This window comes from Ovis canadensis, chromosome 15 (genome assembly GCF_042477335.2).
Source record: "Ovis canadensis isolate MfBH-ARS-UI-01 breed Bighorn chromosome 15, ARS-UI_OviCan_v2, whole genome shotgun sequence".
NCBI classification, from domain to species: Eukaryota; Metazoa; Chordata; class Mammalia; order Artiodactyla; family Bovidae; genus Ovis; species Ovis canadensis.
The window spans coordinates 38,022,879-38,164,172 of NC_091259.1; the positions used below are offsets into that span (position 1 = coordinate 38,022,879).

A 141,294-nucleotide genomic window follows, 5' to 3' on the forward strand; every position below is an offset into this window, starting at 1 on the left:
GGGCATCACCCCACCCTCCACCTCCCACCCTGCCCACTCTGGGCAATGGCCACTCGGAGCTCAGCTGAGGAGGCTGGCCTAACATGGGGAGCCTAGGTGCAGGAACTTCTCTTGGCCAGCTCGCCCCCACAAACGTCCCATGAACCCACCTCCACAGTCCCTGCTGCTGGAAGTGCCTGCGGAGAAGAAGGGCAGAGACCAGGTGTTTGGGTGGTGCCTCTGCCTGCGCCCTCCAGGATGGCGGCCCCTAGGCATGTGTGTCTGTATAAATTAAAATGAAAAATAAGAACACACTGACATCCCAGCGTGTGGCTGGTGGCTGTGCTGGAGAGCGCAGAAGCAGAGCTCTTCCATCTATGCAACAGTCCCTACGGGGGGGTCCTGAGGTGTGTCTGTGTGTGGGGGGATACTGAGTAGGTAGCAGCAGGTTGCTTTGCTCACAGTGTGTTGGGGGGAGCAGGGGATCCAGAAGGTGGGTGGGGTGCTGTTATCCAGAGCCCTGGGGCTAGGGCGCCATCCAGGGGCTTTGGAGGAAGGGGGGCAGGCTTCTGAGGGAGGGTTCAGTGGGCCCCCACAGGGAGGGGAGCAGGCCAGCAGTGTTGAGCCCGGCCTGTAAACCTTGGCTCTGAGCTTGTCATTGTGCCTGTTGACAACCTGGGAAGGATAAGCCCCATCAGATGGTGTAGAGAGAGGGGCCTGAGACAGGCTGGGGCTGGCTGTGTGGCCTGGGGGCAGGTCCTGCCACTTCCGGAGCCTCAGTCACTCCTGGTAAAGCAGGACCAGCCGAGGCTGCAGTGAGTGGGCGCTCGGGCTGCTGGCTGCTGGCAGCATTGCAGACTGAAGATCTGCGCCTGGTCTCCCCGTCCGGAGGGGTCTCAGAGGGCCTTGAGTTCTGCCTCCTAGGTTCTTTAAAATTATAATGTATGCGGAGTCTGCTGCCAAAGGAGGATTGGAGACAGCTAACCCCTTATTTTACAAATGAGAAAACAAGCTTCGGGAGGTTTAGGGACTTACTCAAGTCACGTCTTCCTGATGTTCGGAGCCAAGAAAAGTTTCATAAAAGCAGCCTGGACCTTCCAGCTCCACCTCCCACCCCATCGAGACGCCATCGTCCCCCTGAGGGATGGGGCGCTGGGCTGAGGCTAAGGGTGGAGACTTGGGGGTCAGAGGCGCAGTGAGAAACGGCCGCAGGGGCAGGGAAGCCCAGGCTGGAGAGAGAGCCGAGTGTCTGGTGGGGGCTTTCAAACGGTCACTGCATCCTGGTGAGGATCAGGTGCAGAGGTCTGGGTTCAGGTGGAGCCTGTGTGCTGAGTGACCCCTTGGGGTGTTAAGACTTCTGTCCTACAGGCAGCAGTAGGCCTTCCTCCCTGGACACCTTTGCCCTCGTCTCTGCACACTTCCAGCCCTGGGAGTAATATATAGCAGTAATATTAAGAGCAACTACTCATTGCTCACCAACTATAAGACAGGCATAGTACTAGATATTTCACCCCCATTTCCTCCATTAATCCACTCAACAGTCCTATAAAGTAGACTATGGTCCCGTTTAACACCTAATGTGGCTATGGGTCAGAGAGGTCCAGTGACTTGCCCAAGGTCACACAGCCAGTGAGGAGCTGGCTCTATCAGTTTTCCAGCTTGTTCTTTGAATCCCAAGTTCTGGGAGCTTTCCATCAAACAGTGTGGCCTTTCCAGCACCAGGCTCTGGCACAGAATGTACTTCCCAGGGCGCTGGGATGCGGGACTTTGGCCTGTCAGGGAGAGTTACAGTCTACACGGTGGGGGTGGGAGGGGGTTGTGGGGGGACGCTCCTGGCAGAGTCTGGTCTTTGATGGGGGAGCACAGCTTTGATCTCCTTTTGAAGTTCTGGCCTCTGGAACCGGCAACTTCAGTGGGGGAGGGCTAAGGGAAGGGGGGAGATGAAAGGGTAGAGGCAGCCGGGGTGGGAGAGAGAAGGAGGGCGTGGGGACCCGTGAAGACACCGGAGAGAGAAACAGATGTGAACTGAGAACAGGGGTGAGGCAGCTGGTGAAAGGGAGAGTGAGAGGCGGGGTGGGGAAGACGGACTGGGGGGCAGGAAATGCTGCGGGTAGACAGAGAGGCTGGCCCGGCCGGGGCAGAGAAAGGGGACAGGGCTGTGAGGGGCAGGGCGGGAGGCCCAGGCAGTTTCTGGGGCCCCAGCTTCCAGCCTCTTCTGCCCAGGAATCTGGGTTGTGTACCATGGGGCCACGGGTCCCCCCTTCCGGCCATCCTCCCCCATCCTCCCAGGGGAGGCATCTCTCCGGTTAGTTCTGCCAACGGTTGGTGTCTAATGGTCTGGAGGTTTCAACAAGTTTCTGGCCAAGGCTTCACTGAAGCCATCAAATGGCCCAAGGGATGGGGTCAGGGGAAGGCGAGCAGCTCCCATCCTGAAGTTTCTTGGGGTTTATGGCTCAGGCTTGTGCCCAGGCAAGGGGCGGGGGGCGATGAGGGGAGGGTCTGCCCGCACCCACTCCGCACACCTGCTCCTGTCAGACATCCTCCTTCCTCCTGTGAGGCTGCTGGGAGCGGCGAAGTGAGAGCGCGTGGTGGGAAGGGGCCAGTGGCAGGAAGCCAGCTAATTCCCTGCTCGGCAGGCAGCCTCCTTCCGCTCCACCAAACCACCAGCTTGGAGCCCCCAGCCCCCAGTCCCCAACCCACCCCCACCCTGTCCCTAGCTCTGCTCCCATCCCCCACACTGCCCAGCTTCCCCGGAAGCTGTCAATTCCTTGCAGCTTCTCCTCTGTCCTGGGCACCCTAGTCCAGCACCTTTCAGACACTGGACCCAAACAGAGGGCCTCCCTGGGGCCTGGGATGGCACCTTTACCTCTGCTGATGGTGGGAATGTTGGACCAGGTTTGGTGGGGGGAAGGTGCCCCGTGAAAGCCTGCAGAGGGAGGGGGCAGAATCCCTCCCTTTCCTGGGTTTCCGCCAGCATTGCCCAGGATTATACCCACCCCAACTCCTTGCACTTCAGAGAGGCTGGGAGGGCTTCCAAATTAGGATTTATGGGATTAATGGCTTTTTTTTCCTGCCTTCCCCCAGCCTGTCTCCCTCACTGCAAGCCTCAGGCCCTCCTCCCATGGGGCCCCTCCCCGGGGCCCAGACCTCACAAGAAGGCTCTGCAGTATGTGATTTGCCCCCCTTGGTTGGGAGGATAGGGAGGCCAGAGACCCCACCTGGCACCCAGCCCCTTCCTCAGACCCACAGCACCCACCTTGGTGAGGGAGGAGGGCCTGCCAGAGTAGGGAGACAGCTGGGAGACAGCTGACTCCAGTGGCAGGTTCCCCAAGGGTGGCTGTGCAGGGCCTGGGGGAGGTCCTTGCATCCCTTTGGGTCTCCACTCCTCCATATTCGTGGCAGGGGTGGGGATTGAGGCTCAGCTAAATTCTATCTGCAGAGGCAGCAGGGGGATGACGGCAGGGGGATGACGGGTTGCAGGAGCACAGGGGTGGAGACCAGTGGGATGGGGGGGAGCAGACTCCTGGCCCTTCTTGGGTCCCAGGACCCCACTGGCTCCTCGTTGGGGGGGGGGGACAGTTTGCAAAAGCCACCCAGTGAGTCCCTCCTGGGTGCTCCTGCTCTCAAGCTCAGCACTGCCCTGTTTCTCCTGGCTCGTTCTTCCCTTCTCCATCCTGCCCCTTTCTCTATTCTCTCCCACCCTGCTCACCCCCAAATTAGCTCAAGTACATGCCCCGAGGTCCAGTTTCCTCATCTGTAACTCGTAGGGCTTGGGGGGACGGGTGGACCCTTAACCGGAATCTGCAGCCCTATGAGTGTACCTTCTCAGATTGAGGGGGCTTCTGCTTCCTCTAACCCTCAAGGAGGCTCACACATTTGCCAAAACCCCTCCGACCTCACCATCTCCTGAGTAAATATCTGAGTTCTCAGCCCTGTGGCTTCCACGTGACTCAGGACCCGTCCTGCAGAGAGATCCCCGCGCCCCACCCCCTGCAGAGCCTAGCTGTCCATTTTCAGCTCAGGGGCCCTGGATTGTCACTCTGCTGGGAAGCTCTCAAGGGGCAGGAACTTTGCCTTGTCCCTCTCTGAACCTGAGCCTCAGCACAGTGCCTGGCACAGAGCAGCTGCTCTGTGGTTGAATCAAACTTCAGCTGAGCCAAGGGAGGTCAAGGTCAGGAGGAAATGTGGGTGTACAGCCTTGGCCTGTGGTCAGAAAATAGAGTGTGGCACCCAGGTGCCTGTGGGGGCTCAGTGGCATCAGTGTTGCAGGGAGTGAGACCCCTCCTGGGAAACACATGTGCCCATCGGAGCCATAGAATGATAAGCGGGGACTGTAGGAGAAGAAAGAGCCCTAGAGATTATTTCTGACCTCCTTGTTTCACAGGAGGAGAGCCTGGTTCTGAGAAGTGAAATGAAGGTAACATAGCACACTGGTGGCAGCAGCAACTACATTCCAGACCTCTGGGCTCCTGGTTCCTTCTCCTGCTCCTCTCTGGCACCACACCACTCGCCCCTACTGGCTGTCTATTGCTGAAGGCCCCAGCTCTGTGTCACGCCAGCCTTCCGTGCAGCTGGGCATTTGCAGCTGGGAAGCATGGAGGGCCGGGTGTACCTGTGGTCCACAGGCAGGCTGGGCCACTAGGGGTCATGCTCTAGGGTGGGCTCAGCTGGATGGTGGCATATTCCACAACCTCTTCAGACCCCAGCATTGTGCTCCGTGGCCCGGACGTGAGTTCCAGGGCTGATGTGTCCAGCTCTGCATAGTAGATATCGGTGTCTTTCAGACTAGAGCTCTAGGAATGAGGCAGAAGGGAGAGATGGTAGGAGGCAGTGAGGGAGGGGGAGTAAGGACCAGAGGAAGTGTCCCAGGGCCAGGAATTGGGATGAGATGGGGAGGTGTGGGAGTGAGGTGTGGGAGTGAAGGAGAAAAGGGAACCAGGAAGGATTGATTGTGTGGTATGGAGGGAGGGAGTGAGAGAACCAGAAGAAAAAATCAATCAGTGACAAAAGAGAAGACATGGGTTCGGAAAAGGTGTTTACCAAATCGGTCACACGCATTTGTGTGCTCTGCTAAGCTGTATCCCCTTGGACCGCTGTGGGGATGGGCAGAGGAGGGTGGACCCTGCTCCAGGTCCACTGTACTTGGCTGTCAGAGATAATTTGGGCCAACCCTCTCCTTTTTCAGAGGGAAGAGACTGAGGCCAAGGAAGGGAATGTGACGTGGTCTTCCCAGGTCACATGGAATAGCTGGCAGGGCATAAAGTTGAACTTGGAGTCAGAAGACCTGGCTTTGAATTTCAGCCAGGCCATGTGCTGCAATTGGTCAGATTATTCAACCCACCCAAGCCTAGTTTTTATCTATAAAATGGGGGAATAAAACAATCTGTTACATGAATCATCACTGTTAGAATGCAGGCTCCAACTTCCGCCCTGAGTACTTTGGTGGCTCTGTATGACTTGTCTTGACTTGGAAATTACTAGATAAGAGTGCTCTGAGGGCAGGGGCTGCCATGAAGCTGAAAAGGCAGAGACACTCCCTGGCACATATGGGCATTAGCTCTGCTGATGACCCCTTCTATGGCTGTGCCCAGCTCCCTCCCCTCAAGGGCCCTCGGTTTCCCTTTTGGCAAAGTGGCCCCTGATCTCTGAGGTGCTGCCAGCTCTCGTTCTTGGACCATTCCTCATACGTGCCTCCTCCTCAGCTCGCTGCCCATGATGGACCTGTCCACAGAGCAGGGGCCGAGGTAGAGAGGACTCCCCCGGCTTGGAGGGCAGGGAGGCGGCTCCTCGCCATGGGAGGCATTCCCCTGTCTCTGCCCCTTGGTGGGGCTGCCCACGCAGTGGGAAGGTCGAGAGTCCTGATTTCAGCAGCGTCTATCTGGTGTCCATCAGTGAAGCTGAAGTCGGTGTGAAAGTCGAGTCAGACTCTTTGCGACCCCATGGACTGTAGCTGGCCAGGCTCCTCTGTCCATGGGATTCTCCAGGCAAGGATACTGGAGTGGGTCACCATTCCTTTCACCAGGGGATCTTCTCAACCCAGGGAAGAAACCCAGGTCTCCTGCATTGCAGGGAGATTCTTGCAGGGAGAGTCTTTACCATCTGAGTCACCAGGGACACGTGGCCCTGGTAAGTTTAGCGCAGTTAGCTCCCGATTTCTCAGATGTGAAAGTCACACCCCGAGGCCTTTCCTTTGTCAGTCCCCTGTGCTTTCTGAGCCTGCCAGGAGGGTGTGGAGGAGGCACTTCCTCTCCAGGTGGAAGGGGCCCAGGGAGGAGGTTGGAGGTATAGGAGGCCAGTGACAGAAGGAAGGCGAAGGGGGCTGAACAGACAGGTGGGGAGCAGTTCTTGGCTCCCCGGCCATAAGCTGGAGGGCCTGTGAAGGTGGCCAAGGGCCAGGGAGGTGGGCACAAGGCCAGCAGGGCAGTGTGCAAGCACGAGCTGCTGAGGGCAGAGGCCCAGACTCCCTTCATCCCTGCGGGGCCCTGGAGACAGGCAGATTGTGGATTCCAGAAGGCAGGACTCCCATAAAGTGGGAGGGTCACTGGCACTCGGGGCTGGGGTGAAGACCATCCTGTGGAGGCCAGCAATGGATGCCCTGACCGTGTCCCCATTCCACACTTGCAAGGTGTGGCAGGATGAATGGATTCCACCTCTTAACCTTCCCATCATCACAAGGATGTCTAGAGATAGGTGCGTCAGGTGGATGTGAGGCTGGGGGTGTCCTGGAGCTGCCAGACTCAGGCAGGGACCCCTCAGTGGAATTCCCAGTGAGGCTGTCTGCTGAGAGACCACCAGCGTAACATTAATTTCTCTACATGGGCTCTTCCCAACTGAGTGCCCTCTGGATGGAGCAGGCTGGACTCTGACCCCCACGGAGGGCTGGGAGATTGTGGGCTGATGGCAAAGTTGGTTTGGGACCATCTCATGCAGGTGGGTAGAGGGGAGTTCTCCAGAACAGGTGGGGCTGCCCTGGATGCCCTGGCACTTTGCCTTCTATCTTAGCAGAATCCATCACAGGAGACAAAGGAGCAATGCTCTGAGACTCCTCCTTGGACTGGGGGAATCCTTGGCTAGAGATCAGGGAGCCAGCACCCCATAGGCAAGTTGTGTTCCTGGCTCTGGGCACCAGCCTTACCAGCCGGTCCCCATCTCATCCCAGGAGGCACACACCTCTTGGCCCAAGTTTGGGGAATGGGTAGAAGTCTCATCCCGGGCAAACCATTAGTTCCATCCCAAGCTCATTTTTGCCCTGGACTTCCCATACTCCTTGCTTTGTCTTTCGCTGGAGCAGCCATGGAAACGCACCACTCAGACCTGCCGTGAGGAACGTGGCTGAATGACAACTCAGCTCCCGCCTGGCTGGACCCACCAGGGGATTTGCAGAAGCTGCGTGTCCCCTGGCTGCTCCTGCCAGTGACAGAGCACCACCAATGCTGGTGGGGCTCCCTTCCCGGGGGGCAGGACTTCTCTAAGGCTGGCCTGAGGACTCCTCTTGGCTCAGTACAAGCTTTCCCAGAGCCACGCTGCCATCTGAGGCTCCCCCTTCCCTCCCGCCTCCTTTCTCAGGCCAGACCTGCCCCTGCCTTCCCCTGTTCCCTCCCTTTAACTGTCAGCTCTGGTTTTCCCCAATGAAGCTCTTGGACATCAAATCTTGTCTTCCTGTCTCTTCTTGGAGGGAATGCACACAAGTGGTACCGGGCAGGTCTGAGAAAATAGGTGTAAAAGGGAAAGTGGAAATTTGGGCCTGGCTTACTCACTGCCCAATGGCAAGGAGGCCCCACCCTGAGTGGAAAGCAGGGTCCAGAGAATCTCTGGCACAACTTGGCAGCCGAGTGGTGAAGCTTCCACCAACAGGGGCCTGGGAGGGCGTGCTGGTGGAGGGGATGCTCTTTCAGGCACAGTGACTCAGGCTTTGAGATGCCCAGGAAGTGAGGCTGGAGGGACAGCAGAGTCGGCTAGTTATTATTTTAGTGATGTTGTCACTTATGGAAGGTTCATGAGAAACTGAAGGTCCCTGACAGGTAAAAATTCAATATAAGAGCCAGAGGCCCCTCAGGAAGCTTTCACAGGGCTCCATTTCCTCCTGCTGTGGACACAGGATTTGGAAGTGAGAATCATAGGCTTTGGAGAGGCTCAGCCACGCCAGCTTTGTTCTCCTAAGTGTGGGCTCAAGCTGAAAAAATCTGCAACTCTGAAACTGAGTTGGGGATAAACGGATAGAGGTCTGTTAGGGAAATTAAGAGGGAGGAAATCTTGTTCAGGCTTCGGAAGCAGGAGAGCAGGCCTCTGACTGACTTCTGACTCTACCTGGACCGCGTGCCTGCTTGCAAACACACCAATTGTCTCCAGCAAGTCAAGCGGCACCTTAGACAAGAGAGGGAGTGGGTCTTGGAATTTGCTGAGCCCCTGTAGGCCTGGCCAGCCCCCTGGGGTCTGGAAAATCTTGTGACTCACAAGGTGAAAACCAATAGCATTCTAAAAGTTAATGGAAAACCAGAACTGCATTTTTGTGTGCAAACTGACGATGATGTCTGTTTGTGGCCTGAGATTATAAGTGGTAGCTCCCAAAGCTGCAATCTGAAGTCTCACCCATGGGGTGAACACAGTGCCTGGGACCTTTTGCCAGTCGGGACTCCAGATTGCTGTTACACGGGACTTCCAGCGGTGTTCAAGTCTGGATGTGAGTCGTCAGCCCAATTTGGTGATGTATGTGCTGTTCCTTCTCTCTGTGGTTTCTATTTCTTTGCTTTTAATGATTGTATATTGAAATGAAGTTTTAAAATCCTCTATTGAAAATTGACATTGTTTATTGTGTGTGTAATGAGAGGTTTCTGTTGTTAATGAATCCTTCGAACCTAAAATGAAAGTAAAACTTTTGGGAAAACAAGGTTTCCCGACTTCCCTGGTGGCTCAGTGGTACAGAGTCCACCTGGAGGGCAGGAGACACGTGGGATCTGGGAGGATCCCACGAGCTGTAAAGCAACTGAGGCTGTGTGCTGCAACTAGGGAGCCTGGGATCGGCAACTACTGAGCCCACACCTGTAGAGCCTGTTACTCTACAACAAGAGAAGCCCCCGAAAAGCCTCCACCTCGCCACTAGAGAAGAGCCCACATGCAGCGATGAAGACCTAGCACAGCCAAAAGAAATATATAAATAAACTTATTTTTAAAAACAGCCCCAACACAAAATAAACAAACGAAAAAGGCTCTTGAGGATATGTCCCTCAGAGCACACGGAGGTGCCTGGCCTAAACCAGCAAGAGCTACCATCATCCCAGGCTCACCCTACAAGGCGAGAGGCACATTCTTCGAGAGCTGCCCCGACCCGCCTTCCTGGCTACCAGGCTGATAGCTAAGTTTAAAGCCCAGCATGACCCAGCTGGGGCCAGCTGGACCTGCTGAGGGAGGAGAGAGTGCGTCCAAGGAGCAAGGAGTGGCAGGAATTCTCTAGGAATTCTAGCAGAAGCTGGGCGGGCATTTGTGGGTGGGATTTGGGGGAATAAGCAAGACCACACTGACCTGGGGGGCACTTTCTCAGGATGTGGGATTCAACAGCCTGGCAAGGACCCCAGAGAACAGGGCAAATTTACTGCTGGGGGACATGGAATTTCCCAGTGTGGGACTGGGATGGACATGCTGACGCCGCGGTGAACCCCTGGTCTGCGGGACACAGCTGAGTGGAGCCCTCCGAGACTGCCCCCACCTGCTAAAACAGTAGATCAAAACCGATACCGCACCTGAGGTCAGAGTCATCACAGAGCCCTGAAGGTCACGCGGTGGGGGTTCCCTATCTTTTCTCCGTTTAATTCCTCAATCTGGCCCCACTGGATGCTAGAGGAGGACTGCTGGCCCCCACAGGCTCATCAAGCAGCAGCTGACTGACTGCAGCTCTGATGCCCTCCGTCCCGGCTCCGTGGCAATACTCTAGAGGGCCTCTGTGTGGCGCTGTGTCCCCAACAGGAAGACGACATGGGATGAAAACAGGAGTGGCCCAATGGCCCGGTGGGGGGATTCTGTGCTTGCCATCCCCGCCACTCTGAGCTCTGCAGGGTGCACTTGGACTTCTCGTGTTTTGGGCCAGCAGGCAAGGAGTGGCATCTTGGAAGGCGTAACTGCCCCCGACCAGCGGGAGGAGATCAGGCTGCTGTCACTCATGTGGCAGGGAGGACTCTGTGGAGGACACAGGTGACTACCTGGGTCTCCTCTGCCTTAGATGTGAGTGAACACATGTGGCAGCCCTGGCTTGCCAAGGGTGTGATTATCAAGGGCTCAGACGCCTCAGGACCGAAGGCAGGGGACAGCTGAGAGAGAGGATTTAGAAGCGTTATGGGAAGGAGGGGATGAGCACGGTTGTGGGTCTAAAATTTACGGGAGCAACGAGGGCTACATTCTCAGGAAGAGACCCCAGAATCACAGAGGTGCAGACCCCTGTGGTACCAGGGTCACCCATGGTGGCTTGGGGACACGCACGGCTTAGACCTCCACCCCGGGCAGCCCCTCTGGAGCCACCTCAGCTTTTGTGCTGTGCCCACACTTGCCCAGGCTGCTCCCACCAACGGCTGGACGTGATGGGGTCCTAGCACAGCTGGTCCCTGCGGAACGGGAGGCTCTTCTCATCATAGCTGTGGCTCGAGGTCTCTCTGTGGCCTGCCCAGAGCTTCTGCAGAGTGTGTGGTCATTGAAGACTCTTCCCACGCAGACTTCCTTCCCCCTCCATCTCCCCATCCACTCCTTCTTCTTCACCAGTGTCCCTCCCGCCATGACTCTGTGTCTGATCCCATCTTGGTGTCTCCTTCCTGGGGAGACCCAAACCAACACCAAAGCTTTGGAGCTCCATCCCTCCCCAGGTCCTTGCATCCAGTCTTCTGCTTCTAGGCTGGGCTGTCCATCCTCCCAAGACTGAGGAGCTGGGAGCCCCTCTCCCTAAAGGTGAGGCAGCACTTCCTCCTCCCACTTCTTCTAGGCATCTACCTTGGAGCCTCTGGAAGTCCTCCCCAAGATCTAGCCCAAGCCAGCCAGCCTTTCAAATGGTACCTGCCACTTGAGTGGACTCCTAGCCCAGAAACCTCAACAGAAATTGAGAGAAGCGTCGCACCCTTGCTTAATGCCCTTGAGTGTGTGGGCAGCATGGGACTGGGCCCACCCAGGCTGGGGCCAGTAGGCTTGGAAGAGGGAATCTCTACTTGTTGGTCCCTGGGGCCTCCTGCAGGCTTCCCTCCAGAGCCCTGCCTCGGTGAACGGTGCACGCTGTCTTCTTGGCTCCCCCTCACTACTTGTTGGGAAGGAGAATTGATGACAACGTCAATAATGCGACTTGTATACAAGCTGCATCGCCAACAAACCTGAGTGCTGGGAATAAATCCTCTCCTGGCCCCGTAATTGCTCTGTAAGCTGAAAGGAATTACACCACTCTTGGCAACACTGGCGCCTCCCTGGGATGCTGGAGGTGACCTCCATGTACCACCCCACAGGCTGTTCTCACGAGTGTCCAGCCACCCTGGTTCCCTCATCTCAGGGCCTCTGGGTCCAAGACTCAGAGTGTGCCCATCACCTAACTGTTCCTGCCCATGCCTGGGGGGCAGAAAACTGGCTCACTCTGCTCTTCCTCCCAAGTGGTCTTGAGTCTTGAAGCCTCCAACTCATTTGAGACTTCTGTCAATCCACCGTGAGCAGAGCCTGGGGAGGGAAGGCTGTTGGGGAGGGTACAGGGCTGGAGCCACGTGCTTAGTCTGGGGTTTGTATGAGAGGAGAGACAGAGAGGAGGGGGCTGTCCTCAAGCTGGGGCTGCCAGGTCTGGCCCCCAGGGAGGGCTGCGCCTGCCAGGCTGAGGGGGTAGCAGTCAGAGAGCGGGGCCCAGACGTCGCTAGCGGGGATTAGGGCCAGGTGCAGCTGTCCCGTTCCATCACGGCCATTTTTACGCCAAGCCTGGGCCCACTCTTCAGGACAGCCTGCAGGAGTCTTCCACAACTTTACAAATCGCTCCCTTCCAGCATCTTCCCTCGCTCCCAGGCCTCAGGCCCCACTGCCTGCCCTATCCCTGCCTTTTTCTCCTCTCTGCCTCCGTTCTCCTTCCACCCGGGGCTCAGACGAGGTTACTGACTCCTGACTCGGGGCCACGCTGAGGGAGGAGAAGGCTGATTTGGAGAATCCTGAGCAGGGCATGGCTTTCTCTCTTCTGGAAACATTGGCGTCTCCGCACGCCTTCCTTCTTTACCCACTTTCAGGCCTGGAGATACTGTGCTTCCTCATTGTCCTGAGGTAGGGGCAGGCGAGATGATGTGCTCCAGGTGGGAGATTCCACCCTGCCCGGTGCTGGTTACGTGGCCCAAAGTGACATCCGACTCAGGACTCTAAAGCCAAGCTCTCGGGGCGGGCTGCCTTGCAGCTCTCAAGGCCTCTGAAGCCGACAGGCAGCCAGATGGCAGAGCTGGGCGTTCTGCAGCATGCAGGAAGCCCATGGCTGCAGATGCTCTGTATGAGCTGGTAGCCACCCTTCAAACCTCTTCAGGTAAACCCCATAGGTCTGGCTGTCACTGTGACTGCTGCGTGGTAGGACCTGGACTTGGGAGCCAGGGGACCGAGGGCTTGAATCGTCCTCTCCACTGTTACTTGTTGGATGACCTTGGGCAAGCCCCTTTATTTCACTGAGCCTCAGTTTCCTCACCTATAAAATGAGGGCAAGGATAAGACTTATCATGCTGATTGCTGTGAGGGTTAAACAGAGCTGTGTTTGAAAAGTCTCAGCAAAGTGCCTGGCACACAGTCATGTTCAGCACTGTCCCTAGGCCCCCTTGTTGGAACTGGCAGGGCCAGGCAGTGCAGCCTGAACATGGGAGTTGAGGTTGTCCAGCTACTGTCTAAGGAACCGACTTTGTGTCCACTGTGAGTTTTAGCTCTCTTTGAAGCCTCTAGATTGACTGAGGAATGACAAGTGGCTGGTGGTCTTCTTACCCCCTGCGTGGAATTGGAAGGTGGGGACTGGGTTGGACCTCTGGGCTGAGCTGAGCACCCAGAATCGGAATGCTGCCTCCCAGGGGCAAGGAACGCTGCCTCCTAGTGGCAAGGTTTGGCATCTTGAGACGCATTCTCTTTGGCCCTTCCAGCCGAGAGGGAGGGTGGTGAGGCCTGGCTCTCTCCCTAGTGCCAGGAGAGGGTGTGTTATCTTTGGGCCCAGGCGGTCTGCCCCGGGTCTGTGGGCTGGCACTATTACGGGTACCGCCCCGGCCCCTCAAGTCTGCTGAAAGGAGTGGGCTCTGGGCAGAAGTGGCAGGCTTTCAAGTGGACGCTGGCCCTCGGAGCAGCTGGGAGCGGGGCCAGGAGGAGGGGCTGTGGCTGGCTTTCTGGTGGTCACTGGCAGGTCCAGGGACTGGGGTGCAGGGTACAGAGCTGGGGGGCGGGCAGAGCTGTGGGAGGGAGAGCTGGGCATCAGGCTGGGGCTCTGTCCTCCTTGGAAACGCCACCCTCCTGCCCTGGTCCGCAGTGTCCAGCACCCGCTTTGCCCTGAGGTGCCCGTGGGGGTGTAACTGTGAGGGACCTCCTCTCTCCCCCTCTGTCTCAGGCAGCTGGGCTCGTGGCCGGGCTGGGTGGAGCTGGCCTGGGATCAGCATCCTCAAGGCTCAGGGGTCCTTACCAAGGGGTGGTAGGAGGGGGAGGCCCCCAGATCGTAGTAGGCGGGCTGTGGGGGCAGCTTCTGCGGTTCATCCTCTTCCTGCTGCAGCTGCTGCTTCTCCAGCTCTAGGCCGAGAGTCTGGAAGAGAAGGCGGGTGAGTGGCTGCATAGACTCTAGTGCGGCCCTGAGCCGGGCAGCCCTCTTGGCCCCTAGAGGCTGTAGATTCCTCCCCTGGGTCCCCATGCACCCCCTGTCCCGCATCCAGCACTTTGGTAGCATCCAGGGGGCATGAGGGCAGCCTGAGCCTTTTGCTTTGCGGGCTCCCTGTGGCCAGCCATGCGCCAGGCATCAGTTAAAAAAAAACAATACAACAAAAACTGTAAATTTTATATTGAAATATAACCAATTAACAATGTTGTGATAGTTTCAGGTGGACAGCAAAGGGACTCAGCCATAGCATCAATGGATTTTTTTAATGAATGATCTGAGAGGTGGAGAAAGAGGTTCCCTTGGATAGCAGGGTTGTTGGGTAGGGAAAGCCCTAGTTTGTTATTTCTCAAGGTGGGAGAGAGGAAGGCCCCGACCGTGGTCTCTACCTGAACCTGGCCTTGTGGGCACTGGCCAGGGCTAGCGGTGTACTGCGGATCATTCAGGGGTTCGGGGAGTTGGGAGGGCTCTACCTTCAGGTTGGCCCCCTCCCTGAAGTCCATCTCCCATTTTTCTCTCCCTGCCCCCTCACTCTAGGGACCCAGGCCCACCTGGATGTCCTCAAGTGCAAGGTGGCTCTGCCTGCTGGGAGAAGGTTCTGGCTCCTGGGAGAGAGGCAGGGCAGTCCTGGGGGGGCGGGGGGAACAGAATGAGGCTCACATGAGTTCTCTATCCCAGTCAGGCCCCCTGACCATTTCTGGTCCCAGAGCCCTACTCACAAGGGTGGCCTGGGCTCTGCTCCCATGTGGCCTCCTGAGTAGCCAGAGGGTGGTAGAGTGGAGGCTGAGAGAGACCCTCCCATCTTTCCAGGTGTCTCTGCCTCCAGTCCAGCCCAGTCCAGCCCAGGCTAGCCCTCCCTCCAGCCTGGGCCTAGGAACCAAGTAAGTCTCAGGTGCCCTGGCTTGAAGGACAGTGGGAAATTCACACGGGCCCTCAACTGGGAGCCAGGATGCAAGGGGTCTGATCAGGTGCAAAGTCTCTGGGGGCATCAGAAGTCTTAGTCATCACAATAAAGAATATTTCAATGTAACATTTAAAAAATCAAAAAGAATGCAAAAATCCATGATGAACAAAATATCAACATTTTAAGTAAAGACAAGATCAGTAAGAGGGCTATGCCAAGCCATATCAGAGCCTGAGGCAAAAAGAAAAATCAGTAATACTGAGCTTGTCTTTAGAGTGTTGATATGTTGTTCATTGTAGATTTTGAGCGTTCATTTTGATTTTTTAAGAACGTTGCATTAAAAATTATTTCTCATGATGATGCAGGTTTTTGGCGCCTCATTGAACTTGATATCAGAGGCAAGGACCCCACTCAGTTCACCCTGGTCCAGGTCACGAGAAGGTGAACTTGTATATGGTATTTCGCCTCTATGCCTCAGTTTCCTCAGAGAAGATAAAATGCATCTTTGTAACCCAGCTTAAATGTTGGGTGGGGCCTGCCTGCAGCCAGCCCTCTAAAGGCTCAGCTCCACTGCAGGAGGGTCAGGGCCCCCTCCCACCTCACAGGTGACTGTGCTGTGTTTAGTCTCTCAGTCCTGTCTGACTCTGTGCGACCCCATGGACTGTAGCCCGCCAGGCTCCTCTGTCCATAGGGATTCTCCAGGCAAGAATAGTGGAGTGGGTTGCCATGCCCCCTTCCACGGGAACTTCCCAACCCAGGGATCGAACCCAGGTCTCCCACACTGCAGGCAGATTCTTTACCGTTTGAACCACCAGGGAAGTCAGGAGGAGGGAATGAGGCTCTGCGGTGGGGGCAGTGAGGTAGCCCTGAGCCCCTTACAAGGGCAGGGGCTTCAGCAGCAGCCCGTGCGGGTGAGGAGCAGGAGGGGGCAGTGTTGGGTGGGCAGAGGATGGGCTTGTCCACACTCACCCGCCCCCATCCATCTCCAGCCGGTTCTTCTGCTGCCGGTGATACAGAAAGAAGACAGTGAAAGCCACACTGAGGATGAGGACCACGGCCACGGCACACCCCAGGAGCCTCGCCATAATTCCTGGGCCCCCCTGGGGGAGGGGCTTTTCTGGAACCAAGAGACCAAAGTGGAGAATGAGAGAGTGGGGCACAGAGAGACAGAGCGAGGGCAGAGGGAGAGAAAGAAAACTTCTGGAGGCAGAGAGGCGGGCAAGAAGCAGCAGCGTCGGAGCCGGAGGCAGTGTCCTGCCCTGACCCCTCTCCCCGGGGTCTCCCCTCCCCATCATGCTCAAGTTCCAGGAGGGGCTGTCCCAGTTAGGGCAGGACAGACCTCATGTCTGGCTCTCCAGGGCCCTAGAATCCCAGCTCTGCTCTGATCTTGGGATCTGGGGCAGGAATAGGGGTAGGGAACATAGGGAAGGCAAGGGGTGCTCAGAGGTGGGGGTCCTCACCCCTCCTTCCATCTCTGGCCCTGCCAGGAAGAGCCCTGTTGAGGAGTTTCATTTCCTTCCCCTTCCTACCCAATTAAGCGAGCAAATAAACTAATTGGTGCGCTGCCCTCCCAGCTCTGGAGAAAGCATGAGGATTCAGAGAGGGAAGATGGGAGCTTGAGGTTGATGGGGATCCTTGGGGGAAATCTAGTCTGTCCAGTACTGAGAAGGTGAAAACCCCACAGGGCCGGGGTCAAAAGTGAGGGGGATTAAGCCACCCACTGTCTGGACCTACCGGGCCATTGCCCAGGGAGCGCTGGTCCCAGGGGTGGAAAGTAGGGCTGGGGCAGGTTGCAGTCCCTCTCAACTTGCTCTGTGATGACCTGGGCAAGGGACCCAGCCTCTCTGAGCCTCGGAAAGAGAAGGGCCTGGGAGGTTGTGAAGGTCTGTTGAAGGATTTCTCAGCCTGAGCAGGGGCCACTGCGGTCCCTAAAGATGAGGACACCATGAAGCTGTTGGGACGAAGCCTGGGGCCAGGGGCATGTGCTGCTTTCTGGCTGGCCCTGCTGGCCCAGGCTTGGCATGGGAAGCCAAGCACAGTGCCAGGCCTTTCTCTTCCCTCCCTCTGCTGGGCTCCATTTCTCACCTCTGACCCTCCCAACACCCAGGAAGGAAGGGACTGAGGGGAAAATCACAAACTTTCTTCCTTCCTTCCTCCCCGCCCCATCCTATATGTAATTAAACAGGAGAGCACCTGAATAGAGATGCTAAATTGCAGTTTGCGATAAACATCATGGAGCCAATTAATTCCCTGAAGCGGGATTGACAAGCACCTGCCTCTCTGTCTCTGTCTCTCTACTCCATCCCAATGCCCTGAAGGAGGAGGTGTCTGGCAGAGCCCTCGGTACCAGCTTGGCTCCCAGTGAATCTGCAGCCCCTCTGGCCGGGCTCCTGAAAGTAATTGGAAGGCAGACACTTTGCAGAAGCTCTGGCGCAGCATCCGTCCATCCACAGCTGGTGGGCTGTGGTCCTGTTGGAAGGGCAGTGTCTGCCTCTGTGTGTGTATTACAGGGACTTGGGAGCCCCAGACTCCACGGACCCTTACGCTCCCCCAGCACTGTCCCTCCTCTCCTTTCTCGGACTCTTGGGCTGGGGCACTGCAATCCATTAAACAAACTTTGTCTCCTTTCCCCTTAGTTTTAGCTTCTTAGCACTCACCATCATCTCCTCCCTGGTTCCTCTTCTTTGTCCTCAAGCCTTCCTGCCTTCACTTCTGCACCTTCTGGCTGTGCGTCTCTTTTGGTTTGGCAAGCATTTATTGTGCATCTACTGTGTTCCAAAGCACTATTCTGATGCTGGGCAACAAAGATGCATAAGTGAAGACACCCTGCCTAGCTCACCAAGTTCAGGTTTTCTCTCCTGCCGCAGTCAGCTCAGCTGGGTGGGCCAGGCCTGTGTGGGATCCAGGCTGGAGGGAGAGACAGCTTCGTGTCAGCCCTGGCCTCGCTCCCTGCTTCCCAGTGCCCTCTCCCATGGCCTCTCACCCATCACCTTCTCAGTGACTCTGGGCCACTTCAGCAAGGGAGGCAGCTGTCTTTCTAAGGGGCCTTATAACATGCTGACAGAGCAAATAATAACATAGGCAAATGAGTCTGTAAAGGCACTAAAGGTGGTCATTACAGAAATTAAGGGCCTAAAAGGGTGGGATGCTGGAGAGAGGGCCTCAAGGGTACCAGGGCCAGAGGGGAAAACTGACTTTGTCTCTTCAAATTGCCCTCTGTCCACGTCCTACTCTCTGAAAATATAAGCGCAAGTTCTCTTTGAGCCCCTGGGCCCTGCCTGCTCTACCTGGAGGGCATCACCCTGGAAGGAGAAATAATAGTGGAGGGAAAACGGGAGATGGGGATGGGAAAAGGAGCAGGCAAAGAGGAAAATCGACCTGAAGTCTCCAGCATGCCAGGCGCTGCCCGGCACCTTGGCTGACTTGGGGTTCATTTGATCCTCACTTCAAGGCTGCAAAATTAGATCATGCTGTTCCCAGTGAGCAAAATGAGGCTCAGAGAGGTTAAGTGCTTCTCCCAAGGTCACCAAGCCAGTCAGTGGCAGAGTGGGCACTGGAACCTGCATCTGTGTAACGTTCCCCGACCTGTCCACGGGGTCTTTTCAGTCATCCTAGTCCCTCGCACACATGGAGTTGCCATCCCCTCTCCCTCACCAGACACAGCCCTGTACCCACTCTCCCCTAGTTGCTTTGTCTCTGGGTCTCCTCCCCTTGACAGCTGGGAGGGGGGCCCGGTGCTGGCCCCAGCTGGAGCCCTGGCGCTGTGCCCCCAGACACTCTCTGGTTACACTGGGACAAATCCGTCCCCCTAGCCCCAGCCCCCAGCTCCACAGGTGTTAGGGCAGGACTATCACCTGCAAACTAGCAGGCTGGCCAGGGCTGGGCTTAGGGGCTGGGAGAGCTGGGAATCACGGTGTGAGGGAGGGACGAGGGGCCTCCAGAGAGCAGCTCCTGTGAGCCAGGCTGGGTGCTGGGCCGAGGTTGGTCATAGGCTTTATTCTACTGAGAAGGCTCAGAGAGGTTAAGTCAGTTGTCCAGAGTCCCACAGCTAGGAATTTAAGGGCTGAAACTGGATCCAAGTCGACTTCTGAAGTCTTTTCCTCCTGTGTCATCACCACCATCTGAGTCACCATTTTCTTGGGCTTCAAAATCACTGAAGATGGTGACTGCAGCCATGAAATTAAAAGACGCTTGCTCCTTGGAAGAAAAGCTATGACCATCCCAGATAGCGTATTAAAAACCAGTGATATCACTTTGGTGACAAAGGTCCATATAATCAAAGCTATATTTTTTTCCACTAGTCATATTGGACCATAAAGAAGGCTGAGTGCTGAAGAATTGATGCTTTTGAATTGTGGTACTGTAGAAGACTCTTGAGAGTCCCTTGGACAGCAAGGAGATCAAATCAGCCAATCCTAAAGGAGATCAGTCCTGAATATTCATTGGAAGGACTGATGCTAAAGTTGAAGTTCCAACACTTGGGCCACCTGATGAGAAGAGCCTGTTAACTGGAAAAGACCCCGATGCTGGGAAAAATTGAGGGTAGGACAAGAAGGGGGCAACAGAAGATGAGATGGTTGGACGACATCACCAACTCAATGGATATGGATTTGCAAACTCCGGGAGATAGTGAAAAACAGGGGAGCCTGGTGTGCTGCAGTCTGTGGCGTCACAAAGTGTTGGACACAGATTAGCAACTAAACAGCAACAACTGTGCCAGCAAGGCCTGGTCAGTGTATCCCAGAACCTCCCCTCCCGAGGCAGAGTCAGCATCTATCCCGGCTCATGCCCCAAGGGTGACCCCCAACCAACTCCTCCTTACCTGTCTCTGGGGTTTCACCAGTGACATCCCCTAAGCCTTAATGTTCTCACCTGTCATTCCTGGTTTTGGGGTCTCAGACTGGGAAACTGAAATCCCCAGCTGGGAGATAAACGCACACCTAGGTTTAGACAAGGATCCTGCAGGCCAAAGACAGTCCAGGACTTGGTTCTTCTTGGAGCCAGATCTGCCTGCTGCACTGAGGCCCCACTGTGGGGGGTGGGAGAGGCTTCAGATCCCCCACAAGTGTCCAACAATCTCAGTCTGCTTCTTCCTGCCACCCCCTTCTCAGTCAGGCCCCAGTGGGCCTGAGCCCCAGCCTTTGCTTGGTGGTGGAAAGTGGACCCAGACATCTGCCTCACAGGATGCATTTGTCTGCCTGTTGCCTTTCGCTCAGTTCCGTAAACACATCCTGACACCTTCTATGTACCATGCGCCTGCCCCCTGGCTAATGGGGGAATCAGACCTGTACGCAAATAAACACTCTATTTTATGGTTCATTCCTCAAGAGAAGTCTGTCCAAGGTCCAGGACAGGTGTAGGGAAGAGAATGATTAGCTCTGGGAATTCATGGGTTCATGATTGAGGGACCTTTTGAGTGGGGTTTTGAAAGCGCAATAGGAGCTCTCCAGGAGAATAAAGGCAGAAGAACAAGGTAGGCAGGACATGCAGTGTTGCAGGGACATGGGTGTCAGATGTGGGATATAGAAAGGAAACTCCAAGCATTGGCTCTGGCTTGGATGTGGGGTGCAAGAGGGGATAGACAGGGCAGGAGTCTGGGGAGAGGTACATAGCAGGCGGACCTGGCTCAGAGATCCACCCTCTCTCCTGCTGCCCCTGCCTGTGGACACTGCTTTCTCAGGAGCTGGACTGACCTGGGCCCTCCTGTGGGCTGCCCTTCCAGGACTCCTCAGAGAGCACTTGGCCTCTCTGCCCATGAAGCTGTCCTGGGTCCAGCTGCCTTCTGCTTGCCTCTGTGGCACAGGCAGAACAGGTGTGTCTGGGGGACCAGGAGCTCAGAGGAAGTGGGTGTCTGGAATTGGTGTGGATGCTAGCACATAGGAATGACTGGAGGCGGGGCTGATTACGCCGCTGAGGGCCTGCCCGCAGGGTCAGAGTACCCCTGGCCCTTTCTCCAGCCCAGGGTGGCTAGAGTGGCTTCTTCCTGTTGGCCAGAACTCTGGGTTCAGCTTGCTCTAGCTCTGTCTCCGTCTCTCTCTCTCATTTCAATGCTTTTTTCCCGGGACCCCAAGCTGAGCGGCTGCTCTACCATCACCCTGGGGGGTCGTGGGAATATCCTCTCTCCTTGCCAAGGAGGGGGGACACACCCACTCCACCCCCCCGACTCGGTTCTTACAGAAGAGAACCCTTTCAGGTGCTTGCTTGTGACCCAGGTGGTGAGGAAGTCCACTCAGAGACCTGGAACTGAGAGAAAGTTACAGAGCCCTCTACTCTTACAGAGCCCCATCAGCCAGCATGACCACCTGGTCAGAATGACTTGAACTCAGCCAGGCCTCCTCCCCCCCACCCCCCCCTTCTCCTTGCCTTGGGCTACAGATCTAGGAGGCTGACCTTAGGAGCTGGAGCTGCTAGGAGACCTGCCTGCCTCCTCCCTGGGGTAGGCTTCTGATTTCTTCCTCAGCCCTGGGCTTGGTTGTACTTCATCTTTGCCTCTGCCCTGGTGTGTTGGTATTAGAGAAAAAGTCTTTTATATTCGCCCACGGAATTTGCTGTGGTTCTGCACTCAAGTGAAGATCAGTTTGCAATCACCTTCTTGAGCGCCTCTGGGTGGAGGCTGGGGGCTCTGAGCTCTGCAACCCCATCCTCTTTGATCCCTTGTGTCTGACTCCCATGCTGTTTGTCTGGAGCACACATGAATTATGAAAAGTGCTTAGCACAGTGTCTGGCACATAGTCAATACGTAATAAATGGCTGCTATTTTGTTATGAGCTACTCAATAAATGCATATTGATTGTAATGATGTTGGTGACGTTGGTGATCATGAGGATGGTGGTGATGATGTTGGTGATGATGATGTTGGTGCTTCTCCCCTCCCTGGAGTCCTGGCTTCTTCCCTAAGCTAGCATGCTGGGCCAGATTACACTTGTGGCCACCTCAGTATGTTATCATATATAATATGGAAGTGAAAGTGTTAGTCACTCACTGTGTCCAACTCTTTGTGATTCCATGGACTGTAGCCAGCCAGGCTTCTCTGTCCATGGGATTCTCCAGGCAACAATACTGGAGTGGGTTGCCATTTCCTACTCCAGGGGATTTTCCCAATCCAGGGATTGAACCTGAGTCTCCCACATTGCAGGCAGATTCTTTATCATCTGAGCCACCAGGGAAGCATATCTTACATATGCTCTTACTTAAATTGCCTCATTTGATGCCTTTGCCTCTGTTGACAGATGGCTAACTGGAGGCTCAGAGAAGCTTAATAAAATGCCCAAGTTCACACATCTCACTGACAATGAAAGTGAGACAGGCCCCCAGGGGTCCAGGTCCTCAGCACAGAGCTCTGAGTGGCCTTGATGAGGGTCTCCTGCAGGGGAAGACAGGCCAGCTCTCTCTTGAGTTTGTCACTTACATAGCTGTAGAATCTTGGGCAAGTCACTCAAATTCTCTGAGCCTCAGTGTTATCATCTCTAAAATGGGACTCACGACAGGGTTGTTGGGCAGAGATGAGCTAATTCATGTCAGAGTCCTCAGCAGAAGGCCTGTGCCCATTCAGTGCTTAATAAGCATTGGTTCCAGGAAGGCAGGGGATGTGTCTGCTCCTTGGGCAGCTCCCAGGCAGCTGAGGCTGGGAACCTTGCTTTAATCCTGCCTGTGGCCTCTCTTCCTTACCTTTAACTTTCCTTAGCCCCTTATCGGTCACGCTCTGCAAATTCAACTTGTCTAGGTCTGTGAGGACCTTAGGACATAGTGTGTGTGTGTGTGTGTGTGTGTGTGTGTACATATGTGGGTGTACACATATGTGTGCATGTGTGTATATGTATAGGTATATGTGTGTATATATATCAACATATGTGTCTATGTGTGAGACAGACTTGACACTCCTGGGGAGGGTTGAGGACAGTCACTTCCCACATTGCACACAGGCTTCCTGCCATCTGGAACATTCTCCTCAGTGTCTGCATGCTCCCAGCCCCTCTCACCCAGCCTTGCACACCTTGAGTTTTCATTAGGAGGAGAAAGGAGTGGGGGGGATGGTGGGGGTGGGGGAAGTTGGGGGGCAGCTAACTTTCCCAGGAGCCAACCCCTCACCACAGGGTTTGCTCCTGAAGCCCCCTCCAAAGTCAGGCCCAGCTGGAGAGAGTTACTGGGATTTCACACACATTCCTGTGGGGAGAGGGGCCATCTCCCTGTCCGGGACCCTGCCAGGCAGGGAGCTGACCTCTAGCCCTTGCGGAGGGAGGAAGATGAGCACAGCTATTGCCCAGCCAGGTAGGGAGGGCTGAGGGGCACAGGGAAGCAGTGTGTCTGTCACACACTTTATGCGGACACTCCCTCCCGACTCCCTGGTGCCTCCTCACCAGCTCCTAACTCCTCCCTCCCTCCCCTTCTCACAAAGGGCTGCTTTGAAGGAGAAAGAAGGGCTGCATCTGAGAAGGTGGACCCGTGCAGTAGGGAAAATAGTGGCCTGGATGCTCCAGTATTTCTAATGCTGTTCTGAGCCTCGGTCTTTTCCTCTGTGAAATGGGGAAATGGTGGAAACACGTGAGATAGCGCACATGGAACTCCTGGCGTGGAGTGGCCCACACGCAGTGCTGTAGCATCAGCGGTATCCTCAGTCTTCCAGCTCTGAAGCACAATGCTGGTTCTTTCCTTTGTCTGGATGGCACTGGAGGGACCAGCTGCCTGAGGTGAGCTCCGGATTCTTCCAGCCCCAGTAGATCCTCGTCCATCATCCCCCCACTGCTGCCCTCTGGAGCCCCGGTCCAGCGCCCAGCAGCAGGAGAGCTGGGTAGAGTGAAGCCACCGCCCCCCCACCCCCCACCCCGGCTTTGCTCGCAGGGAAACCAAACCTCACTGGCTTGGGGTTGGGGTCACCTGAGGTCTCAGCCAGGCTCCCCAGCCACCTAACTTCCTGCACTGATGGAGCCTCTGCTGTTCCTTCAGGTGGGGGGCGATCCAGTGGGCCAGGGTGGCCCCGAGGGGGCCTCCTCTCTCTTCTAGCCTGCTTGCAGCCCTTACATCTATGGCCTGCCTCCCTGGGGTTAGGGTGAGATGGCGCCAGTGACAGCATTAAACCAGCCAAGTCTGACCCTGCCCCACTGTGGCGCAGTGATATCAGATCTCTGCATGGAATAGAAAAATGTGAGGTCAAGGGCAGTTGAGACAATCCCTAGGGAACCGGGGGTTGGACTGAAGGCTACAATAGTCTGCGGATTCCAGAGCAGGCTGAGACACCAGGCGTGGTCGGGGTGCCAGTGGTGGGTGGAGCTGCAGCCTGACTGCCCCTCCCCCACCCTAACATACACACTGCTCCAGTCTCAGAGACAGCCTCTTGTTCAAGCCCTTGCTCTCTGTTTTGGGGACCAATATCTCTTCCTAGTCTTGGTGGGTGCCCAAAGGGGCACTTGCGTACGTGCATGCTAAGTCTCTTCAGTCACGGTCAATTCTTTGCCACACCATGGGCTGTGGCAAAGGCTCTTCTGTCCATGGGATTCTCCAGGCAAGAATACTGGCATGGGCTGCCATGCCCTTCTCCAGGGAAAAGGACCCTTACCTACCTACAAAGCTCAGGACTTCACCTGCATGATTTGAGGGTTGGCTGGGGAAGGGCTTGCCCCTCCAACCCTTTCAAGTTCTTCCCCTCCTGGTCTCCCTTTCAACATGCTCTGGCTCTTTTGGGGGAAGGGTCCTCACAGCCCAAACCCCCTCCCCTAAATTTCCTGCCGCAACCCTCACTACCTATGAAGAGAGACTCCTTCCACTCTATTTCACCTGGGACAAGATGAGCAATTTTCAAAAGGAGTGCTACTAGGAGTATTAGAAGAACAGGAAGTATATCGAGGTCATGGAGGACCGACTTCTTTTCCTGGTGTAATTTGCAGTCTAGCCACAGACCTGCTAGAAATCTCTGAAGGTCAGCACTGCTAGCAGGAGACGTGGGCTGCCCTGGGAGGAAGTGAGGTCTGTCACTGGAGGTATTCTAGCAGGGCCTTGACGCCTCCTCCGTGGGGAATGGCCTTGGAAGCTCAATACATAATGGTGATCCTTCACTTTGGCCCAGAACGTCATGGTTTACAAAAGGGCTTTTGCTTGCAGTTTTGTGTCTTTCATGTAGTCTTAGGAAATAGAGCAAGGATGGACACCACAGCTTTATAGATGAGGAAACTGAGAGGCTGGAGAGAAGAGGCTTTTAACAAAGTCACAGGGAGGTGGTGACCGCATTTGCTGGGATCCACGTTTTGAGCCACCGAGGCAGAGCTGATCTGCCTGTGGTTCCTTCCCCATTTAGTCTCTCAGAGGTGCCTATCCCGCCCACCTGCATCTCCCTCCAGGTTGGACCACTTTTGCAGGGTATATAGGAGATAGCTAGAGGTGATTCTGGAGTTCATGGGGACGCAGCAGGGCAAGCAGAAGCGTCTCTACAGGGACACCTTAGCCAGATAGACTGGGGGTGCTGGAGGCTGCCAGGTGGGGCTGCAAGGGGAAGGGGACATGAAAAGGCTAGATTCTGGAAGCAAAAGAACCAGAAGCTAAGGGGCTATCTCTGTCTCCCTGGGAGTCAGGGGTATTGATGTTCTAGCTGTCTGTCCATCCTGGGCAGGGGCCCTCTCCTTGTGGCAAATCCCCCGAATCAAGTGTGTATTGACAGTGATCCCAGTGCTGTCTGCAGTCATTGAAATCAGGGGATTTAGATATGGAAATTCTTATGCTAAAATGCCATGAAATTCAATGGTGCTTCTCTGGGTCTCCTCAAGGTGGAAGGCACAGTTGCACCTGCTCAGGAGGAGCTCAGGTTCTCAGAGGGTGTGCACTGGGCAGGGGAGAGGATGAGCTCCAGTGCCTGGGGTTGGGAGTCGTAGTGCCGAAGGCTTCGGAAATCTGGAGGGTGTTGGGATCTGGACACCTCTGCAGAGGGGCGAAAGAGTGGGTGTGTGCAAAGTTGCTTTTCGTGTCTGACTCTGTTTGACCTTATAAACTGTAGCCCACCAGGCTCCTCTGTCCATGGGGATTCTCCAGGCAAGAATACTGGAGTGGGTTGCCATGCCCTCCTCCAGGGGATCTACTAGACCCAGAGACTAAACCTACATCCCTTATTTCTCCTGCTTTGGCAGGTGGGTTCTTTAGTACCAGCGCCACCTGGGAAGCCAGAGAAGGAGTGGGGTAGCTTAGTTCTGGCAAGTTCTCTGAGTAGCACTATGGGAAGACTCAGAAGATTTAATTTGTTCACATCTCTCAAGTTGAGGGGAAAACAAACTCGAGAGAAAAAAAAATGGTTACACCTGCACTCTGGGTCCTTCTTGGGAGAAATATTGGAAGAAGTCAGACTTGGATGGGGCGTGGGCATCTGGGTGGGGGTATGGGGGGTGTGGGTTGGGGGCAGTGTGGGATGGGATTTCCTGCGCATGGGCCACAGGCATCCTAGCACCTGCCCTCATAGTAGGTCTTATTATCTCTAATTCATTCCACTTGCCCCAAATCACCAAGCTCTTAAGAGACAGGTTTGGTGACTGAACCTGGGCCTACATGACTCCCAAACTGGGCCCATCCACCTATGTTTGCATGCACCTAGGCTGGGCTTCAGGAATCCAGAATAACCTCAAAGAGGATCATGTATGTTCCAGCATTTTGTAAGTTATAAGCCGGCGTAAAACTATGGCCCTGGTGGCATTTTGTCTCCCCTCTCTCTCTATTTATTTATCTGGCTGGGTCAGGTCTTGGTTGCAGCATGTGGGATCTCTCACTGGGGCAGATGGACTCTCCAGCTGTGGCTCTCTAGTTGTAGCCTGCAGGCTCAGTAGCTGTGTCACGCAGGCTTCTCTCTAGTTGTGACTCATGGGCTTAGTTGCCCCGAGGCAGGTGGGATCGTGGCTCCCTGACCAGGGATGGAACCCATGTCCCTGCTTTGCAAGGCAGATTCTGAACCACTGGACCACCAGGGAAACCCTGATTTTGTTTCTTATTAAGGGGAGGTTCAATATAGAGCAAACAGCACTCGACTTGGAGTCAGAAGGCATAGGTCCAAGTTATCAGTCTACTACCTACCGCCTGTGTGACTGTGGGGCAGACATTTAGCCTCTCTGGGCGTCTGGTTAGTCCTTAGCTAAATGAAGCCTCTTGCTTATCTCCCCAGCTGGCTGCAAGGATCCTGGGATGCCAACTTCCTTCCAGCTGCCCAGGGCTCTTGGTCTAGTATAGCTGATTCTTGCTACAAACATTTATCTGGAGAGCCTCCCTGTGCTGGATATTCTACAACTTCAGGTCACTTCCACTTCACAATGTCGCCTCTAATACCGTCTTTTCTAGGAAATCTTTTCGCATGAGCCCTGCCTGCCTCTAATGACTCCATCTGCTCCCAAGCATGGTTCCCGAAAGCTCGGTGGACCGCACCTGGGACTCTTGGTGCTTTGTGTACTGAAACCTGTGTCAGGCCCACAATCCCCCCAGAAGTTAGGCTGGTGTGACCCCTTCTGCACTATGTGGTCAGGACATGGCGCTGCCCTTTAGGAGAGACTGTGGGCAGGATAGTTCAGTGGCCTCCGAGGCCAGACTGACTGGATGTGAAGCCCAGCTCCCTACCAGCAAGTTCTATGACTTCTGGTAACTCTCTTCATTTCCCTGGTAATAATGGTAATAGTAATTCTAAATCTGAGGTAAGGATTTAATACCCTAAAGTAATTTAAACAGTGCCTGGCACTCACTGAGTGATAAGTCTTAGCTATTATTAAAAGACCTCCATTCACTTTGTAATTTCCAAAGATTATATAAATGTGAGGAATTCTTACTGTTGTTAACTTTCTGGGACTCAGTGTAGCCATTTGTGGGTTGGGGCAAAAGATCCCATTTGTGGGTTGCTCTGGTTCTCACTGTCTGTAATTCTCAAGTAGGTAGATAGATGTCTTGCTTGGAATCAGCACAAGTTGTGCTGTAGGGGCAGTGGGATAGGGCACATGGCGGGGCACTCGGGGACCCAGGCTCGGAAGGGAGAGGCTGATCCCTGGGGAGTGATGGCAGGAAACGCGCAAGAGGAGGCAGTGGGTGTTGGAGGGTGAGCCTTCCCAGGCAGGGAGGCCCTGTGTGCCGCTTTTCCTCAGAGCCTGCAGGAGGAACAGTCCCAACCAGCTCTGGACTGCAGTTCCCTTGCAAGCGTGCGATGTCTCCTGAAAGATCTGAATATAAGGGATTCACACTTATCATTGATCAAAACTCCAAATCTTCCTAGGGTGAACTTCGTAGGAAAACCCTGGAGATAGAGATAGCAGCTGGTACTCCCTAAGTGACTTGCCTGGTGGCTCAGACGGTAAAGTGTCTGTCTACAATGCAGGAGACCCGGGTTCGATCCCTGGGTTGGGAAGATCCCCTGGAGAAAGAAATGGCAACCCACTCCAGGACTATTGCCTGGAAATCCCATGGACAGAGGAGCCTGATAGGCTACAGTCCATGGGGTCGCAAAGAGTTGGACACGACTGAGTGACTTCACTGTACTCCCTAAGTGTGCTGTCAGAGGAGACACAGGGAGCCCATTCCCAGTGGGGACCCCTTCTCTACTCAGCTTTTCTGGAGGCTTGAATCTCTGCTCTACTAGCAGAGCAGATCCGTCACTTCTCTGCAGAAGAGGGTGGCAGGGGTTATTCTCACCAGTGAGGGGGCTAGTGCCTACACTCCTCCATGTTCTCCCTGCCACAGCAAGCCAGACTCTTCTGGAAGCTGCCCCTGCCCAATACCACCCCAGACACCTGGCCTCAGAATCAGTTACAGTGGATAGAGGCGACGGAATGGGGCACAGTGATTCATCACTGTCGGGGCTGCCGGGGACCTGTCACCCCAGCCTGGCTTTATCTGCAGGGATTGCCCAGGAGAGGCCACCAAGCTCCCATCTCCCCGGCTCCTTGTTCCATGTGTATAAAGTATTGGAATCAGAGAAGTGAAGGGTGTTGCTCAAGGTCACTCTGTGAGAAGCGGCAGAAAGAGGAAGCAGAGCTCAGCATCCTGGCTCCTAGTCCAGGCATCTTTCTAGCATGTTCCCTGCCTCCTGCTTGTGGTCCAGCCCTGACCACCTGCACTTCCATGCCAACCCATTATAGTCTAATGACTAATGTGAAAAGCCCATCTGGGTGTGGCTCACGGTCCCCTGCCTCCTTTTTGGTGAAACTCCAGGAAATCTGCATTGCTTATGAATCGATTGTGTAAAGCAAAGGAAGGTCTCTCCACTCATTCCACCTGGCGTCATCATCATGACCCTTCAACAGCTCATTCCAGTCACAGGGCGTTGCTTTGTGTCTTGTGTCAGAATTCCTGATTCCTGGCCCTTTCCCCTGCTGCTCTGGGACTTCTCCTTTCTTCCTTGTCCTCTGGATCTACTCATCCTGTCCTCACCCCCCAAAGCCTCCTAGGAACCCAAAACAGGGACCCGACCTCAGAGGACCACAGTGTGGCTGGATGGACCCTCCAGAGAATGCATGACAATTTATTAAAACAATTTTTTTTTAAGTCGAGGATCCTTACAAAACCCCAAATCTCTGATAGTCTTATGGAAGTGTCGACATCCTTAGTCTTCAGGGAAATTCAAATTAAAATCACAATGAGATACCACTATGCCCTTGGCAGATGGCTAAATCTAGAAGGACAAGATGATATCAAGTGTGGGCAAGGAGGTAGGGACATTGGAACCCTCCTACACTGGAGCATACATTGGCACAACCATTTTGGAAAGCTGGCTGTATCCGTTAATCCTAGTGGGCTTCCCCAGTGGCTCAGGGGGAAAGAATCTGCCTGCAATGCAGGAGCCTCAGGAGACACAGATTCAGTCCTTGGGTTGGGAGGATCCCCTGGAGGAGGGCATGGCAACGCACTCCAGTGTTCTTGCCTGGAGAATCCCATGGACAGAGGAGCCATGGGCTACAGACCGTTGGGTTGAAAAGAGTGGGACACAACTGACGTGACTTGGTACACGCCCACGTACTAATCCTAATTCCACCCTTGCACACACACAAAAGAGAAATGAGTAAGTGCCCCAAAGTCACATACAAGCTTCTTTGTAGTAATTTTACTCGTAATTGCCCCAAGCTGGAAACCACATGTATATCCCCTGAGGTCAGGGTAGAGGGCTGTCTTGAGGCACATTCACACAGTGGAATAAGGAAAAACACACCACACAGGTACATCGCACAGACAGCGGATTGAGTGGAGCAACCCAGACACACAAGTAAGTACACACTCTGTATGATTCCATTTATGTGACATTCCAGAATGGGGGTGTTGCCTGGGAGGGAGTTTGAGCGAGCCTCTGTGACTTGATCCGACAAGGGTGTTTATATATGATATGTGTGCTTAGTCACTCAGTCATGTCTGTCTCTTTGCAACCCCATGGACTGCTGCCTTGCCAGGCTCCTCTGTCCATGAGATTCTTCCAGGCAAGAATACTTGAGTGGGTTGCCATGCCCTCCTCCATGGAATCTTCTCAACACGGGGATCAAACCCCGGCCTCCCGCATTGCAGGCGGATGCTTTACCCTCTGAGCCACCAGGCAAGCCCATATATGACATGGATGTATACATATAAAGCTGTTCCCTTAAGGTTTGACACTTTGGGAATTCCCTGGTGGTCCAGTGGTTAGGACTCCATGCTTCCACTGCAGGGTTCGTGTCCAAAAACAAATAAATACATAAAATAATATGAAGAGCTCAAAGAAAATAAGACACACCCCAGGCTCAACCCCAGACACCACCTTGCTGACGCATTCCAGACCAGGGCTTAAAAAAAAAAAAGATTTGACACTATAGTGTTTGTCATCTTTAATAAACATTTTTTAAAGCTAAGAATTTGTTGTTGTTTAGTCACTAAGTTGTTCTCACTCTTTTGCAACCCCATGGACTACACCTTGCCAGGCTTCTCTGTTCATGGGATTTCCCAGGCAAGAACACTGGAGTGGGTTGGTCGCCAAGTCCTCCTCCAGGGAGTCTTCCTGACCCAGGGATCAAAGAGCCTGCTCTGGAGAAAATGTGGCCTCATGTTCCCGCAGCTGGCCCCAGTTCCCCACCACCAAGAGATATCTTAGCGCAGGGATCCCCACCAAGGCCACGGTCGTGAGGGTGTCCCTCCCTCCAGCTAGCAGCTAGTCATGTAAGATGATGCAAATCAGGGAGGAAGAAACTCAGTGGTCACCCCATAGCCAGGAAGGCGTATAGCTGGGATTCTACCTGGACTTGGTGAGAGTCCTAATGCCTGAAGTTTCCATGACAGGTTCTGTTTCCCTGCTGCAGTTTGCTGCTGCTTAGGGAAGACGCTCAGTGGTAAAAATAATAGTAAGAGCTAATATTATCCTAGCTTAACTGAGCACTCACTCTGTTCCTGGCATTGTGTTAAGTACCTTACAAGGATGTGAAAGTGTTAGCTGCTTAGCTGTGTCTGACTCTTTGTGATTCCATAGACCCCCCTGCAAGGCTCCTCTGTCCATGGAATTATCCAGGCAAGAATACTTGTCATGACCTTTTCCAGGGGATCTTCCCAATCCAGGGATCAAACCTGGGCCTCCTGCCCTGTAGGCAGATACTTTACCATCTGAGCCACCAGGGAAACCCAAAGGATGATTCTCCTTTAATCCCTACAGCAGCCCTCTGTGGTGGGTGCCACTGTTATCTACTTTACAATGAACTTTCTCTCTATATATAGCTATCTTTATTTATCCCAGAATTCTGTTCACCTGGATTGAGAAATAAAGTCCAGGGAAGGCAAGCGACTTGCCCAAGGTCCACACAGCCCACTAGTGGTAGAACTAGGGATTGAATTGAGGCCATCAGACCTTAAAGCCCTGCCTCTTTCCTTTCACCAGGTTTTCAATAAATGTCTGCTGTGAACTAAACTGATGATAGAACCAGCATCTGAAAGAATCACAACAGGCTGAAATGCCGCCTCTGTCATTAAGATAAAACACAGCAGAGATATATGAAAATCACCACATTTAGGGGGAAAAAATTGACAGCCCAAGCACAGGGGGAGAGAGATTTGCTTAGAGGCAGCACACCAAAAAAGACTCACAGGCTTACTCATCCGTCTACCCACCATCCATCCAGAGATTTAACCACCAGAATGAAGTCCCTCTGTGGTCCATGCCACCACCATGAGGTCAGCTGGGTTGGCTGTGCCCACAGAGCAAGAGAGAGTAGACCAGGTTCAGGGAAGACATGCAGATAATCCCCTACTCCTCCACCCCCATCCCCTGCTGGTCAGATCAGTTCCAGGAAACTGTATTTATGCCCTGGCCCTCAGAATGGGAGGGAGCCAGTAATGGTTTTTTTTTTTTTTTTTAGGAACAGCTGGAGTAGCTGGGATTTTTTTAAACTCTGTTTTTAGAGCAGTTTTAAGTTTCTGGCAAAATTGAGTGAAAGATACAGAGACTTCCCATATATCCCCCTGCCCCTCAAATATTCACAGCCACTGCTACCTAAATCCCACACCAGAGCTGTGTATTTGTTACAATCAATGAATGTTTATAGCTAGATGCTCTATGACTGCCCAGGTTCAAAGATTACAGGCATTTTTGATGCAGGTTTGAGACTTTCTCTGTGCTGGGCATTGTGATAATACTTTCTCACAGCTATTGGTCAACTCAGCCAAGACTTGAACCCAGGTTTGCCCGACTCCTGAGTCCGGGGTCCTAACAGATGTGTTGCGAAGTGGCCTGATGCCTAGAGCAGAGGAAGAAACCTACAGAAACGAGGTTTGGACAGGAGTTGTTGTTGTTTAGCCTCTCAGTCGTGTGCAAATCTTTGTGACCCCATGGACTATAGCCCGCTAAGTTCCTTTGTCCAAGGTATTTCTCTGGCAAGAATACTGGAGTGGGTTGCCATGCCCTCCTCCAGGGTATCTTCCCGACCCAAGGATTGAACTGGGTCTCCTGCATTGTCAGGTGGGTTCTTTACCTCTGAGCCAACTGAGAAGTGAAGGACTGTCCTAGGAAGGCCAGGCTGTGTATCTTCTCTGGGAAATACCTAGACTAATGGGTAAAACTTAGGGGAGGGAAATTTCGTCTGAATAGAAAAGTGGCCCTCTGGTGGTGGGGCTTAGCTCCAGAGGTAGTGAGCTGCCCATCTTTAGAGGCACCAGGGATGCTTGGGGACAGCCCTCCCTCGGAAAGTTTGGGCCACACCCCCTGCAAAGTTTCGTGACTCTCACTTGGATGAGTTCAGTTTGTTGGATGTTTATTGGCCACCTGCTTTGCCCTCCCTGGGATGGGTGCTAGGGATGGATAAGTCAAGATGCCTGCCCCCAAGGGCGTGCAGCCTGGTGGGGAGGCAGCTGGTGTGGCTCCATCACTTGCTGACTCTTTTCTCATCAATGGAGGCTCTCTTGCGGCTGAAGGCCCCATGGAGATGAGCTGGCCACTAACTGAGGGGACAGTGTGTGTGCGAGGAGTTCAGGCTGAGGGCACCCCAGCCTGCAGTCAGCCTGAGTCAAGTCATCCCCTCCAAGGTCTGTGTTCCCTGTGGAATAGAACACCTTGCTCAGAGAAGGCTCTGGGGGCTGGAGGGGGTCCTCCAGCCAGTCCTTGGGCAGAGAGGAAAGGGCTCCTGGGGTGCTGCCTCCCCCTGCACCTCTCTCGGAGGGCCCTCCCTCATCTTTTCACAGGGCCCTGAGGGGACTGTCACTTTTCTTCATAAACTTCATTCACTTCTTCTAAGGTGGCAACACTATGGAGCAAGGTCTCCATTCGGGATGGACCTGCAGGACTGCCTGCCTGGGCTTTCAGAATCCCACTTTGCTTTCTGACAGGTGCCCAGAGGCCAAGGGTTCAGAAATGTTCTGAAACCAGAAAATCTGCTTTGTTAGCATTACAAGCACAGCTCCGTCCTGGCTCCTCAATTTCCTCCAGGGACTGGCCTCTGTTGCGGTCACTGTCACCTGGATCCCGTCTCAGGCGGGATGAGGATGAGGATGATGAAGACAATTGATGATGACGATGGTACATAGCATATTTGGTACTCAAACTCTTCTGTGCCTTAATGCACCAACGTGCCTACCTCCCCACCCTTCAGTCCCAGTTTCTTAAGATTTGCCTCTTCCTCATGATTGACACTTCAGATGACCTCTGCCTCTACACTAGGGGCTCTGAATCTGGCTGTCCATTGGACCTCTTGGGTGTTTTTTGAAAATATACCTGTCTGGGGCCCACTCCAGAGCTCTGATCCTACTGGCCTGGGGTGGGGCCTGGATATTTGATATTTAAAATCCCTAGGTGATTTAGGTTGTGTGTCCAGGGTTGAGTTCTCTGGCTCAGTGGAGCCTGTGATATGTGTGTTGATGATGCCCTGGGGCTGGTTCCTGAGCCAAGCAATGTGTCCCCATTCCTAGATGTTTCCCAGCTCAAGAGGAGCTTGGATGCAGCCGGGCCTGTGGGGCCAGGGTAGATGAGGCCCCAGGGAATGAAGGGAGGGCACCCTCCAGCTGGGGAGGAGTAGCTGGCAGAGAGGAGGGGAGGGAGAAGGTGGTGCCTGCAGTTTCTCATCTGGGAGTTGATGGTGGAGGGTTGGGGGAGTAGGATTTGACCAAGGGTGTGGCATCAGGACTGTCAATCAACACAGAAAGTAAGGTTTGAGGGTCGTATAAGCCAGGACTAAGGTGGAGGCCAAGAGCTGCTCCCCAGAAGCCTCTGGCTATGGGGACAGGGCAGAGGGGGTTGTTGAGGAGTCTGGCTGGGAGCACTTTCCTCAAGCTTCCCCAGAGCCCCTTTCTCCTCCACTTTCCCACCCAACTGTGTGCCTTTCTTTCCACAAAACCAGCACAGACACCACCTGCGATATTATGACTTATAACAGGGAGTATATACTTGACCTTCATCCTGTTCCTGGTACAAATCCTAAAACTTTTGAAATTTCCTAGGGAATAGGAGTGACAAAAGTGTCTTGATTTTCTTAAGACACCCCTTTCAACCACATTTGAGTCCATGTTAATGAGTTGACTTTGGGAAAGCACCTAGGATCCGGATTGGTTGCCAGGCGAAAGAACCATGCGATTAGGGGCTGGGAATTTTCAGCCCCATCCCTGATATCTGGGGAGGGGAGAGGGGCTGAAAACTGAGTTCAGTCACCAATGGCCAATAAGTTAATTGATCATGCCTATGTGATGAAGCCTCCATAAAACCCCAAAAGGATGGGTTTGGAGGGACTTTTTGTGCTGGGAGAGGGTACTTCCTGGAGAGGGCATGGAGGATCCATGCCCCTTCCTGTATACCTTGCCCTCTGCATCTCTTCCATCTGGCTGTTCCCAGTTTGGATCCTTTTACACTAAACCAGTTATCTAGTGAGTAAACCATTTTCCTAAATCTATGAGCTGCTCTAGCAAATTAATCAAAGGTAGGGAGGGAATCATGGGAACCTCTGATTTCTTAGCCAGTAGGTCGAAAGCACAGGGAAACCATCTGGACTTGTGACTGGCGCCTGAAGCAGGAGAAGTCTTCTGAGGCTGAGCCCTCAGCTTGTGAGATCTGATACTACCTCTGGGTAGGTTCTGTTAGAACTGAGTTGCTTGCTTGGTGGGGTGGGATAAAAAACTACATCAGAATTCGGACCAGAGTCACTTTGCTTCTTCTAGGAAGTCCCCATGGGCTCTAGTGGGCTTTGACGGCTCCACTTGACACCAAGCGTGGCTTCTGAAAGCCCTGTTTATGCCCCGTGGGTGTTCACACCACCTCGGCGGCAGGGAACTGAGACACTCGTGCCTGGTGCTACTCCTTCCTCTGGACTCCTCCTGCTCCTACTGCACACGGTCTTGCCCTTTAGCATGTTCAGCACATGCTTTCTGATGGTCTGGTTGCCAAACTTTAGTTTCCTTTCTAGGCTTCAGTTCTCCATGTGCTGAATCAGTGTATTGAACTAGAATGATCTCTTTTAGAACAATTAATATAAGATCACTGCAGAGGGTGATTGCAGCCATGAAATTAAAAGACGCTTGCTCCTTGGAAGGAAAGTTATGACCAACCTAGACAGCATATTCAAAAGCAGAGACATTACTTTGTCAACAGAGGTCTGTCTAGTCAAGGCTATGGTTTTTCCTGTGGTCATGTATGGATGTGAGAGTTGGACTGTGAAGAAAGCTGAGCACTGAAGAATTGATGCTTTTGAACTGTGGTGTTGGAGAAGACTCTTGAGAGTCCCTTGGACTGCAAGGAGGTCCAACCAGTCCGTTCTAAAGGAGATCAGTCCTGGGTGTTCATTGGAAGGACTGATGCTAAGGCTAAAACTCCAGTACTTTGGCCACCTCATGCGAAGAGTTGAATCATCAGAAAAGACCCTGATGCTGGGAGGGATTGGGGGCAGGAGGAGAAGGGGACAACAGAGGATGAGATGGCTGGATGGCATCACCAACTAGATGGACGTGAGTCTGAGTGAACTCCAGAGTTGGTGATGGACAGGGAGGCCTGGCGTGCTGTGATTCATGGGGTCTCAAAGAGTCAGACAAAACTGAGTGACTGAACTGAACTGAACTGAATATAAGATGCTAAATTGCAAGTTGGCCTGGAATACTCTTAGTATACCTCTGGTCTGGAGAACTCCTACACATCCTTCAAGCCCCAGGGGACATGTGACCTCATCTACAAGCCTTTCAGACCTTCCCAGACAAAATTAGGCTTGGCTGTTCAGTGCAACCATGGCACTTTGCACATGGCTTTGCTTCAGTCCGTGGCTAGTGTGGCATGGTTTAAGACCCTGGAGGATCTGAACTCTTTGGAAGCAGGGATTCTGGGTAGGACTATCACAGTGTGGCACAGTGCCTGGCTCAGGGTGGCCAAATGAGTGGATTTCATGAGAGGGTAAATGAATCCTTCAATTCATCAAGTTCTTTCCCTTAACCATCTGCAGAGGGTAAGGTAAGGAGGATGGGAGAGAGGCTGCCATGATTTCCAGAGAGGAGCTCTGGCCACCCAGCTATCTAAGTTCTAGTCCCATAGTTGAGGTAGGGCACTGATGGGCACACCCCAGGGGGACCTTAGCCTCTCAGATGAATCCTGTGTCTAAGCCATCCAGGGTCTGGTCCTCTGCTCTGCTGAGGGTGGAGATGGGTAGGGGATGAGGGCAAGGGCTGAGGTTTGGGCAGAAGTACTCTAAAGTGAAAGTGACAGTGAAGTCGCTCAGTCGTGTCCGACTCTTTGCGACCCCATGGACTGTAACCTACCAGGCTCCTCTGTCCATGGGATTTTCCAGGCAATAGTACTGGAGTGGATTGCCATTTCCTTCTCCAGCAGATCTTCCCGACCCAGGGATCGAACCCAGGTCTCCCACATTGTAGACAGACGCTTTACCGTCTGAGCCACCAGGGAAGTACCCTAACTAGCTGGATATTCTTCCAAAGCCTAGCTCGACTAGAAAGCTAGGTATGTCCCAGCCTTCTGGTGCCCTGGGGGATGGGGCTGGGTCTGGCTTCGCCAACCTGGAGAGGCTGTGCCTGGGACTAATCGGCTTGCCCTCCTTCCACTGCCACAGAAAGTCTTGGCTAATTTGCCGGAACGTTCTAGTTAAATGCCAATTAGGACATCCTGTCCATTGCTCTCTTCCAATGTATTAATAATGTAATTAAGCATTTATTGCCTGCACAAATTAAAAATTAACTTAAATGGACAGCCTGGAAAACTGAGGAAGTGACCGCTTAAGCGACCAATTTGCATCTCATTCAACTATCAATATCAATATGCCCTGGGGTGCTGGGTTTGGCCTTTGAATGAGGGGCCCAGGCAGCTGCCAGCAGCTGCTAGCTTCTCCTACTCCCGCCTCTAACTCTTCCAGCCCCATTCCTAGGTGTGGAGGGTGTGGTCTTGCCCCAGAGGAGCTGGAGGGCTTGCTGCTGGGCCTCCGTGTAGGCTTCCAGCATCCCCACCCGCTTTTCTCAGGGGGGGTATGGTGTGGATTTCACTGAAAGGAGATGCCGCTGGGGTGGCTGGCAGGGAGGCGGTCACTGAAGCCCCTGCCACTCCCACCCCAGGATCGATTTGTCCTGCATTCCAGCCCAGGAGATGGGAAGCAGATGGTACTGGATGGGGAGCAAGAGACCTTCCTCCAACCAACCTTCTGGCGGGGGTGGGTGGGGGGTGGGGGGGTGGGGGGGGAGGTGAGGTGGGGTCTCTGAGAGCTCGCAGGGGATGCAGCCGGCAGGATCCTCCCCAAAGATGAAAGGATAAAGCTCTTGTCTCTGTCCTCTTCCTGGGGATCTGTCTAACATGACAGGTGTGGCACTGCTGGCTCGCTCCTCCTAACAGCCACAGGAGGGGACTCGGCAGGGAGCAGGACAGTGGGGAGGTGGGGTGAGGCATGCTGAAGGAACTTGAGTGGGAGCTCTGGGGCAGGAGGACAGGGGATCCAGCCAGCACAGGCCCCTCCCTAGCACGATCGGTCTCCCCAGTATCTCAACATGCAGGTCCTCACTGCTTGTGCCTGAACAGCCAAGCCATCCCGAGGGTGCGGGCCACACACCCTCGTGTGGAAGATGGTTCAGTAGCAGCCTGTGAGCTGTGGTGAGGACCCAGGTGGGACTCGCATGTTCGCTCTTGGGTCTCCTGCAAGAGGGTAGGGGTGGGGGCTCCTCTGCCCTGTGCAGGGGGTCCTTCGGGGTACGAGTCACTGTCCCAGAACCACTGGACCTGCGGCATAGGGTGGGGGCTGCCTTCCTTGCTTCTTCCAGCTGTACCCTGCCCCGCCCCAACAGCCGTGGGTAAGGACCCAGCTCCGGAGTGATTCGAGGCAACCAGGGAACCAGGGTTGTTTTAAAGACTTTATTTATAAAAAAGTACAATTTTTTTTTCCTCAGTACGTTTTTCAACCCATCATTTTTTTTTTCTTATACAAGTAAAAGGGGGTGACGCAAACACCCCCTGGGTTAGAACCAGGAGAATCTGCAGGGCGGTCCCTGGACCAAAGACGAAAACAGTGACTAAGAAATTGAAGCAACGGTAGTGCATCACACTTTGTGGGGGTGGGGGAAGGGGGGCAGCTTCTCCTGGATTTTCTTTCCATTTATACAAAAAAAAAAAAAAAAAAAGAAAACCATTTTTGTTTTCCTGGCCAAGAATCCCATTCCTCACAGCAGGAGTTGAAAGAGCAGCAGCACCGGTGGGATGGGGCTCCTTTGGCCTCACACTCGGGGCACGGCAGCAGCAGCGAGGTCCCAGAAATGCCTTATGCCACAGGGACCCCTGGCACAACTCCAACTTCCTGTGGGCCTGGGCCCTGGGGGGCCCACCTGCAGGCTCCTGGGGGCAGTCAGGCCTAGGAGGTCTCTGCGTGGCTTCCAGGAGGCCTGGCAGCCCTCCCTTCCTGCCAGGCGAGCTGCCCACATCACCTCACTCGATCCCCAATTCCTCTGCTTGGGAGGATGGCAGAAGATTTATTGCACCAGTGACTCGGGCACATGGCAGGGGTTGGCGGGTGCGGGGGAGGATGGGGGGCACGCGCCTGGGAGACAGGGCCCGGGTGCGTCTTTCTTATGGGCCGAGTGCTGGGACATCCGTTTTTCCTGAAGGGCTTTCAGCAGGTCCAGGCCAGCCCCCTGGTGTGTCTGCGGGGCTGGGGGTGAGCGCCCGTGTACGGGCTGGGCACCTGTGCAAACGTGCACGCATGGACTGGGCCTGACGTGGCTGCACGTGCATGCCTGCGTTCCCCGATTCTGTGCTGCTGCTCTTCAGATCCTTCTGATCAAAGGGGACTCAGAGGGTTGTTACACATTAGAACAATATCAAAATCTTAAGGAAAGGGGTGGGTATCGGTGGAGTAGGGGAGGGGGCGGGCAAGGACCGTGAGGGTCACAGAGGCAGGATGACAAGTGGGGAGGCCTTGGCACAATGAAGACCAAGTTTATTTCATTTCCAGCAAAAGGCAGAAGCTCAGTTCATGCTGGGGGCATGGAGGAGAAGCAAGACGTCCTGGTCTCTGTTGGGCCAGACCCCCTCCCCCACTTCCCATGCCAGCTGCCTGCTGGCCCAGCAGTTGTAGCCACCTCCCCGCAAACTCAGGGCACACAAAACCCTGTCTCTGCAGCTCCAAGTGCTGACCCCGGTCTCATGCGCGCTCTTGGTCCCAGGTAGCAGCACCCCGGCTGGGCACGCTGCTGATGGGCCTCTGGCAAGTCTGGAGCCTCCCACGTGGCCCACACATGTGGCACGGACCCCCAAATTTGTGCTTTGCTGGAGGGGAGGGCTGGGAGTTGCCTTAAGGGGGACTCAGTGCTTTGGCTAGGCCTGAGGGCCTCCTAAGTCCATCACAGAAAGAGGAGGAGAGGGTGGCAGTGCAGGATAAGGGAGACACAAGAGGAGTCCATCAGTCTTGTGATTTCAAGGGGGTGGAGAATGCCTCTATCAGGCAGGCCCCTGGGACCTCCCCCTGCTAGGGGACAAGTGGGCCAAGCAGAGGGGCCAGAATGGTATGAGGCGGGATGGGGCAGTGATGTAACATGGAAAAGCTCCTCTGCCCTGGGGTGAGGGGACACTAATACTGCTGGGAAATGCAGCCCAGCTCCTCCACCCTCTCTGCCCTGTGGCTAGAAAGACCCCAGAATTTTCTCCCAACTCCACCCCATCCAGTACCCCCAATGCCAAGAGAGGGGAGCGCCGCCCCAGGGCTGGCATGGCTTCAGACTTCTGCTACGTGGCTACTGGGTGGACTGGGCGAGGGCTAGGGCAGCGGGGGCTGGGCGAGAAGGGTCACCCAGCTGGTGGGTCCAGGGTCACCAGGGCAGAGATGGAGCTGGCTAGGGGTTCAATAGCAGCACCAGGGAGGGGAGGAGTAGGATAGGGGGTTGGGGACTCCCTTGGGAAGCCTATGGCAAGGGTCGGTTGGTGCCCGTGGGGCACAGAGTGGTCTGCCTCCCTCCCCTCAACACTGGCCACCCTACAGAGCCTCTGCACCCTGGGCTAAGTTCACCAGAATCCTCGCAGGCAGACACGAACCTGCCTCTCCCATCCCAGGGTCTCTCCCATCCAGAGTGCTGGGGGGGACGGGCTGGGCAGATGGAGGAACTGAGGCACTTTGAGCCGGGGGAACAGAGGGGGCCCACGAGGGGCCTTCCTCCAGGGTGTCTTGGGTGACTGACAGGAACCCAGAGCCCCATTCAAAAAGGGAATCTACAACTCAAAGGGAAAGCATCTCCAGGGCTCCCCCACCACCCCATCCAGAATGATGACCAGGGAGAACAGAGCGGGTTGTGAGTAGGAACGGCTGACTCAGGATCCTTGGCCCCGCCTCCCCTTGTGCTGTCCTTCTCGTGGGTGGGCCAGGACACCCTGCACTCTAGTCTCACCAGCCCACGATGGTGGAGCTCCTACTGTGCTCCTCCTCCACTCCCGGACGTCACTCCTTTCTGGCGTCCCAGCTCTGACTCCCCAAGAGAATCAAGAGTTGCTAGTTCTTGATAGATAGGGAGAAATTCAAGAAACTTCCATGCTGTAGGAAGTGGCTAAGGGCCGGCCTGAGATGCCAGGGTGGAGGCACCTAGGGGGTTTGCCTCAGCTCTCCCTGGAAGCTTCTGAAGGCTGCCCCTCGCCCCTGTCCCATCCTCCGCTGGAAGGAGGGGGAGAGGCGGAGCAGAGAGGTGGGCCTTGGGCAGTGTCCAGCCAGGGTAAGGCATGTGACCCCAAGGGGAGCACGGGGTAGACACGAACGCCGTGTGTGTGCATGTAGGTGTGGGTGTGTGTTGGTAGAGGTGCATGGGAAGTGTGGGCCAGAGTGACCTGGAGTCCTGCTATGTGGGGTGCAGACGGGCGAACAGGAACCACCAGAGCTGTGCCAACTTAACTCTCGGGAGGCCGATGAGGGAAAAAAACAAGGAAAACCAGCCTTCAGGAAAACACACTGCCCAAGGCTCCAGGTGGGGACCTCAACTTGATTCACCTAACGAACAAAGACAGCCCTGGGTGCTTTGGAAAAGCCATCCCCACCCCCTACCTCTGGCATGCCATGGCTGCCTAGACCAGGGGTCCAAACTCCTACTGTGTCAGCTCATGGTGGGATGGGGAGGTTGCTGGGTTCCCTCTCCCAGGGAAAAATGAGCAGCATCTGGGGTCCAGGGGAGGGGGCTGTTCCTCTTGGAGCCCCTTCAGCCGTCCACCAGCAAGGGGAAGGACACGAACAAATTCCAGTGTTGGGGGCAGGGGAGGGCTGGCTCCCCAAACCCTGGAGGGATGCCCAGGTACACAAGACGAGAACAGGGCTCGCTGCAGAGGGCGGCAGGAAGGGGGTGGTCTGGCAAGGAAAGGTACAGCAACACCGAAGCCACAGTGAACACAACACCATGGGGCAGGGCCGGGGGCAGGGAGGAAATCAAAACAAAGCCAGGTCGTGTGCCCTGGGCTCCCAGGTTCCCCGGGCAGCTGCGTGAGTCTCTGGCGAGCTCCTGGAGTGGGCGGCGGGGGCAGGCAGGGGGCGTGCGGGTGGGGCTGGGGCGGAGGCTCTGGACAGGGGTCTACACGTACCACTCCTTCTTGGAAATGAAAGACCCGTCGTTCTGAGAGACCATGTTCTCGGCCAAGTCCAGCTGCTCAGGGTCGTACTGGTAGCCCAGAGTCCGGTCCCCGTAGCCGTCCTGACGGGCCTCAGCCTCGTCCACCGTGAAGTAGGGCCGCTTGGCGTCCTCGTCGTACTTGGGGTGGGGGCCGCCCACCTTGCGCTCGCCCCCTCCACCCTCCTCCTCCTCCTCCTCCTCGTAGCTGCTCCCGCCCAAGGGGCCGGCTTTCTTGTCGTCGTCCGAGTCCTCCGGGTACTGCAAGCTCTGGGCCATGGGCGGGTGGTGCTGGGGGACGCCCGCCTTGCTGTAGCCGTTGCCGTACACATGCTTCTTGGTGCTGTAGTCGCCCTTGAAGGTGTGCCGGCGCCGGCGCAGGGCCACCACGATCCCGCCGACCACAATCAGCACCAGCAGGACGCTCCCCACCACGCCCCCAACGATGGCCGTGGGCACTGGCCCGGCGCGCCGCCCGTGTTCGGGAGGAGACGGGGTGTAGGGGAACTCTGGGTGAGGAGAAGAGAAGGAGGGGGACAGTGTCAATGCCTGCTCGGCGGCTGAGTCAGCAGGGGTGGCAGGGGAGGAAGGCGAGAGGGAGACGGGGAGGCGAAGGCAGGAAGTGAGCCCAAGGCCAGCTCTTGTTCTAGAGGCGCCCCAGCAACCCCAACCCCGCAAATCCAGGAGACCAGAAAGCGCGCTGGTAGCTGGAGCTGGAGAAGACAGGGGAGGAGACAGTCCCGTGGCCCCAGAGCCTCCACACTGACTTTCTCCTTGAAGGGGAGCCAGTCCAGCCACGACCCGCTGTCCACGCCAGTCGCATGACACCCAGTGTCCCTGACACCCTGTAAAGCAGTATGCTATTCATTTCCAGCTGGCACACGACGAGACAGGGCTTACAGAGGCTAAGTAATTTTCCCAAGGTCACCAGCCAATGACACATCGTTCTCTTGCACGGAAAGCCTGTGCGGAGGTCACCACTGCCCCTCTGCCCACACCTGCTGGTCGCTGTGCCCTAGCAGCACGCCTTGGCTCCTGAGACGCCGAGCCTAGCGCAGACTGGGCGCCCCATGCCTGACTTCATCTGCTCCCAGGGTACAGAGAGGAGGATGGGTGCCCCAGTGCTGGCCCTGTAGATGCCCTGTGTGTGCCAGAAACCTGGGCTGTGGTTCTTGGCTGCGTTCTGGCCCTGCAGGGCAAGGTGGGGGCCGGGGCTGCAGCCAACGTGGGCTACGAGCAGAAGACACTGAGCATGACCGTGCAGAAAGGGGGTGTGAGAGCACGTGAGCACCAAAGATGACAAGTATACACAGGAGAGCGCGTGTGCGGGCACACGCCCTTGCTGTCACACCAGCCCACATACCTATGCTGCTGTGATGAGTGTGTGTGTACAAATATGTGCACGCTAAGGATGGAGGAGAAACTAGAAGGCAGGAAAAGTGAAAAGAGAAAGGAAGAGGGTGGGTGAGGAGGGAAGACCGGGTTGGTGCCCCTGGGGCCAGGCCAGAGGCTGAAGGGGTCCCCAGGTGAGGCTGAGGGAGGCGTGCCCAGCACCGCCACAGGGTGGCACTGGAGACCGCGGCTGGCCTTGGACAGGAGGAGCCAGTGGGCAGGTCTGGGGCAGGCCTGGGCGGCAGACCTTGGCTGCTCTCAGCCCTCCTCTCTTCTGGCCAAGGGAGAGGGTCGATGTGGGCCTATGTTTTGGCCTCTGGGAATCGGTTTCTGCCAGCTCACTCCCTGATTCAGCATCACTCACTCCGTGGGAATCCTGTTCCTCCTATGAGGCCAGTCCCTCCTCCCAGAAGTGGAGCTGGTCTGGGGTGTGAGTATGTGGTGTGCTGTCTGCAGCGGCGGGAGCAGGGCAGGGATTCTAGAAGAGAAGATGAAGGGCTGTCCAGGAGCTCATGCTAGAAGGGCTAGTGAAAACATGGGGACCACATGAAGGGGTCCGTTTCCGTAAAGACAAAGCAAATTGGGTGATTAAGTAGTTAATCCCGCTAGGGGATTGTAAGTAGAAAAAATGTGGGAGACCCCTGTAAGCTAATGATTACTCAAGAAAGCAAGTTTGCTTAACCACAAAACCAAGCAGGCTTGCGTAGCAAAAAATCCCTGCAACAGAAGCTCAGGACCTGCCCCAGGCAATAAAACAGTGGTGACACGAGGCCCACATTCTGACCAGTGAACTCAGTAAATTAACGATCCCTAGGACATGGTCTCTGCACACATATAAAACAGCAATTTGTGGACCTAGCTTGACCGTGTGGGGACAAGGAAACTTCCCTGCTCAACCTGGAGGAAGAGCTGATGATGGAAGCATGACGCCTGCTTAAGAATGACAAAGATGTCTTCTCTCTCTTCCCACTTTTTTTTTATTATAAAACTGTAGCTCAGTAAGTTTTTAGAGTGTGGCACCCCCTCACCCACCTGCTTGTAAGCCTCACAAGCATCCTAGTCTAATAAATCACTTCTTATCTATCACTTTGCTTCTTGCCGTGCTGAGACCTATGGTACCAGAGCTCTTCAGAGCCCCCGAAATGCCACTCGATGGTTTCAGAGCCACCCAGCAGCTCCTGCTCCCGGCCTCTCGCAGGGGGAAGTTGGTAGAAAGAAGCGCACCCCGTGAAGACTCAGCTTCCCACTTGTCACCGTGTCCTTGGTGCAGGTCACCGAGTGGCTGCCCAATAAATGTTTATGGAATATTTGTCCTCACCGCCCACTTCCAGAACAATGTCCCTGAAGCTCAAGTGTCTTCTCCTGGTTCACCAGGTCCCATCTGTCTACTGCCTTGAAAAGGGCTCCACACCTGCTCCCTGTGAGGTGGGAGCTGCCGCCACAAGAAATGCCCACGAGGCAGCTGGCAGGAACCTGACGGCCTCTGTACTTTCAACCTGCCAGCTTCCTCTTCAGTTCTCACCCCATACCTGTGTGCTCTTGCCTCTTGCCACCTGCCTCATCATCGCTCCACCCACCCGCCGACTCACCCATCTACTCAGCAAACACGTACCGACCATCTATTTATTTCACTAGTCACAGGATACAAATAACTCAGGACCCAGCTGAGGAACCAAATGACACTCTTAGGCAAAGCAGCATGCAGACATCAAGGGTGCTGGTGGTTAGGGGCTTTAGGAGTGCAGGGCAAGAAAGCATTGTGGCCTGGCGCTTGGAAAGGCTCTTTGGAGGAGAGAAGACTGAGGCCAAGCCTTGAAAGATGATGAGGACTTGGAGAGGCCAGCAGAATAAGGAAGGCATCAGGTAGAGAGACCTACCCTTCCTTTCTGACTTGCTTCCTTTGCCTCCTGAAAAGTACAAGGAGTCCTTGACCCTCGGCTTTCTTTTTGGAGAGTTCTGTGTGCAGACTACACTGTGGGGGCCTTCTCTCTGCCCCAGGAGCCTGGCTGGGGGCTCCATCCTCGGACCTTACCCTCTGCTCTCTGTCCTCAGGGAAGACCTGGCCTCAAGGTCATGAGTTACCTCAATCGTGCTGGCTCTCCAAACCATCTTGGGTAGCTAGCTCTGCCTGCAACTCTGAGGCTTTAACTCCAAAGGCCTCACAGACCACCGTTTCCCAGACGTGGCCATGGAACCTCAAGCCATCGGCTCAGAGGGTGGGCAAAAATACTGGGGCCAAATGCTTTGGGAAATGTACTGTAGACAAAGCATCAGAGCCCATCTTCTCACGCACACTGTGAACTGTAAGGAACTCGCAGTGCTTCCTAGCCTACTGGAACACAAACCCCACCCTTCGTGACTCAAGGAGCATTCACAGGACAAGTATTTGGGGACATGCTTTGAACGTTCTTCGGTTTAGCACATCCTCCTTTGGGATCCTCTCCACCTGCATCCTCCCACAACGTGTCCACCATCTTCCCTCAAACCCCTTCCATTCAACACCACATTCAACACCACATTCAACACCATTTGACTGCTCTTCTGGCTTGGAATTTCATTTATCTTTGACTATTCCTTCTTCATCTCTTGGGTCAAAATCTGCCATCAAATCTTGTGGACTCTTCCTACTGAGCAGCTTCTCTCCTGACACCATGTTTTACTGTTATAGTGGATCCCTGAATCTCCCACCTTCATTTGGCCTCTGCCCCGCTTTAGTCACCCCATCTGCAGTCATTAGGTTAAATTTCACTGTGTAGACACTATCACTCCCTTTCTCAAAGACTCACAATGACGTCCCCATTGCCTGTTGGACCACACCAGTCTGGTTTTCAAAACTTCATCTCAGGTCTGGCCAACTTGCTGTCCAATGCATCCTTTACTGCAGATCTTTGTTCTTGCTAATTCCCCTGCCAGGAATTGCCCTACCTCATCCCCTTCTGCCTATTTTAGTGTTTCTGTCTCTTCTTTGTTTTGCTTTTTCATCTCCAGCTCACACTTCTCTTTTTTCTTCAGAACTGTTACATACCAGTGGTCTGTAGCTCTCATTCTTATATAAACAAGAGCTCATTCCATTTTGTTAATCATATACTAACATATTACAGTAAAGCCTGATAGAGCAACTTGCAATAAATGCAAATTGGGATCTACCATGATTGGCTCTGGTCCTTCTGCCAATTTTCAAGAGGCTAAAATTCTCTTCTGCAGGAACAGGGAAAGGGGTGGAGGAGGTGGCAGCATCATGATAATTGGGGACTGACAACTCAATGTGTTACAGTTGTGTACATTAGTTCCACTGTATTTACTTTTATGCTCTCTGTAGAAACAGAAACCCAAGAAAAGCAAATCCCTCCTACTTTTCACTTGACGACATTGGATTTTGGAGGGCCTACTCATCATGGTCTGGTAAGGTTAACTGTATTACCCATTTCATGAGTGGCTGGTGTCCCAAACTAGCTGTAAATCCAAATTCAAAGTAAATCTCGAACCTGACCTCTTCTCACCTTCTTCATCACTACTACCCTGATCCCAACCACTGTCATCTTTTACCTGGATTATTGCAATAGCTGCTTAACTGGCTTCCCCAATTCCCTTTCCTCTATAGACTATTCTCAACACGGCAGCCACAGAGAGGCCATTAACTCTCAGAGCTGAAGACACTCTCCATGATCTATGCCTCTGCCTTCCTCTCTTGCTTTCCTCCTAGCTCACTCTGCTCCCAGTTTCCTCAGGGCCTTTGCACTGGCAGCTCTGTACCCTGGAAGGCTCCTGCCCCAGGGGTCCTAGGCTCGCTCCCTTGCCTCCTTCTCATCGAGGTCACCTTCTCGCAGAGACCTTCCTTGACTAACTTATTGCAAATCACAGCCTGCCCTTAGCACTGTGAATCCCTTACCCTGCTTTTTTCTTTTTTCCATATCACCTTCAAAATGACCACATAATTTTTCAAATGTATTTTATCTGTTATTTGTTGTAGTCCTCCTTAAGCTAAAGCATAAGCTCCATGGGGACAGCGGCTTTGGCTCACCGATGTACCCCGAGGCACATGGGCTGCTTGGCACATGTGCTTGGTCAGAGTTCAAGCACATTTGGTGAGTGAATACTACAAAGGCAAGGTCATGTCTTAGAGGTGAGTCTGTAGGCCTCTTTCCCTTCTAGAGCCTTCATATAATCCCCCCTGCCCTAAGTCCTACTCCTTGCCTGGGGAATTCCATGGACAGAGGAGCCTGGCGGGCTACAGTCCATAGAGTCACAGAAAGTCGGACACAACTGAGGCGACTTAGCATGCATGAGTGCATGCGTGCAAGCATGCCCCAAGTCCTAAGCCAGCTTATTCTTCCCTGGAGATTTTTGGGACCAAAGGGAACCTTGGCTATTTTGCCAACTTGAGGGTCAGCCTGCCTAGAGGCAGAGGACTGGTTAGGATGACCTTCCAGCCTTGCAGACTTCGACGTGAAGATGCTGAGTGAGGGTGTGGAAGGAGTGGATGTGGGGACCTAACTCATTTGTAAGCAGAGGTGGCTGCCTGGTGTGGAATGGAGCACCCTCCCCTTCCACCCCTCCAGCTGTCACATTCAGCCAGTAGCTCCTGTCTTCGTGCCAGGAGCAGAGCCTCAAAGGCCGCAGCTGGCGGGAGAGAAGAGTTGGGCCATGGGGGTCTTGTGCGCTTCCTGGTGGGGGCCCCCGCCGGCTCCCCTCACTTCCGCTAACAAAGGGGCAGCCAGGCCCTGTTGCTGAAGGCCGGCAGCCTCCCCTCTGGGATCACAGGCTGGCTGGGACCCCAGGGCAGTGGGGGCTCCACATTTCCTTGGGTCTAGGGGTTTCCTGACTGAGGTGGGTGGGCGGTATGTGGAGGCCTTTGATGGCTCGGAGGTGGAGTGAGGGTTAGTTAGGGTTTACAGTCTGGCTCTAGGATCCAGAGGAGGTTTGGGATCAACGTCCAGGCTTCTCAACGCCCGCTGCTTCTTCAGGCAAGCAGCAGGCAGGCAGGCAGGCAGGCAGGCAGGCAGAGCGCGGGCCCCAGAAGCCTCGGCTGGGGAGGCTGTGAGAACTACACCTCCCAGCATGCAGCGCTGCAGGCCCAGGGCCAGGGGTGGGAGGCCTGAGGTCAAGCTCTGGGAAGCCCTTCTGCAGCTGCAGCAGCTGTGTACCGTGCAGAGCAGCGGGCAGGGCCTCATCACGGCGGCGCTGGAGAACTGAATCCTCCCAGGGGTGCAGACGCAGCTGCCCACCCCACAGGCTCCCCAACGGGCTGCCATGTGTGGCCTGGAGCAGGGCACGAAGGCCCTCAGCCCTCTGCATGCTCAGCACTCAGACAGCGCTCTCCTGCTTGCCCGTGCACGTTTACATGCTCAGAGGCACACGCCTACTCACAGGCTCACACAGCCCTCCCCTCCAGAGGGACCTCCAAGCCCCACCAACCCTTGGTCGGAAGGACTCCCAGCCTAAGGTGCAGACCCTGTTGCCTCACCCCCTCTCCCCACCCCGATGGCTGAGGGGCTCTGCACCGGAAATGGAAATTGGGGACCCCCTGCACTCCAAGGGCTTCCCTGCTGGCTCCTGGGAGGGCTCTGGACACTCTTCTCAGGACACCCCTGTCACATGGACTGGACTGATGTTGCCTCCTTTGGCCTCTTTAGCCTGGTCAAGGCCATACCCTAGGCTCCTTCTCTGCCCCCAGCATTGCCCTCAGAAGGTGGAGGAAGGAGAACTCACAGCTTTGTTTTATGGCTATGGGGCCAAATCCATGAAACTGCTCTTGAGAAATGGGCTTCCTTGAGGGCCCCGTCGTGAAGCATACCTGCAAACTCTGGTGGGTCTGTCTCCTCTGCTCTCAGCTGCACGGCCACAGCCTGGCCTGTGGTTTCCCTCTAGAAAAACCCTCATTGTGCACACAACCCCTAACTGGTTCCCAAGTGCCATCCACACAGCCCCCCAGGTGCTCAGTCTTAGTCACCCTCCTCACCTCGCTGCTTCTCTGCTGAGCACCCTTCAGAGGCTCCCCGTGCCCAAGAGGGAGGAAGCCCCGCTCCTCTGCTCCTGCCCACTTGCTCAGCCATTGTCTTTCCAAATGCTCCGCCTGCCAGGGAACCCCCACTTTCCCCATCACCACCCACCACTCATCCTTGGAGGAACGACTCAGAGATGACCTTTCCCAGGATCCGGGACTCCCCCAAGAAGTCAGGGATAAAGTGGATCTGTACAGGCGATGCGTGACCCTGCACACACGTGTGTCTCTGGCACACGCCCTGCTGCACGCCTTTCCCCGCCCTATTCTTCGTCTCTCCTTCTCCAGATGAGCCCAGGGCAGAACTATTACCTGGATGGATGGCCAGAATGAAAAATTAAATTTCCACTTATCCATCTCGTTCATGCATTCCCTCCAGACCAGCAGGGCTTGGAGCACAGGGCAAGGCTGTGTTCCCCCCAGAGACCAGTCGACAGGGATGAAGGCAGGTGGGGTTCGCGGCTGCGCGGATATTGCCCTTGAGTATGAGAACAAACAGCTCTGAAAAGGCTCAGGCCGCCTGGTTGAGTCTTCCTGAGGGGCTGAGAGACCTTCCCTGGGGGATGGCTAGCTACACAGCTCCTGGGCCCATTAATGATTCCGCGAGCATCACACCTCCCTGGCTCCTGCTTAACTGGGCTGTCAACAACAGAGTCCCCTTATACAAGGCCCTTCTCACCCCCGATGTGTGAATCTTTGGTGGCAGCCCCCACCCTGCTCTGTACTCAGGGAATACGAGAGGACACACTGAGTGCCTCTTCTAGCTGGAGCCCTTGTGTGACCCCCTGCCCCATCCACCTTTCCCTAAAGACCACCTCGGCCTGACCACAGACCCCACGGAGGGCACCATTGGTGCGATCATGCCCTAGGAGATGGCTCCCCCTCCACGCTGGTTTCCCTTCCTTCCTCTCTGTTCCCAGCCTGCATCTGGGAAGTTGCCCTCTTTCCTTCCCCCTTGCTCCCGGATCTGATGACTCCCTCTGATGAGCAGCCCTGCTTCATGGTGGTCCCGCATCTCCCTAGACTTTGGGAGAAGGGAGGCCTTGACTTTCCTGTCCTGGCCCTGCCTCTGGGGTAGGGCACACCATTTGGCCTTGAGGCCTCTGGCCAGTCCGCTCATGCTGGGGAATGGGATCAATGGGATGTCATTGCTCTGGGGTTTCTTGGCCTCTGCCCCTGATTTCCCACTCAGCAGTTTCCCCAGAAAGCCTGCCTGCTTGAGGGGGATGCAGTGATTGTGTCAGGGCATCCACGCTGTGTGCTGGGATGTGGAAAGTGGACTTGGCGTGAGTATAAGAAGAGCGAGATAAATATGCTGATCTCCATGTGAAGCTGAGGCTCTACAAGGTGAAGGCCACACAGAGCCAGGAAGAGCCCGTACGCAAACACAGTCAGGCCACGTCTGTGCTGCCCCTCACACGACCTGCCTCCCCCAGGGGAGCACGTTCCCTTATGACCAGTGTTCACCCTTCTAGGCCGCATGGCCCCAGGGCCAGAGCTTATGCCCCCAGGAGGCTCTTTCTGAGCTTTCCTTTGCTCAAATTTTCTCCAGGAGGTAAGAAGTGTGTGACTCTGGCCCTTCCATCCTTGCCAACTTATGGGAACTCCCCAAATCCTAGATTGTCTCCAGGCTCCACCTCTGACACCTCTTTTTTGGGGGAGGGGGTAAAGTCGAAAAGAATAGGTTTATTATTTTGCCAAGCAAAGGGGGACACAGCGGGCTCATGCCCTTAAAAATTTTGTGTCCCTCTGACACTTCTACCACCTTAACCAGTCCGAGAGCCCAAGGCAGGGAGTTGAAGAGAAGAGCAAGTGACAAGTGACTCCACTCTCCTCCTGACCCCTGGCTAGAGAGGTGACAGAATAGCCCCGAAGACAGGTAGGTACATCCCCTGGACAGCTTTGGAATGTTCTATCAGCAGCTGAGCCTTGTATGTACCCCTAGATGAGGCCTCCCACTTCTGAGAAACAGGTTCAGAGCCAATGCATCCTCAGGACTTGCCCAAGCTCTGCTTCTGGAGCCCAGTAACCACCATCCAACTTCCTATGTCCCTGAGCCTAGCTCATGTCTCCATGAGGTCACTTCCTATCCAGCTCTGTAGCAGCATGACACCCTCACAGCTCACTTCCCATCCTAAGAGTTTCTTCCTGTCACTTTCTCACCCTGCAGCTAGCTCAGGTACAGGTTAAAGACACCCTGGTTGCAAAGTTGTGATGGCAGTTTACCCCTCTATCAGCTTGTTTTGATCCTTCCATTAATAATGATAATGACAGAGCCAAGATAATAACCATTGAACATGGGCCATTTATTGACAGACTGGTCTGTGCTGAGTGCTTGGCCTACATATATAAATTCTAACAACAAGTCTTGCAGGCGCGTCATAATATACCCATTTTACAGATGAGGGCTTGTGTGCAGCTGCTGACACGGAAGCCCACATTCTTTTCACGTCTCATGCGATGTCTCCCCCAGAACATCCCAACCCGTGTGTTCTCTTTGCCCTAAGAGGTCAGGAGGCTGAATCTCCCTCCCATCTGCCCTGACAGAGAAAAATGCAGGGAAAACAGCAGTCCACTCACAGCACACACAGACCACCGTGACTTTGGGCTTCCTCCTGGCCTTCCCCTCTGAATCCCTGCTTGAGGTAAGCCCCACCCTCCAGCCCATGAGGATTTTCTGAACTACAGGAGCAGAACTCAGAGGAGATAAGGTCCTCCCTCCAGCCCACCCCACCAAGCCAGCATCACAGGTTTGTTGTTGCAGATCCAGGAGAAGGCTCTTACCAGCCCCCACCACCCCCGGCACTGCTGGAAACAGCACTTCCTCCCTCCCTCCTGAAGACTCCGCCCTGCCCATTCTGATTGAGCGGGGTCACCCTGTTTCACACACAGCCTTCATAGAGGAAAGAGAGACCAATGGCCACAGCTCAAAGGAGAACCAGAGAAGCAGGAACAGGAGAAGCAAACTTCCTCCCATGACCCAGCCCTAAGGTGGGGGATGCTGGCAGCAGAGGAAGCAGTGGGTGGGGAGAGGCAGGGAAGAATGCAGCTTCCTACCTGTGATATTGACCTCCACCTGGCCTGAGCGGGTGCCGATGGGGTTGGTGGCCTCACAGATGTAGGTTCCTGCCAGGCTGTAGTTGATGGGTCCCCTGAAGAAGAGAGTTCTGTTCTGGGCCTCCACGCCCTTGGGGAGGGAGCCATTCAGCCTGCAGGGGTTGGGAGACAAGGCAGAGCGTTATGATTCTCCAGCCCCATGAAGCTACCCCTGTGTCACCCACCTGACTCCAAGACCATCAGCCCTTTGGCTGCATTAATAGGCAGCATCTGTCTTGGAAGGAGTGAAAACAACAAAAGCAACAGTAACCTCTTGCATGTGGCAGTTTTACATTATTCTGTGTTTCACATGTGCTCATCACAGCACCGGAATGCAGATGGCACAGGTAGATACTGGCCCCACAGCATCTAAGAGACACTATGTAAGAGAAACCAGGTTCAAGGCCAAGGAAACATAGCTAGAAAGTGACAACTGGGGATCTCACCAGCTCTTTGGACTCTCAGCACATTGCTCTTTTTACTACACTGGTTCTCGATAGTTCTTGGTTTCCTAGGCAGTTGGTTAATAACCTAGAGTCCTAACCCCGAATCTGGGTTAAGAAATGGCAACCCACTCCAGTACTTTTGCCTAGGAAACCCCATGGACAGAGGAACTTGGTGCGCTACAGTTCATGGAGTTGTGGGGAGTTGGACATGACTTAGTGACTAAATAACAACAACAACCTCAAATCTACTAAAGCTGGGGTCCTGGCCTAGAATTTTAACAGGCTACTCGGGTAATGAGACTTGACCCGTGTTTAGGAACTGTGTTCCATTTCACCATCTCCTTTCCTTGCTGGGCATATCACAAGTCTTTTTTATGCTGGGAGAGTTCCAGAAATTTCCTGTACCCAGAAGACCCTTTTCCTTCCTCTTGATCCTCAGTGCCACAAAACTTCTGGACCCAGAACTGAAACTGGCAAGGAAGCCCTGGCCACTCACACCTTCAGAGACACTCTTGGCCCCAGGAAGTGGACGGCAACAAACAGCTAGGGTGTGCCAGTGCCTCCACTTCCTGGAAAAAGAACGCAGACACAGTCTGGGCAGCCACCCTCTGGCCGCCCAAGTCAACCTACTTCTTGGCTTCCCCATGCCCCTCTCCTTCTGTGTGTTCCATCCAGCTGTTCTCTGGGAAGAACCTTGGCTCAGGCTGTCACAGCTGGCTGGAGGGGGAGACTAGACCCGGAAAGGTTTAAGCCCCCGAACCACGAAGCCAAGAATGGGACTGGCCTTGGGGCAAGTACTCCATGGACACAGGTGTTCTGGGCTGACTGCCGCCTCTCCCTGAGAATCTGGGGGTGCTGGAGAGAAGGAAAAGAAACCGAGAGATCTGAGATGCTCCAGAAAGCCAGCCTCCCTGGGGACACCTCGGTAAAAATAAATACTGGGGGCTGGGATGGGAGTGACTCAGACTGAATCACCAAAGGAGAATGACAACGTTCTTGATTAGGGAGCAGAAAGGAGGCAGATCACGAGGGAAGCCCCCCGGCAGAATGGTTTGTCCTGCTGACCCTGATGCAGTCAAACATGGGAGGGTGTATGTGTGTGTGTGTGTGTCTCATGGCTTCTCTCCTTCTCACTGAAAAACCTGAATCTAGACCTTCATTTCCTCCCTGCCCAAGGTTTCTGGAGGTGGAATGGGTGCAGCAAGGTTCCTTGCAAGGCGACCAGCCAGCCCCGCAGCACTTACGTCGTCCAGTGGTACTCAGTGGCTGGGGGGTTGGCATCGGCTTTGCACGTGAGCTTCACATCCATCCGTTGCAGGTACCAGTTGCCATCAAATCCCTCGATGGTCACCTCGGGCTCGTCTGTGAGACAAGGGGTGATGTTTGGAAAGGATGAGGTCAGGAGAACAGGACTTGGGTCAGGGGGTCGGGGAGAGCCTCAGAGGGTGATGAGCCTCAGATGGGGAAAAGACAAGGAAAAAGCCAGAAGATGAGGGAAGAGTGACAGGGGTTGGGAGGTCACAGACCCTCAGAGTAGAAGCAGCGGGGGAACAAGGCAGCGGGGAGAGGGCAGGCAAAGGGAGAAGACAGGGCAAGAGAGGACGGGAGAACAAAGTGCCCCCAGAAAGGGAGACGGGAGAAGAGGAAAGAGGAAGGAAGGATAAGCCGGTGAGGGAAAAAGGGGCAGGGAGAGAGGCAGGAGGTGGGAAGAAAAGGAGGCAGGGCTGGTAAGAGCGGGGGTGGTGGGAGGGGACAGTATGTGCCCCGCCCCGCCCGGAGGCCCCGCCCCGCCCGGAGGCCCCGCCCCGCCCGGAGGCCCCGCCCCGCCCGGAGGCCCCGCCCCGCCCGGAGGCCCGGCCCCGCCCCCAATGCCCTGCCGCGCTCACACTGCACGTTGAGGGTGAGGCTTTCCCAGAAGCGGTCCATGTGGTAGTTGACTATGCAGGCCAGGGACTGCCGGTGGGCTTCTCGGCTGGGCACCAGGCGGTAGCGGCTGATGACGGTCACCGTGCCGTTGGGGTTCCGGATCTCCTGGTACTCCGCCTCGCCCTTCAGCCGCGTTTCCCAGGATACCACACTGGGAGGCTTCCCATTGGCTGATGTGCAGGTGGCCACCAGGACCTTTTCATCCTGCCCCTTCCTGGCTCGAAGCACTGCCTGGGTGCCCTCTATCCAGTTGGTGGGTTTGGCTGCCGGAAACAAGAGAGCACAATGGGTCTCGCTCTGCTGCCTTATCAAGGACGCACAGGCTGGGAGGGCAGGCACCTGCCAGGCCTTGCTTCAAGGTCACCCTGGGCATCCTTGCCTCTCAGCTGTGCTTCACCAAGGCCCCTCCCAGCACTTCTCACAGGGACCTCCTTGGGTCTCACCCATGCCTTTCCTGCTCTCTTCTTTGTATGAGCTTTTGTCAAGCACAAGTCTTCCTGGAGTCTTGGCATGCTCTCCTACCATGGTGTCTGCCTGCTTCCTGGCCACCCAGGAAGTGCCCCACAGTGGGGCTTCAACCTGAATACTGATCCTCAACTCTGCCCACAGCTAAGGCCAGCCTCCATCCCTAGTGAACGGGGACAGCATGGCAAGAAGGGACTGAAAGTGCCATGTCCAGAGCTTGGGAGCATGCCAACCTAAGGAGAACCTCTGCATCCACTGAAGATGGCCCAGCCCCCAGGATGTGCCCAAGCAGAGAGGCACGGTCAGGTCAGCTTACCCATCACAGTGAGATTGAGCTGGCTCTCTCGGTTGCCCGCAGGGAAGGTGGCAAACTCACAGATGTAGACGCCCTCGTCTTCCAGCTCCAGGCGGGAGAGGCGGATGGTACCATCTGTGAAGGAGGGCCGCAGGAACTCCACGCGCTCGCGGTATGGGGCCAGCACCGAGACGCCCATGGCTGGGTTGTAGATGGCCACGTTCTGCTTGGAGCCATTGGTGGCCTTCTGCCATGTGACCTGGGTGATCTTCACGCCCGGCAGCGGGTTGGCGAAGCTGCAGTGAAGCACCACGTCCGTGCCGATGAAGCCGTACATGGAGTCGTTGACCTGGACCATCTGGGCGTGGGCACCTGGTCGAGAGAGAGGGCAGAGGGTGGTCAGGGTCCGCCAGAGCCCCCACCCCGACTCCCTGTGTGCTGGTCTTTTATTTTCCAGTAGTCATTATTTTAAAAATTCTGACTATAAAAATAATAATTATCTGTTTTAGAAGAACTGGGGGGGGATATTGACAAATACTGAGAAGAAAATGACAACCCATGATTCCACCACTCAGATGTATCACTGATCACCTGATGGGAAGTCACCTCTTGTTCAGGCTTTTCAGGTGGCACTAGTGGTAAAAGAACCCGCCGGTCAGTGCAGGAGACAGAAGAGATGTGGGTTAGATCCTGGGTCGGGAAGATCGCCTGGAGAAGAGCATGGCAACCCACTCCGGTATGCCTCCCTAGAGAATCCCATAGACAGAGAAGCCTGGCAGCCTATAGTCCATAGTGCTGCAGTCAGACACGACTAAAGTGACTTAGCACGCACGCACAACCTCTTTTACGTTCTTCTTCATATATCTTGGTAACCATGTTTGTTTTGTTTTTAAACAGTCATACTGTACATACTGTTCCTTAAGCTGTATTTTCATTTAGAGATATATTATCAATGCTGCTCCATGGCAGTAAATATCCCTCCACACCCTTATTTTTGATGATGGTTGAATGTGCTGCTTTTTGGGCAGAGGCCCAGCTGAGGAGCCACCAGCTTCTTCACCTTTCTGGGCCTCAGCTCCCTCGTCTGATAAATGGGGTGAATAATCCAGTCCTCTCTAGCTCACAGGTTGCTAAGAGAACCAAATACTATGATGGATGAGGAGGTGTCAGGAGGCAGGAAGCGCTAGGGGAGCCCCAGGGGCCCCATCAGTAAGGCCACTCCCACTGTCTTCTCCCCATAAAGGGCTGAGTGCCTGGGCCCTGGAGTGCACTGGCTCGGCCCCCCTACCCAACCAGGCTGAGAGATGCAGGTGCTGCATGAGGCTCAGCCTCTCTGGCTCACGTTCGCCTTCTCAGTCATGTCTGGCTGTCATAACTTGGCATTTGACGTCCTCATCATCCGGGCTGTGCCATTCTGTCCACATCTCTCTGTACACGAGGCCTTCCAACCACATCCGACTGGACTGTTCCACGGAATATGCCATGTTTCTGAGTTTCCTTCCTCCTTCCTCCCGTTTTTGCGCCACTTTTTGAGTCTATTATCAGCCCTGGAGTCATGTCAATGAGTGTTTCAGTCCCAGCCTCCAAGGAGCACAAAGCTGTAGAAGCTACACATCTAAGGCCACACAGTGAGACTTGTGAGATCAAATTGGGGCCCTTGGCAGTGAGAACATAGAGTCCTAACCACTGGGCCCCCAGGGAATGCCTGATGCTACACGTCTAGACTCCTGTCCCTGCAGTTCCCTAGAAGGCCCAGGCCCTTTTCCACCTATGGCTGTCCCGCTCAGGCCACCTCCTCCGGGAAGCTTCCCCGATCCTCTCAACCCTATAGTGGCTCTTTGCTGCCTGGGAATGTGGTTGTTCACACCTCTGGCTTCTCCTCTGCCAGATGATGACCTCCTCAGAGCAGACTTTGAGTCTTTTCTATCCCTGTATCCCCAGTGCCGGGCTCAGCCTCCAGTCATAGGAGGTGCTCAGTAAACATTTGTGGCCAGACAGATGGCAGTGGAAGACGGAGAGGAGAGACTTGCAGGCAGGAAGGAGTGATCAGTGGCATCGAGTGAATGAATGAACGCCCTCTAGTCTCCCTGCCAATTTTGCTTTATTCCCTCTCGAATGGCTTTTGTCTGAGCTTTTCCTTAACTCTGAATTTGGCTCAGCCCCCTAATCTACCTGGGCCTGCCATGCCCTCCAGTGGGCTCACTCCTGAGTTCTGTCATCAGCCATCCTTGCTTTCTTATTTCACTCAGTTATTTATTGAGCACCATCAGTTAAGATCAACATCAGGCCCTGGACTGACCCTGAGGCAGGGGAGGGCCTAAATGGGCCCTCAAGGAAGTCTGCTTTCCAGAGTGGGAACTCGGGGCTACACTTGCCTCTGCATGACGGAGGCGGGAGCAGAGCATATTCCTCTGAAGGCCTCTAAGACTATGGTCAGTGAAGTATGCTGCCCTTCACACCTCCCCTAAGAAGGTACCAGCCAGGTCTCCCTAGGTCAGAGCGGTATCCCCATGTTTGGCACACAGCCGGCACTTAGGACATGCCTGCTGAGTAAACGTATCTTTGGCACTCGAAGCCAGGCCCTTGCCACGTTCTGAAAGCTTCCCTATGCTCCCCTCCTCTGCGTCTGCTCACATCCACACAGCCCTTCAAGGTCCACCTGGGATGCCATCACCCCATCTCTCCAGCTGTCCCCTTGGCCAGTCTGTGGGGTTCTGACATGTCCCTGGCAGAGAACACTGTGGGTTGGTGGGGGAATCATGGAGGTGACACTGAGCAGCGGGCTGGGGGTGCTGGCTTCTAGTCCGGCTCCATCTAGAGCTTGCCTTGGCACCTTGGCAGGTCACTTCCCCTTTCTGAGCCCTATTCTCCTCCCATGGGAGGGAGCAGACTGGACTTCACTATCTCCTTGGTCCCTTCTGGCCTCCACTGTCTATGATTCTCTGAGCCACAGCCCAGCCCAGCCCAGCTGTGCCCCGCCCCAGACACCATCCCACAGTGAGGTCAGTGGGCCAGTCAGCCCAGTACTCCTGCTGACTGGCCAGTTGGCAAGGATCTAAGCCCTAGGCCCTCCCAGCAGAGTAAGCGGGTGCTCCCTCCCCACCCTCCAGCCTCCACTCCCCAAGCCTGCTGGAGGCTGCCCAGCAGCTGAGATAATGTGGGTATAATTGGGGAACTTTCACCACACAAAGCTGGGAACAGGAAAAGCCAGTTGGGAGGGCTTAGGCCACTGGGGGAGGGGGGAGGCGGGGTGGGGATGGTGGGGGCAGGAGGGATGTAGACACCAGGATCCATCTTGGGATTGGTGCCAGGGCATGGTGGTGGGGCCTAGAGTAGGACACAGCCTGCCAAGCCTGCAGCCACCCCGTCTCCTTCCACCGTCTGGGGTGTGGGGCCACGTGGTGTTCAGCGCCTGGACACAGACTGACATTCATTTTCACATCTTCAGCAGCAACCTCACCCTGCAGAGTGCCAGGAGGGGAGAAGGCAGACAGCGGCCTGGGCATGGGGAGCAGAGGCTGCTGCAAGGGGCTCAGGTGCCCCAGGGGCACTGCCTCTCACCCATTATTGCCTCACTAGGCTGAGGTGGCCCTCCCCACCCTGTATGTGTTTCGGGATGAGGCTGCCTCCGGTCCTGTGTGACTCCCCCAGAAGCAACCCCACGGTGGGCGGGGCAGTGAGGAAGGTGCCTGAGTGCCCGCTCACTGGGCACTAAGTGGGTGGCCTGGGCCCTTGCCCCTCTGCCCGGTGATGAGCAGACAGACAGGTGGGAGGACTTCCAAGGAGCAGGCAGGGGCATCCTGACTTGGGCCTCTCTGCCTACGGCCCACTGTTAGCTTTGTCTGCTATTTCCACCTTAAGCACCTTTGCCACATTTTTGCTGCGTAACTAATTGTCCTTAAGGCAATTTTGCCGAAAAAGATAAAATAATAAAAAATAAGAGGGACATTAAAAAGGACATAGTGAAACAGGAGAAAGGAGAAACAAAATTGTTGTTTAGTCACTAAGTTGCGTCTGACTCTTTTGCGACCTCATGGACAGGCTCCTCTGTCCATGGGATTTCCCAGGCAAGAATATTGGAGTGGGTTGCCATTTCCTTCTCTAGGGGTCGAACCCACGTCTCCTGCATTGGCAGGTGGGTTCTTTACCACTGAGCCACTGGAGAAGCTGTGTGTGAATGCATGGCAATACTGTACCGAGAACTGATTTTGTTTTGTGGGTTGTCCTTGTATAAGCAGTAAGCACTTGCCTACCAAGTCTTTCATTCATAGTATTTTATACTTTTTTTTTTTTTGCTTGTTGATTCATCTCCTCATCTGGCATTGAACTTTTTCTTTTTTTACTGAAGTTTCTTCCTTCCTTGAGAGAGGTATCACTTTCCAAACATTAGGGTGGATGTTTGTAATTGACCCTTGAGTTGCATTGGGAAAGCCTCCACACTGTAGAGTGTTCTTAACACATTGTCTCATGTCTGTTGATAGACTCAAAGAAGTTTTATGGGAAATACAGGCTTAACTCTGTACCTTGGAGGCTCTTGGCCTCTTTCTCCTTGGCCTCTTTCTCCTTGGCCTCTTTCTCCTCCAGTGTAGTTTTGTTTAAAAACATAAAACCAACTCTTAGGGCAAACTGTTATCTTCTGTCAGCTCAATAAAGCCATCAGTAACATCACTACCTGGAAGAAAAGCATCTCAACCAGATGAAACCAAACTGTCAACCAGTTATTTCATCTTTCATGGCAAAATTGCCTCAGAGCCAATTCGTCATGTGGCCAAATGTTTGCAGTAAAAATGCTTTCAGTGAAAGTACCTAGAACTGCTATTGTTAGCAGGGTCAGGTAGGGCATAAGGAAACCCTTGGAGTTTGGGGTCACTGAAGACAAGGATCCCAGAGGTGTGAAATTGGGAGGGGTTGGGAAGACTGATAAGGGTTGAAGACCCTCCCTTACCTTCCCCCCACTCTAGGCTCAGGGACTCAGAACCCAATCTGCCCCGCACCCCCATCCGCGGGATGCAGGTGGGGTAGAATGTCCCTCATTCTTTAGATTGGGTGGATTGGGAGGTTTTCAGAGAGGGGGGCACACCTCACCCCAGAGACGCTGATAGCTGCAGGCACCACCAAAAGAGAGGAGAAAGGGCTAGATGGGGGTGGGGCCCAGGAACAGGGCCCTTCTGTGTGCAGAAGAGGTGGGTCGGAAGCCTTCTCTGAGTTTCATCACCATCACCATCATCATCATTTCTCATTTATGAAGAAGGAGGCCTCCCTTCCTGGAACTTCACTCAACAAATGCTTATTGGACACCTACTGAGTATTAGGCATGATCTGGGGTGCCCCTAGTTCCCCTCTTCCAGGAAGCCCTTCTGGACTCTCATCACCTCTTACTCGGCCGACACCTCTATTCTATTGCCCAACCGCATATTACTTGAGTCTGCACCCTTTTCTGTTTCCTGACATGTGTGTTTAGCATGTTTTCTATTGTAGCCCCACTGTCTCTAAACAGACCACAGTCCTTGTGGGAGAGAGGAGGAGCCGGGTTTGGCCTTGGGGTGAGCTGATTGTGTCACGGCTGATGCCGGCAGAATACCCTACAGACTCTCTCTGGTTCCCTTGACAGCTAGGGCTGGTCCATCAGCTGTCTGGTGGGCAGAAGGCACTGTCTCTTCTTCCCCACAGGTTCCCTCTTTTCTTCTATGAACTTTTTATTTTGTGTTGGGATGCAACCGATTAACAATGTTGTGATAGTTTCTGGTGAACAGTTGAAGGGATTCAGCTATACATATACATGTATCCATTCTTCCTCTGATTCCCCTCCCATCCAGGCTGCCACCTAACATTGAACAGTGTTCCCTGTGCTATACAGTAGGTCCTTGTTGGTTATCCATTTTAAAGACAGTAGTGTGTACATGAGAAGTAGAGGCTGCCCCATATGTGGGAATCAGGATCACCAAAAAGATACCACGGTGGAGCTCAAAGCACCATGCAACGCATCATTTTACAAAGGAGATGAAGGTCCAGAGTGGTTGGGTCACTCGCTTGGGGATACAGAACAGTAGCACCCACCCCAGTGCTCTTGCCACTCTGCTTTAAAATAAACCCAGGCTCTCAAGCTAACTTTCTCAGTGGTGTCCCTCCTGGACTGTAACCTCAGTGTCTCCACTGGCACAAAAACACCAGTCACAGTACTGCAATCACAGGGCCTGGGCTACCCTACACTGGGCTTGGTGGGCAGGAAGGTCAAGGGACTCGGGGCAAGGATGGAGGCCCTGTCGGAGTGCAGTACTGGGTATCAGGTGCTAGGTTAGGAATAGGGACTTTTAAGAACCCAGGTTGGGGGCACTTGCAGGGAGCTGCTATGTGCAGAGCAGGAAAAAGCCAGGGAGGTGAGGAGTGAGGGGGGAGAGTGCCTGTGTCCTTGGCAGAGGGGTTCTTGCATCCAAGGGATATCAAAGAATTAGTCTGTGGCTTTTCCTGACCTTGAGCACTGCTTATTTTGTCCCTGGTCATCCTATGAGCTCTAGGGTCTGGGATCCAGGTCTGCACCCGTGCCTCAGTTTCCCCACTGGTGCTGAGACTGGGCAGTTTGGGCCGCCTTCATGGCTTCTCAGAAGTGCTGAGCCAACAAGGCAGGCGTCGGGCCGGCCTCCGAGACGTCATGGACCTACAAAAGCCCCAGCTCAGCAACAAAACACAAAGGCTCCTCAGTTGTGGCCGACAAACCTGCTCCCCAAGGCCCTTCCCTGCCTGCCATTGAGCTAATCCAAGGCTGGGGCCACAGGTTCCCACGCAGTTGGGTGTGTCTCAGAGTGTGTGTGTGTGTGTGTGCACGCGTGCACGCGCAGGCAGGCAGGCTACGCTCTCCTACCCATACCACCTGGACCAGTTTCTCCTCCTAAGCTTTGAAACCTCAGATCCCTCTTCTCCCTAGCTGAGCAGGTGGGACTGGGCCCGTGTGGTGGGTGAAGGCTGGGGAGGGGCATTCAGAGCATTCGGACATGGGCTGCCTCTTCTTCTGTTCCCCACTCTTTTCCAGAGACTCTGCCCTGGTGCCCTCAGTTGGGTGGGCAGAAGTGGCAGGCCTGGGTGGGAGATGCTGGGCTTCCCAACAAGGCCTCTCTGAAACCAGCATCCTTTGGGATCCATATCTAAGGCTTTCTAGGGATGCTCCGTTGCTCCCTGCCCTGGAACTGGAAGAAAGGAACAGGACATCCGGTGAGAAACCAGCTAAGTGCTAAGTGGGGATGACTCACTCACTCGGGGTGGGGGTGGGGGGGGCAGGGCCACCAGATGAAACCTTGCTGAGTCAGCACAGTGACCTAAAGGTTATAGGTCCCCTCCTCCCAGCCCTGCTACATTCTCCAAATGTCAGCTCCCAGGGCTGGTTGGCTGGCTCTTCTCTTTTTCATGTCACAACCTGGCCTCCTGGGGGACAGGCTGGTGGGGCGGAGGGGGAGATGTGAAAGCAAGCCCCATTCTGGGGTCATCTTCTCTGGGAAAGCCTTGCCAATCAGTGTCACCTGGACCCAGTCGTTCCGTCAGCAGGAGCCCACCTGAGCAAGGCTCTCACTGAAGTCCTTTGAACTTGTCCTATCTCGTATCTACGCCCTGGGCATATTTCTCTGTTGGTTCGGGAACTTTCCAAGAGCCCAGGCTACACCTCCAGCCTCCAGCCTTCCTGCTACATCCAGGATGGGGCCCAGGGTGACAAGGGCAGAGGGCTAGGCGAGGAAAATGGAGAACGGCAGCTGGCCCAGCTCTTGTGCCTGCAACCCTAGCACCCGTCACCTGGTCCGGGGGCGTGAGGGCCCGAGTCTGCCCCATGCCCCTGTTAGCTCAGCACGAAGGCTTCCCTTGCCTCCTGCAGCACATGGCCTTTGCCTGGTGGGCTTCTCTCTGGGAGTGGTGCCTCCTGAGGTGGCCCCAGGCTGCCCTGGGTCCTTGAGTCCCCTCCACATTCACCTTGCCAGCAGAGGTGATAACATCCCATGATCCCACAGTCGGCGGCTAATTGCTACTGTCCGAATCCAGGCGCCTCCGCCCTCATTTGGGGTCACAGAAACTGCCGATGTTTTCTTCTTGGCTGATGCACCCCCCACCCCCAACTCCCCACACAGGGCTGGCTAATGATGGGCTGTGGAGCTGGCGCCCGGCGCCTCGGGCGGGTCAGCACAGTGCGTGGGAGAGGAGGGGGCACGGCAGCCTGGGAAAAGCCCCAGAAGGAGCTAGAGTGGGAGCCCAGGATCTTCCAGGCAGACCGGCCCAGCCCTGCTCTCTGGCAGTATGGAAGCCCAGGGGGGAGTGGCGGTGGTGGGGCTGCTCCGGCAAGTCCCCTCTCTCCCTGAAACCCAGCAGGACGGGCTGGGGGATGGGGATGAACCTGGGAGCGAGGCTTTGTCTTCTCCCACTGAGGAGCAAGTGGCCAGGGACGCCTGGACGGCTCTCCTACAGGCCTGATTCATGCTAGCTGCCCATCCCCAAAGCCCAGGGCAGCCTGGTCCTGAGCAGCTCCTGACTCCCCTCAGCATCCTGGGAACAGGAGCTTCTCTCAGTTCTGCCCCCTCCCTCCATCGCCAGCCTCCAGGGGTCCACCTCCCGGTCCATCGCCAGCCTCCAGGGTCCCCCTCCCGGTCCATCGCCAGCCTCCAGGGTGCCCCTCCCGGTCCATCGCCAGCCTCCAGGGTGCCCCTCCTGGTCCTCTCTCTTCTGCTCTTCGTGTACCTGCCACCTCTTCTCTGACCAGGTGGTGGGAAGAGAGGATTCCTAACTGGACATTGGGAGAGGCAGGCTCTGGTCCCCATTACTTGGCCCCTTTATTCTGTATGGCCTTAGCTAGGGTGGTTTGCTTTTCTGACCTCAATTTCCTTCTCTGTAAAATAAGAGTTGGACCCCCTGACCCTGGAGGACTTGGCTTTGGATGTCGCCTGTCCAGCCCTCTCTCTGCCCCAGCTCTGCACGTGGCCTTGGATCAGCCTCTGGGACTTCTCTACCCAGCAGTTACTCTACCTCTGGATACTGCCCAGCTCCTCCAGGAAGACCTCCCTGATTACGTGGCAAGCCAGGAACATCCAGGCTGCGCAACAGCAGAGCTGGGGTGCACAAGGCTCTTCCAGGGACACGTAATCACCAAGCACAGCAGATACTAGCTCCTAAATGCCTTTGATTTCATCTTTGTTCTCCATTCCCTCTGGCCCCAATCCAGACTTCTCCTAAGTCTCCTCCCCCCAGTTCAGCCCCTTCCCTGCCTCTCCACCTCCAGCAGAGTCTCACTTCCTTATTTTCTCAACATTCCTGGCCTGGGAAACCCCAGTTAAGTAAACCTCAACCCCTTTCCTTTGAACCCAGCACCTGCTATCTCATCCGGGTGCCTTGCCCCTGGGGCAGGCCACAGTCGCCTCTCACGTTGCCTTCCTCTCACGCTGCCTACCGTACTACTGAGGCAAAGATACATACCTGCCTCCAGGCTTGCCCGTTTAACCCATTTTCCACTCTTTAAAACATAAAATCATGATTTAAAATCCTTCCATGGTTTCCTGAAGCCCTGAAGATCAAGTCCAAAGTCCTTTTGGGCTCTGGGTCTCATCTTGGGCATTCCAGCCTCCAGCAGGCTCCTCTTGCTCTTTCTCTCCCACCACATGGGACAAGACCACCAGTTCCCTGCCATGTTCTTCCCTCTGTTAAACACATGCCCTAGGGACTTCCCTGCTAGTCCAGTGTCTAAGTCTCCCCACTCCCAAGGCAGGGGGCAAGGGTTTAATCCCTGGTCAGGGAACTAGATCCCACATGCCTCAACTAAGAGTTTTCAAAAGTGAAAGTGAAAGAGGAAGTCACTCAGTTCAGTTCAGTTCAGTTCAGTTGCTCAGTCGTGTCCGACTCTTTGCAACCCCATGCATTGCAGCACGCCAGGCCTCCCTGTCCATCACCAACTCCCGGAGTTCACTCAGACTCACGTCCATCTAGTTGGTGATGCCATCTAGCCATCTCATCCTCTGTCGTCCCCTTCTCCTCCTGCCCCCAATCCCTCCCAGCATCAGAGTCTTTTCCAAGGAGTCAACTCTTCACATGAGGTGGCCAAAGTACTGGAGTTTCAGCTTTAGCATCATTCCTTCCAAAGAAATCCCAGGGCTGATCTCCTTCAGAATGGACTGGTTGGATCTCCTTGCAGTCCAAGGGACTCTCAAGAGTCTTCTCCAACACCACAGTTCAAAAGCATCAATTCTTCGGCACTCAGCTTTCTTCACAGTCCAACTCTCACATCCATACATGACTACTGGGAAAACCATAGCCTTGACTAGACAGACCTTTGTTGGCAAAGTAATGTCTCTGCTTTTCAATATGCTATCTAGGTTGGTCATTCTTTCCAAGGTGCAAGCATCTTTTAATTTCATGGCTGCAGTCACCATCTGCAGTGATTTTGCTCATTCAGTAGTGTCCAACTCCTTGTAACCCCATGGACTATACAGTCCATGGAATTCGCCAGGCCGGAATACTGGAGTGGGTGGCCTTTCCCTTCTCCAGGGGATCTTTCCAACCCAGGGATCGAACCCAGGTCTCCTGCATTGCGGGTGGGATTCTTTACCAGCTGAGCCATAAGGGAAGCCCAAGAATACTGAAGTGAGTAGTCTATCCCTTCTCCAGTGAATCTTCCTGGAAGTGAGCCAGGGTCTCCAGCATTGCAGACGGATCCTTTACCAACTGAGCTATCAGGGAAACCCAAGAGTTTTATGCCACAACTAAAGATGATGTAATGTGCAACTAAGACCTGATGCAGTCAAATACATAAAAACAAACAGAACACATGCCCTACTACCTGCCCACACCTCTTCATCCTTCCTGAAAGCCCTTAGCCATGACTTCTGGGGAAGCTTTCTCCCCCACATCCCATGAGTGAGGTGTTCCTGCACCCTGAGGGCCCTAGGATCTCAGCTTTCACAGGTCACGGTATTTCCCCTACTGAGTGGAAAGACCAGAACTTCAGCCCTGTGCCTGGGGTCTAGAAAACATAAGGGGCCTCAAGGTGTTGCTGGAGAAGACTGTGAGCCAGCTAGGGTCCCGGGCCAGGCTTCGCCATTTCTCAGGTCTGACTGCGGCTTCCTGCAAATTCTACTTTAGCTGAGGGGCAGGGTCTGTATGAGAGGACACAGTATGGTGTAGCCAGGTAGGGCCGGAGGACAGAGGCAGAAGGTGAGGCCTTGCATCTGCCCAGAAGGGACGCAGGTGAGGGTGTGAATCTCCTTCCAGAGGCAACCAGGAAGCCACACCCTAAACAGCGCAGGTCTGTCTGACCTCTCATAGGTCCCTCAACCCCACGTCCTCTGCTTGCTCCCTGCTCGCCACTTCCAGATTCTTCCCTCTGTCTTCTGCCCCAGTTCCTAGCACCCAGTCCCACTTCCTTCCTCACTCCAGAACATAAGGTGAAAAATGTTCTTCTCACCCTAGTGAGCTGTGGCCCTGAGGCCCCGAGGCCCTGCTCCCCAGGTCTCAGCCCTGCTAAGCCAGCATGCTCCCCAGCTCCATACCACTCCCTCCACAGCCTGGATTTCTCCCCACCTGGCCAGGCTTTTTCATGCTCCAAGGACCTGGAACCACCTGGCTCTCAGGCCAGCATTCGGACAGGCCCCTTCTCTGCGGCTGACACCAGCCCTCTCCACCCCAGTTGCTGCAGACGACACGTCTCCCAGCAGACACATGGCAGCCTGGATTCCCCTCGGCAAGTGTGTGTTTTTAATGACACATCTTGGGAAGTGTAGGCAGCAGCCTCCTTGGAAGGCTAGTGTGGGGGTGGGAGAGGCTGGGGGCTGCGAGAAAACACAGGGAGAATCCCCAGGCCTCCCAAGGAGAACCTTCTAAAAGCTCAGGGGTGACAGATGCATTGGGCCAGCCCTTGGCTTCCATGCCAATGGTCACCACCTGTACAGAAGTGGAGGTCTCTTGGTCTGCCTCTTACCGGGAAGGGCCTGTCGGATCACCCCAGGGCCCAGCTCTGCCAAGCTCTGCAGAAGCCCCGTCCAGCTCCAGGCAGCTGCCTGCCCCAATGGCTGGGGGCTGGGCCTGTGCGGGGAGGGAAGGCAGTCAGGTGGGTTTATAGTGCCAGCTTCAGGGAAGGTTCATTCTAAAAGGGCAGGGTTGGGGAGATTGATAGGGGAGGGGTTAAGAGGATATGGGGGTGGGGAATATAAGTAGTTCATTCGTCCATGAGCACTGACTTTGGACTCAGATAGACCCAGGCTTCTGTCTGCTCCTTATTTGCTGGGTGACTGAGCAAGTTGCATCAACCTCTCTGTGCTTCAGTTTTCTCACACAGAAACTCAGGGCTTCTTTGGGGGTCCAGTGGTTAAGAATCTGCCTTCCGTTGCAGGGGCTGTGGGTTCAATTTCTGGTTGAGGAACTAAGATCCCACATGTCCCAGGGCAACTAAGAAGACTCAGTGCAGCAAAAGCAAACAAACAAACAAACAAACAACAACCCATAAATAAATAAAAAATTTAAAAAAAAGGCGTGGGGTCGGGGGAGCATATAGGACTGTCTCCTGGGGTGGATTTGAAAATTAAATAGTTCACATCAGCTCTTAGCACAGTGTGTGGCATAGTTATACTACACGAATGGTTGTATTATTGTCAGTATTGTGGTCTTGGGGAAAGGAGTTGCGGAAGAGTCGGGTAGGCTGGTTTCCAACCCCGCTCTACCAGCCCATGCCTGAGCGAGTCCCTGTCATGGTAAGACCAGTCTCCCAGAGCCTGGGCCCTCAGCGTCGGCACTGCTGACACCTGGGGGCTGATAATGCCTGGTGGTGCCGGCTGTTCTGTGCACTTAGCAGCATCACTAGCCTCTACCTGCTCCATGCAGTAGCAGCCGCCCTCAGGTGTGACAGCCAAAAACATCCCAAGACATTGCCAAGTGTTCCCTGGGGGGCAAACCTGCCTCCAGTTAAGACCACTCGCCTAGGGGAAGGGGCATGGAGCTCAGGCAGGGGTGCTGGAGTGTGGGATGGATGTCCAGGGCAGAGCCTGCTGGGCGAGGAGGGCCAGGGGGACAGGCCTGGGGGCACTCTGGAGGGGATGTGTCCGCAATCTGTCCGAGGCAGAGAACTTCAGGCTCCAGTCTGGAGAGGAGGTACATGTTTGGGGGGCATAGGTGGAGAGAACCAGAGGCCCGGGGAGTTTGGATCCGACCGCTGTTTGCTGTCAGAACACGGGTGACAGAGCGGCACGTGGTCCTAAGAGGACGGGAAAGCATGGAGAAGGGAGAGTCAGGGAAGAGATGCAGACAGGGGAACACGTGCAGAGAGGCCACGAAGACAAGAGGGCTGTGTTTCTAAGAGCAGGAACGTGGTCGGCAGCATCCTCCTTCGGCTGGTAAACTGCTATCATTTCGGAAGGATTTTCACCTCATTTGGTTCCTGCTTAAGTGAAATCCACAACATGTGTTCTCTGCATTAGTGGAGTGTTTGTGCTTAATTAGTGGCAAATTCTTTCATATTAAAGTCATTACATTTTGCTGTTTGCTCTTCTCACCCCAGGCCTGGCTCCCCTCTGTCTTTCCTTTTAACACAGGCAGCCTGACATGCAGGTTGTTCAGCCTCGAGGACTCAGGAGACGAGCTCACGTACACACTTACGTAGACACACACACGCTTACATACACACACACATGTACACATGCACACACATACGTACACACACACACACATACTCACTACCCCTACTTGTGGCATTTAGACCCTCCAGCACCAGCCCTTGTGCCCGTCCCACCCTGGGCTGGCATTTGTGGCTCCCAGCATCTCTGTCCACACCCCAGGCTCCTCCACGTGGGCGGGCAGCTCTGAGTCCTACCCCACCCCCCAGCCCCCGTCTCTGGGGGCTCCTCTTACAAAAGGCTTTAGGGTCAGAATTCTTCCTGCTGGGAGGGACTCTAGGGCTGGAGTGAGAGGGTTCACCCGTCCAGGCTGCAGGGTGGGGGCTGGGGCACTGCTGCTCACGGGCCAGTGAGGAGGCGGAGGCCCTGCCACTCAGGAAGCCATGTCCACTTACTCCAGGGCCACACGCCCAACAAGGGGGCAGGAGTGTGCTGGACTTGCCCTGCCCATGCAGCGGTGAGGGTCCTGGGAAGCATGCTGGGGTGGGGGCGGGGGAAGATGGGCTGTTAACCCTGCCCCGCAGGAAGTCCTGGATCTCAACTCTAGTGCTGAAATGCAGTAGCCTCTAGGAAGACGCTTTGTAGCCAAGACACAGTGGTGACCCTGGACTCTTGGACAAGGTGTGAGGGTCAGAAATTAGGGCTCAGGGCAACCTGTTCCCCTCCACTTGCTTCTGATGAGCCTTAAGAAGGAAAAGGGGCCTGAGAAGGGAAAGGTGGCTGCTGCAGGCACCACCAAACCTGCTATTTCGTCTCTGGGCAGGAAGTACTGGTCTGGACCAAATGAATGATACCATAGCCACATTGCAGCCCGAGGTTTAGCTCAGACCTAATATTTCCAGGCAGGGCAGGAGGGGCCCCCTCACTGTACTCGTGGTACAAGGATGGAACCAGGTCTTCGGAGGGGGGTCTCCTGGGACACTTCCTGCAGATCATGGGGGCAGGGGATGGTAATAGGGTGGGTGTTCCAATGGGGCCTCCTCTGAACCTGGCCTTGGGTTCAGGGAAAGGGTCTTGGGTGCAGCAGGAGGGCCCCTCACTGAATAATCACTCCTGGAAGTCTGGTTGCCACAACCTGGCCCCAGACTCCAGCAGGTCAGCCTCTCTCTCCACACCTCCTGGTTTAGAATTGCCTTCATCACCCCAAAAGACTTTCCTGCCAGGCTCCAGATGGGCAGGGAGCAGACTTGATCTGACCCACTCTGGGCAGCCTTAAACTTCCTTACTGGGCAGGGTCTAGTGTGCACACAAGACAGGGAGGCAGGAAGCAGGGAACCAGCGAATACCCGGGTGGCAGTTTCTCTCTGATTGACCTTCAGGTAGTGTTGTCCCAGGAGCCTCCCCGAAGGGTCTCCACCGGGGGAGCGGAAGAGGGGGTGGCTCGAGGTGGGCCAGGAAGCGTCTAAGGACCTGCTGGGGTAGAGAGGAGGGGGAGAAGCCCAGACCTGTGCTCCCTTGTTTCATGGGAGAACTCAGTCCCCACAGAGGAGAGACTTCTTGATACTGCAGGAATTCAGGCTGAGGTCCGGGTAGCATGGTGAATGACACCTGAGATGGCCTGGGTCACAGGATGGGACGGGTAAGCAGAGCTTCGGGCAAAGGGAAGGGAGAGTCTTTTAATGGTCCTTCCATTACATTCAGACACCCTCCCTTTTTCATATCCCTACACTCAACCTGCTCTGGTTCAGCTACCACCTTCAACACTGCTCCTCTCCCCAGTCCCAGGCTCAAGTGAAAGTGACCATTTCTCCTCCAAATGTAAGCGGTCAGTGCTGGATCCTCAGCCTCTCTGGTAACCCCCCTTAGCTGTGAAACCCCAAATTTACTGTACCCACCTCAGGGTTAACCCAGAATAGCATCCTCCTCAACCACCAACGTGAACCCCAATACCAGTCCCAGCCAAGCCTCCATGTTGGTGCCAACCTAGACCACAAGACCTGGGTCACGACCTTAACACACGTGCTAACCTCTTCCTAGTTTTAACCACAGAATAAAGCAGAATCCTACATGTGATTCTAACCTCAGGTCTGAACTCAGCCTCAGCTTTGTGGTGTCCAGGATGGCAGGCAGTCACGGCTCATGGTTTTCTTCCTACCCAATAGTTCCCCCCTGGGGTGGCCAAAGAAAGGGGGGTCTTCTAAGGGTCCTGACAATTGAGTTTCAGGGGGAGGCCAGCTGAGCTTGAAGGCCTCCCTATGGGGTGGGTCTGTGTCTGACTGGTGGCTCATTCAGTTTTCTCCCCACGCTACCCCACAGCCCAGGACCTTGTGGATACACCCAGTCCCTGGGTTGGTCCTTTCCCCAGCACCCAGGAGGCTGAAAGGAGTGATACATGCTACCCAATTTTTCCCGCTGCAATTTTAGCATCAGTGATCACTAGCAGAGGGACCTATGATCACGCCCCACAACCTTCCCAAAGCCCAGCCTCTTTCACCCGTAAAATGGGCTTAAGCACATACACCCCTTCGGCTGGGGTAAGGATGGAGTGAGGGCCTCTGTGTAAAGTGACCTCCATGGTCCCAGGGTCTTGGGACTCTTCCTGCCTGCCCTGCACTGCTCCCAGTGCTGGGCTGCCATCTGCCCTCCCTTGCCCTTCGCTTTAGCTCCTTTTCCTGGCCGCAATGAAATCATCTTCCTCTTCTTGGCAAAACGCTGAGAGGACAGGTCCCTGCCATTGTCATAGGCCGTCCTCTCTCCACCCTAGCGAGCAGGTGGGGTGAGAGGGGACTCGAGAGGCAGGAGGAGAAAGCCCCAAGCCCCGGTCATTGCCCCCCCAACCCAGCCTGCGCACTCTCCCCTGCTATTGGCAATGCCAGAGTTTTGAGTGTGTGTGGGGGGCCTTCTTCCCATTCTCCCCACCTCTCTTCCCTGCCATCCCTCTGCCCAACATGAATCTATCAGGAACCTCGCCCAGTCCCACTTCCAGCTCAGACTTGTTGGGGTTTCAGGAGTCGCTGGGTAGGGGCTGGCATGCTGGGACCTGCTTCTCGTCCTGCCTTGTGGAGAAAGCGAGCACGTAGGCGGCAGGGCATGGTGCCCGGCTGCGAGGATGCAGCCCAGCCTCTGCGGCCACCTGCCTCCCTTCCCTTCCCCTCCCTCTTTCCCTGTCCTTCCCATTCCCATGCTCTCCTCGCCCTGCCCACCGCTCTGCCAGGCGTGGTCCCTGAAAGCCCAGCAGGGGCCCCTGGAGGGAGTGTTTGCGCGTGGGGGAGGGGCGGGCCCCCACGTTCAGCTAAGTCTGGAAAGGGTGTTGCTCCCTACCTGCTGCCTCTCCAAGACTGAGCCCCTCCCCTTAGCAGCTGAAGCCTGGGGTCCTGTGTGCTCCCCACCTCCTGAGGACCGAAAGGACAAAAGCACGACGTTCCCCGCCAGGGTCCTGCCAATGGCAAGAACAGGTAACACATGTATATTACCTGTCTGTGCCAGGCCCAGGTCTGGATGTTTACAGATATTAACTCACCTATTCCTCACAACAACTCTGGGAGCTCCATACCACTGTTACCTCTGAGAGATGAGGAAAGAGAGAAGTCAAGTAACCTGCCCAAGGCCACATGGTGGGTGAAGCCTGTTTGGTGTGGCAGTCTGGCTCCAGAGGCTCCTCGCCACTACACTGGCTGCTCGTGGCCTCCTCCTCCCCGCTGCATGAAGAGACCAGCGGCCAGCACACATATACCGAGGCCCAGAATCATGGGCGAGGGCACACGTGACACATGGGACCCTTGCCTGCTGGCAGCCATGGTGATGGGGCTGGGAGGGCAGACGCCCTCTCCTCTCCTCCTCTCCTCCAGGCTCTGGGTGAGGCTGAACCGCCAATCCCACTGCTGTCCGGACCACAGGGCCGGCTAGGCCCAGGGCAGCTCTGGCCAAAGGGATAATTCCAGGCACCTCAAACGTTCTTCCCCTGCACTCTTTTCCTCCCAGTCCAGGAGCTAAGACACTTGGCTTCCAGTCTGGTCTCTGGCTGTGGATCTTCCTTTCTGTCCCCGGGACTCCCTTCCTGTGAAAGGCTGGTGGTCATCTCTCCCCCCGTTGCCTCTGCAGCTGTGGGGCTGGGAGGACCAGGCCTGCAAAGAGCTAATGCTGGTCATCATTGATTAAGCACCTGTGATGTGTCAGGCATTGGCATATATAATCTCAGTCTTCACAGCCATCCTGGGGTGGCGGTGGGGTCTCCCCAGCCTCGGGCCCAGGGAGGAGAGTGACTGCTAACTTCCGCTTTTCCCAAGGCCCCAGAAATGCAGAGTTTTTCTTTTCCTTCCCATTTTTCATCCCTTCTCCTCCCATGTGTCCTGCACCACCCCCCAGCTGAGCCCCACCCACTCTGGGTTATTCTCTGCCCTGAAGCCCAAGAAGTGGGCAGCAGGTGCTAATGAAAAATGGGCAGACTCTTCATGTCCCTTCCCAAGCAGGCAGTTGGGAGGGGGTCCTGGGGGGCCCAGCTCAGTCCCCACGATGAGCAAGAAGCTTGGACACATCTCTCAGCCAGCTCCTCCTGCGGGCTTCCCATCAGAGGCTGCTGGGTGGGATGGCAGGTCAAATTAGCTTAATGAGTGAGGCCCCAGTTTTAATTGGGGCCCTCTGCTCTGCTGTGCCGTCTCGGGCTTTTATTTTTAATGCTGGGAAAGGGTGGATTTTCTTTCTCTCTCATTCCCATGCATTTTCACCCTGGCTAATGGCTCCTCACTCAGAAAGGCCCCTATACTAGCTAATTGGGTTTAATTACTGGGGGGCAATTAATGATGCTATTGGAAAACTGAAATGTTGTGGGTGAATTTTGTGTATAAATAGATAGGAAAGTCAAAGGGACAGAGAATTCAGACAGACACAGGGAGGAAGGACCAGTCTGAGAATCCTTCCGCTGTGGTGAGTCCCTTCACTGGGGACCATCTGGCCTAACCTTCCCAGTTATAGGTGAGGAAAGGGAGGTAAGGAGAAGAGCAACTCATCTGAAGAGGCCAAGAAGTTGGTGGGACTGGGGAGGAGGAATTGGCAAGGCTGGGCCCTGGAAGAAGAGCAGTGGGAAGGTGTGACTTTAGCAGCCTGGGCTCAGTCCTGTGACCATGTCCGTGAGAGCACCCGGGCACGGTTATCAGCCAGACACCAGCCCATAGCGATGTACTGTGGGTGTTTCTCTTGTTGTGGTTACAAGGGCCCTGCCTCTGGGTCCTTAGATAAGCAAACAGCTCATCAAGCCAGGAGGCAGTCAGGTGTAGAAAGAGCGGTGGGCGGCAGTGGAAGGCTGCCACCTCCACACCTCCTCTAGCTGGGTTCTCTCTCCCCTCTGGTTCATATGGAAAGGGCTGGATGGGCGTCTCCCCAGCCATCTCTTAAGGCATCTCCCGTGTCTTTCCTACTTGGCTTACACTCACCAGCCTCATCCAGACGTGATGGGAGGATGGTGAGGTGGATAAGACACTTGCCCCTGGAAACTCATGGTGACCTGCATGTTTTGTACTATTCTGGGGAGGGAGAAGGCTGGAGGAAGGAGCAGGAGGTGAAGGGAGGGGAGAGGCCAGATGCCCGGCAGTGGACGTTCAGTCCACTCTACGTGGGCCCATGTGCCTCTGTAGCCTTGGTGATGCCTCTATGTCGAGGGCCCCCAGCACCCACCTGCCAGCTGAACACTTCTCTCCAGCTGTTCCACCTTTCCCAGGCCCCCCCACATCAGTCACCTCATTATATCCAGTTGTGTCTCCTTCCTCTGAATTCCTGGAGTAGAGCCCTCGACCTTCTGATCCTCGTGCTCAGTCGCTTCAGTCGTGTCTGACTCTGTGCGACCCAGTGGACTGTAGCCCAACAGGCTCCTCTGTCTATGGGATTTCCCAGGCAAGACTACTGGAAGTGGAGTGGGTTGCCATGCCCTCCTCCAAGGGGATCTTTCTGACTCAGGGATCAAACCTGTCTCTTACGTCTCCTGTACTGGCAGGCGGGTTCTTTGCCACCAGTGCCACTTGGGGAACCCTTCTGATGCTTATTGCAGCTCAGTTGGGAATTTAGGCCTCTGGCATTTCTAATCTGGAATCTTGGCACAGATTACACTAAAAACAGCCCACCTTTAGTGAGTGCTCACTACCTAAGAGGTATTGTTAGGCGGTGAATCTCATCTCATCCTCACAAAATTCCTCCCAGAGAAGTCTTCTCATTCACGCTGGGAAACTGAGGCTCAGGCTGGTGAAGTGGTCTGTCTAATCCACAGACGGATTTGAACACAAAGCAGATCTCGGCACGCCGGTCTCCCCCTGTTCTCCACTGCCTCGGGGGAAATCTAAAGCAAATCTGAGCTGCTTATCAGCCTCCACAATCTGTCCCTGCCTGTATTCCCAGCTCCTTCTCCAGCTCTCCAGTGTCCCCACCCTCCGCAACAGTCAGGTCCCTGGTGCCCCAGGGCCCACAGCACCTGCTTTCCCTGGGGAGGGGGAGGCAGTACTGGTTATCTCTGAGTCACTCTGAAGCCCCCGCACCCGCATAAGGCAGGACCCCCATCCACATTTGCTTCATGAGCTGTGAGCCCGGCTAGCATCAAATCTCAGACAACAGACTCTGGGACAGGGTGCTCTGCTGACTGCTCCAGTCACCAAGATCTTTTAATCAAGAATTCCTAGGGAGCTCACGATCAAAGGAGGAGAAGAACCCCTGGAGAATGCCATGATTATGTATAAAAAGGAAGAATTCTCTATAAGAGAAAGGCTGAGAGGCCCCGTATGTGAGAGATGCACCGAAATCCAGGCCCCAGTGGCAGGGTGGGAGGTCCCCTTGTAAGGACAGAGTAAAAGGACAAAGTAGGTGATTAAATAGTTAATCCCACTAGGGGACTGTAAATAGAAAAGGTGTGGGAGACCCCTATAAGTTAATGATTACTCGAGAGAGCAGGTTTGCTTAACCACAAAACCAAGCAGGCTTGCTTAGGAAAAATCCATGCATCAGAAGCACAGGGCCTGCCCCCCAAACAATAAAACAGTGCAGACACGAGGCACACATGCTGCCAGTGAACTCGGTAAATTAATGATCCGTAGGACATGCTCTCTGCACACATTGTTGTTCAGCTGCTAAGTCATGTCCAACTCTTTGTGACCCCATGGTCTGCAGCGCACCAGGCTTCCCTGTCCTCCACTCTCCCAGATTTTGCTCAGATTCATGTCCTTTGAGTTAGTGATGTTATGGAACCACCTCATCCTCTCTGCACACATAAACGACAACAATTTGTGGACCCAGCTTGACCAGGTAAGGACAAGAAAACTCCCCTGCCCAACCTGGAGGAGCCGATGCTAGAAGCATGACATCTACCCAAGAATGACAGAGACATTCTTCTCTCCCTCCCCACTTTTCCTTTGATTATAAAGCTGTAGTCCACTAAGTTTTCGAGTGAGGCATCCTCTTGCCTGCCTGTGTATAAGCCTTACAAGCATCCTATTCTAATGAATCACTCCTTATCTATCACTTTGCTTCTCACCAAATCCTTTCTGTGAGGAGACATAAGGACTGTGGTACTGGAGCTCTTCAGAGGCCCTGTAAACAACACCAAACTATAACCGGCCCCCCTGGCCCCCTACCCTTCCTTTGCAATCCAGTTCAGCCTGCCAGGGCTAATCCTATCACTTTGCTTTCAGACCCATTCAGACCCATTCCAGACCCCTGATGATCCTAGATTCTGCAATGATCCAGAGGAAGGTGCTGCCCATTTAGTAGATGTTGAAATTGAGACCCAGAAGGGTGAGGTGATTACTTGAGGCTATCCAATAAGTTGGGCTTCCCAGGTAGTGCTAGTGGTAAAGAACCTTCCCGCCAACGCAGGAGATGTAAGAGACTCGAGTTTGATCCCTGGGTCGGGAAGATCCCCTGGAGGAGGGCACGGCAACCCACTCTAGTATTCTTGCCTGGAGAATAACATGAACAGAGGAGCCTGGTGGGCTACAGTCCATAGGGCTGCAAAGAGTCAGACACGACTCAAGCGACTTAGCATGCACACGCATGAATGCACACGCATGCACGCACACAATAAATTAACTGAGAGCAGAGAGTGAATCCAAGTCTCTTGATGTTCCTTTTATTATCCTGGTCCCAAAGGGATGAGGAAGAGAAATGGCATAGACACAGCACCTGGCTGAGTGAAGACGTCTGGGTAGGAGTCATTGGTGGGCAGGCTGGAGTCCCATGACCTGTTTTCAGAGACCCAGGCAGGCCCAGATCAAGGTGAAGGTGGGCATCTCCCCTATTCCCCTTGGTGGCTCTAGGCTGGGCCCCTTAAGGCTGCAGTCGGGAGGTGTTCTGGAGTTCACCCCCCAGCCTGCCCCCTCGGGGTGGGGATGGAGGAGGAAGGAAGCCTGAAGAAGCAGGTCAAAGCAGATCCTCCCCACATGCCCCACCCCCACTGAGAGCAGGCAGAGTTGGAGCCTGTAGGACCAGAACCCAGGTGCCCTGTCCCAACACGTCCCGGAGAACAGCTTGAGTGGGAAGTGAGGCAGTGAGTCAGGGCCAGGGGAAGGAGGAGGAGACGGGGAGGAGGGGAGAACCAAGGGAAAAACAGAGGGAGAGGCAGGGGGCTGGGAGGTCTGTCCCATCTCGGAAGCCACGGGGACTAGGAACTGGCAGGAACCAGGGGAAGGGTGGGTTTCCAGGGTGGGAAGAAAACAGAGCTGGCTCAGCGGGCTTTGGCCCAAGGTGCCTGCTTCCCTGGTTACAGGCTCAGACAGGCCCGGGGAGCAGGACTGCTGGCCGGAGGGCCAGATAGGAAGCAACATCTAGCCGCCATTGTCTGGGGAAGAATCTGGTGAGGCCTGATAGTGAGATAGCTGTGCCACTTCACTTTGACAGTGAGCTACAATCAACAGGAGGCTAGCAGGCAGAGGTGGGGGGAGCTGCCTTTATCTCCCATCTTCCATCTCTACCGCCCCTACCCCCACCCCTTCTCCCATCAGGCCTGACAACTGGGTGCTGCCCTCCGCAGCGGGCAGGGGGTGGCCTGGGGAGGGGCAGTGCCCACGCTGCTCAGGGGAAGGGCCTCCTCACCCACAGTAGTTGTAGGGGGTGGGGAGGTCGGGGTGAGAATTAGGGCGGGGAGACGCTTTGAACCCAGGACAGACTGGTGGGAACTGGTTCTTGACTCATGGCAGAGAAAGCGGGGGATGGCCAGGGCTTGCGCTTTTTTTTTTTTCTTTTATGAGATGTGAACTTAAGCAATTAAAAATATGCATTTTATTTTACACCTGCCTTGCTGTGTCTCTTCATCTTTGCTTCAGCCCTCATCCCATCAGAATGGTTAGCATTTCCCAGCAACTTTTCATTTTCCAAGTGATTAGACAGATTGCATGTGTCCCTAAGTTTTCAAGAGGCCCAGTTCCCCTCCTTTGCAGACTCCCTCATCCCTGAAAATAAGTACTGGTATTTGCTTCCTGACTCCCAGAATTCTTGCAGCAAGTTATTTTATTTCCTCCAATAATGACTGAACCCCTCCTATGTACTAGGAAGTGTTTTCCACCTCATATCATTCTCACTTTTGTCCTTTGGAGCAAGTATTGACATACCCATTTTACAGAGGAGGAAACTGAGGTCCAGTGGTTGAGAAATTTGCCAAGTTGCATTGACAAAAAGTGGCGCATCCAGAACTGAGCTGCTGTCTGCTGGTTTCTGTGCACTTTCAGAATGAGATGGCCCTCTGTTTTTCAGTCTGTTCAATTAGAACCTCTCCCAAGACTAGAGTCCAGCTTCCTAGGAGGGCAGTGCTCAACTCACTGGCTGACATTCGGAGGTTTTCTGCAGATTTGCTGAAATGAATACAATGGACTTTCCCAAAGGACAGGGCGGGCATCAGAGGCCGAAGCCCTTGGTAACGTGCCCAGCCCATGTCCCCTGCCAGCCCAGTTCTTGGAGCAGAGGAGGGAAAAGGAGCAGAGACCAGGGTTTTGGAGTGGCTGAGCTCTCCTCATGGAACTAAACGGTGCCTGGACAGATAGCCGAGTGCCACACCTACCCAGGCCCTACCCTGCCCATCCCCGCCTGCTGCCTCAGGCGCCAGTTGGCAAGGGCTCCAACTGGACTTGGGCAAGAAAGCATGTCCTAGGAAAGGTGACATCCATGCCTGACCCTCTGGGCCAGGTGGCAGCAGCAGAGGGCAGTCAGCAGACAGAGGTGGAAGCCTGAACTTCTGAACTGCCCAACCAGAGGTCAGAGGTCAACTACCCTCTGCCTCTGACAAACCTTGACCCCTCCCAAAACTTTGCCCAGGTGACTCAATACATTTCTTCCCATTCTTTCAAGGTCTTCATCGGAGGAGTTCCTACATTTCCCCTGGGAACTACTAAAATGTACTAGACACTTTGTTGACAGGGAAGTTCTTTGTGAAGTCCGTCCTTAATCCCTCTTACTGCGGAGGAAGTACACTCTGTCCCTCGGTGGCTGGGGCCTGCTGGATCTGGGGCCAGAGCTGGAGATCAGGCAGGTCCTCCTCTTAAGGAGAGAACATGAGAGGTAGGGAGGGGATGCAGGAAGCAGACAGACCTGGCTTGAGCTCTTCTACTCACTGGCAGTGAGTCCTCATGAGCCTCAGTTTCCTTATCTGTAAAATGAACTTAATATCACAAAATGGGCTACAAGGAGTCAATAAAATAATGTATGTTCGTGGATAGTGTGACAAAGAGTAATTGCTCAGGAGGCGGCCGCTGGTCTGTAGTTACTTTAGGGTCACGGACAGAACCAATAGGCTGAAACCGTCCCCTGGGATGGCAGCAGGCTTTTTCTAGCATCCCAAAGTAGACTCTAGACCCTTCCCAAAGACCAAGGTTACTCCCATTTGTCTGGATTCTAGAAGCTGCCCCATGCCCTTCTGCAGAAGAATGGGCAGTTCTAATGCTCTATAACAGATCTCAGATGACTCAATTATTTTCCCCCCTCCAAACTGGCATCTTCAGTTTGGTGTATAGCTTGGCCTCGGAGTCCTAGGGCTACTGGGCCGGGGACCCAGGAGGGCTTGGAGGATGCTCCCACAGAGGGTAAGGGGTCTCTGAGGGGGTGGTGCCAGCACAGACCTGTATTCACACCATGGGCTCTCAAGATGCAGAAGAAAGCAGGACCAGAGGGGCCAGAGGTTCGACTTGGGCTCAGGGGCTTCTCCCAAACTCCATGCCGGGAGCCTAAGGAAGTTCTGTGTCCTCACGGGAACTCTGGGACTCCTTCCCAGGTCTGGCCGGCCGACGCCAACTCCACCAGCCCCACCCTCTCCCCGCGTCCTTCTCCCACCACCCCAGGCAGGCCGCACCCAGCGCTGTCAGGGCCCAGCCCGAGTCCTGGAGAGCAGAGGCCCCTGTCCAGCTGCCCGCCACACCCCTGCACTCTGGCACCTCAGGCCTCGGGGCTGGAGTCACAGGAGGGCTGGGAGGGCCCTTTCTGACATCTCTCCAGGCTAGCTTGCTGCTCACACATGTGTGAGGGACAGTGGCAGGGGTCTGGCGTAAGGCCTTTGGAAAGATATTAGTGGACTCACGGGGCCTGGGCACTGCCTTCCAGAGCAGGTGTTGGGAGATAGGCAAGGAAACTGAGGCTCAAAGACGCTCGGACCACCAAAGTCAGTGGGCAGGGGGCCGTGGATGAAACCCCCTCCTCTCAAGGCAGAATGAAGACACTGCTTTTCAGGCTCACAAAGATGGGGAAACCCAGTGCCTCTGAATCTCTGTTCCCATCTGTACAGTGGGAATTCCAGCCCCCATGATGCCGGCACCTGTGGGTCAGCTGAGGGCAGCAAATGGACAAGCTCTGCAGAGACCGGTGCTGCTGCGACAGAGGTGTCTGGTTACTGTGGGGCCATGATCTGAGGGCAGGGAGCGTGGCCATGTGCCCTGCAGGGGTGAGGCCGCTCCTGAGAGCTCTGCCAGGAGGCCCAGAGGGCGTAGTGGTAGTGACCTTGCCCTTGGACCTGGGCCTTGTGGTCTGGCCCACAGGGCAGCTGTCCCCTCACCCCCAACCTCAGGCACGCTGCCGTGTCCCACTGCCACCAGCTCTCAGCCTGTTCTGGGCTCTGAGGATCCCTGATGTAATACCTTCATCCTTTTGCGATGCCATTTACCAAGTGCTAACACCTAGCTCCTGAAAGGGCTGGGGCTGGGGGTCAGGAGAAACCCAGGTGCGGACCCCGATGCTGCCATGAGCCCGTGAAACTTGTGACTTTCTTTTTGAGGCCTCAGTTTCCTCACTTCAAACACAGGAGCTGGACATTCCATGCTTCCTTCAGGTACCCACCCCCACATGCCCCCATGCCAGCCCTGACCCTGGCCCGGCTGGGCAGGGAGTCTCTGCTCCGTAGCCAGCTCCCACCCCGTTTCACGTGCAGAAGGCAGCAAGCTCCGGGGCCGCAGGGGAGATGCTGCGGGGTGGGAGGCGTTCACTCCACATGTTCCCAGGCCCCAGGGAGCTGCCGATTGGCAGAAACAAAACGTCTAGGACGCGACCACAGCATGGCAGGCGAGAGAACAGACTGGATTTTGCAACCCAGGCGTGGCTGGTACTCAAGGGCTTCTCCTTTGCCTGGTTGTGGAGAGGCATTTCTCAGAGCTGGTTATTCTCTGAAATGGCAGGGCTGGGCCCAGTTCTGGGATGGGGATGGGAGGCAAGGGAAGGCACCCAACTCTGTCAGACAAATGCCAGCTCTCACCCAAGTCGAGCGTCAGCCTGAAGGAGCTCCCCGGCAGGAGTGGGGGGCTTCTGGGCTGAAGACCTTGAGCTCAAACCCAGGAAGTGAGGCAGCTATTAATAAGTGAGACTCCGGCAGTGAGTCAGGTCTCTGCAGAGGTCAGGGGTGGGGGTGGGGGGATGAGACAGGCAAGCAGAGCAGGTGCCCAGCTGAGTTCTAGTCCTGTGTCCGCAGCAATTCACTGGGTGGTTTCTATAAAGTTCTTAAGCACTCTGTGCTCCCTTTTGGACATCTGTGACATGGGAACACCAGTTAACGGTTTCTTAACACCTCTTAAGGTTGCTGTTAGGGTCGAACTAAAAATGACTTTGTGAAAATGAAGGAACTCGGAGATCCTTCCAGTACTGTACTTAAGTTCCGTCTCCCAGAGTGACATGGAGAGCTGACTTTGCACCAGGAAGGTAGTGGCTGCTTCATATCCTCCTAACAGCCCTGAGGCACTGACTCAGTTTCTCAGATGAACTGGCAGAAGCTCAGAGAGGTAAAGCAGCTGAGACCTGGTGCAGGGGGTTTTTCTGGGGCTCCACCCACTGAGCTTTATGACCCACAGTGCGACTCAGCACCCCAGGTAAGTGGACCAGAGAACTTGGTGGGGTGCCTTTCAGCCTGAAGCCCCTCGAATAAGACCCTGAAGCCCAGATCTGGCCTCTCCCAGACTCCTCCCTCCCTCCTGCTCAGGGGGGCAGCTGGAGAGGAGATGAATCTGGGGGAGACGTTAATTAGTTCTGACAAATTAATAAAGAAAGCCTCATTTATTCTCCAGATCTAATTTCCTTTCCTGTGCTTTATTTTTCTGCCCAACAAGCTGCTGCTGGGGAAATGGAGGGGAAAGGTGCTGGCTGGTGGGGTCAGTCTGAATGGAAGCAGCCCCATCACCCTGCTGCCTCCTCAGGGCGGGCTGCCCGCGCCCACCCCGCCCCACCCCTTCAATGCTCCGGGAAGCCAACCCCAGACATTAAGCTGTCAAACCACTCCCAATTATCTCCCTCTGTGCCCGCCGGCTCCAGGGGCGACAGTTGTAGCAAGCTGGCGTTGACTCATTCTGTCACCGGCCTGCCCTGCTCTGGGAAAATGCAATTTAATGAAGTCCGATGGCAGGACTGGGGCAGTCAGGGTCCCCGGAAAGAGGGTGGCACCAGCTTGGTGATGGCAGATAGCCTCTTTCTGTGGGACAGTGCCTGCAACCTGTCTGACATCATCTCACCTTCCAGCCGAGCCGAGACCCAGCGGGAGGGGTCATCCCATACCTCCCCTGCCTCCACTCCCCTCTTCCGCAGCTCTGAGTGACCGAGACATTGGCCTTCTCCACCAGGGGCCTCCACCTCCCTCGGCTGCCTGTTTCCATAGCGTATGCTCGTGACAGCTGGGAAATTCTTCCTGCTGTTTCCTCTTGATCCCTTTCACTAAACAGCAAGGGCATTTCCCCACGCCTCCTGATATAGAGCCTGGGAGAGGGTCAGCCTCTGCCAGACCGCATCCAGGCCAGTCCTGGGTTGGGGAAAAGAGGCTGTCTGTAGACTTCAGAGCCAGCTCTGTGCTGCGAGAAAACGTGTCTTCCCTTTTGATTCTGGCTGGGCTGGGCCTGCCACCAGCCCCCGTTCTCGTCCTACCTCATCAGGGGCACCTGCTGGGGACCCCAGGTTCTCTCGAGTTGAATACAAGAGAGGCTCTGGCTTCAGGCTCCTGGGTTCAAATCTCAGCTCTGCCTCTGGCTAGCTACGTGATTACATGCTTTCTGTATTGTACTTGTATACTTCTATACAGATGGAGCTGCTGCTGCTGCTGCTGCTGCTGCTGCTAAGTCGCTTCAGTCGTGTCCAACTCTGTGCGACCCCATAGACGGTAGCCACCAGGCTCCCCTGTCCCTGGGATTCTCCAGGTGGAGCTGCTGCTAGCAGTCGCTAATTCACGTCCAACTCTCTGCAACCTGATGGACTGTAGCCCACCAGGCTCCTTGGTCCATGGGATTTTCCGGTCAAGAATACTGGAGTGGATTGCCATTTCTTCCTCCAGGGGATCTTCCCCACCGAGGGATTGAACGCACGTCTCCTGTGTTGGTAGGTGCCACTGAGCTCCCTGGGAAGTCCCAAAGACACAACACTTGCAGTTAAAGGCTGGGGAAGGGGATCTCAGCAACTGACATGGGGATTTGGCTACTGTGAGGACAAAAACCATGGTAATGTGTCCTCAGGGAGGTCATCCTGTGTACGGGTGTTTAACAAATCAGAAGACATTCATATGTGATCAGCAGGTCATACAAGGAGCAAATGCCACTGACCTCCTCATAGGCTGTTGAGAAGATGAAATGGATTTCTATGAGCAGAGCCCTGAGAGCAGAGCCTGGTGCAGTGCTGCTGCCCGTCATGCCGACTGGCCCCCAAGGGCACCACCCCTGCTGTAGATGCAGGGCCCCCCACATGTGCTCTTCCCTCCTCTTTTTCCCCTTTCTCTGGTGCTCATCCTTCAGGTCCCCCCTGTCTGTATGCTCCAGCCAGGCCGTCCCATTTGGCTACTTCCACACCCACAGTGACCTGTTCACTTTCTGTTTCCCACTAGACCATACGCTCCATGAGAACACAGATGGCACCCAACTGCTCAAGGCTGGACCCGCCAAGACCTGCATGTGGGCCTTAGTGATTGGTCATCGAGGGTTGACCAATGCCTGACATGACCTGAGGGAGCCAAGGCGCTGAGCTTCCCCCACCCCAGTGGAAAGAGTCTGGGACTCGGCAGGTTTGAGAAATTCTGGCAGAGACAGAGGGGGTCTGGTCCTGCTTGGCTCTATTCTGAGGCCCAACAGTAGTCAGGAAGGGCTTTCATGCCAGCTACCAAAGGGACAGAGAGACGTCTGATAGAAAAGACATTTGGACATCTCCAGGGTTCAGGGACCGGCTGGCCTCTGGGAAGCCGCATCCGCCCAAGCCCTTCTCGTCTCTGAGTGCCATGGACTTCCCCAAGTGGTTAAGTCCGGTCACTGGCCCCACACACTGGTTCATTGGCCACCGAGTATGGGCCAGCAGGGACTCACACGGACACCTAGTCTAACCCTCCTGCTGTGGTGGTGGTGGGTTAGTCTTTAAGTTTTGTCAGACCTTTTGTGACCCTATGGACCATAGCCTACCGGGCTCCTCTGTCCAGGAAATTCTCCAGGCACGAATGCTGGAGTGGGTCACCATTTCCTTCTCTGGGGGTCTTCTGGACCCAGGGATTGAACCTGCATTTCCTGCATTAGCAGATGGGTTCTTTACTGCTGAGCCATTAGGGAAGCTCAACCCTCTTGTACAGATGGGGAAACAGGTCAGAGAGTGCCCTGGGTGACTCAGCCAGCAAGTGGCTGAGCAGGACTCTTATACCAGAGGCTGGCGCTCTTTCCCTGAAAGTTCACAGCCCATGTCAGCAAAGCCGCTTCCGGTGAGACTAACAAATTTGATTCCTGTCACCCTGCATTATTGCCAAAGTAACTCCTGCCTTTAATACTCCAAGTAAGATTCCCAAAGGATCAATTACATACGATGCCAGGTAGCCTGCTGCCAGGTTAATCTAATGCACGCTCGGTCCTTCCAGACCGTCCACTCTACTCCATCGTGCCTCTTCTCCAGGACCAGTCACCACTCTTTTCAACCCTCTGGGCTCAGATCCATCAGGAACCTGCTTCCATGAGTCCCTCGAGCTCCCAGCCCAGGGACCCTCCTTAGCACCAGGATGTGGATCTGCGGTGGGAGGAGTGCCTTACCCAAGGCCGCACAGCAGGCGTCCCTGTGTCCCTGCTGGTGGGGGGCTGGCTGTCTCCCTCCCTCCTCCTCCCGGATCTTTCTCAGGGCTCCCCCAGTGTTTCTTGAGATGCAGAGAGCCCAGAGCTGCGAGAGAAGGGCTTCCAGAGGCAGAGAGCTGACCTGAGCCCAGGAAGAGGTCCCCCAGGGCCCTCCCAGCGTCCACCTCTCCGTCCATAACTTCAAGTACTAAGCACTGTGAAGGCTCAGAGGGTGCCTGACTCTCCTTCCTGGGGTGGAGACAGGCCACCCTGCCCCCTCCCAGGAAGGTCTCTCCAGCCAGGCAGATAGGTGCAGAAAAATGGCTGAAAGACCATTTGGGCCTGTGCGCACACCAGAGAGTGAGGGGAGGAGGCAGGAGGGAACCCAGATGAACTGGGGCCTGGGGCAGCAGGCGCTGAGCCTCTCCCAGGACAGAGGGCCTGCCTCCTAGGCCACTTGTCAGGCCTGAGGCTGCAGGAGGGCTCGGACCTTCTTCCACTCAGCCCAGCAAAAGCTTCTGTGAAGAATCTGCATGGCTCTGGCTGAAAGCCTGCCACTCACAAGTGGGGTTCTCCAGCGAGTCCTGGGCCTCTCAGAACCCTTCTCAAGGATACATCGGGGTGCCCACCTTGACCCGCAGAGGATGCTGGGAGAATGAGGCGTGAGCACTCTGTAGACGCTATAAAACCCTGCAGGAAGCAGGGCACTGTCAGAGGGGCAGGGATGCACAGGTCAGGGACAGCTCTTGGAGCAGGTTGTGGCGAAAGGACCTTCAAGCTGACAGTGTGGGTGTATCCGTGTGATTGTGTGCGACGGCTGCTTAATTTGAGATCGACGGTGGCCAGCGAAACCTCACTGAGGCAGGGGGCAGCTGAGGAAAGAACCAGGGAGGCAAGCCCACCGACCGACCATGTGGCCGGCTGGGAGAAGAGCATTTCAGGTGGGAGGAGAGTTGCAAAGGCCCTGAAGTGGGCATGGGTCTGGTAAGCTTGGCGGGCTTGTCTGGAGAGGAGAGGTGCAGGGGCCAGATGATGGAGGGCCCAGGCCTCCCTTCCAAGTGAGATGGGAGCTGCTGGGGAGTGTGACCAGCAGGAGCTGGGGGGACACATGAGTTAGGGCAAGGTTGCTGATTCAGTAGGGCATGCAGGCCGAGGCACTGGTTAGGAGGCTCCTGCAATCACCTGAGACCTCTTAGCAGACTCTGCAAAGATGGGGAGAGCTGAGGCCAGAGGCAGTGTGGGGTGGGGTGGGGTGCACTCAGGTGTTGGGAGCCCCCCTCCCACCTCTCCAGGTGAGACAGCTGGCAGCCCACTCCCTCTCCTTGTAGACAAGCTGTCTTCCCCTTCCTGGGCCTGAAACAGAGGCCAGGAGGGGCAGGGGTTAGGAGGAAGCCTGCACCAAACAATGGCCTTGAGCCAAGACAAGAGCGATGCTTGTTTCCCTTTATTTATGATTGTTATGGGGAGAAATAAAGCCTCAGGTCGGCCAGGAGCCAGGCCCTCGCTCTTCTCTCTCCTTCCACCTTCCCTTCCGTCCCACCTCTTCCCTGGGCACAGGCCTTCCTCTGACACAGAGATCAAATAACTTCTCACTCAAAGGGAAAGATACTATCTCCCCTTACAATTCAGCACCGACACCAGCAGACCGACATCCCCAGATTAAAAGGCAATTAAGCAGCTTTGTTTTTGCAGGGGCAGAAGGTCTGCCTGGCACCCTCCATTGGAACTGGATCCCACTGTGGGGAGGGCCAGCGGCTCTGATGACTCCCCATGGAGAAGGCTGTGAGTCTTGCTAGGTCCCAGCCCACCCTGGCCGCCAGCCCCTCATTGTTCCCTCAGCAGCAGGAAGGACCGTCTTCCCTCAGTTGCTGGTGTCCAAGAAGAGGCAGCCCCCCCCCCCCCAGTTCAGCCCATTCTCTTTTTCCTACAAACCCAACCCTTGGAGTAGGGGTGGAGGCTTAATTTGTCTCTCTCACCACCCTCCCTTCAAGAAAATCCAATTCTGATTGCTTTCCAGCCTATTTCAAATAATAACAAACAGCATGGAACTGCTACATCAAGGTTCCTAATCTCTGGGAAAGAGCATAAAAGACAAGCAAAGAGAAGGGGCCTTAGCGATTCCTTCAAACCAGAGGCCTTGGGCCTCCACTTCCTTCTCTCAGTTAATCTGTGCCGATAGCACCCTTGAGAATAAATAAATGCACTCCCCCACTCCAGACCTTTCAGCGTATTTGTTTGCCCCCTCTCATTTAATCCTCAATTAAACTCTCGAGGTTCCATACTATTATCATCCCACTTTTATAGTCACTTGACCAATATCTATAGGAGAGAAGGTCAGAGAGGACCCTCAAGGGACTTCCCTGGTAGTCCAGTGGTTAGGACTCTGCTTCCACTGCAGTGGGCAGAGGTTCAGTCCCTGGCTGGGGAACTATAGACTTCCCATGCCCTGTGGTTTGGCAAAAAAAAAAAAAGGAGAGGACTTTCAATTTTTTCCCATGATGCTGGTGAGGAGCGAGAGGTTTTAGAATCATCATTTGCTTTCTAGTAGTTTACGTCTACTATGAAAAACCTAGACAGCATATTAGAAAGCAGAGACATTCCTTAACTGACAAAGGTTCGCAGAGTCAAAGCTATGGTTTTTCCAGGAGTCATGTATGGATGTGAGCGTTGGACCATAAAGAAAGCTGATCACTGAAGAATTGATGCTTTTGAACTGTAGTGTTGGAGAAGACTCTTGAGTCCCTTGGACTGCAAGGAGATCCAACCAGTCCATCCTAAAGGAAATCAGTCCTGAATTAGAAGGACTGATGTTGAAGCTGAAACTCCAATACTTTGGCCACCTGATGTGAAGAACTGACTCCTTGGAAAAGACCCTGATGCTGGGAAAGATTGAGGGCAGGAGGAGAAAGGGATGACAGAGGAAGAGATGGCTGGATGGCATCACCGACTCAATGGACATGAGTGTGAGTGAGCTCCAGGAGTTGGTGAAGGACAGGGAAGCTTGGTAGGCTGCAGTGCATGGGGTCACAAAGAGTTGGACACAACTGAGTGACTGAACTGAGTTTCTATCTAGTAGTTTCTGTCTGTCCAGGACCATAGGACCACTGATACCCCTGCAGGCTGAGGTGGTCAGGGAGAGTTCTTCCATCCTGAAGGGACCCTTGAGGGATGGGGAGGTTTTCTTCAGACACAGGTGTAAAGGCTACCATCCTTATCTTGTCATAAATACCCCTGGGCCATGGGGTTCCCACTCACCCCACCAGCCTAAGCCTCATGCTGCCCTCCCTCTTCCTGCGCCGGGTTCTCTCCTCCAGGATATTTTAGGCACTGGCCCTTATGTGCCTGTGAAGCGTAACTGTGCGCCAAGCACTGTGCGCCAAGCACTGTGCTAGTTCATTGGGTAGAGGCCATGGTGACAGCGGCAAGAGGCAGGAAAGTAGAGGGATAAGAGAGGAGAATAAGACATTTTCTTTTTCTGTGCAAGTTCAGTCTAGCAGGGGACCAGTTCAGTTCAGTTCCGTCACTCAGTTGTGTCCGACTCTTTGCGACCCTATGGACTGCAGCACGCCAGGCTTTCCTGTCCATCACCAACTCCTGGAGCTCACTCAAACTCATGTCCATCGAGTCAGTGATGCCATCCAACCGTCTCATCCTTTGTCTTTCCCTTCTCCTCCTGGCTTCAATCTTTCCCAGCATCAGGGTCTTTTCCAAGGAGTCAGCTCTTCGCATCAGGTGGCCAAAGTATTGGAGTTTCAGCTTCAACATCAGTCCTTCCAATGAATATTCAGGACTGATTTCCCTTAGGATGGACTGGTTGGATCTCCTTGCAGTCCGAGGGACTCTCAAGCGTCTTCTCCAACACCACAGTTCAAAAGCATCAATTCTTCAGTACTCAGCTTTCTTTATAGTCCAACTCTCACATCCATACATGACTACTGGAAAAACCATAGCTTTGACTAGACAGACCTTTGTTGGCAAAGTAATGTCCCTGCTTTGCAATATGCTGTCTAAGTTGGTCATAGCTTTTCTTCCAAGGAGCAAGCATCTTTTAATTTAATGGCTGCAGTCGCCATCTGCAGTGATTTTGGAGCCCAAAAATATAGTCTCTCACTGTTTCCCCATCTATTTGCCATGAAGTGATGGGACCAGATGCCATGATCTTAGTTTTCTGAATGTTGAGTTTAAAGCCAAGTTTTTCACTCTCCTCTTTCACTTTCATCAAGTGGCTCTTTAGTTCTCCTTCGCTTTCTGCCAAGCAGGAGACCAAACATGAAAACAAATAATTACTGAGTGATAAGCGCTGTGTTTTGTTTGCTTGTTTTTTAAAGTATGAACCAAAATCCACGGGAGCTCACACAAGGAGCGATTCTGAGGATGGTGGAGGATCATGGAAGAGGTGAGATTGTTTAGCTGGGTCTTACAGGATAAGCAGGAGCCCCTCAGAGAGAGAAGAGGGAACGGGATGAGGGAGGAGGATCTTTAAAAGCCTGGCTGTGGGTGCTGGCTGTGTGGTGCGGAGGTGACAGGAAAGGGAAGTGAGCACCAGTTTACAGACAGCCCTGTTCCAGACAAGGGTCTGCCCTTCAGTTGGCCGCAACTGAGAGCCGCTGGTGCTGCTGAAGCAGAGGGCCGACATGGAAAGAGGCATATGGGATGCTCTGTGCAGGGTGCCACCACAAAGGCTACCCCGTGTGTGCTTCCACTTACACTAACTGTGGTGAACACGTGAATCCAGACGCAGAAGTAGACAGTGATTGCCAGGGGTTGGGGGTGGCTGAGATCATGGGGAATGGCACATGGGCACAGGGCTTCTTTTTGGGGTGACAAAATTGTTCTGTATTAGGGAGTGGTGATGGCTGCGCAACTTTGTGAATATACTAACCCCACCGCATCATACACATTAAGAGGGTGAACTTTATGGTAGGTGAATTACATCTCAATAATAAAAGATGAGGCACATGAAGAATGATGCGTGGCAGGGAGCTGGACCCCACTTGGATAGAGGAAGGCTGGCCTCTAGACCTCTGCAGGACAGCAGCATCCCCCAAACATGGGGGTCCCTGGCTCAGCCCTGCTCCTCTAAGCATTGACTTGCTGAGCTCTCTCTTCCTTCCCTGCCCTGGGCTGGTTCTGCTGGGGTTGGGGGGCACTAGAGATCCTGGGACCCCACCTCTGGACAGGCTCCCCACCCCATGTCCCCGCCCCGCATCCAGGAGGTGTGGTGGCACAGCACGTTACACCTGGGACCAGAGTGACAGACAGGTCACCTGACAAGCCACACCACTTATTTTTGAAGACAGGCAGGTCCCCTGGTAATAGAGCAGGCACGGAAGCAGCTTTGCTGCAGACGGGGAAATTAGGGCAGAAAATAAACACCGTGAAAACAGAACTGTCTGTCCAGAAATAGGAAAGAAAAGAGCCTCACCCCCCATCCCAGTGTGTCAGAGCCTGTCTGAGCTCCTGGGAACCCTGGGGCCACCCCCCACCCCCATCCCCACTAGGCTCAGAGATTTTCCGTCTGCCATGCACTTGCTGGGGCCACTCTACTCATCAGGGTTGGGGGGGTGGGGGGATAGGAGAGCCCTGGGCATAAGGGCTCTAACAGAGTCCTTTGTGTGGGGGCCCTGGGTGTTTCTAAGGTGGCTGAGGGAGCACTCATCCCCTTGGGAGGGAAGTAAGGGATTCTATTCTTAAAGTCCTGTTATCTGGAAGGTTCGTGGGGACTGAGGTTCCCTGGACACGGGCCAGGGAGGGGAAATGTACTGGCCATCAAAGTGAGTTGAAAGTTCTGATGCTTGTAAATTGGGGGGTTGTGCCTGTGTTTGGTCCCTGGTTGCAGGACATTTTAAGATGCCTGGATGGGGTGAGGCAGCGGTTTGGAGGCAGGGGTGGCTGAGACTAAAAAGCACACATAGAAGCTGCAGGCTTTCAAGCCCCTAGATTTCCCTTCCAGCCCCATATGTGGGTAAAAGGGCAGGGCTATCTCTCTAGCCGGAGCTTATGAATGGAAGCGGGAGGGAGCCGTGTGTGGGGAGCCCAGAGGAGCCTGGGAGAGAGCAGGCCAGCCGGACAGGGAGAGGGGTGCTGGGGGACTTCACGCCCTGGCAAGCAATCACTTTATTTTTACTCTGGGCTTGGGGGTGAGGGCAGGGCAGAGAGGAAAAGGCAAGGTGGAGCCGGACTGAGGGGGGAGGACCTCGCTGATTTTTCCCAGCATCCCCCAGGCCACTTCTCTAACCACAAACCTCAGTCTCAAGCCACTTGGTTGTCATGGAAACAGGACGGAATAGAACAGATGGTCTCCACTAGCCAAATTCCAATTAAACAGGGCAGAGATGGATCAGAAAGGGGGTGTGATATGACTGGGCCATAGAAGGCTCTGCCCTCCAACCCCACCTGCCCATGCTGGGCTGCCACAGGGTGGACAGGAAGTGTCCGGTCACTTCAGCAGACCAGGGGCAGGGTCAGAAGGGAATTCTGGAAGGAGCCTCTCAGAAGGGGTGGAGAAACCTGCCTGGAGGGAGTCATCCCTGTCTCCTGTACCCTCAATCTCTCAGTTCCCAAATGTGAGCGGCTTGGAGTGTGGCTGCACTGGGGGGAACACACATTTAAACCTACAGAAACACCAAAGCACATGCCTGCCTGCATATATGACCAAGCACACCTGTGCAATTAAACACTGCTGTATACATACAGACGTGTGTGTTTGTGCATGTTTGTAGGCACAGAAACACATACGGGCACACGCAAAAAGGTTAAGGAAAGTCATTAATCAGAGACACATTCTTAGAACAGTACAAAGAAAATGCTTTAGGAGATGAAATAAGCAATTTATTTCAATTTACTTAATAAACATGTATTAAGAATCTATCAAGTGCCTGAAAGAAGGAATTATATACACACTCTCTTTCACACACACACACACACACACACACACACACACACACACGAGTAAAAGAGTGATATGGTCCTGGGCTTAAGGGATGATGGACTAATGTTGCAATCAAGTGCCATGACAGTAACAGGGAGGAAATGATGAACTTGGGGAGGGGTGTTTAGAGAAGAAAGGGCCTTGAAGGATGAATGGGACTTTGCCAGGCAGTGAAGTAGGACCCCTAAATAGAGAAGATAGTGCGATCAAAGGCCGGGAGGAATGCAAGGTGAGGGATGGCGAGTAGAGGGGGTGAGCCCAGGGTGCAGCAGCTAGTGGAGGAGCAGGCCCCCTACAAACTTGCACTCAAACACAAACGTGCCTAGAGATGCACCAGCTCACACACTCGGAAACCACATATCCGTGAACACCTTCACACACACATGAAAATCAGAGCCCCCTGCTCCCCAGGGCTCCATGCACGGGAGGTACTTAGTAAATGTTGACTAAGTGGGAAAGAGATGCTTTTGTTTGCTGCCAACAGCACGAGGGGAGTATGGGAAGTGTCAGGAGAGAGGGAAACATCAGAAGTTTTAGCATCTTGATTATGTTGCTGTTGTTCAGTCGCCAAGTCATGTCCAACTCTTTGCAACTCCATAGACTGCAGCACGCCAGGCCTCCCTGTCTCTCACCATCTCCCAGAGTTTGCTCAAGTTCATGTCCATGGAATCAGTGATTCTATCTAACCATCTCATTCTCTGTTGCCCTTTTCTCCTGCCTTGGCCATAGGGTTAGACAAAGGGCCAGGAAAGCAGAGAGGTATGCAGAGGAAGGAAATCTCAGAGCTTACTGGGCTTGAGAAGGAGGGCAAGCCAGCAGCTCCTACTGGCGTACTACACATTTATGGAGCACCTACTGTGTTCAAAGCACTGAGCTGGAGCCTGAAGACATTGTAAGGTTCAGTTCTCCCCTTCAAAGACCTCAGGGTCTAGGGTGAGGGGTGGAGAGAAAGTTCCAGACAACACAGTCCCAGAGGCTGGTGAAGAACTCAGGGGATGGGGCCCTTTGGCAACCAAGCATTTCACGGCAGTTTTCACATGGGGGGCTTTGGACTGCCCCAGCAGCAGGAGCCAAGGCCCAGGGGCAGGAGTGGAGGAGCTGAGAGGGAGCTGTTAATTCCTGCTGGAAACTTGAATGGGCTTCCCTGGTGCCTCAGAGGGTAAAGCACCTGCCTGCAATGCAGGAGAGTTGGGTTCGATCCCTGGGTTAGGAATATTGAAGACATGGAACCTTGAATGTGCCCATGGCAGGCCAGGGGAGATAGCTTTGGAAAAGTAGCTTCTGACTACAACAAGAGCCTAGGCCAGTGGTTCCTAACTGGGGGTATCTTTGTCCTAGGGAACACTGAGCAATGTCTGAAGACATTTTGGAAGGAATGATGCTAAAGCTGAAACTCCAGTACTTTGGCCACCTCATGCGAAGAGTTGACTCATTGGAAAAGACTCTGATGCTGGGAGGGATTGGGGGCAGGAGGAGAAGGGGACGACAGAGGATGAGATGGCTGGATGGCATCACTGGCTCGATGAACGTGAATCTGAGTAGGTGATGGACAGGGGGGCCTGGCGTGCTGTGATTCATGGGGTCGCAAAGAGTCGGACAAGACTGAGCGACTGAACTGACTGACTGACTGAAGACATTTTTTATTATCCCATGGAGGGAGGTGATGGGAGGATGCCCCTGGCATCTACCTGGATGGAAGCCAGAGATGGTGCTGAACATTCTATTATGCATGGAATCACCCAGCCCAGGATGTCAGCAGTGCCAACTGCGGGTGGGAGCCCTGGCCTCGGTCACACAGTCTGTGCTTAAGGAGCAGCACTGGGCGTTGGTGGTGGGGGCAGGGGGGGCACGAGGGTTTCAGGCAGAGCAGGAGTGTGACGTGCCCCAACATCTCCTTGCTCTGTGTGTGCAGGCCACACGGGAATAGGGAGAGCCCCCTGCACTCCTGTGTCTCAGAGGGTGGCAGCGTTGAGACTGGGGTGGGGATGGGGGTCCTATAGAAATGGGACCAGTAAGAGCTGACAACAAATCAGATGCAGAGGACAGAGGAGAGAGGGCCCAGCTCCAATGAAGGCAGAATTGGGGTTCTGAGCACAGAAATGGCGAAAGCCCAGTGAGGGCTGTGTCCTGGGAAGAGAAGGCCTGCATGCAGGGCCTGAAGTGGGACTGTCCAGCCGGCAATCCCAGGAGCTGACCTGGAGCACAGGGCAGGCTGAAAGTGGACACAGCAGGTAGAGGAGGCTGTTCTGAGGCCCCACATCCTCCACACAGCCTTCCCAGCCCCTCCCATGGCCCCCCATCCTGAAGACAGGCCAGAAGGCTCCAGGCACGGCTGGCCTCTCAGGCTGCGCTGGTCACTCTCCTGGTGTTTCCTCACCACTGCCACTCGGACGCCAGGTCTTACATCAAGGTCACGTCCCCAGGGAAGCCTCCCCTAGGTTAGGGCCCAGGTGTCTTTCTCAAAACCCTGTGTGGACTTTAATCATTTAAGTAATGCTCAGAGCAGGCAAACCACCTGTTTTCAGACAGTACCTCATGACTTGGCTCAGCCCCAGCTCTTGCCAAGGACTGAAACGGGCAGGGGAGGCTCTGAGGTCCCTGGCACCAGCCCATTGCCGCCTTTCCCTTTTTCATATTCCGCCCTGCCCTCACAGCTTACAAAAGAAATGTTCTGAGAGCCACCAGGATGGGCTGGCACCAAGGGTCCAGGAAAAGGCTTGGAAATCTGCACAAACTGCCAACGGGAAGTTTTCCAGGAATTACAAATCAAAAACGCCACCCAAAGGCCAAACCACAAGGACATGTGCCTACCTTCTCCCCATCCCATTCTACACACCCCCCCCAACCCCGACACATCAGTCTTTGAATAAAGTCTTTAACCTCAATTTAAATGGCTAAAAGTACTTTTTCTTGCCAAGAGGTACCTGGTTCTTAAAAGATGCTCAGAGAGCATCTGTTGACTAACTGACCTCACCTAAAGGATTAAGGAAGAGCTACCCACAGGATCACCCCAGGACCCCATCTGGCCAGCAGAATGGGCCCAACCAAGTGAGTCAGCGGGCACCAAGCAGAGTGATTACAGGGATGCTCTGGGGTGGTCCAAGGGCCTGCCCTCCCAGGAGGAAATATCTAGGTGCATCCAAAGAGCCTGTGGGGCAGGCCTACAGTCAGTCCCTAATCGCTCTTGGAGATTAAACACCATGCTGCCTCAAGAGACCAGAAACCAGGCAGGTGGGTGGGGGGAGAGGGGGTGGGCAGGGGTGGCGTGGGGCGGGGGGGTGGGGTGGGGGGGAAGGTGGGGCTTCTTTTCAGAGGTCCAGGGAAGAGCCTAGAAGGATCTCCAGGTTGGAGGTGGGGGAACTGAAAGTGGGAAGAAAACACTAAATGATTGATTAACTCAAGTTACTAATTATTAACCAGCTAGACTCTTGGACTGAAGGGCCCAATTTCTGGCCTTCCCCCTTCACCAGGGTTGCACCTCAAGCACCTCTGGGATGCCCCACCCCCACCCTGCCTGCTGCCCCACCCCCCGCAGCTATCTCCAGCCCAGCCTTGCTTTTTATCTCTCCCTGCCCTTCCTGGTGGCCGCTATCATTGAGCATCAGCTCCTACTCCCCACTCTGGTGGGGTGTCTGGAGAGAGAGGGATGACAGTGATTGAAACTACTATTTGGGGACATGACTGGGTGACCTAGGGGGCAGCCGGGGGGAGGAGCCATCCCCTCTTCACTTCCCACCTCCTCTCTCCCACCCTCCAAGGGTAGCTCAGCACCTTATCTCCCCCTGCTGAGCTGCAGGGTTTGGTGAGGGGACCAGGGTCTTATGCAGGAGGGAGTGGGGCAGTTGGCAAGGAGCAGTAAGCCTGTGAGATGAGGGAGAAGGGTCTCCAAGCCATGCCTCCTGGGTTCCAGGGACGGGGTACTGGAGATGAATAGGGTGGAGACTTGGGGGAATGGGTCCTGATTAACCTCCTCTGGGGGTTCAGGAAGGAGACTTCTGGTTTACTGTTAGGATAAAGGGAAGCTCAGACTCTCCAGTGGCCAAAGACTCATTTCACCACTGGCCCCGGGAATTCACCACTAAGAAACCCACAATGGTCTGTCAGGTGGGGCGGTAGGGGGTGATTAGTGCCTGGTCGGTACTGATGGACTGCCTGTTGGGGGTGGTGGTGGTGGACGGGCAGCTGTAGAATCTGTATCGCAGACTGTAGATCACAAGGTCAGATGGGGAGGTGCCACACCCTGCCACAAGCCATGGCTTGCTCTCCCAGCCCTGGGACATGCCATAGAGCGGCTGCACCATGGTATGAAGTGCCAGGCGACAGAAGCTGCAGGGAGATCATCCCACTGGTGGCATCCATCTGTGCACCAGTGACCACACCCATTCCAACCAGTCCCCACCCATGCCCACGAGGACACAGGCTGCTGGGAGAATTTGGGGGCTGCCTGGACCGCCTCCTGGTGAAGTGACTGCAGGCAGAGGGTCCCCTGCCCTCCCCACTGTCCTTGTTATGCCCTGAATCTCTGCAATATGGTTCCTCTCACAGGTCCCTTACCAGCTTAATTCCTTAATTCCCATAGGAGATAAACGGATCTCTCACTGCAATTTATCGTTAATCCAAAGGAAAACAGGGGTTGGGAATGGGTGAGGTGGAGGTGGGGAAGGGGTGGCGTGGACGTGGGGAAGGGGTTCAGAGGGGATGGGGAAGGCAGCCAACCCACTTTGCCTCCTCTTGGCCCTGGGGCAGTGGCTGTGGCTGGGGATTCCTAGGCTGAAATCCCTGGGTCAGGAAGCCTGTGCTTGGAGCATCACACCTGTTACTGGGGATCTAGACAACTTGCTTCCTAGGAAAGCATCTGAGATGGAGGGGGTGTCAGACTTGGCTGGATGAGCTCATGGGAGAGAAGACCCTGGGTGCCAGAGGCTGTCTTTAAATGCCTGAAGGACAGGACCCCCTGTACAGAATCAGACGTGTTCCACACAATTCCACTGGGGTAGAAACAGGAGTAACTGGTGGGGGCTTCAGGGAAACAGATTTCAGCTCAGCACAAGGAAGAATTTGGGGTAATCACAACTGTATTGGCTTCAATGTGGGGTGGTGAGCTCCCCGTCACTGCAGGTATTCATGCTGAAGCTGGATGATCAACCCACAGGTCGGATGTGTTTGAGGGGTTTTAAGAAGTGACTGGGTGTTATATTGTTTGATTCCCCTTCCAACACCGAGACTCTGGGTGTTCTGTGACCTACCCTTCTGGTCTTCCCTTCCCCTTCAGGGCAGGGGGTACCCTCTGCTGAGAATCCAGACCTGGGGCTGGGAGGGAACAAGTGGGCTCAGATGTGTAACCTGGCTTGAAGGGTGAAGGAGCACTCACCCTCCTGCCTAGTCACCTCTGTCCCTTCATGTCCCAGGAGGGAGAGTTTAGGGAGAGGACAGGCTTTGGTAATAACCACATGAGGCCCCAGCTCCTCCGCCATCTCCCAGTCAGGCCCCTGCCCTATGGGCATGAAGAGGTGGCACCCTGAGGCGTCACCGGCTGTGTTGGGAGGTCAGAGGGCGGGTGCTGTCCCATGCTGGACTAGAAGCTGCAGGAGGCACGAGTGCACACCAGGCTGAATGGGCGCAGGAACGGGCACACCACCCCTCTCCCATTGCACACCCAGGGCAGTGGGAGCCCCGTAAGCGCTGGCTCTGGGCTCTCAGGGCAGCTAGACTCCTGCACCTGGCGTAGCTTGGTCGAGAGCATGTAACTTGCTTCTAACTCCCTCTAATAAGAGCTTCCCTGGTGGCGCAGTGGTAAAGAACCTGACTGCCAATGCAGGAGAAGAGGGTTCGATCTTTGGGTTGGGAAGATCCCCTGGAGAAGGCAACAGCAACCTGCTCCAATATTCTTGCCTGGGAAATCCCATGGACAGAGGAGCCTGGTGGGCGACAGTCCACTGGGTCACAAAGAGTCAGACATGACTTAGTGACTTAAACAACAACAACAACAACAACCCTGTAAGAAGGGAGCACAGGATGGCATGGGTCACCAGATACCTTCCCAGGTGACCATGTGGGTGGTTTTCCAGGAGCCCCGGGGCCTGAGTACTTGACCCTTCCTGAGTTGATCACCCTAGAGAGGTCATAGGAACCCTGCAAGGGATCCCCTCCCCCTGCCAGCGTGGTGGGCCATGAACTGCTGGGAGGCTCCTGGGCCTGGCTTCCAGCCCTGGGGAAGGGACCTCCCTCCAGACCCAGGCTCCTTGGGCAGGCGGCAGCTAATAATAGCCAAGTGGTGTAAAGACTCGCTCTGTACCAGGCACTGTGCTAATCACATTACAGGCATTGTTTAGCTCGTCTAAACCTCCCAGTATTGCATCCCCATTTTCCAGTGAAGAAAACTCAAGTTTAGAGAAGACAAGACACAGATATATACTTGGCCACATGTGAGGAATAAAAGGCAGAGACCACATGGCTCCAAAACAACCAGTGGGTTCAGTCAATTTGCTGGGAAAAAAATAGTCAAACCAGTTGTTTGTGATCCTATAGACAAAACAATTATCTAAGATTGACCTTCTGCATTCTCCAACTGGTGGCTGGGGGGCAGTGCAAAATGCTGCCTCAACAGTCATCATCTTTGCCTGCCCTTCCCCACTTCTTCCCCTCACCCTCAGGATCCAGGTTCTGCCTTTCTCCCACCAGGAAGCTGGATGAGAGCCCCCCACCTCCACGGGGGAGAAGATGGCTATCAGAGGCTGCTCAGGAGCAGACATACACACACACACACACACACACAGAGCACGTGACCTCATGTGCGGGCACACACACACACACACACACAAGCCATAAACCCCTCTCATACACACACAGAGGACATAAAAACCCTTGTAAAGACACACATAAACCAGCACAAATTATCATTACAGTGCAAACTGTGTACACAAGCGCCGAGGGGGTAGGAGTAATGGTGTGATGGAGACAGGAGAGGATAATGGAGCTCTTTCCTGGCAAGGGTGTTTCTATGCACAGCTGGGGTGTATGCATGTGTGGAGGGGTGACCTGCAGAGAAGCTCCCTGGTGGCATTGTCTGTCCCCTGTCCCAAGCTCCCAGGAGGGAAGGGGAGCCACCAACACCCTTCCCAGTTATCCCACAGCAGTGCTGATAGGTGGGGGCCGAAGAGTGTTGCCTTCCCTCCTCCCATGACTAACACTGCCCCCACCCCCACCCCACTCCGCTTCAGATCTGACCTGGAGGCCCATTATCTGACTCCTGCGAGGTGACGGGGGTTGGGAAGGGTGTTGAGGCCCAGGCAGGGGTGGGCACAGGGGAGCAGGGGCCAGGGGCTGTCATCTAAGTTCCCCAAAGGCTCATCCATCAACCGAGCGGAGATAATCAGAGTGCGCAGCCGGCCCAGGATGCTGATTACTCTCTGGGCACCACGAACACAGGGAATAAATCTGGGAAGGGGCTGGGAAGGCGGTGTCTCGGTAGCAGGGCCGACCACCCTGCCTGGGAAGTGAGAGGTGGCCTATCCATCATTCTGAGAGATGCTGCAATCTAGGCCACTGAGATCAGGTTGTTTGGGGGTGGGGGAGGTGGGCAATCATCATAAAATAATCTACAGTGCAGTGTGGCTGCTCTGCTCTGGTCTCATTTACACTCGAGGAGAAGCCTGTCCCTGCCCCTGCTCCAATTTTTCACTTGGGAGCCACTGCAGAAGCTTCTGCCACTGACTTAAAGCCCTCAAAGGAGGCCTGGCCCAGAAGGGACACAAGAGGAGCATCCAAGTGGCTTGACTCAAAAGCACCCGTGGGCATCCCAGGCCCTAGGGTGGGCAGGCGCAGGGCAGAGCTGGCTCCTTTGTGCTGACGAGGCAATCCTTAGGTCTGCATGGAGGTCAAATAGGTCTTAAGGCCTCCTTCCGCCATCACTTCCAAGTCCTTCCCAGGGAGGGTAGGGGGGCAGATTCCAGCCCCAGGAACCGATCCCGCAGCTCTGGCCTAGGTCCGGGCCACTCTGTAATTCAAGCTAACGGAGCATGGATAATCTAGAACAGCAGAGAGTCTGGGAGGAATTTCTCTTTGGCGTCGAAACATATCAGATGACTGTTTTGCAGCCGAGTTACCTTCCTAATTAAGCAAGGGAGTTTGTGAGGCCTGAGCGCACGTGCTGACCTGCAGGGTCAGGGTGTGGGGCAGGGGCACTGGCCCCAGGTGACCCTCGAAAGGACAATCCACAGGTGGGCCATCTGGACTCCACTCTTGGTCCTTGGCCACAACACTGGGAAAGGGTGTTGATTTTTCTGCTCCCACGATCGTCCTTCCTGGGAAGTTCGCTACCCTAGCTGTGAGGTGGCCAATGCCTCTGTCCCCTGGGTCCCCATCCTGAACCTGCCTGGGGCATAGGAAGCACCAAGCCCTTTCATCCCAAGAGATCAAAGCAGCTGGCACGGGTGAACACCCTAAATCCTCTCCCTGCCCCGCTCCCCAGGTATGGGCCCCTCCCTTGCCATCTTTTGGGATCTCTGGGTGAGGGCAAGAGAGAGGGGAACCTTCCAGAAGCTTAGGATAGGAGCTGGCATAGGATCAGTTTGCTGAGCCGTGGACCCACCCAGGATGTGGAACCAGCCTGGAAACACCTGCTGGGGGCAATTCCAGGCAGATTCTGCGAGGGGCGCTATTATACCTGCCTCTGGTCTCACAGGGAGACATGGTGGGAGGCCCTCAGATGGCATCAGTGATGCTCAAAGGCTCAGGGGATGGAAGAGCAATAATGTCAAGGCATCTCCCTCCAGCAGAGGCACATTAACAGTCCCAAGACACAACAGCGACAGTGGCAGGGTGCACCAGGAGTATAACAACTGTGCTTCTAGTACCTATAAGGTATCCAAGAGATAAGGTAGTAGCAACCGCTGAAAATTTCTGATGATAAGCATTAATAAGCCCCTAATGCTCCAGGAAGGCCCCAGTTCATTCCTGCATCATCAAAGGGAGCAGGTGGGTAGGCTCTACGATGTTACACAGGGGTGATAGGCATTCTGGAGGCAAGGTCCTATGTTACCCCAGGCTTCTTAAGGATCATGGACATTGGGCCTGATTTCCTGAATCCAAATCCTGGCTCTGCCACTAAATAGCTTTGCGACCAGAGGCCAGTTACCTAACCTCTGCTTGGGCCTCATTTGTTCATATGTTAAAAATGAGGAGAAGAATCCTCCACAAGAAGTAAGTATTGTTATAGAGATTGAATAAGTTATTACCGGCAAGATGTTCGTAACAGTCTCCGAGTGTCTAAAAACTCTTGATAACAGTTTGCTGTTGTTATCATCATCACTGTCCAAACAAACAATGATGTATCCACCTAGTAGGTACTATGCAATGATGTATCCACCTAACATTGGACTATGTAACGAAGTATCTGCCTACCGTGTAATCAGTCCACAGAGTGGCCAACCCTGTGCAATGCCCTGGGGAGTCCAAGCCCCCTCAGAAATGGACCCTGTTCTTTTGGAGCTCTCAGTCTTATGAAGATAAACCCCAGGCCCAAATAACTAATGGAAAGATGTAGAGTGGCTATTGCCGTGGGTGGCATGGATGAGGTGCTGCAACAAGGGGGTGGTTATCTGAGTGAAAGAGGTCATCTCCAGTGGGGGGCTTCATGATGAAATACTCTCAACTTCAGTTTTTGGATATGGGAAATAGGGGAGGGTTGGGGGGAATGATGCGCGCAAAGGCACTGGGGTGGGAAAGTGCACAGACTATGTGGCTGGCTGGGAGGGGTGGCTGGAGCTGAGCCAGGGAGGGGGCAGCCATCAGATGCTTCTGTGCTTGTGAGCATCCTTTTCAGGCGAGGATTAAGTATATTCATCCAAGAGGCAGTACAGGCAGTTTGGAGCTGGAGAGCCAGGAGTCGGGGACAGAGGTGACCCAGGGGCTGCTTCAGCGGTCCCCTGAGTGAGAATACTGCTTCCAGCCTCTCCTGCAGTGGGACCCTCATCAAGCTGCAGCAAGGCTGGCTTGGCTCTGAGGCACCTTGTCTACTCACTTTGTCCTAGGAGCTGACAGCATTTGCCCAAGAGAGACCAGGACTAAGGGAGGGGATACCTGGGGTGCTGCTCAGGGGCCAGAGAATGGACCCCATGGGGGCAGCCAACCAATCCCACTTGGGGCTCAAATTCCAAACAAGCTTCAGGGTCTTACAGGGGAGCATCCATCAGGGGCTGGTACAAGTCTCCAGCCCCCTTTTCTCCAGAGCAGGGCTGACTTGCTGACATCTGCCCAAACAGATCAGCACTCCCATCTCCGCTGACTCATTTGGCGGGCGCTCCTGACCTGAAGTGTGGGCTGACCTGCATGACCCCTGCATGGAGCTCTAAAAACCAGTTACTCCGGCCTGGCACTCTCTTTCCTCTAGAATACTGGGGCACTAAGATGGGGCAAGGTTTCCTTTGCCCTCATCTTGCTTTTCATGGCTACATCCACTGGGCCCTGGTGATGTTTTGGTGATGGGCTGGTCTGCAGGTGGAAAGAGAGATAAAGCAGAAGGGGAGGGGAGGGCAGAGAAGCTGGCTGTCAACAGGCACCAGAATTTGCTAAGAAAGGAATAATCCTGTCTTTGGTGGGACGAACCCCAAGATGCAACCAGTGCTCCAATACAGCCATTGTGGGCAAGTTAATCTACCTCAAGGAGAGGAGTGCGACCAGGAAGCTCCCCACTCCCATCCTCTACCACCCCAAGGCCGCCAGATGGTGAAACTGCATCTGTAGGGGATGAAAAATGCTTCTGACATGGGGCCCCCAGGTCTCTATTCCCACCTTTTGGACAGAAAGGTGGGCTACAATTCAGACGTGTCTCTTGAGAGTGTCCCCAGACCTGTGGCTGTGAGTGGGCTTGTTGTCCCTATCCCCAAAGCCCTCCTCCATGGAATGACAGTGTTTTGCTGAGCTTCTCAGAAGGTGGACTCCCTTGCCCAGTTCTGGAAGGAGCTGTGTCCTTATCTTCTGAAGGGAGGGGGCAGTGGTGGTGATGGTGTGTAAAACTGAGGGTCCAAGTGGGCAGGAGGAACCCCATGTTTCCAGCTTTGGGGAACATGCATTCCAAGAATGCACAGATGGAGGTGGGGAGGGAGGACCCTACTCAAGCCCATAGATCAAACTCAACTCTCAGTGGGACATTCCTGTGCCCATGGCCACTGGCCTGTTTTGCTGCCTGGGCCACGCCTGCAGCTGTGTCCCAGTGGGGCCACCAAGCCAGCGGAACTAATGTCCTCTAATGAGATCCGGGCCAGAGTGGCCGGGTGGGTTTTATTGTCTGTGGCTTGGTAATGAGACTCCTCATAAACTGGGAATGAAACTGGGATCTGCATGGACCAGAGAGGGGTGGGGGTAGCCCAGGAGACGGACTTAACTCTGCCTACCAAATCTCAGCCCCTCCCGTCCTCCAACGCTCCAGTCAAGTCCACAAAGCATTCTGAGCATTGCCAGCACACTGGCTGTATGCCTGCCTGTGTCCTGGAGCTCTGTGCTCACACCTTGGGGCCATGCCCACGTTTTGGGTCAGATCCTGGGAGTGATGCTCTAGCATTTGGAAGGATATGCTCCCCTTGACCCATTCCCCTAGCTGTTCTGTTATTGGGCCTCTTGTGCTCTGTGTCAACGTGAACTGCGGTAAGCTCCAGCAGGGCCACCCTCTAACCTATATATATCTCCATGTATATATACCTCGCTTCACCAGGTGGGGGACGGTATAAGCTGGTGGTTGCTAGCAAAGCAAATGACTGCCCCACTGGACACATTCTGTCATGACCTGGCTCAGCCTCTTTTGCATCTGTCCGTCCCAGTCCATCTCATCTTTCCTCATCTACTGGATTTGGAGTCAGAAAACCTGGCGTCCAATCTGAGCTGGGCAGCAAGGTACGACATCTACATCTCACTTTTCTCATCTGTAAAATGGGAGAACTATTGATACCCTGTACATGGGGTTATTGAGAGGACCAGCTGAAATTATGAGCTGAAAAGAGCATCACAAATATCTTTATTATTATTGGTGAAAGCATTCAATCTGCAGCAGGAGAAACTGAAGGACTTTCTGTCAGTGAGAAGGGCATGACCTCGGGAGGGATCTCTACCTCTCTGGCTATACCATCTTGCCTGAAGAGCTGGTGCATGGACTGCTGGGAGAGGGGCCTGCGGCCCGTAGAAGTTTGCAGGGGCTGAGTCCCGGGTTCTCCATGCCAGCCTCAGGCTGCCACCCCAGCCAGTGTTCCAGATGGGCCGCAGTGCCTAGCTGGGTTGCAGTCAGGGAGTGAGGTGGGTGCTGGGGAGAGCCCTTGGCAACAGGCTGCAGAACAAAGGCCACACAGCACCTTCTGGTTGTGCAGTGCACGACTACCAGGGCTGGGCTCAGGTAGATGCCTGCAGCCAACCAGGCCACCTGAGTCCCCCACGGCTGCTGCAGCCCTTGCCATCATTTCCAGGTGGGGAAGCGAGGTCAGCAGTGGGCAGGCAAATGAGTGGCTCTTTCTCAAGAGAGTGTGCAGTTGGCAGTGCCCAGCTGGCAGACAGAGAGGGAGTAAGGACCACTCAGAGGAAAGGCATAGAACACAGGAGTAGCTGCCACTACTGCACATTTATCACAAGCTGGGCAATGCACTGAGCACTTTTCAAACATTACTGTTGCTCTAATTTTCATAAACCTTTGAAAGTGTAGTAGCAGAAACCCATTTTACAGATGGGAAAACTGAGACCTACAAAGCAATTTAACCAGGCCCATCAAGCTAGCAAATGGTAGAGCTGGGATTCAAATACAGTCCAGCTGGCCTTGCTTTGCTCTTACTCTGCTGGGCAGTCAAGATGGGGTGATCTCCAGGTTGTGGGGAAAGGGACTGAACTATCTGCTGTTCCCTCTGAACTGGGCCCTGGGACTACAGCTGCTCTGCCCCTAAAAGACTGTGAAAGGCACAGATCTCATGAGCCTCTGAGAATACATACCTACTGCCCCTCCCCCACCCGAGGATAACCCTTGGGGTTACCCATTGCCCTGAACAGCCTACATACAGTCTGTGATCAGGAAGGCTTTCTTTGTGTCCTTAGGTTTCTCCTGTGGCACTGAGTTAATCTCTTCTTGTCCGGGTTCAGATATTAGGTCCGATGTGTTTTCGCTTATCTTTCCCCTCTCCCTATTTTCCAGTTCCAAACAGCACAGGAGAATCCAGAGCTTAAAGGGTTAACTGGGCTAAGGAGTGTTATCTCCAGCTCAGGGCTTTCCCTGTGCAAGGTGATCCCAGCTCAGATCTTAAGTTACTCCAGCCCCAGCCAGCACATCTGCTGCTGGCTCTACAGACATGGTCTCTATGGAGAGAGGCAGACACCACAGGGCAGAAACACTCACCAGCCTGACTTGGGCTCCCAGTACTGCCCTCTTCCCCACCGCTTGCCCTTCATTCCCACTTGCCTTTCCAACAAGGGGACTACTGCTTTCTGCTCTGTGAACTGGGGTGCTCCAGGCACATGTATGCTGCTGAACTGGGCACACATATGGTTCTACAGGGTTTTTCAGAGCCTATGACTCAGAGCTCCTTTTTAAATGCCCAGAGTACATCACCTTTCCCCAGATGACCCTTTTCCTCAAGTATTCATGCAGGAAGCAGAGATGCCAAAGTAGCAGCTGAAAACCTATTTCCTGCGGCCCCTCCTGGCTGCTCAGGAATCCTGAGAAGCAGAGGAAAATCTCTCCAGGTGAGCATCTCCCTGTGAGGATCCAGAGGCCCAGCCTGAGATCAAGGGCAGAGCAGAAAAAGAAAGGGGTACTCAGGCTTCTTACCCCCAAAGGGTGTGGAAGATCAGTCTTAGAAGGAGCTGGCTAAGGGCAAATCCTAGGTCTCCTCCAAAGTTACCCTCACTGACACTGATATAAACACAGGCCTCTCACAAAGTTCCAGTCAGAAAGCCATAAGAAATCAATTGCATGTGGCGATGCATTTGCTGTATATTTATGCCCCGTCCCATGGTGACACACAATCCCAGTGCACACACGTGTGCTAATCCCCGTGGCTCTGTATGTGCACAGTGAATTGTAGATGGCCAACACAAGCACACAGTCTTGCACACATGTGTGTGCACCCACTCTATATGATGGTGAGGCCATAAGCCAATTATCAGAAACGTTATAGCCTAAGTCCCATAGCTGGCTATTACTCCTTCTAGCCTGGCCCACAGGCTGACATTCAAAGTTAAAAAAAAAAAAAAAAATCAGCAAAACAGGTAAATATACATAGATACCCTTTCTGCCCCCACAGCAGGTAGGAGCCATTTGATTTACCAGGTTAACCAGGAAAGACACAATCAGGAAAATTGAAGGTAAATTTACACCTCCCTTGGGTATTTTCTGTTTGTGCTGAACAATGAACATTAGTCAGCTGCTAAACAATGGCAGTTATCAGAGGCACAGCAACTGGGGCTGCCCCCTGGTCCCCACCCTCCCCAGCCTGGCCCACTTGCTCAGTCGTCAGCACTAGGGTTCTGGCCCGAGACCATCCTGGCAGTGCACAACTGGGTCCTGGATCAGGCCAACGAGGTGGATTTATTGTGCAAAATTGAGTGGCTGAGAAGGGAATGGACATCATAGTCTCGGCCAGCATCAGGCAACCAGGGGCTGCCTGTCCCATAAACACAGAGAGTCAGGCTCAGAGACACCTTCTAGACCACTGAGCCCCAGGTGCTGGGCCCAGGCACTGCAATACCTCCTCCTCCTGCCTTCCAGCCTTGACTATTTGGCCTTGAATCTGATTCGGAGACACTCCTCTGACATGGGCACTGGGATTCTTGCTTATATTTGCTTGCAAACCCCAGGCCGGAGGAATTGGTTTTGCCATAATGTCCTGCCCAGCAAGCCTGGACACACCACTGTCTGTGAATGATGGGGAGACAGGAAGATAACTCAACAGTCCTGACTCCCCGGGTTTCAAAGAAAACCATCATGACAGCGAGTTCTGCATAGGCTGCAGAGAAGAGGGTGCTGCTGTGGCCCGACAGGTCTTCCGAGGGTGTGCATGACACCTGGGGTGTGTGTTCTCTTCCCAGACAAAAGGTTTGGGGAAGCCAATTAGGGAGGGTGTGGTGTAGGTGGGACACCAGCTCAGCACACCTGCTTCTAAGGCAGGTTCTCTGCCTCCTCTCCTGGGCTCCCCCTGTTCCTCTGGGATGCAGCCCCTGGGGTCCCACTGGCTCTCTCCTCTGAGTGATCAGGCAGAAACCCCAGACTCATTTCAGAGGCTGATGGGGCTCCACTACCCTGCCCGGTAAAGTCTGTGTTGTTGAAGACACACTTCAGTGTTTACACACTAAGAGCCAAATTTGGAGTGTTTTGAAGTCAGGGGGCCACCACACACACACCCCCCAGGGTGGGGGAGGGTCCCCCTCTCCCATCTCATCAAGCTCCTCTCCTCATCCCTCTATACTCCTTGCCACAGCCCAGAGGAACCCAGAAAAGAGCATCAGGCTGGCAGGTCCCCATGGAGAAGGAGGTTGCCTGAGGGTGACGGTAGATGGGGTTTGGAAGGTGACTTCCCCCAGCCTCTGTCCAAGTGTCATGTGGGCACCGCCACATCCACCTGTCTTTTCACAGAGGCACCAGGGGCGCAGGCACCAGGTAGAGGAGTCTGGCTGGTCGGGGAGCTCTGGCTGCCCCTCTGATCAGGGAGTGCTTATGAAGTGCCCATCTGAGCTGTGATTCCTTATCTGAGTCCCACTCCCTCATCTGGAGTTTTGGTTGGGGGGGCCAGTGTCCACACTTGAGCAAGGTGAGAGCATCACCTCCCTGCCCCCACTTCCCGAGTGGGATGGAGCAGCGCAGGCCTCCACCCCTCCAAAGATGGAATTAACTACAGGGACAGCACCACAAAGCTGGGAGAGAGCTCGACAAAAGGAGGGGGGTGAGTTCACTCCCCCTCCCCAAATCTTCCGCTCTTTGTCTGACCCAGGATTAGATTAACCCCTAGTAGGCTGGACTAGTCAGGCCCCAGGAAAGCTGGTGTTTTGCTGGGTTCTGAGTATGGGCAATACGGAATTGAAGGGTTCCAGAACCCGGGTGGTCAGACAAATGCTAGAACCAGAGCTTCCAGCATCTCCTGTTGGCTCCCCTGGAGGTCCAGTGTAAGATGAAGCCCTTTCATTCTCACCAGAACCACCCTTGCTGCAAGGGACTCAATCATGCACCTTTGAAATGGGCAGTGACACCTGTGTGCCCTGGAATTTACCCTCACGGACCTAGCAGGGCAGCACCCCTAGCCCCTACCCCAGGCTGCAGGGCTGGGGGCACCCTGGTGCGCCTTTCACAAGCCACTTTGGAGCCATGGGCCACTCGGAGACATTTGCTGAGCCCTGGCCGGGAGCTGGCGGCAGACGGGGTATAGAAGTGAATGAGGCCAGGTTCCTGCCTTCCAGGAGCGCACCCCACAGCCCCACGTCTAGGCAACAAACTGCCGTTTGTGTCTGCGGCATGGAACAGATCTCCTCCATATCTCCCTCCGCTAGCAGCGAGCGGAGCCCAGACCCAACATTCTTGCCCCACGCAGAGCTGGTCTCTGCACTTTCATCCCTTCTTTTACCACCTAAGGCCAGGGCCACATGCTTCAACCGAGCCCCCACCGTACCCCGCCCCGACCCCAGCTAGGGCGGGAGGTCGTCTCAGGTTTCTTCCACGAAGGCTGGAGGAATCTCCACCCCACCCGCGCCGGTGTCCCCAGCCACCGTGGGAGCCGGGCAGCTTCCCCAGGGACACAAAGGGTTAAATTCAGCCGCGGGGACTCGGTCGGATTTGCCTCCTAAACGCATTTTCCAGTTCATTCCCCAGCACAATACTCCCGGACCGGTCCCAGCCTCCGCCCCTACCCCATCCGTCAGAGGGGCCACCGGGGGCTACCCCGGGGGTCGGGCGTCGGGTTAACCCCTCGGCCGCCAGCATCTCAAGGAAGGACACGCGGGGCATCCTCGGGAAAGTGGGTCACGCAGCCACCTGACTGGCACGAAGCCCGCGGCGCCTCCTGCGGGAGAGCCCCCCAAACTGGGACCGGAGTTCCAAGGCAAAGCCTAGCTCCGCGCTGGGCGGGGAGATTGCGATAGCGCGCCGCCGGGCCTCACCCTCCCGGAAAAGAACCTCAGGTGAGCAAGAAGCCGCCTCTGCCGCAGGAGCCTGCTCCCCGCGCGGGTGGGGGGCGGGGGGGGGGGGCGACGGGAGGGGGCCGGAGCGCCCGAAATCTCTTGGCAAAGGGGCTGGAGGGAAAAAACCCGAAGCCCCCGCCACCCCTTCCATCCGCCAAGCCCACAGCCCACCAGCTCCGAGACTGACGCCTTCTCCCTGGGGCTGTTGTCTCCGACCCCGAGACGGTGATTATGGTGATTATTTTGCATTTATGTAACATGCAGTGTTTCCAAACTGCTTCCCGAGCTGAGAGCTGGTTATTAAATAAATAGAACGCTATTACATATTATTATTTTGTGTGTGTGAAAAACTGCGCGGAGAAAGTGCTTTCTTGCTACACAGAAACGTGCATCCGATTGCTTTCCTGCAGGGCAGGCTGTTGGGCTCCTCAGACTCTCTCTCCGCTGAACCACCCGCACCCCCCTTACCTAAGCCGTGACCCAACTTTTCTGGCTCCTTTCACTCCCTACAACCCAGACGTGCCCGCCATCCAGCTCCCAGCCCCGGGGAGGCACTGGATGGGGGGTTGGGGGTGGGGAGGCAGGGGGCGGAACGCGCTCACCTGGGAGGAAGAAGGCGGTCAAGCCGAGAGCGAGTCCCCACCAGCGTCCAGCGGCGCCCGCAAGCCCCATCCGAGCCATCGGGGGCCGGGGGTCCAGCGAGAGAAGCCGCGAGGAGAGCGCTCCTCGCGCTCCAGAAAGCAGCCCGGAAGACGAAGGCGATCCCTGCCGGCCGGCGGGCGCTCCGAGGATCCAGGTCAGCCTCAGCCGTCGTCCGGGGCGGGGTGGGCTGGGTGAGATCGGCGCGGCCGCAATCCGGGCCCCGGGCCGCCGCCGGCTCAGAGGCTCGGCAGATGCCCGCCGCAAGTTGCACGAGTCATGCCCCTTCTCCTCCTCCGCTCTTCTCCCGGTGCCGGTCCCCGCCCTCTTCTTCTTCCACGCAGAGCCGGGCAGGGGAACGGGACCCACCCCCGGCGCGCCCGGCTGCCCGGCGCGGGCTCCCGGCCCCCGGCGCGCTCACACCCTCCCGCTCGGCTCCAACTTGCAGGCGTCCATGGCCGGCCGTCCTCCGAGGGCGGCGGGCGGGCGGCGCGGTGGGCTCGGGGCCCAGGCGGCGGGGCGCGCGACTCGGCAAGCGGGGGCGATCGGGCGGCGCGGCTAAGCACCAGGCGAGCTATCGGGGGGCGCCGCGTCCCCCGCCGCGCCGCGGCCGCTCGCTCTGCCGCGTCCCGGCGATCCGCAACAATGTGGAGCTGCCCGGGCGCCGAGTCGAGCCGCGCTCGCTCCTCTCCCTCTCTTTCTCTCACTCGCCGAGCTCCAGCCTCTCAGCCGCTCTCCCCGTGATGTCAGCCCGAGGGGGAGGGGTTAGCATTAACCCCCTCCTGGCTGCCCACGCGCGGCCCGCGCCCGGCCCCGGCCTCCGCCCCGCTCCGCCCCGCACACCCTCCGCCCCGGGCAGAGGCGGGATCCCCGGCGAGGGCCGTGGGGGTCGCGCTCAGGCCCACTGGCTCGGGAGATGCCCCTCGGTCGCCTTTCCGCCGGGGAGAGGGCCGGAGGGCTAGCCGCCCTTCTCCGTCGCTGACAAAGGGAGGCAGTGACCCCTAGCGGCTGGCGTCGGGGGAGAAGCTGCTTGGTGGGCGTGGAGTTAAGACCGGGTGGATGGGCGGAGTCCGCGGGGGTGGCGGGGAGGGAGACTGTGGAGGAGCCGGCGTGCAGTATGGAGAATCCGGGATCCCACAGTGTCCGAGCTGAATAGGGCTTCTCCAGGCCCTCTCTTCCAGCCCTGGCCCCGTTTTATAGATGAGGAAACAAAGGCCCGGGGAAGGGTAAGGCGATTTCCCGGGGCACGAGCAGAAAAGTGGCAGGCCTCGGACTCGAACTCAGTAACCAGAGCTCTCACGCCTCTGCATCATGTGAACACTCAACCGGGAGGCCGCTATGCGTGGACCTTACGGGAGTCGGTGGTGGGCGCATTCGCGGGGTGAGATGGGGCCCCTGAGGATTCTGATCTTTTCTAACCTGCTCTCCCTTCAGCAGTTCCTTTTCCAAACACTGAGGCCCTCTCCCCTCGCTAAATAGAGCAAGAAATCGACCTGTACCCACTTCGGGGGGAACCTCTGTTTTGACCGATTTTGCAGGGTACCCGAGAAAGGGACCCATCCAGTTAGTGTCCACGAGAAGCAGGGACTCTCCGCCAGATCCCGTTGGCCACCCACCACATCCGGGTGCGGTTGGCTTCCAGCCAAGGCGGCTGAGCCCTCCGATCCTTGGCAGCCCAAGGCCTGCCCTCTGCTCCTTCCCTCTGGACCCCATCCTCACCCCCGGAGGAGACAGTGTCCCACTAAGGAGAAGCAGTTTGTTCCCAGATGCCTGACCAGACAATGCTCCCTTTGCCCATTGCTGCCCTTTGCCCAGCAGGCAGAAGCAGAGGGGAAGTGGCCCAATCCTGATAAAATGTAAATTCTAGTTCCTGGGAGTAGGAGGAGCAGGAGGATGGGCAATAAGGGCACCACTTTCCAGCTGTTTGGAATCTGGCCCTGGAGTGTCCCTGGGTTTCTTGCTGAAGTCCGTAGACTAAAGTGCTCCTATGAGCATTTACACTCCTCAGTACATCTTTTACACTGAACAAATGTAATTGGGCTTTCTTGTACCAAATACCACATTAGGCTTGGGGATACAGAGACTTGGTCATTGCTCTAGGAGCACTCAATCTAGTTAGGGGACAGAGGGGGAAGACAGACAAAAACAGATGCTATAAACAAATTTTAACATGTGTGGTATGTCCCAGAGATGTGCACACTTGATTTAATGGGTCGCAGAGAAAGTGCCCTGTTCAGCCTGGGGTGGGGATCAGGGAAGTCTTCCCTGTGGAAGGGACACAGGGGCTGAGTGAGTCGTCTATCAGACGGAGCCATGTGCTGGAGGAGAGCGGCATTAAGCTGTAGCCTGAGACCAAGACGTGGGGAAAGGAGAGACCTGCAGTGAACCCTGGGTAGGCACCAGGAGGGCTTTAGCTGAGGAATGTCTCATCAACTTGTCTTGTTGTAGTCCAGTCTGGCCCTAAGTACTTTGAGGAACAGGGCTGGATTGAGTTCATTGCAATGGTTTCAGACTCTGCCTCTGAATACTTGATTCACTCACCATTGGACTGTCAGCTCCTCCAGGACAGGACCATGTTATAGGAGCTGGACCCCATAGGTTAAAGGGGCAATTCCAGATGAACCAATGCCCACTAGTTTCTTGCTTGTATTCTTCCATCTCTCCATTCTTGGGTAAGGCTTTTTTTTTTTTTTTTTTTAATCCCTGAGCTTAAATGGGCTTCCAGAGAGAGTGTGTCTGGAGGTTGGAATGGCTGCCTAGGGATGGGTTGGGTGGAGAAGATGGAGGTGGATTAAACCAGTCCCTGAAACAGTCAAAGCACCAACATGAAATAGTCAAAGCACCGATGGCAGTGTGTGTGTGTGTGTGTGTGTGTGTGTGGTAGTTTGCAATAGATATAAAATGGAGCCAGGAAGGGGTGAAGGGAAATAGGATAGAGCTTGTTTACTCAGATAGATGATTCACTGAACAGACATCTTTTTGAGCACCTACTATACTATGAAGTGAGGATACCAAAGTAAGCAAGAGCCAAGACCCTACCCAAATAACTATATTATAGGATGGAGGTTGCATGGTGCCAAAGAGAACCAAAGGAAAAAAATGTCAGCATCCAGAGACTCTGGATGCTTCTCACTGTGGAGAGCACAGAAGGCTTCCTGGAAGAGGTGGCCCTGAAGGGTGGATCAGATTTGGACCCAGGGAGATGGAGGAGAGACTTTTGGTGAAGGAAACAGCTTGTACACGAACATGGGGGTGGGAGAGGTTGGGGCCTGTTGGGGAGCAGCAGGTGGTCCAGTTTGTTTTGTATTTTGAAGATAATAAGAGAAAGCGACAGGTAGGTTGTCCCTACACACAAGACTGTGAAAGGTCTGGAGTGTTTCTCTCAGTGATGGGAAGAAACACAGGACCAAGTTTCTGGTCCTTACTGTTAAACTGGAAGGAAGCCCAGGGGTTATTCCTGCTTCTTCCCTTTTCTCCAGCTGAGAGTGTGGGCGTGTGTGCATGCTAAGTGACTTTACTCTGTGTCCAGCTTTTTGCGACCCCATGGGCTGTAGCCCACCAGGCTCCTCAGTCCATGGGATTCTCCAGGCAAGAATACTGGAATGGGTTGCCATGCCCTCCTCCAGGGGATCTTCCTGACCCAGGGATGGAACCCATGTCTCTTACATCTCCTACATTGCCAGGCAGCTTCTCTATCACTAGCGCCATGTGGGAAGCCCCTTTCCAACTACCATATTCCAATTCAAAAGCAGAAGCTGAGTGTGCCTCCAACACATGTCTTAAGTCTAGTGACTTGGCTCCATTTCTATTGGTCTCACCCTAGTCCTCATGCTCATGGTTTCTCCCTGATCCTTGCAATGTCCTCGGGCAGTATAGCCAGTGCACACTGAGGGGAGGGTGTACAATGTAATGGTCAAGCATATGGGACTCTGGAGCTAGACTGCCTGGAGTTGAATCCTTAAACTCCCAGCTCTGCCACTCAGCAGCTGTGTGTCCTTGGGCCACTGACTTAACCTGTCTGTTCTCAGCTTCCTCATGTGTAAAAGGAAGGCAAATAAAGTACTTACCTCATGGAGTTGGGAGGATTAAATGAGTTAAACACATTAAGTGCTTGGAACAATGCCTAGTGAACAGGAAGGACTGTTTTAGTGTTAGTCATCATTATTACTATAACCTCTCTCCCCACATCCAGTTTCGCTGCTCTCTGCCATGGTGCCAGAGGGATATATATTTAAGGCTTTTTTATTTTAAACTAGTTTTGGATTTACAGAAGAGTTGCAAAAATGGTACAGAGCTCTCACATGTCCTTCATCCAGCTTCCTCTAATATAAACATTTTACATAACCGTGATACATTTGTCAAAACTAAGGAATAAGCATTGGTATAATACTATTAACTCAACTACAGATGTCTTGTTCCTCCACTAATGTCTGTTTTACGTTCCAGGATCCAATCAGCAATGCCACGTTGCATTTAGCATCGAATTGTCTTCTAATACAGATTATTAAGTCCCAATGCCTGAGAACACTTCCTTGGCCAGTCAGCCTCTGAGATGAGTGTCGAGTCCCCAGGATGCTGGTGGGGCTGCACTCTCACCCACTGTCATTCTGCTCCAGGGTGTTGAGTCAGAGTTGCTGGGCTTTCCTGGGATTCTGGCCACCAAACTGGCTTCCTCAGCCTTCACCTGCACTGTTCCATCTGCTCCAAGGCTCTTTCGTTTCTTTTGACCAGCTGCTTATATGCCCTTTAGGGCTCAGTTTACATGTGCCCCTGCCCCAGGGTGGTTCACTCTGCCCTTCAGACCCAGCGAGTCCCTTCCTAAATGCTCCCTCAGTTTCCTTTGCATCCTTGTGATCACTTCAGTAGTTTATAATATGTGGTTCACACCCCCCTGGGCTGTCAGCCCCTCCCAGGCAGGACTACTTGGGTCTTGTCCCAGCTTTATTGTTGGCACCTAGAATGCGCCTCGGTAGGCACTAAGTGAAAATGTGTTGATTGACTAACATCCTGTGCCACTTTCTACCAATCACTTCTCCTCTCTGGGCCTGTTTTCTCATCTGCGGACTAAGGAATTTAACTTTTTCAGTGGCTTTCCAACTGTGGTTTGAAAGCCCTAGAATTTCCCGGAATCTCCATTCCCTGCTTCAATAGGAACCATGTTTAAAGAGCATACTGTTTCATTTCACTCTTTCTTTCTGTATATCATGACATTTATTTATTTGTTATTGGGTCTCAGTTGTGGCATGCAGGCTTCTTTGGTTGCAGCTTGCAAGCTTCTGTCTAGTTGTGACACTCAGGCTTAGCTGCCACACAGCACAGGAGATCTTAGTTCCCTGACCAGGGATTGAACTCATGTCCCCTGCACTGGAAGGCAGATTCTTAACCACTGGACCACCAGGGAAGTCCCAGCATACTGTTACCATGCTCTTTAAATATTAGGCTTCTGAGAAAGCTTCTTCTTAATGGATTCTGCTGCTTAAAAAGTTTGAACCCTAAGACATATTATTACCTTGTATATTATGTGTTGCATAGAGCTGTCGGAACTGTGCTTCCAGGAGATGAATCTGGCAATAATGTGGGTAGGACAGACAGATGAGGATTGGTCAGTGAGGGAGGAGGGAAGCAAGGAGAGCGGGTTGTCATGGAAGCCAAGTGAGGAGAGAATTTAACAGAGGAGGTTGCCAACAGCGTCTGACGCTGCAGAGAGCAGGTGGGAATCAGAGGAGGTCATTGGATACAGTGGCAAAAAGACCGGTGACCTTTGGGAGAATGGTGTTGGGGGTAGAGCAGAACCCATATCAAAGTGGGAGGAGAAGAGGGTGGAAGGTGAAAAAGCAGAGGCAGCTGGTGTCCACCCTGCTCTTGACGAGTTTCGTGGTGAACTGAATCAGCGAAATGGATCAGAAGCTTGGAGAGGATTAGAACAACAGAGACCAAGGGGCTTGTTTCCTCCTTGGTGATGGGAAATCAAAAGTTCCTGAGCATCTTGAGGCAGGAGGAAGAGAGCTAGTGGATGGCAAGGATTGGCAAAACAAGTGGGAGAAGCAAAAGGAGGTGTGCTGTGGTGGGCAGGTCCTGCAAGAGGCGTGTCTGGTGGGACTAAGGTGGAGGAGGGTCGGCCTTGCAAAGGAGAGGACTCATCTTTCTCTGACCCTGGAGGGAGGTGAAGAGAGCAGTGAGGATGGAATTTTCGGGAGTAGAAAGCAGGGAAGTTAATAATAAGGTCGTGGCAGTAAAGTAGGAGCTGGAGTTCACCTGAGAGAGAGGCTGGAAGGTGGCCTCGGATCTCATACAGGAGAAGGAGGTGGAAGGATGGTGTGACTAGCAAGCTTCCAAAACCCCGAAAGGGAAAGGAGCAACCTATCCTGTGTACTTTCACTGAGAAGAATCATGGCCAGTGAGTGCATGCAGTCAGGGAAGCAGATTTCAACTCAGTCTAAGGAAGATTGTTTAGGGAACCCCATCAGTGGAACAATGGAACCAACACCCCATCCCTTTTCAGACTGAAGCCCCAGGTACATTTATCGGGGCGCCCTGGATGGGACTGTTGCCCTGGGTGGGGAGGGATTGGATGAATTCCACCTTCTGTCCTGACTCAGACTCAGTGACTACTGGAATGACACCTCAAAGAACTGGCCCTCGGGCTCACCTTTAGCACCTTCTCAACAGCTGAGGGCAAGGACTAGACAGAGACAAGAGGAAGTTGCCCTCCGCAGGAAACTGTCCCTACCGCGCTCCCTTGGCTTCCATGGACTCTTGCAGAGAGACAGCTGTGGGGCTTGGGAGAGGCTCAAAGTCAATACAATAAAGACGTGCCCTCCTATCCGTCTCCCAGGCCCCTCTCTATCTTTTAGTAATTGGCTAATAAAGCTCACTTTGATGTGAAGGGAGTCCCATTAAGAAGTCCCCAAGATCCCCCAACCCCCTGAAATCTGTTGATATGATGAGATGAACCTGCATTAGAGTGATATTCTGAATGGGGGTCCCCCTCTCCTGTGACCCTGCTCCCCAATCTGGGGTCATTTGAGGCTGAGGGCAGGGGGAGAGAAGAGGAGGAGAAGAATCTCATGGAGGAAGTGTGTGGCTCAAGCCCCAACCAGCTCCAGAGAGGAGCCTCTGGCATGGGTGCCCCCTTCCCTAACCTGAAGGCCAGCCTCACCCCAGGCAGTGTTCCCGGGGGGGTGGTTGGGAAAACCACAGCATTTAATTACTGTTATCATCACCCTGGTAGCTGTGGTGATTATGATGGTGCCTCTGTATCCCACAGTGCTTAGCAACATCTAATTATTGTTATTCTTGCAGAGATCCCTGCAGAGCCTCTCTATTGCCACGGCCGCCATTGCTCTGGAAGACGACAGATCAGCTGAAAGCAGCTGCCCCCGGGTTCGATGATCTACTGTGTCAAAGTGGTACCTCGAGGGCTAACAGGCAGCTAGCCTCTCGGGCCATGGTTTCCCAAGGATCTCCGTGGCTCTGGGGCTGGAGCTCTGAGTGATGGCTGAAAGGCCCCAGTTCCCTCTTGAACCACCCAATTCTCTAGAAAGATGGAACTCCCGAAGGCAAATCCAGGTGTTCCTCTGAATCAGCACATCCAAAACCCTAAGGAACTGTGGACGTGACAGCAGGGTCATTCCTGATTTGGGGTGGGAATACTTCAAACTCAATTGCGGTGCTGAGAAGAGAGCTTCGGTGAGGATCTGCATGGACCAAGAGATGGCAAGAGGATGGGTGAACTCCAGCCTGGAGTGTTCCTGATGCTGAAGGAGGTGAAAGGGAAAAAGACTTACGGAAAGGAAGAAGGCACTCAACCTCCCACCCACAGTCTTTTCCCAGTCGACAGTGACTTTAGATCTGAAAAAAGAAAGTCTCAGTTGCTCAGTCATGTCCACCTTTTTGCGACCCCATGGGCTGTAGCCTGCCAGGCTCCTCCGTTCATAGTATTCTCTAGGCCCCTTTAGATCTGGGGTCAGAATAATTATCAGGAGGGACTACTCATTGAGAGGAACCTTTCTTTTTTTTTTTAGAGCCATATGGAAGCCAAGAAATGGAACAGAGGGAGGAGGAGAGTTCCTGGATCAGCCCAAGCCCTGCAGAGAAAGTGCATGGTGGATGCTCACCCTGGGAGTGGATGTGAGTCTGAATGTTCTTCTCAAGGGTGCTGATCTTTTCAGGATCAGATGAAAGCTGTGTCCCTCTGCCCTGCAAACAGCACACATGCACAAAGACGGTGTTTACATGGCAACCTGCAGAAGCCCAGCTGGGGCCCTGAGCTAGCAAGCCCTGCTGAGAAAGGGGTTTTTCAGGAAGGAAGCAGCCCTGAGCCCAGGCTCCCTGTGATCTAGGCTAATGGGTGTTAGTGACATGGAAGACTCAGAGGAAGAGAATCTAAACAAGAGTTCAGTAATGTGAAGTGAAGAAGGGAACAAACACGATGCTTGCACTTCTTTTCAGTTCTGTAAAAAACACACTGAGAGAGAGAAGACTGCAAAGGCAATGTGGAGAAATGAAAACTTTTTGAGTGAAGTTTTTTTAATTCTAAAAATTTGCTTTAATATTATCATGAAGTTATTTTAATAATAGATTTAATTTTTTCTATGTTACATAAAGTGCTTTTCCTCCAGAAATAAGCCTCTCTCTCAATTGTATTTGATTTAGGTTAATATTAATGCCCTGCACTCCTTGAGCACCTGCTTCTGAGAAGAGGTGCTCCAGGACAGTGCCAAGTGGCTTGGAGGGGACATCCAAAGGGCAGTCCATTGAATTCTAAGGACCCTCAGGAGGCAGTCAGGGAACAGTCACGTGATTTGGAGTCAGGCGTCCTAGGTTTATATCCTAGACAAGAAGCGTGACCACTGTCGTGTTCTGTCTACTTATGACCGAGGGGGTCCCCAGGACACTGTCAGTGCCAAAACTAGGAGAGTCCTGGGCGAACCAGAGTGAGCTGGTCCCCTGTGAATGAGATGCTTTAACCTCTCTGTGCTCAGTTTTGTTGTGTGTAAAAGGATGCTGGTGACTGCCAAGACCTTTGTAAAAGCACTTTGTAAACTCTACCATCTTCAACCCAGCTGGGGATGATGGTGGTGATGCTTATTGGCTGGGTGGGATGAGGGGAGGCCATAGGGGGAGGGATGATTCTCCCCAGCCTTGAGATCTGAAAGCCCAGGAGCATGTTTATACACACATTATACGCACATTGTGATGTGTATATATGGAGCGCTTGAGGCAAGCACTCTCTCTCAAAGGCTTTTAACAATAATCCATTCACTAAGTATTCATGCACCACCTATGACCTAGGCATTGGAATGAAGCCACGGACATGTTCACACTCCCGTTGAGGCTGAGACCAAAGTCTAATGCGGAAGAAAGGCTCTACTAGAAAGTGGGAAGATAAGGAAATCTAGGCCCCCAGGGGAATGTCCAGTGAATGGGAACCCTTCCCTAATCTAAGGGGTCAGGAAGAGTCAGGGAAGCTTTCCTGTGGAGGTGAGCTGAGCCCTGAGGGGTGAGGACAGGCTAGTTAGAGATACCCTGTGGAGAATTCAGACAGAAGGAAAGGCAGTTAGATGGCCCAGGGGGCTGCGTGCATCCAAGGACTGAGAGTTCAGTCCCATGGGTGCAGTGCAAGGGGATGAGGGCTGTGTTGGGGGGTTACGGCTAGGAGGTGTGTGCCCAGGTGGTGTGGGCCTTAAACACTGAAGTTTGGACTTAATCCTGAGGTCAGTGAGGAGCCATGGCGGACGCAACAGAGAAAGCAAGGACGTTTCACACCTGGCCACTTATCTGTGCTTAGACACACGGTCGTGTCTGACTCTTTGCAACCCCATGGACTGTAGCCCACCAGGCTCCTCTGTCCATGGGGATTCTCCAGGCAAGAATACTGGAGTGGGTTGACATACCCTCCTCCAGGGGATCTTCCCAACACCGGGATTGAACCCAGGTCTCCTCCATGGGCAGATTCTTTAATGTCTGAGCCACCAGGGAAGCCCAAGAATATTGGAGTGGGTAGCCTATCCCTTCTCCGGGGGATCTTCCTGACAAAGGAATCGAACTTGGGTCTTCTGCATTGCAGGCAGATTCTTTACTGTCTGAGCCACCGGGGAAGCCCATTCAGCATCCCACCCCTATTATGGCAAGATGTTGCTCTGGGCCAGGCACTGGGTCTGGCCTGTTATAGCCCTGTCCTCTGGACCTACGGCCCCAGCTGTTTTCCGCTCCCACGCCCCCCAAGTCTGGTCCATCTGCTGAGTGCTCCTGTGGCTTCAGGCATGGAATAGCCAATCTGTACCTTCCGCTGGCAGGGGCCCTCCTGCCTGACATAGACCAGGGCTCCAGAGAGTAGCATGGTGGCCCCTCCAGGCACACTGCTGCCACCACAGTGGGGTGTGTGGGCTTGATGGCTGTGTGACAATGAGCTCAGGGCATGTGGGGGGGCTCCCGCAGCCCAGGTGGCTGATAAATCAGTTAACACCATCGACCCAGGTACAAGGAGCTGTATCTGGGTGTGCAAGCATGGCTGTGCACTCATAAGCATGTATGTGCACACCCATACTTGTGTACACACACTCAGATTCCCTGAAACTCAGGCAAGCACACAGAGAGGTTCCCTGCTATGTGCATGAAATGAATAGGTACATGTTACATGACACTCGCCCAGCACTGACACACAGATGTCACAGTTGTTCCATAGCCAGCCTCACGTCGATGCCTGCACACCTACATGGGCCCAACCCCCAAGTGTTCAGCGAAACGCCTGGCACATAGGGTTATTATACTGCTACATTTGATGTGATATTATACTAAGACACTTGAATGAGTGCCCGTGTACCGATACACTCACAGCCACATACTTTGCCCATAGGCATCTTTAAAGGCAGATGTTGACACAGGAACTCCATCTTTCCATGAACCTGGTACATACACCCCTGTGCCTACAAACAAGCTCCCTCTCAGAGACACACAAGTTGCCATAATCGACTTTCCCAGCTGCACCCACACACAATCACCACAGCAATAATAATAATAGCCAAACCAGGCTGGGTGATTGCTTTATATTTTTCAAAGGCCTTTCAGGGCTATAATCTCATATGATCCTCACAGCGGCCTGGTGAAGTAGGTGGGTGGAACAGGCATTATTACCCCAGGTTTACGGTTGAAGAAGCAGAAGCTAGAGAGGTTAAATACACCATCTGGGAGGCAGCCTGGAACCCAGCTCTGACTTCTCCATCGAGGTGAGCTTCCCATGGCCTCCGAGGCCCGTTTGACAGCTTCTAGCTGTGGCTGTGGGAAGCAGTACTCAGGGTGGGGGGTTGGAGGGGGGGCAGGGGGCCTGGTGCTAGATTCTGGATTCCTGGTCGGAACACTTTCTGGAGCTGACCCAGGCTGAGGAGTGGGAATTGGAGGCTGATAAAGGGAAGCCGTCTTCATTAGAAATCCCATAAAATCTCGTTTACAACTCCTGTCAGATGAAAGGAGCATCTGTAAGGGCTGTGTTGGAGGGAAAAGCAAATGCCGATTTCCTTTAGGATTATCCAGCTACAGACAGCTGATCCCGGAGGGCCAGAGGTCCTGGGTGGGGTGGGGGGACTGTCCCATCTGGGCTGTCTCCAGCTCCGTGCACTTCCTCTCACCTCTGTCTGAGTTGGCCCTTGGGTCCTTGAGCTCTGGTTCTAGGAGAAAGGGAGAGAAAAAGGACAACGAAGCCACCTCAGCCTCCCTCAGACCCCTCTCTCCTGCCACACTGCAGCCCAAGCCTGTCTCTTTTGCCTTGTCCTAAGCCGTTAGGACCCGTTCAGCATCCTCCCCAACCTGGCTGGGACAGAAATGCAGAACAAAATGCCAGCCAGACACCTGGCCTGTCAAGTCCATGGAAGCCAGGCCCTGAGGTCTTGGATCCAAGAACTTTGAAAGTGATGAGACAGCTTTCTTCAAAGGCCTGTACTCCACAGGGGAGGCGGCCTCCTGGTGAATGAGCAGGCAGAGCGATCCTCCCTTCCTGTGCTTCCTCTGGTGCTGTTGCTTCACTCCAGCTCCATCATCTTAGTTCCTGCCTTAGTTTTTGCATCTGTAAAATGGGCACCGTAAGGCCACCCTTAAGGTGCTGCCATGAGGATGAGATGAGATGAGGTGTGTGAGTCCCCGGCACCGTGCCCCACTGTGGAAGGAGGGCCTCCCTTGCCGGGGCTGGAGGGGCGGCGTGGCAAGAGGCGTTCCCCAGCCTCCTGGGTGTGCCGGCTCTGGCTGGGAGGGAGGGAGGAGGGAGGGACAGGGAGGGGACATCTGTTTGACACTCTTGTCAGCATCCATTACCTGGTGTGTATTTTCCCAGGAGCTGATTACATTACAGCATGTGTTGATAAACATTTGGAGTCGGAACGGAATGGAGACTGAGCAGAATGTTAAGCGGGTGGTGGTTTGGTCAGGATGTTGAGAAGGGGCTGGCTATGTGAACAGGAGGTGGTGATGGGAGCCCTCATCTGGTGACGTCCTAGCCTGCCAGGCTCCTTTTTCTTTCTTTCTCTCTCTCTCCCCTCCCCTGTACTCTTTTTGTTGGCCCCCGGCTGGGCATCCAGAGGCAGCGAGTTACAGCAGAAGAGTGGAATTAGGACCCCGGTAGTCATGGATTTCAATCCTAGCTCCTCAGACTGGCTTTTGGCAAACTGGGCCAGTTCCTTAACCTTCCTGAGCCTCAGTCTCTTTTTCTGTAAAGTGGGCTTAACATCCACTCCACAGAGTGAAGTGAAGACTAAATGGAAAAAAAAAAAAAAAGACTAAATGAGAAGCCATCAACCAGGCTGGTACCTGGAACTAAGCACTCAGTAAACATTGGTTCTTTTCCCAGTTTACCCAGAGGAAAAATGTCACCCTAGCCTTGATTGTGCTTTGGATGTTAGGCAACTGTTTCCTCTGTCTGCTAAGAGGGAGTGGCCTATGTTCTTTATAATGTAAACTTTCTGCTTCCAACCCTGGTTGGGACTGGAGCAGGCAACCCAAGGTGAGAGTGGAAGCTTCCCCCTAAGTCTCTATACACTTGTACAGGTGCATGCATGCCAAGTCACTTCAGTTGTTCCTGACTCTGTGTGACCCTGTGGACTGTAGCCCGCCAGGCTCCTCTGTCCACGCGGCTTCTCCAGGCAAGAGTACTGGAGTGGGTTGCCCTGCCCTTCTGCAGGAGATCTTGCCGACGCAGGGATCAAACCAGCATCTCTTACATCTCCTGCATTGGCAGGCAAGTTCTTTACCACTAGTGCCACCTGGAAAGCACACACCTGATCATGTATGACAGTTAATTATTTGTGTAGTTAGCGGCCTGGTGTTTCTTTCCCTCACACATCTGCACACTTTCTGAGGACAGGGACTGTGTTACCCAGCCACAATCAAATGCTCACGGTCTAGTGCCATGCTTGGCCCTGGAAGGGATGGATGACTCTCACCCATCTGATTGGTCCAGAGCAGAATGGTCAAGATAACCCCTACCAGACCCTCTGTTCTGTCTCCTCCCACAGCTGTTTCTGAACTCAGAGCACTGGCTGTACTTCCATTTGGCCTTTGGCACAGATTGCCTCAGATTCACATTTCCTGGATCTCTTGTCTCTCTGAGGTTGTGGGCTTCTGGAGGAGTGGGGCATTTAGAACTTCAAGAGCAGGATGTGCACCATCGACAGATGAATGGACAAAGATGTGGAAATATATATATATGTATATATGTACACATACAATGGAATATTATTCAGTCATAAAATAGTGAAATTACATTATTTTCAGCAACATGGATGGACCTAAAGATTATCATACTAAGTCTGAAATAAATCAAAGACAAATATCACATATCACAAATATCACTTATATGTGGAATTAAAAAAAAATGATACAATGGAAACTTATTCACAAAACAGGAACTCACTCACAGACATCGAGGACAAACTTATAGTTACCAAAAGGGAAAGGGTGGAGAGGGATACAGTTGGAGCTGGGGATTAACAGATACACACTACTGTGTATAGACTTGATAAACAAGGACTTACTGTGTAGCATAGGGAACTATATTCAATACCTTGTAATAACCTATAAAGGAAAAGAATCTGAAGTATATTCAGATTGGTGCAGTGGTAAAGAATCTTCCCAGGTGGTGCAGTGGTAAAGAATCTGCCTGCCAAGGCCCAAGAGACTTGAGTTTGATCCCTGGGTCAGGAAAGTCCCCTGGAGTAGGAAATGGCAACCCACTCCAGTATTCTTGCCTGGGAAACCCCATGGACAGAGGAGCCTGGTAGGCTACAGTCCAGGGGGGTCACAGAGAGTCAGACATGCCTGAGCCACTGAGCAGGCAGACATATATATGTGAATAACTAAATCGCTTGTTTGTATACCTGAAATAAGCACCATATTGTAAATCAGCTATGCTTCAATTTAAAAGAGAGAGAAGGGCATACTCAGTTCCTGAGGACTGAGGCCTTATAAATTCCTTGGACATGAATAAATGAGAGAGGGAATGGGGCTCCTTTCTCCCTGCCCAAGCTTGATGCACCAGCCACCCATGCTCACCTCCAGGCGTCCTGGGGCCTCCAAAGTTGCTGGGGTGGCCCGGGGGGGATGGGAGGAGCACAACTGCCCAGCGCCACCTAGCGGGCATGGGCCCAGGGAGAGCTCGTCTTCCCGGGACTGTGGGACGGACGACTGCCTCCGGAAGTAAGGGAAACTCCAGCCGCTGCCCCTGACTGCCTTATCTTGCAAGTCCAGAGGTATGGAGACCCTTCTTGGGAGCCCTGGACCCGAGGGTAGCAAGCTAGGGTCGTGTGCGCCCAGGTGCCTATAATGTGGCTTCCCCCCACCCCCACCCTCCCCCTACCTTCTCAGCCACAAAGAGGCCATTGATTGGGAAGAGTAGCTGAGTTGTGGTAGGGAAGCTGGAGGGGATGTGCAGCACACACACACACACACACACACACACACACACACACACACACACCCCGCCTCCTGCAGAGTGGAGACTGGTGCACTGGTCCTCAGGGAAAGCTCTCTGCATCCTTGGGAGGCTCCTTGTCTCCCTCCTGTTCCTCCTTCTCCTCCCTCCCTTCCCCCGCCTAATTTTTGTATCCACCTTTGGACCAGTGCAAGAGCAAAAGGTTCATCCCAGGCTGACCCAGTTCCTCATTCCCCCCAGTGTGTGGTCTCCTCTCCTAGCGAAGTGTTCCTGGCACTTAGGGGCCCTTTTTAATGCCAGGCGAGGCCAGTATTGTTAGGAAGGAAGAACTGCTGTTGCAGATGCTGCAGACAAATAATATACAGCAGTGCATCCTGGGCTGATAGGGAGGTTTAAATGTGCTGCTGCTCTGATTTATCTGCACTTGGCCCTCTGCACAGAATGGCTAATGGATGGCACACAGCACCCAGGGGAAGTGTTGGCGGACTGTGTGAGGTGGGGTGCTAGTCAGAACAAGGCAGGGGTAGGAATAGGTTTGGCTGGAAGAGGGGTTGCTAATCTGTCGTTGTTTAGTCACTCAGCCGTGTCTGACTCTTTGCGACCCATGGACAGCAGCACGCCAGGTTTCCCTCTCCTTTACTGTCTCCTGGAGTTTGTTCAAATTCATGTCCGCTGATGCCATCCAGCCATCTCATCCTCTGTTGCCCCCTTCTCCTCCTGCCCTCAATCTTTCCTAGCATCAGGGTCTTTTCCAATTCTAATCTGACCCTCCTACAAATTCTTTTTTCATTCCTTCTGCAATAGGGAAGTCCTTACCTCTTGTAGCATCCAAATTTTGTGGTGTTGGAGAAGACTGTTGAGAGTCCCTTGGACTGCAAGGAGATCCAGCCAGTCCATCCTAAAGGAGATCGGTCTTGGGTATTCATTGGAAGGACTGATGTTGAAGCTGAAACTCCAAAACTTTGGCCACCTGATGCAAAGAACTGACTCATTGGAAAAGACCCTGATGCTGAGAAAGATTGAAGGCAGGAGGAGAAGGGGACAACAGAGGATGAGATGGTTGGATGGCATCACCAACTCAGTGGACATGAGTTTCAGTAAACTCTGGGAGTTGGTGATGGACAGGGAGGCCTGGCGTGCTGCAGTCCATGGGGTGACAAAGAGTTGGACACGGCTGAGCGACTGAACTGAACTGAACTACCCCTTGTAGCGTCCAAATTCTGTACACCCTGGTGCTTTCGAGGCCAGCATTCCTAGGACTGCCCTAGGTTCCCAATCAGTCCACCTACATCAGAGGGAAAACCAACGCCCAGTTACCTTGTCCCATGCCTGGCCACCTGCTCCCACGCGCTGTCTTGGAGCTGGCCTGCTGTGGGGGCGGGGAGGTTGGCAGTGGGTGCCTGTAAAGAGACAACTGGGAGTGGTAGGGAACAGGTTTGTTGAAATCCCACTCAGCGCCTCCCTGAAAGGTCCTGCCTGCCACCTGGCTGCTGTGTGTACACAGGAATAGGTCAGGTGCTAGGGGAGGGGCTGGCTGGGGACGCTGGCTTGCCTGGCATAAAATACTTCTTTCTGGTCCCCAAAGTCAGTGTGGAGAGTGCACCCTTGAATGTATGCCCTCATTTGTATGCAAGGCTGTGCCCATGTGGGTGCCAGGAGATGCACATTTATTCATATAGTCATAGTTTTTGAGCTTGGAAGGGCCTTTGGAAGAGACCCCTCCACCCTCACCCTACTTCTGCCACATCCATGCCAAATGTTCATCTGGATTCCACTTGATTGTTCCTGGTGGCAGGGAGCTCACTACTTCTTAAGGAAGTCCATCTCTGCTTAGACAATTGGAATACTGAGTTGGGAACTGTTCCAGGCAGCCTGGACAATCTCCTCCCACCCCTGCCAACCTAACACTGTAGGAAAACAGGGCCAAGACAAGGTGTCAAGAAACAGCACCCCAATATATATGTTACAGCCAGTGTTTACTGCATACCTGCTATCAATCAGGCACTACATTAAGTGTTGCCCATAAATTCACCCTTATAATCTTCAGAAAATTCTTTGAGGTCATGTTTGTCGTTAGCCCATTTTACAGAGGAAGAAACTGAGAGACAGAAAGGTTAAGTCCTCTGCCTGAAGTTTCTCAGCCAGGTAGTGGCAAAGCCAGGATTCAGAACCAGGAAGTCTGGCTCCACCTGAGGTTAATCACCACATTATACTGCAGGCAGCACCCAGAGAATGAGAGAGAGAATGTACACGCACAGGTGTGTATCTTCACCACCATTTCCCGAAGCACAGCTCAGTCATGTTACAGGCAACTGGGATCCCAGGACAAGAAACTAATGCATTAGGAACTGCTCTTCATCTTTTCCTCTCTCTTCTTCTGCCAATTCCTTTCCTCCTCTATCACCACTGCCTTCACCTTGGTCTAAATTAAAAGTCATCTTCTGAGCCTTTGTCTGTATACAGGAGTTCTCCAGAAGCAAGAAATTCATTTGGGAGTTCCCATGCTAAGACAGATGTACTAGCCTAGACAGACATTCGGGGACATCCGGACAGTGAAGTAGCCTAGGATAGATGAGGCTGTGGACAGGGGATAACTGGGGAAGAGCTATATTCATGTTGCACACCAGCCAAGGGTTAGGTGGTACACGGTTCAGAGAGTTTTATGTTCAATTTTATGTCTAGACAGAGTTTGGGATGAGGTTATCACTTCTCCTCTAATTAGTGCAAGAAGGCTTCCCCAGGCGCTGCTTTCAGGAGCTCTCCTGCTGTTTCGGCTCTGCCATCTGTCCCCAAGAGTGAGAACTGGATAGAGTAGGGGGAGGGAGAGGCCCTAGATTGGGAGTTGGGATGCCTGGATCTTTGATCTTGGGTCTGCCTCCAGCCTGGTGTGTGACCGTGGCTGAATGACCCTTCCTTCCTGGGTCTGTACTTCCTCACTAGTGAAATGAGAGGTCAAGACTTGTCTATTAGGCTCCTTCAGTGGGTGTACTGCCTGAAGTCTAATAGCTCTGTGCAGGTGGGCAGGTTGTACACTGTGCAAGGATTCTCAGTCAAGAGGTGGACAGGGGCTGAAATCCAGCTTATGCCCTTCTCACAGGCCATACTCCGGGGTGGGGCCTGTGTCCATTTGGAGAAAGAGGCACCTGTTTTCTCCTTTGCACAGAGGCATCACACAGATCGGCAGTGACCTGGCAAGAGAGGGCTCAGGTGAAGGCCTGGGTTGTCCTGCACCCCGAAGGACTCTGCTGTACTGGCCCAGAGCCCCTGGGAGCCAGCTCACCAGGCCAACTATTCCTGCCATCCATCACGGTGGGGAATGGGCCCTTGGTGAGCCTGGGACCCGCAAATCATGGAAATTAAGATCAATTAGAGGGGAACCAGCAGCCCCTTGGCAGGGCTTGGGGCCTCAGAGGCAGCTCAGGTACTTTATGGATGTTTCCTCCTATTTTGTGGTCCAGCTGGGAGGTAGAAACATGCCAGCTCAGCGCAAGGCTTCATCTAGATGTTTCTAAGCCACTTGGAGGGAGGGCATGTCCTCAATAGGATCTGCAGCTCCCACCCCAACCCACACAGGCCCTGCTTTCCTGTCCATGGGGGCCGCTCAAGTCAGTAGCTAGTCCGTGGGGTCCTCTCTGCCTCATGCAGCGGCTCCTTCCTCTTCATCTCTGCTCTGTCCTCCACACAAGGCCTCTGGAGACTCAAGCCGGGGGCCGGAGGTGGGAGAAACAGCAGCAAGTGGCCTTGTGGGGGCTGCGGGCAGTTCACCGCCCTGCCCCTGCTCCCCTCCCTCTGCGCTCCCACATCAGCTGGCCCTCCTGCTGACAGGGCTCCCCTTTTCCCACTGGGGTAACCCCCGATCAAACCCTTCTCTCTTCAGGAGGCTGAGCTCTCAGAAGCCATGCAGAGCTAAGAAGGAGGGCCCCATGGCCCTGGTGGTACTGGCAGGATGGTGCCACAGATGCAAGGACAAAAGTGAAATGAATTCTGCAGCTCCCCAGGTCCTTGGGACCTTTAATCCATGCCCTCTCCTTTCCCTGGTTCAGCACCCCATGCTCTTCCTGCGATGAGGATGGAGGTGAGCCTGTTCTTGGGGGAAGGGCTGGCCCTGAAGGGCCTGAGAAGGACAGAGACTTAGCTGGAATGGGAGGGAGGAGAACCCGGGAACAGGAGAGCTGTTTGTCTGAAATTCCTCAGGCTGGGAGCTGTGACACTGCATGGGGCCCCCTGAGCTCCTGCTCTGCCTCGGGTCTGGTTTTTTAGGGTTGAGGTCACCTTCTGGAGGAAGAGACCAAAGTGGTGTGGAAGGGCCATCCTGCCCTGAGGCCTCAGAGCTGGCCATCAGCTGACCTGCTCTGTTTGCTTCTTCCATCACTGTGGGCAGGGCAGCCCTGGACTCGCAGCCTCACCGGACTCAGTTGCTGATAGAGCCTTCTGATGGGGGCCCAGAGCCAGGTGGTGAGTCCCAAGCACAGAAGGGAGACAGAGTTGGATGGAGTGGTGTCCACACCCTGGCTCACACAGGTGAACCCAGGAGAGGGGATGGGACAGCAGGTCCGAAGGGAAGCCTAGACATGCATCCTTGGAGGCAGGTGGGTGAGAGAGGCTGCAGAGGGCAGAGATACAGGCTCTGCCCAGGTCCAGTGGCTCTCCCTCAGGCTCCACGTAAGGCTGCTAAGCTCGTTACACTCCACCATTCTGCGACCCTCATCATGATTGACTTGACCTTATGACTCATCTAAATGGACCTGGGCACACAGCTTAAGCTCTCTGTGCCTTGGTTTCCTCGCTTGTAAAATGGGAATAACCATAGCATCTTCCTTGTAGGGTTATTGTGAGGGTTAAATGATTTAATGACATTAAGTGTATAAAAGTGTACCTATCACATAGAAAGTGTTATATAAGTGTTAGCTATTGTATTATTACTCATGCTATTGAAAAAAATCTTACTATGCTTTTTTAAGACTTCAGATCTGGAGTCAAGCAGACTCAGGTCAGGGCCCTAGCTGTTCCAATGAATAAGCTGTGTGACCTTGGGAAAGTGATTTAACCTTTCAGAGCCTCAGTTTCCTTCTCTGTAAAATAGATCTGATAATAATAATACCAACTTCATGAAGTTATGATGATTAAGAGAGACAACTGAAATACATTTGCTAAAGGAATTGTAATGTTCCTAGCACAATACTTTGCTTCATCTTCCTGGCTAGATATTAGATTTAGGACCGTTTCTAAGGGAGCAGGTGTTGTTCAGTGGCTAAGTCATGTTTGACTCTTTGCGACCCCCATGGACTGCAGCATGCCAGGCCTTCCTGTCCCTCACTATCTCCCAGAGTTTGCCCAAGTTCATGTCCATCTCATCTTCTGCTGCCCTCTTCTCCTTCTGTCTTCAATCTTTCCCAGCATCAGGGTCTTTTCCAATGAGTTGGCTCTTCACATCAGGTGACCAAAATACTGGAGCTTCAGCTTCAGCATCAGTCCTTCCGATAAATATTCAGGGTTTATTTCCTTTAGAATTGACTGGTTTGATCTCCTTGCTGTCCAAGGGACTCTCAAGAGTTTTCTCTAGTGGGTTGGACCCCTGACTGATAGTCATGACCTTCTCAGCAATTGCTCTTGATTGGACACCGTAAGTACCCAGAGCAGGACTTTGGCTCTGCTCAGAAGCAGATCTGGAAATGGGGTAGTGGTGGTGGCAGGCAAGGCGATGGGGACTCAGCCTGCCTGGGCTTCTCACGCAGAGAATGAGTGGTGGGCATGGTTGTGGCCAGAACTGTGAAGGGCACAGATGAGCTTTGTCCTTAATGGGTGCCTGCTGATGGCGATGGCACCCCCTCCTCCAGGATGGTCAGGATGAGCAGGGAAGAATGAGACGGAACATCAGACCCCAAATAGCAAATTTGTTAGGTCCCCTGTATGCTCGCATAGCTCTCTATCTTTGTCTTTAACAGCTCTTATCACAATTTGTAAATATGTAAATTTTATTAGTGATTATTGAATGTTTGTCTTTCCCGCTAAAATGTAATCTCCTGAGGGTAGGGACCACGTCTGGATGGCTCATCATAGGATTCCAGAGTTCGGACCAGCATCTAGTACACAGTCAGTGCTCAATGACTTTTTGATGCTTGAATAAATAATACCTTGTACTAAATACACTTGTACTAAATAAGTACAGTTAGTACTCATTTAGCTTTCACTATGTATTGGCCATTATCCTAAGCGTTTGACATTTGTTGACCTGTTTAAACCTCACAGTGTTCCTATGAGGTAGTTATTAATATTGTCCCTACTTTGCAGGTGAGGAAATGAAGGTACGGATGGGTTGAGTTACTTGCCCAAGATCACACAGCCATCACTGGTCGAGCCAGGTAGTTTGGCTCCAGAGTCCCTGCTTTCAAGGACTACGACTTTCTTCTCTAAAGGAATGAATGAATGAAACATGTTAGATGTTTGTCACGTGTTCTACGCTTGGACAAATGATTTTTGGAGGAGGGAGTGAATGGTGCGACCCTGAAGATTAGGCTACATGGTCCTGATGAGTAGGACACAAATGGCCTGCAAAGACTCCTTGGAGGAAATCTCCTTTCCATTGCTCAACCTCTCCCCAGCCAACTGCTGAAGGGTAGGCAGTGACTGTGCACTCAAGAGTCTCTAACTTGCCCTGGTTCCTGGCTGCCTCTCTCTAGGATTAAGGAAGTGCAAGAACAGACCTGGGCTCAGGAACCTGAATTTCCTGTCCTGACCTCCGCCTCCTCCCCCGGGCTCCGGTATCCCTCCTGCTGGTGGGGTGGGGGTGGGGGACTGCTTTGTCACCACAGGAGGGGATGGGAAAGGTGAGTCTGGCAATGCTTCTACGTTTTGGTTCTAAGTGGGTTCCCCAGCTGTACTCCTTTCCTGGGTTTCTGCCACATCCATCTCCCCTGCACCTCCTTCAGCACTCCCCTTCCCCCTTGCTTAGTTTCCGGCATGCGCCCATGCACTAGCCTTTCCCAGGAACCTTCCCATCCTGGGTGATGAGCAAACACAAGGAGCGTGATTGCTGCTGTCCTTTTGGGAACCAGCCTTTAGCTCCTCCCCTGGAACTCCTGTCCTCCAGGGAGGGGCTGTGTTTCAGCATAATCCTGTCTTCCTCAGCTCTGGGGGTCCTTATCATGACTGAAGCATGATAAGAACACAGAGCCAGATAAAGAGACAAATGTGGGGCTGTTTTGTGGAAAGTTTTACTTTTGTTTCAGGTTTAAAGGATTCCTTAACAAAAGAAACCACTCGTCACACACAATAAACAGTTTCAATATTTAACAGAGGATTAATTGACTTAACTTCAATATACAGTCATTAAAAGAAGAAAAATATGGAAACAATAGTGAAAAGTAACAGCACATACATTACCAAATTGGGCCAACCAGCATCCAGACTTAAACAATGTCCTGGGAAGTCCCTCATTAACAGCAATCTGGAGTCACAGTTGGGAAGAGGTCCCAGGCAGTGTGTCCACCCCATGGGTGAGACTTCAAATTGCAGTTTTGGGGGCTCCCTGCTTATAATCTCAGGCTACAAAGCGACATCATCATCAGTTTGTGTGCAAAAAGGTAGCTCTGATTTTACTTTAACCTTCTTCCAATGATGCTGTGTGTTTCACCTTATGAATCATAGGATTTCATTAGACCCTGGGAGCTTAGCCAGACCCTCAGTGGCTCAAGAGTTCTAAGATCCACTCCCACCTGCCAATGCAGGAGACGTAAGAGACACAGGTTTGATCCCTGGGTCGGGAAGATCCCCTGGAGAAAGGCATGGCAGGCAAACCACTCCTGTATTCTTGCCTGGAGAATCTCATGGACAGAGGAGCCTGGCGGGCTGCAGTCCATGCCGTCAGAGTTGGACGCTACTGAAGTGACTTAGCTCACACGCATTCCCTTTCTTATCTAAAGTGTTGCCTAACTTGCTGCACTTGCAGGCAGGCATGGAATCCAGATAGTGTCCAGGCAGGTCAGAATCAGGTCAGAGGCCTGCTCTCCGACAAGACTTCCTCCACTTTAATTTACCTAACAGGGGTCTGGAGAGACCCCTGGAGAGACAGGCAGCTGCCTGGCATTGTGGGTCTGTGCTACAGAAATATTAAGAAGTGGAGAAGCCTGCCATGACCTTTCAAGGTGTAGGTGGAAGAAACCCTTTGATTACTTACAATGGATGGGGGGGCAGTTAACCCCCCAAGGGACCACATGAGACAGATCATGAAAGCTTCTTCTAAGTGGCAGGGAGGGAAGTGCTGAGGGGATCCAACTCTTTCCAGAGCTTTGGCTTTGCTACTGGGGATTGCAAGTCCCCAGGACTCGAGGGGAACGTGGCTCTGTCCTGTAGAGCCCTCCCTCTCTACTCTCTGTCCCAGCTCACACCTCAGGGCTCAGTCTCACCTCCAAACCAAGGGGGTGCAAACCTTCCAAGAACATCACTGTGAATATCTTCTGGCTCTGGCTAAAGGGAGAAAGCTGAAGGTTGGTGGTTGTCAAGCAGAGGATCTGTGTTCTAGTCTCGGTTCCGTTATTAATGTAAGTTACACATCTTCAAGCCTCGTGTTTTCACTTACAACAAGGGATGAGGTGCTTAGACCACAGGACTTCTAAGGTCACTTCCAGCTTTAGGGTTTCAAGGTGTTGGGGCTGCTTGGGAAGTCCCTGTGGCTTTGAAACAAAACCCTTACCCCTGGGAGCATGCATTAAGAAGCTAGAAAGGGAAGGTACTTTGTGGTTGGCACAAGGCAAGGGGCTTCACATGCGTTATCTCATGTAATCCTCACAAGAGCACTATTCTTTTCTTTCCTCTTCTAAACAGAAGAAACTAGAACTTAGAAAGGCCTAAGTATTGCTCAAGGTCACACAGTATAAGAGGCAGAGATAAGATCTGAAGTCGAGGTGGTTGTACCTGGAGGTCTGTGCTGCCCTGCTGGGAGGCAGAAGTGGATGGGAGTGGGGGGTGGGTTGGGTGTGGGCAGGGATTTCACGGTTGCTGGCAGAGAGCAGAAACTTGTCCCAGACTGGAGACCATCATCTTCCGTGGACATTAACTCCTGGGACGGAAGGAGGGAACTCCCCAGCCGAGGGGTGGGGTGCAAGCATGGGAGGCGAAGGCAGGAAAGGACCTTTACAGCAGCTGAGGGGGGCCATCAGTAGGGTCCCAGGGAAGGGGACATGATGCGGGGGCTGCCTGGCCCCCAGAAGTATGAGGGCACGCGTGTGCAGGGCGTCGGGTGCTGTGGGCTGCCCGCCCTCGCTGCTCCCTCTCTGGGTCCCTGGGGCGGGCTCCACCCTGCCCGCGTGTACAGACGTGCCCTGACAGCCTGCGTCACACACCATCACAGACACAAAGGGCCTGTGTGCTGGCTCGCACCAACAGCTCTCCACCGCCTGGCCTCACCTCAGCTCCCCTGTTCCCAGCCCTACCCACATCCAGTCTGTGTGTGTGTGTGTGTGTGTGTGCACGCGCATGCTAGCGTGCTCGCAGATGTGTTCCTCAGCCTGCAGAATGCTCTGCTGTCTGTTGATTTCTCTTGGGTTTGCACAAACACATATGCACAGTCTGATAATCTGTTGTGCGTCTTCTTTACACGGGTGCACACAGACACACACTTACACACCCTCTTTCTGTCCCTCTGCTTGTCTGCTGATGTTTAATGTCTCTCCAATTCATACACAACTCTGAGTTCCAGAGAACCCCATGAATCTTTCAAAGGCCTGGGTGGTTTTTTCTCGTGTTTTCCTCCTCTGTGCTCTCCTCGAAGGCTCTTCCAGCCCGGCTACAGGGTTGAGCAGTCGCCCCCTCGAAATGGCATCTTCGGGAGCAGCTGGCCGGGGATGGCGATGTGGGTGGGGGCAGGCAGGGCTGGGAAGGGATTTGTTTGCCTTGGAATCCTTTCGGTGAACATTTTTGTCCATTTGCCATGAAGTTTCATTGGTTTCAGCTGACATCATCCTGGTGCCTGAGAGAGGCTTGACGTCCTTGCAGACCATGTAGGTGGGGCTGGGGTAGGGTGCAGAGCACTGACCCAGGAGCCAGGAAACCCTGGTTCTAGCTCCAGAAGAACCTCAGTTTCCTTATCGGATATGCAAGGGGTTTGGAACTGATGATCTCCAGCGTAGTTCTGGAAGGCTGAGATTCTAGGAGACCTCTGCTTTATTTAAAATCTGTCCACACCCTGATCATTCTCCGTCTCTCTCTGTAGCTCATTTGTATGCACGGGCATCATCCATGCAAACATACAGATACACGCATGCACCACCCGTACCCCATCCAAAAGCAGCTCCACTGTGTTTTCCAGGAACTGGCCCCAGGCTCCTTTTCAGGGTGGGGGTTGTAAGTAGAGGAGCATGTGTGTGTGTGTTTGTGGGCTTGTGAATGTGCAATAAATGTATGCACGTGCATGCACACACTTGCACACATGTGCACACACTCACATCACTTTGAGGTGCATCTCTGTGTTGAAATGTCCCCCGCCAATGACAATGACCTCAAGATCACAGCCTCACCACCCATCCCACATCCCCCGCGAGAGTAAAGACTTGAATCTATAGTCTCGTTCCTACTGTGCTCCCCACTCCCTTTGACTGTAAACAAGAGAAAAAAAGAGGTGAGAGAAGCGCAGGAGAGATGTGGAATGAACACGGGGGCCTGGAACATCGCAGCTGGAAGGGGCCACACGGATCACTAGTCTAGTCGGCAAGTTCCAAACATTTCACTTAAAGCATGAAAACTTGGTTCTGGCTAAACCTTACCTGGGTGTACAAACAAACAACACTGGTTAGAGTCGAACTTCTGGGGCTGGGGGCTGGGGGCCAGCCTACTCAGCATCCCCCACCCCCATTCCCACTCCTACTGTCTCTCAAGCGAGTGAGCTTCCTGAAGCCCCAGGGAGCTTTGATAAATATAGCTTAAAACCCATCCATCCAGCCCACTGCTTCTCCAGTATGGGCCTTGGACCAGAAGCAGCAGCAACAGTTGGAGACTTATTAGCAATGCAGGTTCTCAGGAGTCCCCACCCCAATCCTGCTGAGTCAGAGATCTGGGGTGGGCCCAGTGATTTACGTTTAAACCCTCCAATGATTCTATGGCAGCTGCAGTTTGAGAAGCACTGGGCTAGTACAACCCCTTGTTACAGACGATGAACAGAGGCCCAGAGAGGAGCCTATCCTTTCCAAAGTCTCAGAAAGCATCATGAAGTCAGGTTGACTCTTGGCCAATGACCAGTCCGTGGGCGTCTGTGTGGGGAAGCCCTGAATGTGCTTCCCTTGTGGCCTCTCCTCCCGCTGGGGTGGGTTGAAGCTCTTTCCTACAGGGGCGCTGTGCTGAGTGGTGGGCAGTGAGTGCAGCCTGGACTGCTCCCATAAAGAAGGGTGAAGGTAAGGGCCCCGTTGAGGGTGAAAACTCAGGGCGTGGCTGGTCATCACGTGTGCAGAACATCTGGGGAGGCTTCTTGGAAGAGGCAGATTCCAGAAGATAAGACTTCAAGAAGCAGAGGTGGTGTTTGACACAGGCCAATGCAACGGATTGGGGAGGGTGAGCCCAGCCATGGAGGAGTGCCCGGAGGACCCAGGCTGGCAGGGGCGGGGACTGCCTGGGGGAGAGAGTAGGGGGAGTGGAAGTACTCAGCTCGCCAGCCCAGCTACGAGTTCCTCAGATGCGTGGGGACTTGTCCGGTGAATTAAGGAACATTTAACATCTCCAGCTAATTAGCCACTGCCTGCTACCGAGGAAGGAGAGAGGAGTTTGGAGCCAGGCAGCTTTGAAAGGCAATGCCGCTCCTTGACAAAGCCGGCCTGGGGAGGTTTCAAAGGCAACTTCTGAGCGGCCTGCACGTTTCATGTTCATTAGATCCTTGCTTCCCAGGCTCCAAAGACAAACAGTGGGATTTAAGGGTTTTCTTTCCTTTTTGGAGACATTGCGTTCTGAGCTGTGAGCTTTCAGCTGGGGAGGAGGCAGAGTCGGCTGAGATTCTTGCTCCTCCAGATTCAGAGCCTAAGCAGAGCCTGGATCCATCTTCTCTGCACATTGGAAGCTTCCCAGGGGTTTCAGAAACTCCACATGAACCCCATCCTGCAGCCTAGTTGAGCAGGTACCCATGGCCAGTGGGGCATGGGCTATAGAGGGGTGCAGTCCAGGTGTTGCAGGACACATAATCCTTGTTTATCATTATCTCCCCAGCACCTAGGGATTCCCAGGTGGCTCAGTGGTAAAGAATCTGCCTGCCAATGCAGGAGGCATGGGTTCGATCCCTTGGTTGGAAAGATCCCCTTGAGAAGGTAATGGCAACCCATTTTAGCATTTTTGCCTGGAAAATTCCATGGCCAGAGGAGCCTGGCGGGCTATAGTGCCTGGGGTCACAAAGAGTCAGACACGACTGAGTGTGCACGCACCTCAATCCCCAGCACCTACGTGTTCCGTGAATGTCTACTGAGTGAGTGAAGCGGAGTGAGTGAAAAATGAATGAGCATGCTGGTCATTTCCCTGTTGCTCCCAGACCCACGTCCAGCCTTTCTCTGCCCTGATTTGTGGCACAGGGAGCTACATTTCCCATGTGCCTTTACCTGCTGGTTTCTGGATGGGTTCAGCCAATCGGAAGTGCTGGAGTGAGATAGAGCATGGGAGGAGGGGGAAAGCCAGGATGTTTTGCCCCCTACTCTGTTTCCAGCCAGATCTCTGCAACATCTGTCCCTCTTGTATGGCCCAGCTCCTTCTGGCAGGCCAGCAGCTGGTCCAGTTTCTGTTTGGAGGCCTTGGCTCCTGAAACACTGCCCCCTCTATCCAGCACTAGAAAGGTGGTGGCTTCTTGCTGATCTCTGGGTTGTCCTACTCAGACAGTAAAGAGTCTGCCTGCAATGCAGGAGACCCAGGTTCGATATCTGTGTTGGGAAGATCCCCCGGAGAAGGAAATGGCAACCCACTCCAGTACTCTTGCTTGGAGAATCCCATGGACAGAGGAGCCTGGTGGGCTACAGTCCATGGGTCGCAAAGAGTTGGGCACGACTGAGCAACTAACACTTTCACTTTCACCTATTCTCCAGCTGTACAACTAAATCCCTAATTTAAATCCCTCTGCTTGAAAGGCCTGTTGTGGTTGCTGCTCTCTCAGTGAGCTGAGCAGGGTGCATGAGTGCCTGTGCTGCGTACTCCCTGCAGAGAAAAGCCTGTGTACCAGCAGCAGCTCTGACTGGGTTGACTGGCCTGGGCCCTGGAAGCCTACAGCCATGGCTGCCCTGTTCTGGGCAGGCCACCCCATCCCTCTGCCGGGGCACGTGCCCCGGTGCTGCCAGAGCCCAGGGCTGCCTCCCTCCTATCCCAGGATTGTGCGTTCCCTCGAACTCTGCTGCAAAAGCCTAAAACGCGGCTCAAAGGAACAGCGAGGTACAAAAAGGAGAAAGCCTTCTACCGCCTGCAAGACCCCGTGTGAGCCTTTAGTCTTTACTCCGAGAAGGCTCACAATGACCCTGTTGGGTAGATCATCTTATCCTCATTTGATGGAGGAGGAGGCTGAGACTAAGAGCTTAAGTGACCTCTTTCCTCAAATGGTCACTTAGTCTGTTCATTCGGTCTCACTTTTATGCCTTTCGCCTCCCTGCCCAGACTCACTGTTTCTGTCACTTTAAACCCTCACAGTCCTTCTCCAGTCTCTGGGCTGAGACTGGGCTGCCTGCCCCCAGGCTCACCATCCAGAACATCCTCCACACCCTGCCAGGGCCATTTTCTAAAATGAATTGAACCACATTTTCCGCTGCTTAAATCCTGCCAGAATCCTTACTGCTTAAGGAATAAGGTTCGATCTCCTTGGCACAGCAGCAAAACCCTCTGAGATCTGGTCCAGTCCCCTCGCTCGCTGTGTCTCTTGTCTTCCTCTCATTCACACCCTACCCATAATTCAGCCTCACAAAGCCACTGGGAGTTTCTCTAACAAAGCTGATGGGTCATCCCTCTGCCTTTTCCAGGCTGTGCTCTCAGCTCTAAGGACCTCCCCACCTTGCCTCCCTCTCCTCCAGCTCCCTGGGAAGCTCTGGCTCTTTCTTCAAGACCAGGCTTGAGGGGGCTTCCCTGGTGGTACAGTGGTTAAGAATCCACCTTGCAATGCAAGGGACACTGGTTTGATCTCTGGTCTGGGAAGATCCCACATGCCAAGGGGCAACTGAGGCCCTGTGCCACAGCTACTGAGTCTGCGTGCCGAGAGCCTGTGCTCCACAACCAGAGAAGGCCCCGCAATGAGAAGCCCACACACTGCAACTAGAGAGCAGCCCCCGTTCACCGGAGCTAGAGAAAGCCCGCACGCAGTGATGAAGACCCAGCATAGCCAAAATAAAATGAATAAATAGTTTTTTAAAAACAGGGCTTTCGCATCTCCCTTTGCGGGATACCTTGCTAGCTCGCCTGCTCCAGGCGGGTCTGTTCTTCCTGCTCCCACACACCTTCGTCTTCTTGTTCCTATCTTGCACCCATCCCACTGCATTGCAGCCGTGGGTTCACATCTCCACTCTCCTGGCTAGATTGCAAGTTCCTTGAGGGCAGGAACTATGTTTCATTCATTCACTTATTTAAAAATGCTTACTGAGTGCCAACTTTACATTAGGCACTGCGTCTGATGCTGGGACACTTGGCTAGTACCATGGAGTACATGGTATAGTGTGGAATAATCCATCACACCAATAACACTAATAATACTTAATAAATGATCACACCAATACATATCTAATTATAGGTTATGATAGAAAAGTAAAAGATGTGATATCCCTGGGGTCTGATTTCAGGAGGTATTCAGTAGGTGCTCCTTTTCTTCCCCAGTTCCATGCACGAGGGTGTATATTTCTTTTTGTACATGTAGCCTGGCTCCCACAGTATGGACATTGCCCACCCGATGGGTTTGCAAGCTTTTTGGGGGAGGGACGCTGTCTCTTCAGCTCCTGTCTCCAGGAGCCGGCATATAGTAGGTATATGATATATGTGCGTTGAGTTTAAAGTGGAATTGCATCCCCTTGTGTGAGTCAGGGTGGCTTTACTATCCAGAGGAGCCCAGGCCACTGGGCAGTGAGGTCAGGGCTCTGGACACGGCTGCCCTTCCTCTTCCTGAAGACAACCTCCCGCTGGGCAGTGGAAAATAGGAAAAAGAGAGTCCTTGCAACTCTGTTACGAGTAAGTATGACTTTGGACAAGTCACAGAGCCTCTCTGAGCCTCAATCTGCTCACCTGTATAGTGGAGCTAATAATAGCACTGATGTCATGATTGCTCTGAGGAGGCTTCAGTTAACACACAGGAGGTATGAGGGCCATCCATGCCTGACATGGTGCAGTCTGGAGGGCTGCACTGTTTTTATTATCACGACCATTGCTACTGCAGAACCGCAGAGAACAGCTGGCTGTCCCCTGCATGCCTCTCCCTGCCAGCTCCCACACCCAGCCCAGCCCCCTCTGGCCTGGCACGCGACTGGAGTCCCATTCTTTCCTCTTACTAGGAAGCTGTGGGTAACTGGGGCTTAATTAAGCATGCTTGACTGGGGTGTGATTAGCGGCTGCTGTGAACCAGCATTGGGCCAGAGTTGAGGAGAGGACCAGGGGGATGCAGATAGAGCGGAACAGAAGGCTGCTGGTACCCGGGGCTGGATTTCCAGGCTCAATCAACTTGCTTTGTTCAACAACTGAGGGGGACAGGGTGAACGTTCCTCAGTCTTGCCAGCCACCCCGCCCTAGCCCCAGAGCTGTAGCTCTGTGGTTACTACCACTCACTCATTCATTCATTCAGCAAACAGTGCGTGCTTACTACTGCCAGGCATTGTCCTGGGTGCTGGGCTGGCAGGGTGG

General features: G+C 54.0%; 1 protein-coding gene and 1 long non-coding RNA gene across 2 annotated transcripts; one reads left to right on the forward strand and one right to left on the reverse strand.

The window, feature by feature from the left end:
* Positions 1–38,443: 38,443 nt before the first annotated feature.
* On the reverse strand, positions 38,444–111,256 carry NECTIN1 (nectin cell adhesion molecule 1). The gene is made up of 6 exons (XM_069555500.1): positions 110,519–111,256; positions 55,816–56,166; positions 54,995–55,297; positions 54,353–54,470; positions 52,624–52,775; positions 38,444–42,682 (listed from the first exon to the last, which is right to left on the reverse strand). The coding sequence occupies exons 1-6, from the start codon at positions 110,595–110,597 to the stop codon at positions 42,138–42,140; spliced, it is 1,548 nt and encodes a 515-aa protein (XP_069411601.1). The 5' UTR covers positions 110,598–111,256; the 3' UTR covers positions 38,444–42,137.
* LOC138421340 (uncharacterized) lies at positions 50,860–56,785 on the forward strand. The gene is made up of 3 exons (XR_011249465.1): positions 50,860–54,033; positions 54,285–54,426; positions 55,858–56,785. It is a non-coding gene; the product is annotated as an uncharacterized lncRNA (long non-coding RNA).
* Positions 111,257–141,294: the final 30,038 nt, after the last annotated feature.

Bases quoted from the DNA above. Each gene is read 5' to 3' on its own strand.
- NECTIN1 (XM_069555500.1), bottom strand. From the start codon at position 110,597: ATGGCTCGGATGGGGCTTGCGGGCGCCGCTGGACGCTGGTGGGGACTC. The intron at 55,298-55,815 runs GTAAGCTGACCT...TGTTTCCGGCAG, and splicing joins GCTCAATCTCACTGTGATGG to CCAAACCCACCAACTGGATA. The intron at 52,776-54,352 runs GTAAGTGCTGCG...CAACCCCTGCAG, and splicing joins ACTGAGTACCACTGGACGAC to GCTGAATGGCTCCCTCCCCA.